The 136,146-nt window shown below is 41.8% G+C and overlaps 2 protein-coding genes across 4 annotated transcripts; one reads left to right on the top strand and one right to left on the bottom strand.

Annotated features, from left to right (window-relative positions):
• The first annotated feature begins 14,507 nt into the window (after positions 1-14,507).
• Positions 14,508-71,783, top strand: LOC144688773 (signal-transducing adaptor protein 1-like). Of its 3 annotated transcripts, none has more exons than XM_078555685.1 (13): positions 14,508-14,682; positions 30,359-30,430; positions 35,879-35,998; positions 37,498-37,554; positions 38,394-38,563; positions 39,309-39,440; positions 41,923-41,992; positions 43,063-43,165; positions 45,259-45,354; positions 46,595-46,666; positions 66,175-66,207; positions 67,952-68,044; positions 69,328-71,783. In XM_078555685.1, the coding sequence occupies exons 1-13, from the start codon at positions 14,593-14,595 to the stop codon at positions 69,387-69,389; spliced, it is 1,170 nt and encodes a 389-aa protein (XP_078411811.1). In that variant the 5' UTR covers positions 14,508-14,592; the 3' UTR covers positions 69,390-71,783. The 3 variants fall into 3 exon arrangements, with proteins under 3 accessions (XP_078411811.1, XP_078411812.1, XP_078411813.1); XM_078555686.1 differs by having other exon boundaries at positions 14,509-14,682; positions 69,331-71,783; XM_078555687.1 differs by lacking the exon at positions 14,508-14,682 and adding an exon at positions 23,509-23,617.
• Positions 71,784-87,111: 15,328 nt separating this feature from the next.
• Positions 87,112-129,092, bottom strand: fsd1 (fibronectin type III and SPRY domain containing 1). Its single transcript, XM_078555684.1, has 13 exons — positions 128,912-129,092; positions 124,365-124,460; positions 118,435-118,566; positions 116,051-116,152; positions 114,540-114,562; positions 110,970-111,091; positions 108,795-109,004; positions 105,814-105,912; positions 100,958-101,117; positions 99,957-100,039; positions 98,409-98,660; positions 92,092-92,180; positions 87,112-89,438 (listed from the first exon to the last, which is right to left on the bottom strand). The coding sequence occupies exons 1-13, from the start codon at positions 128,927-128,929 to the stop codon at positions 89,328-89,330; spliced, it is 1,497 nt and encodes a 498-aa protein (XP_078411810.1). The 5' UTR covers positions 128,930-129,092; the 3' UTR covers positions 87,112-89,327.
• Positions 129,093-136,146: the final 7,054 nt, after the last annotated feature.

Genomic DNA, 136,146 nt, shown 5'->3' with positions numbered 1-136,146 from the left:
ATCTGATTGTGGCCTCAAGTTCACTTTCCTGCCTAACCCGATACCCTTTGACTCACTTGTTAGTCAAGAATCTATCTACCTCTGCCTTAAAAATATTCAATGATCCTGCCTTCACTGGTTTCTGGGGAGGAGAGTTCCACAGACTCACGACCCTCTGAGACAAAAAAATTCTCCTGTGTCTTAAATGTGAGAACCTGTTATGTTTTACTATGGTGTCGCTTTGTTCGTGAACTGGTTGCACACTTATCTGTCGGTAGGCGAGTCGATCACAATATACTGCAGATGCAGACACTAATATGAAATGAAGCACATGCTATTTATTTACACAAACAACAGAGCACCAACATGATGTGCACTTCTTCAGCCAGACACTACTCTAGACTAACATTAACATCGCAGCCCACGCTACACAGCTATTGGGTCTTACAGTCACGTGGTCAATCTGCTCACATTCTCTTAAAGGAGTATTACACCTCAGATTACTACATCCCTCCCCCTTTACTTGAAAGTACATTTTACAATATATTAACTATTTACAAATTCAGTCGCTCGGGAGGCTTTTCAAACGTGTCGACCGTCGTAGTTCTACAACTTCGGACGGTTTATCTGAGGCCTCCCTCTCAGGAGTTATCTGTCCACTAGGCTCCCCAGTAGGAACCTGTAAGTTTGCCTCTTCGGGTCTCTCAGGCGGGTTCTGCAGGTACTTCCAAAGCAAGAGGAGTTCCTCCCACCTGTGGTGTAGACTTCAACGGGAATGTTTAGTGCACCTTTTCTTGTGGATCTGTTTCCCATTTCCTGAGGTGATCTATATGTCTCCTGATTATCCGACCTTCAACTGATATATGATAAGACAGGGGTCCTGTCACTGCATTGCACTGACTCCACCTGATAGCCATTGGGCCCATCTCCAAGGTCCTTTGCAAAAACAGCTTCTCCTACAGTGATGTTTCTTTCACGACTATGGTAATTGTGTTGATTTTTCTGGGCCTCCTGACTTTTCTCTACCCTCTCCCCCCTGCCTAAATTTGGCCTTATGAGGCTTAACCGTGTCCTGAGACATCTCTTCATTAATAACTCTGCAGGGGCAATGCCGGTGGTCGTATGTGGTGTAGTCCTATAGCTGAGCAGGAAGTGTGATAACTTCGCTGCTATGGAGTCCCCCTGTAGTTTTTTCATTCCAGCTTTGAAGGTCTGAATAGCCCTCTCGGCCAACCCATTGGATGCAGGGTGGTATGGTGAGCTCTTAACATGTGTTATACCGTTTAGAGTTGTAAACCTTTGGAATTCCCCGCTAGTGAATGCTGTTCCATTGTCAGACACTATTATCTCTGGTAATCCGTGTATCGCAAAACTCTGTCACAATCTGTCTATGATGGTGGCAGATGTGGGTGATCTCACCTCGTATACGTTCATCCATCTGGAGTGGGAGTTGATAAGTAAGAGGAACATCGTGCCCATAAAATGGCCCCACGTAGTCAAAGTGGAGGCAGACCCATGGTCTTCCTGGCCATTCCCAGGGATGCAGTGGAGCAGAAGGAAGCAATTCCTGCACCTGTTGGCATTGCATGCAGCTCTTGACCATGTTTTCGATTTCAGTGTCCATCCCTGGCCACCATAAGTAGTTACGAGCCAACATTTTCATTCTGGAAATGTTGGGGTGAGCGCTATGCAATTCTATCAATAATGGTTGTCTACCTCTGGGAGGCAAAATGACTCTCACTCCCCACAGTATGATGCCATCCTGGAAGGTGAGCTCATATCTCCTGTTAAAATAGGGCCTCATTTTGTCCGACTTTGGCTTGTTAGACCATCCCTGCAAGACTTGTTCCCTGACGTGAGACAAGACTGGATCGTGATTAGTCCATTCTCTGATCTGTTTGGCATTCACTGGTGATGAATCTAGAAAGTTTAATAACAAGACAAGTTCTTGAGGGATGGGGACATTCACATTGCTGTCCTATAGGGCTAACCAGCTCAGCGCGTCGGCATTGGCAATCTGGCTTCCCAGCTGGTGGATAAAAATATATTCGTAAGCAGTTAGAGTCAGCACCCACCTTTGGATACGTGCCGAATCGATTGGGGGTATTGCCTTATCTTCCCCAAACAAGCCTAGTAGTGGCTTGTGGTTGGATACTATGGTGAGATGGCGATCATGGATGTATTGGTGGAATTTCTTAATGGCAAGTACAGTGGATAAGCCTTCTTTCTCTATTTGTGAGTATCTTCTTTCTGCCTCACTGAGTGCCCTTGAAAAGTAGCCAATGGCTTGCTTGGAGCCATCTGCCATCCGGTGGGAGAGTACTGCCCTTACTCCGTAAGGTGATGCATCGCAGGTTAAAATTAATTGTTTCTTTGGGTCAAAATGTACCAACAGGGCTGATGAATGTAATAACTGCTTTACTGCCATAAAAGCCTGTTGTTGTCGGGCTTGCCAAGTCCACCTGTGGTTTTTCTTGAGTAACCCGTATAATGGAGCGAGTACTGTCAACAAATTTGGGAGAAAATGCCCGTAGTAGTTAACCATTCCCAAGAAGGACTTGAGTTCTGTGGTATTTTTCAGGGCTGGCACCTCATGAATAGCTCTCACCTTGTCTTCCAATGGGCGAAGGCCCTGCGAGTTGACCCTATGACCCAGGTAAATCACTTATTTTGCTTGGAAGGTACATTTTTCGCTTTTCAAGTATACTCCGGCTTGTGAGAAACACTTCAATACCTCTTCCAAGTTAGCCAGGTGTTCTTCATTGGTCAGTCCTGTTACTAGGCCATCATCGAGATAAACCACCGCATGGGGTAGACCTTGGAGCAAATTTTCCAAAGTCCTTTGGAAAATGGCACAAGCCAATGAGAATCCGAAGGGTAACCTGGTATAGTGGTATAACCGCCTGTGTGTGTTGTTAGTCACAAAATCCCGAGAGACCTTTTCTAGCTTGACCTACTGGTAATCTTGCCTCATGTTGAGTTTCGTATGTATGGTTCCCCCTGCCGGCTTGGAGTACAATTCATCAATTTTTGGTATAAGGTGCCTATCAAGTCTGGCTACTTTGTTAATGGTCAACTTGTAGTCCCCACATATTCACACACTCTGGTCAGGCTTTAGTACTGGAACTATGGGTGCTGCCCATTCAGAAAATTGTACAGGTTGTAAGACTCCCAACCTTTCCAGCCTGTCCAATTCAATATCCACTTTTTCTCATAATGCATAAGGGACTGGCCTCACCTTCAAATATCTGGGAGTTGCTCCAGGATCCACATGGATTTTAGCTTGCAGTCCCTGAATCTTCCTGAGCTCTTCCCTGAACGCAGGGGCATATTTCTGTAATAATTCTTGCAGATCTTTCATTCTGAGTTGAAAAATCTCAACCCACTCCAATTTTATTCCCTTAAACCAGTTGGAACCAAGCACAGTTGGACCCTCTTCTGCTACCACTATCAGGGGTAGGTTAGCAAACTGGCTTCCATATTGTACTGGAACCTTTATATACCTTTCACTCGTATGTTTTCGCCAGTATATGTCTTTAGTCTGGCATCTGAGTTTTCCAGCTTTAGTGGCCTCGTCCATTAAGATACTTAAACGCTTGTTACCCTATGACCGTCATGGATGCACCTGTATCCACATCCATATCCATTTGAAGGAGTTTTCTGTTGTGATGGAATATTCTCCGCTTGCCTGGAATCTGGGGTGTTGGGTGCTGATAGACTACAAATTAGGCCATATGTTTTACTGCCACATGTTGATAAGAGGATTGCCCGCCTCTTCTCCTCCCCCGATATGTCATTGGCCAAAATATAATGTAACCAGTCATCGGTGGTGTGATCAAACGGTTCGATGCAGCCAAATTGTGACATATTGGAGGGTGATGACTTAACGACTACGGTGAGGTTTTACAATTGTAATGTACTTACAATCAGCTTGCAGGCATGGCTAATTCACTACAGTTGAGCTTTCATGGCTTTCCCTGGTGTCATCAACTGGTCATCTTTTGCCTCATTGCCAGTTGTTATGTTTTACTTTGGGCTCGCTTTGTTTGCAAACTGGTTGCACCTTATCTGTAGGCAGGCGAGTCGATTACAATATACACAGGCACAGAGACCAATATGAAATGAAGCACATACTATTTATTTACACAACAACAGACCACTAACATGATGTGTGCTTCTTCAGCCAGACTCTACTCTACACTAACATTAACATGGTAGCCCACGCTACACAGCTATTGGGTCTTACAGATATGTAGTCAATCTGCCCACAGTCTTTTAAAGGTGTATTACACCTCAGATTACCACAGGCCCCTTATTTTTAAACTGTGTCACCTGGTTCTAATCTGTCCCACAAGGGGAAACATCCTTTCAGCATCCCCCTATCAAATCCCCTCAGGGGACTTGATATGCTTCAATAAGATCACCTCTTATTCTTCTAAACTCCAATGGATACAGGCCCAACCTATCAAACCTTTCCTCATAAAATAACCCCGTCATCCCAGTAATCAGTCGAGTCAATCTTCTCTGAACTGCTTCTAATGCAGTTATGTCCTTTCTTAAATAAGGAAACCAAAACTGTACACACAGTACTCTAGATGTGGTCTACCAATGTGCTATACAACTGTAGCAAAACATCCCTACTTTTATATTCCATTCCCCTTGCAATAAATTACAACATTCCATTTGCCTTCCTAATCTGTACCTACATTCTAATTTTTTGTGATTTATGTACCAGTACACCCAGATCCCTCTCTACCTCAGAGTTGTGCACTCTCCCTCCATTTAAAAAACACACTACTTTTCTACTCTTCCTACCAAAGTGGATAAGTTTATATTTTCCCACTTTATACTTCATCTGCCAAATTTTTGCCCATTAATTTAACCTATCTATACCCCTTTGCAGACTTCTTATGTCCTCTTCACAACTTAATTTCCTACTTATCTTTGTGAGATAGGTGAAACCTTAATAACTTGTGGTGTAGTGAAATGGAACACCTCCTGACCCCACCTGGCAGGTGGGAGAATTTGATTAAATTAAATAGGTTTTTTATATTCGTTCATGGGATGTGAGTGTCACTGGCAAGACCAACATCTGCTGCCCACCTCTAATTGTCCTTGAGCAGGTGGTGGTGAGCCATGTCCTTGAACTACTGTAATCCATGTGGTGTAGGTACACCAACGATGCTGTTAGGGAGTTCCAGATTTTTGATCCAACAACAGTGAAGGAACGACGATATATTTCCAAGTCAGCAAGGTCTGTGGCTTGGAGGGGAACTTGCAGGCGGTGGCATTCCATCTAGCTGCTCCCCTGGCCCTCCTCAGTGATAAAGGTCACAGGTTTGGAAGGTGCTGTTGAAAGAGGCTTGGCGAGTTGTTGCGGTACATCTTGTAGATGGTACACAGGCTAATTTCTCCTGGATGATGCTGAACTTCTTAAGAGTTGTTGGAGCTACGCTCATCCAGGTAAGTGAAGAGTATTCCACTAGGTTCATGACTTGAGTCTTGTAGATGGTGGACAGACTTTGGTGAGTCAGGAGGTGAGTTATTTGCCGCATAATTTTCAGCCTCTGACCTGTTCTTGAGTCACAGTATTTATAAGGCTGCTTCATATAAGATATGGTTTATAAATTGGGTGTTAATTGTATTTTAATATAAGTTTTAATTGGGAATGCACATGTTCTCATATAGATGGGAACAGGCCGATAGATTACTTTTGAAGGTGCATGTTATATAAAGTGTATCTCTGCAAATAAACACAAATAAGTGAATAAAGACTTTACTTCAGTGTTCTACCTATTTTAATTCAATCAGTCACAGGTTTTTATCAATGAAAGAGGAATAACTGCCCCATTTTGAAGGGACACTTTTATGAAGAACAACAAAACTTTAAAGGAAGCTTAACAAATCAATTTAAATGACATTTCCAGTGATAATGATGCACTCCAGTCCCTCTATTGTCCATTGGTCCCAAAATATCTGAAGTAAACTGATGGACGCCATGTGCTCCCTCTCTAGGCACTCCCAGGTACGGACGTAACCGAGGAAGAGAGGCAAGCTGAATAGCCCCCTTGACCGCTCAATGCCTGGTCCTGTTGATGGCCACCTTAGTCAGGCTCAGGTGCAGTCCCTTGAGGAGGTTCTCCAATTTTCCCATTCCCCTCCGCACCGGATGGTTAAAGACCAGGAATGTGGGACTGTGGTGCAGCCAGAAATTGAGGAGCAGCCCCTTTAAATAATGGAGAGGGAGCTGCAACCTCTTGAATCTACACATACATGGAACACGGACTTCTCCGGGCCACAGAAATTACAGGCAACCTGGGATCAGCTTAGATATTGATTGCATGGGACAGCCTTGTACAACACTCCCCATGCCAAGTCCATACTTCAGTTTTCCATTCTTCACTGCCGGGCAATCTGAGATTTGACGGGTTTGATATCTCTCACACCCTTGGATTGTTTAGTGGACAATCTTTCCTTCTTTGTAGCCTTTAAACAATTCTCTCTCTCTCGCATTCATAGGTAACAAAATGAAAATGGACTAAAATAAAAAGGTTAAAAATTTGAGAAAACATACCCTAGAGTGACTACTCCGTGCGTCAGCAGTGATATGCCCAAAAATAGAATTCCACCCTTTGTGTGAGCAGGAAACTTTTGGTTATAAATATTAAGACACAAGAAAACAAGCATGTGAGTGTGCAGAAAGGTGGATTAGGCTGTCAGGCATTCCTGTAATGTCTTGAGTCATTGTGCCTGTAGGTATTCTGGCTCTCGTAAATGTTTTTTCTCAGAATTCTGCACTTGAATTTAACTCTTTGTGGTGTAGCACTGAGCCATCACATTCATCAGGCTCCCAGGGTCAATTTCTGGTCCATGCCGGTCTCAGCTGGAGTGGCAGGAGGGCCATTGTATTGATTCCTTCCTGTGCAAGTGTGTGGGTGTGGGTATTGAGGGCTTTAGGGAATTGAGCCCAGGTTCCTGCTCCTGATTGCTATCTAGTGATTCCTAGGGAAAATGTTTGGGTGTTTGGTGAGGTGCTTGCTCTCCTATTCTTCCTCCTCCCTCCATCTAAAAGCACTTCTGAAGTAATGGGTGGGGGAGTTTGGTGGGGGTGGGGTGGGGTGGGGGGGGGGGTGCGGCGATGGGAGAAGGGCAGCTGAGAGATTATAGAGCATGCACTTTGAAGACAAGAGGGAAGAAAATTGAAATGTTTATTTTACATAATATTTTGGACCGTGTGGAAATTATTTTTGATTATTCATTTACGGGATGTAGGCGTTGCTGGCTAGGCCAGCATTTATTGTCCATCCCTAATCCAACAACCACAACCATCTTTCTTTGTGCTAGGTATGACTCTGACCAGCGGAGAGTTTTCCACCTTATTCCCATTGGCTCCAGTTTTTCTAGGGGTCCTTGATGCCATACTTGATTAAATGCTGCCTTGATGTCAAGGGCAGTCACACTCACCTCACCTCTGGAGTTCAACTCTTTTGTCAATGTTTGAACCAATGCTGTAATGGGTTCAGAAGCTGAGTGACCTGGCGGAACCCAAACTGAGCATTAGTGAGCAGGTTATTGCTAAGCAAGTGCCGCTTGATAGCACTGTTGATGACCCCTTCCATCACTTCACTGATTATTGAGAGTATACTGATGGGGGCAGTAATTGGCTGGGTTGGATTTGTCCTGTTTTTTTGTGTACAGGACATACCTGGGCAATTTTCCACATTGCCAGATCGATGCCAGTGTTGTAGCTGTAGTGGAACAGCTTGGCTAGGGGCACGGCAAGTTCTGGAGCACAAGTCTTCAGTACTATTGCCAGAATATTGTCAGGGCCCATAGCATTTGCAGTATCCAGTACCTTCAGCCATTTTATGATATCACGTGGAGTGAATCGAATTGGCTGAAGCCTGGTATCTGGGGACCGCCGGAGGAGGCTGAGATGGATCATCTGCTCGGCAATTCTGGCTGAAGAATGTTGTGAATGCTTCAGCCTTATCTTTTGCACTAATGTGCTGGGCTCCCCCATCATTGAGGATGGGGATATTTGTGGAGCCTACCCTTCCGGTGAGTTGTTTAATTGTCCACCACCATTCATGACTGGATATGGCAGCACTGCTGAGCTTAGATCTGATCCGTTGTTTGTGGAATCACTTAATTCTGGCTATCACTTGCTGCTTATGATATTTGGCACACAAGTAGTCCTGTATTATAGCTTCATATTTTCTGGTATGCCTGGTGCTGCTCCTGGCATGCCCTCCTGCACTCTTCATTGAATCTGCCGAATACCAAGTAACCCCCAAAAGCTGTGTCAGAACCTGGAGGTGTACCAGCAGATTCTTTTGGAACTGGTTGTAAGATAATGCACGCTAAACCAAGGAAAAGTCTATAATTATGGGCAAGAAAAAAAAATTGTCAGTAATCAACATTATGTTTATCTCCCGGGGACCACCCTTGAGTACTGTGCTTAGCTCTGGTTACTGAGGATTAGAGACTAGGCAGGGAGGAGCCATGAGACTAAACCAGCCATCAGAGGTTAAACCTGAGCTCTGAGGAAAGAGAGCGAACTGGACTGAATCCAACTCAAACTAATGGAATGAGAATCTCGTCTGTCAGTTTAGTCCATTCAGATGAGATGTTAAAGTGAGGCACAGTCTGTTCTCTCAGGTGACTGTAAAGGATTCTGTTGCACTATTTGAAGGAGAGCAGGTTGGTTCTTGCAGAGTTCTTACTAATGTTTACCTTTTGAGCAATACCACCAAACCAGATCACCTTATCAGTTGTCTTGTTGCTGGTAGTGAGACCTTGCTGTTTGGTGCTGTGTACATGGACTTTCAAAAGATATTTGATAAAATACTATAAAATAGATTTACTAGCAAAATTAAAGGCCTTGGGATTAAAGGGGCAGTGGGAACATGAGTATCATATAGGCTAAGGGAAAGATAACATACAATAGTGGCAAATAGTCATTTGGAGGGGTGTTTCCTAGGGGTAGATATTAGAACATCTGCTCTTCTTGATATAGTGATGAACTAAACAGGGTAAAATACAGGGTAAAATTTCAAAGTTTGTAAATGACATGAAACTTAAAAATGTATTAACAATGTGGTAACAGACTTTAGATAGGAGGACATAGACTGGTGAAATGGACAGTTGAAATATAACACAGAGAAGCGTGAAGTGATACATTTTGATTGGAAGAATGAGAAGAGGCAATACAAATTAAATAGTACAATTTTAACGTGGGGTGCAGGATCACAGAGACCGGGGTGGGTGTATCAACATAAATCTTTGAAGGTGGCAGGGTAACTTGGGAAGGGTGCTAAAAGACCATATTGGATCCTTGGTTTTCTTAGTAGAGACATAATTATGCAAGCAAGGAGGATGTGGTAAATGTTTATAATAAACTGGATGCTTAGACGTCATTTGCAGTATTACATTCAATCCTGGATACCAGACTGTTGGAGGGATGTCCTCCACCTGAGAAGCTTTGAGCCCTGTTTGCCGACTGTGACCATCCAGGGGCGTCCTGCTGCAGACAGAGATTTCTTAAAAGAATTCAACCCAGCACTAACATCTCCAGAGAAACAACAAACTCAGACACCTACATCTTTAAATCGGAAACATCTAGACCACCGAAGGAACGTCGCAGGGTCACCGAAATCAGCCTAAGCCAGCTAGTCACCAAAATACAGACTGTATTTTCTTTTTATTTTTCATGGACTCTAATTTGGCCAACCTATCTCTGTAATCTGTATTTGTAAACTTTGGGCGTGTTTGTGCGTGTGAAAGTATTTTATTCTTTTACTTAGATCAGTTTAAGTGTGATAAATCAACCCTCTTTCTTTGTTAAACTCATGAAAACCTGTCCGATTAGTTCTTTTATGATCACAGCCCATAAACAGTTTAGCACTCATTAAATTGGCAAGTCTATCCTTTTCCAAACAGAAAAAACTGTTGCGGTCAAACAAGGGGAGGGAAAAGAGGGGAGCCATTTGACCCTTTCTCACCTGGTCGTAACATTGAAGAGAAAAAAAATCCATGGGATAAAGAGTAAAAGCAGGGGATTGGGCCTAATTGCAAGGTTTTACCAAAGAATTGGAAAAGGTACAATGGTTCAAATGGCCACATTTTCAGTTCTTCTATGATGCCATTATGAAGCAGGCATGAACCCACAGCAAAAAACTGCCTCTAATACAATTACACTTGTTATTGACAGGAGGTGTTTAATTTAAACAGCACTAGCTTCTCCTCTCGCCATCTGTTCGTAAACAGAAAGGTATTTTAATTTGTTTCCCTCTTTATAAGTGGTGGCATATTTCCCATCCTCTCGATTTTTTTGTGTGATCCAATTTCTGTTAATAACCCCACAGCAAGCTCAAGGTAGGATGAACTCAAAGGGTTAGTTTATTTTCAAAACGTGGAAGGAGGGTTTGCGATGTCACTTCTGCACTCAGACAGTAAAGAGATGGATAGAGGAAAGAAGAATTTACAGTACAGAGATCGCAGAGAAAATAAATATTGGTTCACGTGGGTCCAGAGTCCAGAATCAAAGTCCAATGAGGTGTTCCTTCACGGTGATCAGCGGGGTGAAAGCTGATGCTGTATAATTCACTTTTCCAGTGGTGTTGACTTTATATGATGAGATAGGCATGCAGGGATGAATCAGTCCGGCAGGTGATGGTACAGAACTTCCAACAGAAGCAGGTGGGGCCAGGTGTTCAACCAGGGCAGAGCTCCTTTCTGTGTGGCTGCTAGTCAGATGTTAAAGAGCAAACTGAGCTCTTCAGCTCAGGAAGGCAACATTACTTGTTCAACAAGCCAGAGGCCTATATCACATGATATCCCCACCTCTCCACCTGTGTATCCTTTGTCTGGAATTCGGCTGGGTCTCAATATTCCAGCCATTATGAGTTGAAAGAAAGGTTGGAATGGCCTTTGTCTTAGTAGACCTTCAGTCTCCTGCTGGTAAGCATGGGTTATCAAATGCAAATAGCCTTTGTATAGATCTCTTTTAAGTTGGACTGTGCAATCCCCAGGTAAGCGTTAGTGGCTCTTCAGAGATAACAAGGTGTGAGTTTTCCCAAAATTGCAAAGGGGTTTCTTTTATTCTAGGGTCACAGACAGAAAAAGGTTCAACCATTTTAGGGTTCTTGTTCAGCCAAGGTCCCGTTTTAGTTTTAGAAATAGCAATGAGTATATATACATATAAAAAAGTACAGTGTGAGTTCTTAGTCCCTCGCACACTGATATGGCAAGCTCATCATTTACTGGTATAGTAAAGGTGCTCTTTTGGCAGTAGGATTGAGGCACATTAGTGAGAGTTTAATCTAAATGTAACCCTGCTATACTTAACATGGGAGTGGTGGATACTCACTGCACCTTGAAACGAAAAGTATTCTATTCTCTAGGACCAACATCTTTACCTCGATGAGTGGAAGAATAAATGCAAACCCATTTGCATCTTAACCCAGGACAAACATATAACAACTTGCATTTATATAGCATGATTAATGTGAAAAATGTTCCAGAGCACTTCATACAGTTGTAGAGAAGAGAATGTTTATGGATCAGAACAAAAGAGCTTAAGGGTGATTAAAGAATTGATTATATAGGGTTATACATGAAAGTTATGAATATCAAGTTCGGACAAGACAGTACCATTGTTATCCACTTCTCCTTCTGGGCGGGGGGCACCACCCAACTTCCGACGCACCATTCTCTGAGTTTTTAAAATTCATTCGTGGGATATGAATGGCCTCAGCAAGGCTGATAATTACTGTCCATCCCTCATTTACACGAGAAGGTGGTGGTAAGCCACCTTCATGTAGACACAGAAGTCTGGGTGTTGAAAGAGCTCCAACAATTCTATTAGGCTGGGAGATCCAGAATTTTAACCCAATGACAAGGATGGAAGAGCAATATTTCTTCAAGTCAGGTTGGTATGTGACTTAAAGAAACATGAAGAATTTTATGTATCTGCTAACTTTGTCCTTTTCAGTGGTACAGGTTGTGGCTTTTGAGAGGTGCTTTTAAAGTTGCAACACACTGCAACTGACACACTGGCAGTCAAAGCAGTATGCGTTTAACGGGGGATGGGTTGCTGATCAAATGGATTGATTGGTCCTGTATGATATTAAGCTGCTTAACTGTTGCCTGAAATGCACCCATTCCAGGCATGTGGAGAGTATTCCATCATACTCCTGACTTGTCCCTTGTGTAGAAGGCTCAGGGAATTTCTGATTCTATTTCCATTGGTCAATGAGTTAACATCTAGTGAGTAGCAACAAAGAACAAGGCAAGAGATTGGGAGGTATTTTTTGCAGCAGCTTGTTAGGGCATGAAATATCTGCCAAGAATAGTGGTGAAAGCTTGATCCAAAATTAATTCAATTGGGAAATGGGTGAATATTCAAAAGAGAAAAAATTAAAACCGGTTTGTGTAAAGTGCTGAGCAATGCCGCAGAGTGGATAGCTCTTTCGAAGAGCTAATGTAAATACGCTTGCTTTTTATAATGCTGTAAAAATTTTACCATTCTATTTCTCCCCATTGCTGTCTTTCAATATGTGAAATATGTCGCATTGTTCATGGTGAGTCAGAGCATGTATGGGATTCTATAAGAATAATGGTGTTATGAACAAACGGTAGATGTGGCATTTGAAGAAAAAAAGAAAGATTTGCATTCATACAGCATCATCGACGACCTCAGGACATCCCAAAGCCCTTTGCAGCCAATGAATTAATTTTTGAAGAGCAATTACTGTTGTAATGTAGGAAACACTCAGCCAATTTACACACAGCAAACTACCACAAACTGCAATGTGATAATGACTATATGATCTATACTAGTGTTGATGATTGAGGGATTTATGGTCACCAGGGAGGTGGTGGCATAGTGGCATTGTCACTGGACTAGTTTTCCAGAGACCCAGAGTAATGCTGGGTTTGAATCCCACCATGGCAGATGGTGAAATTTGAATTCAATTAAAAAAAAAAATCTGGAACTAAAAGTCTGATGATGACCACAAAACAATGATTGTTGTTAAAAACCCCTCAGGTTCACTAATGCCCTTTAGGGAAGGGCCTTACCTGATCTGGCCCACAGCAATGTGGTTGACTCTTAAAAATGTCCTCTGAATGATGGGCAATAAATGCTAGCCACATCCCATGAATGAATGAAAAAAAAAGATGCAGAGGATAACTACCTTGTTCTTCTTTCTTGTAGTGCCATGTCCACCTAAGAGCAGATGGGTCTTGTTTTAACATCTCAGCCAAAAGATGCTAATATGGAAGAAAACTGGAAGCGACAGCCTAGTGCTGAAGTGCATGGAGTGAGACTTGAACCCCATGACTCAGCGATAGGAGTACTGAACCATAGCTGAGTCATTTTCAGAAGTTTTAATATATCATATCACTCATGGTGAGTCAGAGAATTGATGGTTTTATAACAATTGTGGCATTACCAAAAAACTACTATGGAAAGTGTTGCAGGAAATAGGTGTGACATTTGAAGAAAGAGCTACATCTTTCACAACCTCAGGGTCCCACAGTATCTTAGGGACAATGACATACTTTTGAGGCTAACACAATTAGTCCTATTCTCCTGCTCTTTCCCCATAGCCCTACAATTTTTTCCTTCTAAGAATATATCTGATTCACTTTTGAAGGTTTTTATTGAATCTGCTTTCACCAACCTTTACAAGCAGTACATTCCAGATCATGATTAACTACCGGTTAAAGAAAATTCTCGTCATCACCCCCCTGATTCTTTTGCCAATTGTGCAGTTCAAAAGTTGCAAAAGGATTTTAAAATAGTAACATCACCTTGCACAATCAGCATTTTGCACTTTCTCAGTGATCAAATTAGTGATTTCTTGATTCCGACGGGGGTCTTCTCTGATGCGCTATTTTGAAGAAGAACAGGGAAGTTATCCCTGATGTTCTGGCCACTATTTATCCCCCAATCAACATCACAAAAACAGATTCCATGGCCATCATCACACTGCTGTTTGTGGGAGCTTTCTGTGTGCAAATTGATTGCAGGCTTTCTACATTCCAACAGTGACTAACACTTCAAAATTACTTGATTAGCTGTAAAGTGTTTTCAGACTGGTGGTTATGAAAATCGCTATATAAATGCAAATCTTTCTTTTGTTTAATCAGAATATTCTCTCTATACCAGTCGGCAGTGGGCCATGGGAGGGTCTCAGCAAGGTGGAGCTACAATTTAGATTTGCTGCTTCGGACGGTTGGCTCCTACAAAAGGGACCAACTCACCTTCTTGAACGGGTTTCTTTGGCTTTGATGCCATTTATATTTTACTTCAGACTCCATAGGCCGTCATGTTAGATGGACACCGCATAAATGTGTTCTGAAATAAATTTAACACATCATATTTCTTCATCAGCGCTACAAAATCTTGTGATGGGCACTAATGGGAACCAATCATTTGGGTCTCTGCAGCCTGATCCAATCAGTTTCAGCAAGGGGCGGAGTGTACCTGACCAGCATTGCTCAGGTGTAGTCATTGACATTCCAAACTTGCACACTTCCTGGAATAGGATTTAAACTACTCAACTTGCCGTCTGTGAGTCAGTTCGCTTGTACAAAACCGATACTATGTCATCTTCGAAGCCAACACGGCACAGATGTTCTGCCATCCCTGGCTACCAAGAGGGTTATTTAGAAAAACTAGAATCTAAAAGCCAGGTAATTATATTTCATTATTGTGACACGTTATGTTTTTATTTGGGAAGGGAAAAAAAATCAATTTTCGACACTACAAGAGCTGGAAAGTGTACTGCTGTTTTCGGTGAAAGCACATTTTGCTAACAAGTATAGACTGAAGTTTTGGACAGTAAATTCTTTCACACTAGCACTGCAGGCATCCAGGGAGCTGAATTGTTTTGGTGGAGGCAGCTGTGGTCTGGTTAAACGGATTGCCGCCTGGCAAAAAATAAATCATTGTAAAGGAAATCAAACATTAGTAAGGCCATTGTTTGTGTGCTAGAAGTATAGCTGAAGGGATCGAAGCTCGTGATGCGGTGTTGACTTTGCCTGGACTAGGCGGTTAACGGATCCATCATAGTTCATGTAGCCGGCGGAATCCCAACAGCCTGTCTCCTCCGCCCGTCCCAAATCCTTCAGCTGTTTCTTTTTGATTCCAGGATTGTTGATTCCACTACTCTGTTCTGCACCTTGATCGCTTTTTGTGTCAAAAAAAATACTGACATCTGTCCCAAAGTGAACATTTGCTAATTTGAACCTCAAGACTAATCTTAAAACTCTTAATCTTGTAGATATCTACAAGATTGCCTCTCATGCCTTCTTTCTAAGCTGAAAAGTCTAAATTCAAATGAAAAGCTGGTTCCTCATAATTAACACCCTTGGAGATCAGCCTTGTGGTTCTTCCCAGTGCCTCTTAGTTCCAATTCTTGACCATCACTTTTGTTTCTTGGTAATCAGAATAGACAGAGGATTCAAGATGTAGTCTGATAAGACTATAAAGTTTAATCATTCTGTCTTATGACTGATATTCTGTTGCCTTAGTGACCCAAATTAACTGTGGTTATTGTTGCTCTGTATTTGTTGGATGTGTTCAACAATCTACTAAGACTTCTGCATTGTCATCAGCCATATCAACATCATTCCTGTTTTGTGAGGACAAGAATGGAGAAAACAGGTTGGTGTTGCAGTCCTGTAAGCCAGGGATACCTGGGAGGTAAAAGAAGTTGATTCTGTGGATAGTAGAAATCTACAGAATGATGACTCTGGTTAGACATTTCTAAGCAGTTGAGGTGTTATGTCAGAATGGTAGGGGGTGGGGGGGGGGGGGGAATGTGGGAAAGTACAGAATGTGTATGTGTGCTCCAAGGCTCAGTGCTACTGGGGCTATTGTTCCTATTTTACATAAATGACCCAAATATACAGAAACTTGATGGAAGGTGATCGAGTTTGCTGATGATGCCAAACTAGATGGGCCAATTGCCTCATAAGATTATGCAAAAAGTTGCAGAGTGGACAGAATAATGGCAGATGAAGTTGAATCTACATAAATATAAAACGTGACAGGAAAGAAAAGCAGACAACATCTCTTTTGTTCCATCTTTTCTTTTCTGCACACTCTATACTCCTAAATGTTGGATTCATTTCCACCCTTTACATTCGGGCATGTTTCTGATATGACAATCATAGTTCACTTGCCACAACAGCCTCCAGTTACAGCATCTTATTGCTAATTCTACTAGTGGTCATGTACATATATCTTATAAATGCACCTACTTTTAAATTTCCCCTATTCTCCGGTTCCGGTTCTTGTACATCTCTCTGGTTATCTTTGGCAGCCTGACTGCTCTTCTAACGTCTGTCTCACCAGCAATCCCGCTTCCTCCTTACCCTCCATCCCCATCTAGTTTAAGTTCCTTTCTATTTCTGGCTCAAAGTCCCTTGCAAGGCTACTTGTACCTATTTATTTAAAATGTCACCATCTTTCCTGTGTGAGGAAGGACTCCCCATTATTTATTAAGACGACATTGCCGTTCAAACACCACACTCAGCTGCCAGCTCACTGGTTGGTGAAAGAAGCAAAGCTGACAGGAAATTCTGAAGCTGCCAAAGAGCTTGCATGAGCAACAGTTACCAGGCCAACATTGCAGAGGGTAATTAGGTTTCAGAGGACACTAAAGTTGCAGAAGAAAAAGAAGTTAGACCATTTTCGCTGACCAAGTTATTGATGAATTGGGACTGCTTAATGGCACTGACTCCTTCCATCCCTTTGCTGATGAATTGGAGGAAACTGAGAGGACAGTAAATAGCTGGGTTAAATTTATGGGGATAAGACATACCTGGGCAATCTTCCACAATATTGGATAGATGTCTGACCTATCTGTACTGGAATAGCTTGTTTGAGTGTGGCTGGTTCTGGTGCGCAACTCATCATAGGAGACGGGCAACACTGCAGGAATACTTTAGAAGCATCCACAGCCTAACCATCTTCAGCTGCTTCATCAATGGCCTTCGTTCCATCATAAAGACATAGTGGAGCTGTTTGCTGATAATTCCATATTGTTTAGCTCCATTCGCTACTTCTCCAATAATAAAACATCCTGTGCCAGCCTACAACAGGACCTGGATAACATCCAGACAAGAGCTGACAACTGGCAGATAACATTTGCATGATGTAAGTTCCAGCCAATTAACATCTCCAACAAGAGTAGGTCTGTCCTTCTCTCCATGAAATTTACTGGCACCTCCAGCACTGAGTCCACACTATCAAAACCTTGGTGATTATCAGTGACTAGAAGGAAGGGAAAGAAATGTCAGGATTTTGACCCAATGATGGAGAAATTAAAATCTATTTCCATGTCAGAATGATGTGCAACTTGAAGGGAAGTAGAAAGAAATGGTGTTCCCACGAATATGCTGCTTTGGTCCTTGATCCCACTAGTACAGATCATGTGGTTGGGAGATACTGTTGACATAAACATGGTTTTGATATAGTGATTCCTATAGAAAGTATGTTCTGTAGCAATGGCATGCTAATGGTGAAGGGGATGGATGTTGAACATAGAAGTAGGGGTACTGATAAAGCAAACTGTTCTGTCCTACATGATTTTGAACATCTTGAGTATTGTTGCAGGTGAGTGGTGAGTAATCCATTACCTCCTCATAGATGGTGATCTGGCTTTGAGGAGTTAGTGACCTGTGTCCTATGCCTGTAGCCTCATGTTGACCTAGCTGATCTATTAACATTTTTGCTTAATAGTAATAGGATGTTAATGGTGATGCTAATGAAGTCCAGGGTGTGATGATTGTGGTCTCTTGTTGACGATACTCATTGTCTGGCACAAAAACAAAAATAGCTGGAAAAACTCAACAGGTCTGACAGCACCTGCAGAGAGGAATACAGCCAATGTTTTGAGTCCGTTTGACTCTTCATCAGAACTAAGGAAATATAGAAATGAGGTGAAATATAAGCTGGTTGAGGGGGGTGGGACAGGTAGAGCTGGATAGAGGGCCAGTGATAGGTGGAGGCAAAGAAGAGATTGCCAAAGATGTCATAGACAAAAGGACAAAGGGGTGTTGACGGTGGTGCTGTTATCTAAGGAATGTGCTAATGGTGACATTAAGGGTAGAAAGCCGGACAAGCAAGTGACAGATAGCCCTAGTGGGGGTGGGGTGGGGGGAAGGGATCGAAATGGGCTAAAAAGTAGAGATAAAATGATAGATCGAAATAAATTTAAAAATAGGTGGGAAAAGAAAAATATATTTTAAAAAATTATAAATTATTGGAAAAACCAGGATTGGAAAGGGGGTGGGGATGGAGGAGAGAGTTCATGACCTGAAGTTGTTGAACTCAATGTTAAGTCCGGAAGGCTGTAAAGTGCCTACTCGGAAGATGAGGTGCTGTTCCTCCAGTTTGCGTTGAGCTTCACTGGAACGTTGCAGCAGGCCAAGGACAGACATGTGGGCATGAAAGCAGGGTGGAGTGTTGAAATGGCAAGCGACAGGGAGGTCTGGGTCATGCTTGCGGACAGACCGAAGGTGTTCCGCAAAGCAGTCATCCAGTCTGCGTTTGGTCTCTCCAATGTAGAGGAGACCATATTGGGAGCAGTGAATGCAGTAGACTAAATTGAGGGAAGTGCAAGTGAAGTGCTGCTTCACTTGAAAGGAGTGTTTGGGCCCTTGGATGCTGAGGAGGGGGGAAGTAAAGGGGCAGGTGTTGCACTTTCTGCGGTTGCATGGGAAGGTGCCGTGGGAGGGGGTTGAGGTGCAGGGGGTGATGGAGGAGTGGACCAGGGTGTCCCGGAGGGAACGATCCCTGTGGAAGGCCGCCGGGGCGGGGGGGGGTGAAGGGAAGATGTGTTTGGTGGTGGCATCATGCTGGAGTTGGCGGAAATGGCGGAGGATGATCCTTTGAATGCAGAGGCTGGTGGGGTGCTAAGTGAGGACAAGGGGGACCCTAACATGGTTCTGGGAGGGAGAGGAAGGTGTGAGGGTGGATGCGCGCGAGATGGGCCAGACATGGTTGAGGGCCCTGTCAACCACAGTGGGTGGAAAACCTCAGTCAGGGAAGAAGGAAAACATGTCAGAGGAACTGTTTTGGAAAGTGGCATCATCAGAACAGATGCGACAGAGGCGAAGGAACTGAGAGAATGGGATAGAGTTCTTACAGGAAGTGGGGTGTGAGGAGCTGTAGTCAAGCTAGCTGTGGGAGTTGGTAGGCTTGTAATGAAACTCAATTTATTCCACTGCATTCGCTGCTCCCAATGCGGTCTCCTCTACATTGGAGAGACCAAATGCAGACTGGGTGACCTTTTTGCGGAACACCTTCAGTCTGTCCGCAAGCATGACCCAGACCTCCCTGTCGCTTGCCATTTCAACACTCCACCCTGCTCTCATGCCCACATGTCCGTCCTTGGCCTGCTGCAATGTTCCGGTAAAGCTCAACGCAAACTAGAGGAACAGCACCTCATCTTCCGACTAGGCACTTCACAACCTTTCGGACTTAACACTGAGTTCAATAACTTCAGATCGTGAACTCTCTCCTCCATCCCCACCCCCTTTCCGATCCCGCTTTTCCCAATAATTTATAATTAAAAAAACTATATTTTTCTTTTCCCACCTATTTTTAAATTTATTTAGATCTATCGTTTTATCTCCACCTTTTAGCCCATTTCGATCCCGTCCCTCCACCCCATCCCTACTAAGGCCATCTTGCTCGTCCTGCTTTCTACCCTTAATGTCACCATTAGCACATTCCTTAGATAACATCACCACCGTCAACTTCCCTTTGTCCTTTTGTCTATGACATCTTTGGCAATCTCTTCTTTGCCTCCACCTATCACTGGCCCTCTATCCAGCTCTACCTGCCCCACCCCCCTCAACCAGCTTATAGTTCACCTCATTTCTATATTTCCTTAGTTCTGATGAAGAGTCATACGGACTCGAAACGTTAACTGTATTCCTCTCCGCAGATGCTGTCAGACCTGCTGAGTTTTTTCCAGCTATTTTTGTTTTTGTTTCAGATTCCCAGCATCCGCAGTATTTTGCTTATATCTCATTGTCTGGCACTTGTGTTGCAGTTGTTGCCTGCCACTTGTCAGCACTTCAGTACCATGCCAAAGGGTATGCTGCAGCTGTATACATCATAGGAACATAGGAAATAGGGGTAGGCCATATTCGGCCTTTGAGCTTGCTCTGCTATTCAACTAGATCATGGCTGATCTTCTACTCCAACGCCATTGTCCTGCACTATCCCCATGTCCCTTGATATCTTTAATAATAGCTAGAAATCTATCCATCTCCATCTTGAGTATACTGAATGACTGAGCCACCACAGCCCTCTGGGATGGAGAATTCCATAGGTTCACCACCCTCTGAATGAAGAAATTCTTCCTCACTTCAGTCCTAAATGGCCTACATCTTATTGTGAGACTGTGCCCCCTTGTGCTAGACCCCTCCAGCCAGGGGAAACATCCTTTCTTCATTTACCCTATAAGTATTTTGAAAGTCTCAATGAGGTCATCTCTCATTCTCCTAGACCTTAGAAAAAACAGGCCCAGGCTCCTCATAGGACAATCCCACCATCCTAGAAATAAGTCTGGTGAACCTTTGTTGCACTCCCTCCATCCTTCCTTATGTATACATCGTCATGCATACAAATGCAAACTCATACACTTGCTTGTTGGATAGTGATCAGGAGTGGCAATCCTGGCTCACCTGCTTAACCTAAAGACCCAGAAACGAGCTACCACTACATTGGGTGGTAGTAGCTAACTCAGCACAGACTGTGGATCAAACATATGGTTTTCCAGTTCTGGCTCTGCACTACACTGACCTAGGAATGTATTGCTCTTGCTGCCTATGCATTAACAATGGATCTGCTTTGATCTACCAATTCACCTTTGGCTTGTTCATTGTGAATTCCTGGAAGTTGACATAAGCTTTATGTGTCATTGAAGATGTAATGTAAATTAAACAAACTGCTTGTGCACTGGGAAATGAGGAAATGTTTGTGAAGGCTATAATTACATTGCCTACTCCAAGCTGTAAACCTGTTCGTGTAACAGAAACAAAAAAAAACTGAATATGGCTTATTTTAGTGTTTTTTGAAAAAAAAACCTTTTAATCTTATCCCTCGTGCTCAGGTATGGTTTGTGTGATGAGCGCATACTAAGAATTCAGGGGATTAGATCAAAATGCCTGAACTTGGGGCTATCTCCTGATTAAGCCTAAAATTTTATCCTGTCACCTTTGGAAGGAATTCAGTCCTAGCCCTAGTCCTAGTTCAACATTTTGATTCCTGATTTAATTTGTCTATTGGTGGGACATAAGGGAGAATTTTAAACAAAAAAAATCTTTATCATCCAAAAGGGAGCATTGTTCTGGTCACTATGTAATGAAACTGGAAATGTATTCAAAATTTTGTTAGACTTTTATTGACCAGTGAACATTTTCACACATCCTTATATGACACCTCCCTTTTCCCCAGATGATTCAATTTATTCGAACCCCCAAAATGCTCTAATTGTCCTTTTCTCATGACAAAAGCACAAATGCTTTATTTAAAGGCTCAAACATATTATTTGCTTATTTTGATTGAAAACTAGCCTTCAACATCTTGGTTTCGGACACTAAGTAGCCGGTTGAATTTAGTCTTAGGCCCAGTAGCTAGCAGGTTGAACATTGCTGTCAGTCATGTTGACCATTTTGTGCATCTATTACATTGAACTCAAGGGAAAAAGATTTAAGATTTGAATCAGAAATTCACCAAAATATTACTAAGGATTAACAATCAGTATATCCTAGCTCATAATGCTATAGTTCTCCATCAGATCTTCCAATTGCCTGATTGTGCTGGGGGTGGGTTCAATCGAACCATTGAAAAGGGAATTAGAAGGTTACCTGAAAAGAGAATGCAGGGTCATGGGGGCAAGGTGGGAGAATGGCACTAAGGGAATTGCTCATTCGGAGAAATGGTGCAGACATGATGGGCCAAATGGCCTCCTTCTGAGCTTCTGTAAGTGTTTCTAGGGCTTTTTGACTCTCTCTAATATCTTAACTGGAAGTTCATTTTGTGCATTTTTCACTCTTTGCAAAGAACTCCCAAACATAAGTTCTCATTTCCTATTGATCCTTTGCCTTGCTATCATAGAAGAAAAGAAGAATTTGTATTTCTATAGCACCTTTCACAAGCTCAGGAGATCCCAGAGCGCTTTACTGCTAGTGAAGTGCTTTTGAAGTCACTGTTGTAATGCAAGAAACATAGTAATCAATCTCTGCACAGCAAGACCACAGAAACTAATAAAATAAATGACCAGATGAACTGTTTTAGTTGTTTGTTGAAGGAGAGCTATTGGCCACAACACCAGTGAGAACTTCCCTATTGTACTGTGGGTAGTGCCATGAGATAATTTTTACATCCACGTAAGGGGGCCTTGCTTTAATATCTCATCTGAAAGACAGTACAGCACTCCCTCAGTGCTCAGCAATGGAGTGTGTCAGTCTACATTAGATGCACAAGACTCTGGTGTGGGACTTGAACTCAACCTTCTGACTGAGAAGTAGGAATGCTACCAATGATGCATGTCTGATAATATGTTTTTATGTTATCATGTTGTTTCATACTCTTAATTAACTAATAATTCTGAGGTTCCTCAGTCACTTCCTTTCAAAGGTGGAGATATTAGAATGTCCCCTTCCTTCCTTGTAACTTAATCATCTAACCCGTTTGCATCACTTTAAACGCTTGGGTTCCTTGTTTGTGATTTAGAAGATAACGCTCATTATTGTGATTTAGAAGATAACGCTCATTAAAAAGTATATATATTGCCATGACTTATGACATACTTCTGGCCACATGCCTAGTTATGTGTTTATAGTTCTTTTCCTAATTAGTCATTGGAACAACTGTCTGTAAATGTACAATTGGTGTCAGTATGAATAATACATACACACAGACAAGAATTATGCTTGCATGTGTATGTATGATGCACCAGCACATATCAACATCTTGGATTATTATAGTGCCTTTAATGTAGATGTGAGTGAACCTTCTCCGCCCCCCCTCTTTTTATTTTCCCTCCTTCTCCCTTTGGATGATGTTCTTTAGGCACAAGCCTTTCACCTTTGGAACCTGGGTACAAAACAGTCTGTACTGATGCAACAATAGTCTCCCTTTTGTGTTTGCTGTCAAAATCCTGTGTGACAGGAATTTAACATAGTCTGCATTCAATTCTGGGACCACACAGGCCTTCAGCTTAAAACTGACTCCTCCTCCCACAATGCAGCAATAAAGATTCACACTGAATTCATAATCTTATTCACAAAAGGTGTGGTATGAGGAAAAATATTACGCTCCAGTTCTGAAGTTGAGCCTGACATATGTTGATGAATCAATACACAGAGGGGGTTTCAATCTGCATCCAATCTTGCTGTACCTGACCCAGGAGTGTTTTGATGCTGATACCACGTGACAAAATTGGGGGGGGAAAAAATGTAAAATCCCTCAAAGCCTTTAAGAACAGGAATAAAAACTTGCGACAAATAGTTCTTTGCTTATGACCATTCGATGAAGCAAAAAGCACAACACTGCAGATACTGGAAATCTGAAATAAAAGCAGAAGGTGTTGGAAATACTCAGGTAAAATCTGTGGGGGTGGTGGGGGGAGGGGAAAGAAGCAGAAAAGTTACTGTTCGAAGTCGTATGACCTTTGCCTAAACGGATTAGGGTCAAAAAACCTTTTATCTTTCTCTACAGATGTTGCCTGATACGATGGGCGTTTCCAGCATTTTCTGCCATTGAATCATCATATGAAATATGATTTCAATTTTCCCCTTCAGGGTTTTTTGCTTGTCATGGTATGATTATTTACCAACATAGCTTGCTTGTAGGTTGTTGTGACAGTTGGTATGCCAGTATCTACACAAACTAGTTTTTACTGGAAAGCTTGTAGGTTGTTGCGATAGTTGGCAGGCCAGTATCTACACAAACTAATTTTTACCTTAATTAAAAACTGGAAATGGTCTGCAGTAAAACATTTTTTTTTGGATCAATGACGTTTTGTTGGAACTGTTTTGTTTCACTAGAATCAATTTGTCAAAAGTCACCAACTGGATGGACTTGGAGAAGTATCTTCTATGAACCAGCTAAAATGACAATCCGGAAGTTTCAGGGAAAAAGCTATTGTAGTGATTGTTCCATTTGGAAAGGGCACTTGTCACAGAAAATCCAGTTTTATGTATAAGTAGGGGTGATTTATTTATTTTTACAAAACGAGGAGAAACTGGGGAATGGAATACTTTCCATTATTGAACTTGGTGTCAGTACCAAGCATTTGCAAGCTCTATCTAGCTTTGGCTCAATAAAGAGTAAGCTCCTTCTACAGTGTTTTATAAAGCATAGAAAATAGAAGCAGAACTAGGCCATTCGGCCCTTTGAGCCTGCTCCGCCATTCAATATGATCATGGCTGATCCTCTATCTCTGCCATACTCCCGCTCTCTCTCCATACCCCTTAATGCCTTTAGAGTCTAGAAATCTATCTATTTCCTTCCTAAATATATTCAGCGACTTGGCCTCCACAGCCTTCTGTTGTAGAGAATTCCACAGGTTCACCACTTCTTGAGTAAAGAAGTTTCTCCTCTTCTCAGTCCTAAATAGCCTACTCAGTATCCAGGACTGTGACCCTTGTTCTAGACTCCAGCATCCAGTCTGTTCATCCCTGTCAGAATTTCATATGTTTCAATAAGATCCCCTCTCATTCTTCTAAACTCCAGTGAATGCAGGACTATTCAACCCAATTTCTCTTCCTACGACAATCCTGACATCCTAGGAATCACTCTGGTGAACCTTCGCTGCACCCCCTCTATGGCAAATATATCCTTTTCTTAGGCAAGGAGACTAAAACTGCACACAATACTCCAGGTGTGGTCTCACCAACACCCTGTACAGCTGCAGTAAGGCATCTTTGCTCCTGTACTCAAACCCTCTTGCAATGAAGGCCAACATACCATTTGCCGCCTTAACTGCTTGCTGCACCTGCATGTCCACTTTCAGTGATTTGTGTACAAGGACACCCAGGTCCCTTTGTACATTGCTCCCCACAAGCCTCTTCCCATCCTACTTCATCTAAACCTACCTGCATATCCTTCTGTTCCTTCCTCCCTCATGGGCAGAATTTTCTGCCTGTTGAGCAGGCGGGCCCGACCCAATCTCCAGCGGGCGGGGAGCCGATCCCCGCCGGAGAAGCGGGCCCCACCGCCGTTTTATGTGGGCGGGCCAATTAAGGCCCACCCAGCATGACATCCAGCGGGAAGCGCTATGCGCTTCCTGTGCGGGCGGGGGGGGAGACTTCCCCAAAAGCGAGAGTGCGCTCTTTCATGCATGCGCATGAAAGAGCGCACATCTCCCTGAGGCTAAGTGCAGCCTCAGGGCGATCGCTTACACTTTGAAAAATAGAAAAAAAAGAATCCCCTTACATGTTCCCCTCATGTGACAATGTCACATGAGATGGGATATGTTCATAATTTACATAATAACTTTATTAAACTTATTAAAACCCTACATGAAACCTCATCCCGCCGGTGGATGAGGTTTCATGTTTTATCTATTTGCTGCCGGGGCTCCTGGCCTGCCTGCCAACCTTAAGGTTGGACGGGCAGGTCTTTTAATTGTATAATTGATCCTGTCAATGGCCTCAAATTGGCCATTGACAGGTCAGTAGGCCCGCCTTCCTGAAAATTTAAATGGGCCGGGATGACGTCGGGGGTTCCGCCTGACATCAACCCGTGTCATTTTACGCGTCGGCGAGCGGGCCCCGCCCCCTGCTTGCCGACGGCAAAATTCTGCCCCGTATATTTATTCAACTTCCTCTTAAGGGCATCTATACTGTTCACGTCAACTACTCCTCTTAGCTACCTAACCATTCTCTGTATATTTCCTTATTAGATTTATTAGTTATATTTATGGTCTCTGGTTTTGAATACATCCATAAATGGAAATATCTTTACTTCTACCGTATCAAATCCCTTCATAATTATAAAGACCTCTTAGGCCACCCCTCAGCCTTTCATTTCTAGAAAAGTAGAGCCCCAGGCTGTTCAGTCTTTCCTAATAGTTATAACCTCTCAGTTCTGATATAATTCTTGTAAATCTTTCCTGCACATTCTCCAGTATCTCTACATTCTTGTAGTTAATAGTTTCCCTGGATTTATCAAGTACAGTAAACAAAACAAGCTTTAGTTTCAATCATTAAAGTACACAAGAAAGAGATAAGATTCACACTAACCATGATTTTTAACTTGATGTGAATTAGATGGATGGACAGGTTGAGTGCAAAGTCTCTAATGGAACTAGTGAGCCTTGGATGATATTTATCTCCGAGCCTCATCTGCCTGACCTACATCAGTCAGCTGCCCAAATTCATGAGAAGACAGCTGATAAGTTACCATGGCATTTTTAACTACCAGATTCTTCTGCAAGGAGGGGTTAAGTCATCTTTTTTGGCTTTATTAGGCAGAGTTGGAACCAGCCAGAATCTGCCTATCCAGATGACGTTCTTTTGCAGCTAGTGCTGCTGTAGTGAAAGAAAGTTGTAATTTTTTTTTTAAATTCCCATTTTGTAGCTAGTGTTTCACTATTACCTTGCTTCAGTGTTGGCTACTGTACTGCTACATATAACATTGCATGGGTCACCTAACATATCCTTTACACAAGCATCATGGATGTTGACTGCCATTATTGCATGGGTCACCTAAAATATCCTTCGCACAAGCATCATGGATGTTGACTGTCATTATATTAAAAAAAAATCAATGTCACGAACGTTTTTTAATCACCACTAATAAACAACAGACTGTTTGGCCAATTTATTTAGTGGGATTTTGAATTATTTTGTGTTAATTCATTTCCATTGCCATAATAATAGTACAGTCTGAAGTCAGGCAATTGTAGAAGTGGCAAACTGTGTATACAATTTCATTCTCTTTCACATATCCTAAAGAGACTGTGCTTAGCACCTTCCTCGGAAGGATGAAAGGCTTTGTGAATCTGAAGTGGGCGTCAATCCCAAAACCTCCTGCCATGACTGTTTCACAACCGACCAAGTTAATTTTCTATAAAGCTGTGAGTCAGTAAGAAATTTTATTGCTGCAAAATTTAATGGAGAGAAAAATTAAGTCCCAGAAGAAAAATCCTCGGGTCCTTTCTATTCACCCTCATTTGGACCTGTTTTAATCTTTACCCACAGGCCATGGTCGGGTGGGCATTATTAGCTACTCACTATTTCTGTGGACCTTTTTTTTACATTACTCACTATTAGTGGCAATCATTGATGCTCTAGTTCCCGCATTCTGGAATATTGTCCCTTAACTGCTCTGTCTTGCTACTTTCAAAAGCCACTTTTGGCAACTTCCTTCATACTCAGAATCAGGAGCAGGAATAGGCCAATTGGCCCTTAAAGCTTGCTCTGCCATTTGATAACATCATGGTTGACCTGATTGTGGTCTCAACTTCCCTTCCTGGACCCCCATAACCCTTGACTCTCTTGCCTATCAAAAATCTATCAAACTCGGCCTTGAATAAATTCAATGACCCAGCCTCCACTGCTTTCTGGGAAAGACAATTCCACAGAGTAATGACCTCTGAGGGGAAAAAAAATTCTCATCTCCACCTTAAATTGGAGGCCTCTTATTTTTAAACTGTCCCCTAGTTCTAGTCTCCCCCACAAGAGGAAACATCCTCAGGATCTTATGTTTCAATATGATTACCTCCTGTTCTTAACTCCAGTGGATATAGGCAGAACATGTTCAACCTTTCTTAAGATAAGCCCTTCATCCCAGGAATGAGTCAACCTTGTCTGAACTGCAATTATATCCCTTTCAAATAAGGAGACCAAAACTGTACACAGATTCCAAATGCAGTCTCATCAATGCCCTGTACAACTTTAACAAAATATTTGTATTTTTATATTCCATTCCCCTTGCAATAAATGACAACATTCCATTTGCTGTCTTAATCACTTGCATACTAACTTTTTGTGATTTCATGTACCAGGTCACTGAGACCTCTCTGCACCACAGAATTCTGTCCACAAATGTCCATTTTGGCAGGAAAAATAGAAAAGCAACATATTTTCTAAATGGAGAGAGATTGCAGAACTGAGGGACAGAGGGAGGATCTGGAGGAACCAGATCTCTATCAGCTGCATCAACCACTGACCCTGAAATTCTAGCTACCAAGGAAGCAAGGGGAGAATGACAGTGGGACCAAAATTTGATTTGTGATGTTTGTTTGTGGTGAAAGATTCATTTAAAACCCCATTAGCAAAGGGACCTAGGTATGCAAGGCAAGGGAAGTGGTTTGATGGGGCAGGGATGGTAATTTAAGGCTTAAAAATAGATTTTTGACAATCTGTTTAGGAGCTGGTGGCTGTGTCCTCTACCAGTAATCCTCCTCTGGGCCCACATGCCTTTCCTATTAATTGTCATTGGGGAATTTTGTCATTGCTCTCATTTTGAGATGGTGGGACTGTAGTGGTCTCCTGCTATTTGGTGCACGTCTTGCTTTTAGCAGAAGCAGGGCTGGAGAATCTGATGGCAGCAGATATACTTTTCATTGACCTTCTGAGCTGCCAGCAGAACAAGTAGAACTACTTCGCTATGCAAGTGCAACCGTTGAAGAACCCAGTTTGACACTGGCTGCAAATCAAAATACACCTTCTCATTCTTTTGTAGACTCTGTACATTTAAGTCTGCACGTCCCCCACCACTCCCTTTCCACTGTGTTGAAACTAACTCTGCATCATGGGTAAGGAATGTAGTTTATCTTAATAGACTTTACAGGTGGTTGATTCTGTTTAACAACACAACCTAAGGTAATGCAAATTTTGCAGTTAACGAACCAGGTGTTTGAACTATTTCTAACTAAATGCAAATTTAGTTAATCCATTTGAGAGAAAATAATGATTGACGGATTTGGCTTGGGTTCTAGAAAAAAATTGATATGTTGTTTTGAAGAAAATTCTTAATAGAAATCTTTTCCTGGTTGACTGCAGCAGATTAGAGCTAGTAAAAACACTCAGGCAAGAATGACTTACATTCACTCAACTCCTGTCATTAATGATTTCTAACTAAATGCAAATTTAGTTAATCCATTTGAGAGAAAATAATGATTGACGGGTTTGACTTGGGCTCTAGAAATAAATTGATCTGTTTTGAAGAAAATTCTTATAGAAATCTTTTCCTGCAACAGATTAGAACTGCTGAAAACACCCTGGCAAGAATGACTTTTACATTCACTCAACTCCCATCATTAATGATTGATCACATCTTTAATTCTAGCCCATACAGGAAACCATAAACTTTTCCCCATCTCAATAACCTGACCATTGCTCTGAATAAATTTCCCCTCGCCTTCCTCATTCCTCTTCCTTTTTGAGTTGCCAATAGCCCATGTCGCCAGAATGGAGGGCATGAAAATGCTGTGGAAGCAGCCCAAAATTGATCTCATCTGGCTAACTGAACTTTTCTTACAGGCCTTTGAGCAGCTAACTTAAATTTACTGATATCTCTGAGCTCATTTATCCACAGTGTTGCTGAAATAGATAACTAGTTGGGATGAGATCAGATGAGAAGTGTGCGTTTTTTGTCCTGGTGATTCTGTGATTTTGAGCTACGTAATGGTGTGTTTACTTTGCTACAGTTGCAGTGAGTGATGCCACTGTAAGGTGTGGTATTGAACCATACAGACTAATTTAAGGCTCAAAGATTGCTCCCTAGGCTGCATTAGCTGATCTCAGTTGGGCAGTTGGGGTAGCAGTTCGGATGCTACAATTGGCCTCGGCACCTGTGGGATAAAGGGACAAATGATCAGACTTTCCATTCTTGGTTACTGCTCTGTTGGAATGGAGTTGTTTGGTTCTCTGGGGGCGGGCAGGATTGGACTTGGCTGTGACAACTCTCCCTCTCCTGTGGCTGAATAGCCCGATGAGATACACTGCCTGGGCTCACACTGAAAAACAGTCACTTTGGTTGAAGTACTGGAGCACATCAGGCAGTGGTGAACCACGATCCAGGAAGAGTAGGCACTTTCGGTAGGAGGGGGCTGAAAATTGGATTGTAAGTGACCCATTCAGACAGGCCTGATTGATAGAGAACCAGTTGCCCAGTGAGGGTGGAGGGGTGGATAAGCTGGTAGGTATGGTTCCCAGCAACGCACACAAACAAACAGAGTTCCTGTCAGCCTCCATGATGATGCCAGTGACCTAAACTATTTGATCTAACAGGGTGATCAAGCTGTGGGGGGTGTCGGGTAGAGGCATAAAAGAGAGAACATGAATTCAAGAAATACATTTCTTTGTTTAATGTGATTTTTTTTTTTGACAGAAGTACAAGAGGTTCTGGACCGTGCTAAGAGGGAACAACCTGTTTTTTCAAATGACTAGCCGGGATCCAATGGTAGGTTCTTGTGTTTTTTGGAAACAGGTGCCTGTATCTTTCAAACTACAGCAATGCCACTAAACAGACTCACTTAATATTTATATGGTTGTTGGTAGGGAGGGGGTGGAGGTGGAAAGTGGTGGGGAGATTCTTTTGTGCTTGCCAAGTTGAGGAATATGCAGATTATCTGCCAGTAACTATCATGTAAGCCATTTTTTCAATAATTTTGTCATTCTGCTTGGGTCTTGGAAAGAAAAGCTTATAAGTATGCAATGAAACTCTTTCAACACTTCTGAGCTCATCCAGCCAGAAAAAAACCTATTTTGCCACCCACTAAATCATCCAACTGTTCCAGGAGTTGTTTTTATACTTCCGTAGTTAGGTTGCTGTTACATGAGTAACCTCAAAGAAAACTTGTCAGATTCACTAAGGTCAATAATCAAGAAGAGAAATTTAATCTGACTGGGATATTTCTTTTAATCATTTTGCCCAGTGTAAATTGGCAGAGTCCCAGGGCTTCTAAGGAGCCTATGTACCTGCAAGTTGATTTATAAATACTTATTATCTTGGGGCGGGAGAAGGCTTTTGCCTGCTAGGCCTGTATTTTGCAAATTAAGCTCTGATTCTTTGAAATGAGCCATTGTTTTGATTGGACAAGATTGTTGAAAACATTGTCACAGTCTATTTGGCAGCTGCAATTTTTAATTTGATAGGGTATACCACTTGTATTACAGCAATACCTCAGGCAAGGGTGGGGAGTGGGTGGTAGTGCTGCAATAAATTAATGTACATGTACTGAGACATGGGTACAACTGATCTTATTCCGACCTCCAAGGGTAAAACAATACTGGCACCAATTCTATGCAGCCTGCGGTGGTGGTACTTGCTGTTGGGTAGTTCAGTTTGTTTTGGTTGCAAGTTGGTGAACACGAATGTGATGACCCCATATGTGAAACATTTTGGCATCTTGAGCTGTGGAATCTCTCCTGTTTATACTGACGGCCTGAATTTTAATTAAAAAAAAAAAACAACAGGTGGGTTTGGGTCAGGTTGGGTTTGTTTAAAGTCCAGAACATTTGTTTGCTGATGTAAACTTACTCATTCCCTGAAGTCAGATGTTGGATGAACTGGCAGCCTGCTCCTAGGAGATGGGCTGGATCTTTAAATATGGTATTGAGCCTCATTGCTGGGCAGGTTTTAAACTATAACTGTTATTGGCAGCTTCCTCTAGGCAAAGAGGTGGATTCAGGAGATGTGCCTTCACCTCAACCTCATGGGCCCAAGTGCCTGCCTGAGAAACAACATGTTCTGAAGATCCATGAACTGAACCTTATGAAATGGAAGCTCTGGCTTTTACTTGCATCTATGCACTCCTGAAATTCCTATGCTTGATGCAGCTCAACTACCAGACTCTGTTCTCTGTCTCCACCTTTTCCCTGTTGCCCAGTTACCCTCAGTAGACCTGGCAACTGGTCCAACTGTCTACCCTCTAACAGACATTGTGGCCATAGCTTCTGTGGTTAGTTTCAAAGTTTGGTGAGAGGATGGGAAACTTGAGCTGGCCTCGGATGAATATCACCACTAGAGATTCACAGGAGCTGGAACTTTCTCCTCTGGCCAGAGAAAGTCCATATGGATTAGTGATTGGAAAACTGCATCATGGGGCAGAAATTCCACCACCCCCCCGCCTCAGGGGGGCAGGTGGGGGCGGGCATGCATGCGAAAGAGCGCAGAAATCTCCAAGGCTCTCAGGGAGATTAGTTGAAGGTTTAAAAATTTAAATGGAGCAAAGAAAATATTTTCAAGACATGTCCCCCTCATGTGACTCACATGAGCTGGGACATGAAAATGAATTTTTTCAAAAATTTTAAATTAATAAACCCTTCATGAAACCTCATTCCACCCACGAATGAGGTTTCATGATAAATGCGAAGGCTGCCTGGGCTCTTCGCCTGCCCGCCAACCTTAAGGTTGGATGGGCAGCATTCTTAACAACTTTAATTACTTTCTTAATGGCCTTAGTAGGCCTTTGACAGTTTGCCGGGCGTGCAGCTGAATCGGCTGTGCGCCTGCTGAACTGACTCTCTCTAAATGATGCACGGTGACATCAGGACGCACGCCTGAGGTCACCACACGTCATTTTACGCTTCGGCGAGCGGGCCCTGCACCTGCTCACTGACCCAAAAATTCTTCCTATTGTTTTGTCCGAAAGACTTCACCTGTCTCCGCTCAACAGGATATGATGATCAATGGGCTGCATTTTACAGGCTCCACAGGATATGTTTTCAACGGGGGTGGGGGGGACACTAAAATATGATAGGTGGATAGCTCCCCACCTTGCCACTCACCTCCGGTCCCCATAATATGGACAATTAATGGCTACTTAAGTACCTCAATATACCCCCACTGTCATAATAACCACAGCAGTGGAAGGCAGGCGAGAGTGGTAAGGCTGCTTTTTCACTCAAAGTTGGTGGAAGGGTGGGGGGGCACATCCTTTGGGGGTTGCCCTGTGCACACCCAGGCACCCCCCAAGATCATACCCTGTTTAGTGCCTCCCCACCTGGCCTCTAAAACCCACCCCCTTACCCCTCCAGGTGCCTGCTCTCTCTTACCCATAGAGGCCCACCTTGCCTGTCCCTGGGATCCATTGGCCAGGATTTTTGCAACAACAGAGAGCCTCTCTGTCATTGTATTTTGGCCTCTTCCACCATTTTTGCAGAGGTCCCGCCCTCAAACATAGCACCTACTATTTTCTTGGGGGTGGGTCACATTATATGCATTTGTATGTTGCAGAGGCAGCTGCCCATATAAATAAGCAGCTGGATCCAGCCATAATTAATTTTTGATGACCCAAATGTGTGAAACACAATGTGTGTTGGTTAGACCAGGTAGGAGCAGGTCTGAACTTGTGGAGCCCCTTGGAGAGATGGGGTACCTTTCTGGAGAGGTAGGGTACCCCTTTCGATGTGACCCTGGGACAGCTTTGCTGGAGGTTGGATGACCCTTGGGAGAAGTAAGGTTTATCTTGGGGTTATTAAAGGTAGGCATGAATGTGTGTAAAAAGTGCATAAACTCATTGACTGCCAAGCTCATTGGAACTGTCTAGCATCAAAATGAAATGTCAAAGGCAACTGTCAATGCATTTGAAATTCTTGCTCTTTAAATCTTTTGGGGAGGAAAAAAAGTTCAGGAGTGTTTTAAAAAAAAAAATTCTATACTTGTGTTACAAACAGGAGGAGCTTTAATTTAAACAGCCCTGATTTCTCCACTCGCTACCTGTCTGTGAACAGAAAGGTTTTGATTTTTAATTTTCCCCCTTTTTTATAAGCGCCTTTTTCCCAACCCTTCAGTTTAGAGTTCTCCAAACCTCTATTAATAAACCCACAGCTAACTTGAGAAGGTAAAATAAGAGGGGCAGTTTATCTTTCTCACACACACAATACAGGAAAGGGTTTCGCAACGTCTGCCCCTTTTTACATTTTATACAATAAAAGAGGGATAAGGGAAAGAAAGGGGTTCAGGACAAAGACCATGATTAAAAATAAGAATTATAGTTTTGTGTAAAATCAAAGTCCAATGAAGAGTTCTTTTGCTAAGGCCATCTGGTGTTAGATTCATTTTTCTGGTGGTGTTGATGTCCCAAGGTGAAGTAGGCACTCGGATTGAATCAGTTCTGTAGGCGATAGCACAAAATTTTCTCAGCAGAGTCAGGTTAGATTGGGGCCAGTTGGCCAATCTGGCCAGAGCTTGTTTCTGTGTGGTCTGCCAGTAAGATGATAAAAAGAAGACTGAAGATGGAATCCGAGAGCTGTTTGAATTGCTTTAATTGTACAGCTTAAGTCTCATTCATGTGATGGGGTGGTTTCGGGTTGAGCTATTCAGCTGACAAGGCACCTTTGATAAAATCCATTGTTTTGAGCTGGTATGGTAAAACCATCAGTGCAACGTTGGAGATGAGTCACAAATAACTCTGCCTTTGTCCATAGCTGGCTGGTGCAGATGTCTCATCTACTATCCTTTGTGTTGACTTGGTCAGAATATTTATGCGATGCAAGGAGTGTTACATTCCAGAGGTTTGATGTGTTAGCCTTTGTCCATTTTTAAACTGCTCAGAAACTTCCATAACTACCACCATGTGGTCAGTGGCAGCCATTTTATCAGTCCAGCCATTTGTCCATGTAAAAAAAAAATTAATGAGAATATGGAAGAGAAACAAATTTCTTTTAAATTTTTTTCTTCTTCTTCATCCTGCTTTGGCGAAACACTTCGACATAAGCCTGAGGCCTACCATTATGGGATTATTTTTGCATGGCTGACTTCATAACCTTCCATTATCACAGTCGGGTACTTGCCATTTCACAGCTTGATTGACAGCTGCAAGTGGTTATAGACCTTTTGAAGAGGGACAAGAATCCCAGTCCTTGTTATTTTTAAGGGATTATGCACGTGAATGAAATGTTTGTTCTTCTAAGTGGTTATTTAGTTGAAGGAATGTAAACGTAATAAATAGGTTTTTAATGAATGACAGTCTTTTGAAATAGTCTATAATAGACACTTAAAACTTTGTATTATTTCATCTCAGCATGCCCCTGAGGTCTGCCCATGGTGGATACTGGGTGATTGGAATTGTAGGTGTAAGGGAAAAGGGTGGGGGAGCATTATAGGTTGACAATAATTGGCATAAAGGGTCATGGGGTGGGAAGATGGGTATGAGGGGACATGGGGTTGGGGAGGCATAGGTTGTCATGGATGGGGCATAGGGAATGTGTGGGGGTGTGAGGGCTGGAGGACTGTTTTATGTTTAATTTTTTCAAAACTTCAACACCTTGCCAGAGCATTGAGGCAGACTTGGACTCAGCATTACTCGGCACCTGGCAGCCTCTGCACTCATTCCCATCGACCAACCTGACACCCAGAGAACCCCACCACCCTGGAATGAAAATCTCAACCTCTGGGGCACTTTCTCCCAGATTGGATTTGTGGAGCTGGGAAATGTCCCGACTCTGCTGGGAGTGCAAATCCAGGTGATGCTGTCTTCTTTGTGGGACTGCTTTCAGTTCCAACACTGCCCACTACGGAGTTCTGGTGCTGCTGGGACTGCAAGAGCCACTGGTCCATCAGATTGGCTGGTGGCTCTCAAGGACGGAATTCCTTCCACTGAGGGGTGGAAGTCCCACTTTCTGCTTGTTAAGGCAACCCAGCATGTAACATTACAATGGGGCAGCCTTTATTAAAGTCGGTCAGTTTGTATCCTCATCCCAATGTCACCCACTTGTGTTGATTCTTGGAGACAACTGCCTTTAGTGGAGCCTGAGAAAATTGCATCTTGACTCCTCTGGATGCTATAGCACCACCTCACTAATATTGTATCTTTGCCGCCCATAGTAAATGCAGCATACAATTATAGCACTTCATAATCTTTGAGAAACACATTTATTTTTAAAGATTTCTATTATTTTACAGTATATTGAGAAAATCAATCTCGATGACTTGGTGTCTGTGGAAAGTGAGGACAGCTTTAACAAGGACCTGCAAGTGCCCAACTTAATACTAAAGCTGAAACATGGCGATGTTAAATTAAAGGTAACACTTTATTCTTGATGATAAAGTCCACAGTCCTGGCCCTGGGAAGTTTACATCCCGAGCAAATATTTCTTTTAATTAATATTCTTGTAGCTTGCTTCACCCAAGTCAGAAGACAGCACATCACCCGTGGCACATCTGTCAACATTGGAGAAATTCTAGGTCTGAATCATTCACTTAGGGCATCCACTCAGTCCAGAAACATAAATATGGCTTAAAGCAGCAAGCTGCCTGTCACATAGGCAACAGGGAACAGCCAAACAACATTAATGTTTTATTTTCTCTCCTCTCCTCTCTTCGTTGCCTTTTTCTTTCTGTCCTTTTGGATGAGATGCTGTGTCAGCAATCAACTGATCCGGGCAAAAAGCAGTCAAATGCTCATTTTGTCTTATTGCTGTGTGCAAAATGGTTGACAGACTCATTATTGTAAAATGAATCATTTCAGTTGTTCATTTTGACATTTTCTGAGAGATGTAACAAGGCACTATATAATTGCAAGTCTTTCTGTCTCCATTTTCCTATATTCCTTGTTCTGGCCTCTCAACCTTCCTGTCTGACATAGGGTAGAATTTTCCATTCCGGAAACTAAGACCGGTGGCGGATGTGAAACTTGGAGTGGCTTCCACTGGAGAGAGTGGTGGCTGAGCACACCTTTGTGCTGATCAGCTGATTGACTGTTTGTTTGTTTGATTAATGAATGCAGCCGTGAAGAGCTCGTCGAATTTCATCTCCATGTGGCACCCAAACATTGAGGCCTATTTGAATGGCACCTGGATGGTCTTTCACTCTGCCCCTTGACTCGCCCGCCATTGGACCCCCACCCTCCCCACCAGTCCTGACTTGGTCCCTCCCCTCCCCTGTGCCCAGCCTTTGTGTAGCATGTGTGACAGGCAGCTAATATCTCTGACGGCGTGAAAGGAAGGTGAAAGCAGTGTCTACTGAGCTGAAAGTCCAGGAAGAAGTCTACCTCCCCAGGTGCAAGGCACTTGTGTACAGTCACAAAACAATGTTCCAAATTCCCACTGGCAGGGTGCAAAATTTGTCATGCTTCTCGTGTGTTAGGCTTTTAGTGAGCATTCATGCAATGAAGATGGGGTTCCCGACATAGATCAGCAGGACATGCGACCCACCTTTAACCTGCCATGGAGGTCGGGAGAATAAGATTCCAAACTAATTTCCTGATGTCAGGAAACTGATTTTTGGCCTTCTGTCAAATCTTGTTCCCCTGCTTGACACGATTCCCACAGCTGGCGAGAGCAGAAAAATCCTCCCATAGGCTTATCTTTTTTTCCCCTCTAGTAAGAATGAGATAACAACACCGTAAGAAAGGAAACAATCTCTGAATTTTAGATATAATGAAATCCTATTAAAGCTACAAACCTTCTAGTTGTTATAGAGTCTTGACTGCTGTGAATACTGGGATGGCTCTCCAGGACCTCTTCTAGATGTAGAAATACAAAAACAAAGCTCTATATGATTGTATTTTTTTTCCTCCACAGGCAGATAGCCTGGAGAGTCAAGAGCAGTGGAAAAGCTTTATTCTCACTGTTACAAAGGTAAGCCAGCTCTTATTATCACTTTACTGTCTGCTTTAGCTGTGGCCTGGATGAGTAGTGGAAGAAACACTGTTCGAATCACAGAATTATTATGGCGCAGAAGGAAGCCATTTGGCCCTTTTCTGCACTGGCTTTCTGAATGAGCAATTCACCTAGTGCCATTCGCCTGCCTTCTGCCTGTAACCCTGCAAGTTCTTCATTTTAATATAAATGTAATTCCCTTCTGAATGCTTAAATGTGGTAACTTGAAACCCAACCAAAGGCTAAATAGTGAGGATTATGTAGGTTATTATTTGGACTCTGAAGGATCCTTTGATGGTCTGTTGCCCACAGTCACTTTTTGACATGGTCTGTTTTGCGATACATTGGCAAGGAATACAAGATGGGCATATGGGATTGCGAGCAAAGAAAATGGAATGAATTGTTTGGCCAGAACAAGAGGGATCGCTCCCACTCTGTCCCTCTTCTGCATGTATGTTGTGCCTATTGTACATGTGTCATCTATTAAAATGTCACTTTAAAAAGAAGAGCAATGTACTGACCTCTAATTAATCTCGGCAATTTACAAGCAGTTCCAATTATCTGGATTCCTAAAGGGAGTGTTTGATTGATGGCCTTAAAGGGACAGGTCAATTAGGAACTAAATAGCATAAATATTTTTCTAGTTTCCAGAATAGCGAGTAATGCCACAGGAAAGTGGCATTCCATGCTCTGCTAATACATTTCTAAATAGGTGCAAGGCTTTAAGTAAGGAAAATGTAATATTTTTCATATTAATGGAATGGAGCTGAGAAGGTTGTTTTGCTCAGAATGCTGTGTTACAATATTTCTTTTTGTAGTTGGAGATTCCCAACCTGGCTCTCCTCCCTGGACAGATTCACAGGCTTAAGGAAGTACTGGAGGAAGAGATAAAAGAACGCAGAAAGTTAACACCACCACCTCTCCCGGCACGATCAAGGACTCCAGAGCCTGTCGAGGACAATTATGACGATGTAGAGAACTTGCCCAGGTATCGTGCTGGGAAGTAGGAGGAAGGGGCAAGGGGCTGGCGGTGGGATGAGGGTTGGGTCTGTGAAGAGGAGCATGGGCAACGGAGAAAAGAGGGATATAATCTTCTGGGGTTACGCTTGTCCATCCCCTCATTTTTTATTTTCAGCTAAAGGTGTTGGCTCCTTGCTGCCCTATGGTTCCCGAGGTGTTGGTCACTCTCCGACGCATCACTAAATTGGCCATTCTTCAAGGACAAACTCTTTTGCTGTAAGGGGAGCATCAAATTCCAGCCTAATCATATCCTCATCTGATATCTATAGTTTTAGCAGGAGAATGATGAGAATCTGAAGCACTGAATTCTATCTTTTCTAGTCCAACTCTGGAGCCCAGCTGCCACCTAGTTTGATCATCTAATCAGCATAAACCAGAGATTGAATCTGGGACATTCTATATTTGCACTGTTTAGAAATGGAGGTGTTACTTCAGAATCATTGGGGGAACCCAGATAACACCAGTTATCTGAATCTTGAGCTTGAAATTACACTGTGCATTATGATCCTATGAATATTTGTATGAAATGATATTTTGCTGAAAGGATTTACCTATTTATTTTGAAAGGATCAATATCTCCGTTAAAAGACCAACAAGGGAATTTGATGTGAAAGGGTTAAACATTCTTATTATAACTCTGACTTTGTGCATGTACAAATTTCAGTTTGTTTAAATACTGCTCTGTTTTAACTTTTTACCTTGCATTGTTCCAGTTGCTACTACAAGATCTCACGAGTTGAGGCTGAGGTCATGTTGGAAAGGAGCATGGAGTATGGAAACATGTTAATGAGACCTGGCAGTGATGACAAGAATTTCGCAATTACAACCAGGCAAATGTTCAAAGGGTATGAATGAAATAACTTGAATTCATCAAAATTAGTGCCCCATGGCCTTCTCAGGTCATCCCAAAGCACTTTGTAATTAATAGATGTTGACAAATAACAGATTACTTACAATGTACAGTCTATGCTACATTGGTGAATGCAGCAGTCATTTTGAGAACAGCAGCAATGCCTTACAAGCTGCAACAGGATTAATTAATAAAAGCAGAAAATGCTGGAAATACTCAGAAGGTCCGGCAGCATCTGTGAAGACAGAAACCGAGTTAATGTTTCATGTTGATGACCCCACGTCAGAAAAAGCTGAAGATGTAACAGGGTTTAGGCACACATTGAGGCAGGTAAAGGGTGGGGGGAAGGGGGTGTGGGATAGAGGACAAAAGGGAAAGTTTATGACAGGTTGGAAAGCGAGTGAGATTAAATGACAAAGGGATGAATGTGCAAGGCAAAAGGAGTTGGAAATGGGACAAATAAAGAAACAAAAGATGGGGAGGTGTAAAGGGAGTGGCAGAATCATCACAAAGAGCTGGCGGTTTTTTGAGACAGAGGTTAGGAAATCGGCTTCATAAGACTGTAAAGTGCCTAATCAAATCCCCCAGTTTATGCTCAGCCTAATTGGAACAGTGTAGGAGGCTGAGGACAGAGATCGGAGTGGGAGAATTAAAATGATAGACGAGTGGAAGCTCAGGATTGTGCTTGCAGACTGAATGGAAATGTTCTGGAGAATGGTCAGAACGTTCTGACCATTCCGCAGAACATGCTCAATCTGCACCCCTTCTCCCAGACGTAGGAGGACCCTATCATGGCTCTGGGATGAAGGGAAAGGGATGAAAGCAGAAGTGCAGGAGATGGAATGAACATGGTCAAAAGCCCTCTGTCACTGTGTGCTGGGAAATCCTCAGTTGAGGAAAATAGAAGACATATTGGAAAGACTGGCATGGAAGGCAGCATCAGCCGAACAGATGCATTGGAGATGGAGAAAATGAGAATGGAATAGAGTCCTTCCAGGAAGCAGGGCATGAGCAAGAGTAGTCAAGGTAACTCTCGGAGTCAGAAGGATTCTAATGGCTTTTTGGTCCAATGGAGACTAAAATCAAGGAATTGAAGAGCTGGAGATGGACTGTATAGGTGAGAGAAGGGTGAAAATTGGAAGCAAAGTTAAAGAAATTTTCCCATTTTGGGCAGGATCTGGAATCTGCATTGATAGAATCATCACAATGTACTGGAAAAAGAAGAGGCCTGAATAGGACTTGAGCAAAGAATGTTCCACACATCACACAAAAAGGCAAGCATAGTTAGGGCCATATGGGATCCCATAGCAACAACTTTCATTTAGAGGAATTGACTGGACTGGAATGAGAACTTGTTCAATGTGAACAGTTCAACCAGGCAGAGGAGGGTGGTGGTGGATGGGGATTGGTTGGCCTTCTGTTCATGGAAGAAGCAGAGCACCCTGAGGCCACCTTGTTGGAGGGTAGGGAGTTAGTGAACGACCATAGTGAAAAGGCAATGGTTAGTGCCATGAAACTGGAAAAAAGGGTGCCTGTAGAGGTTGGTTCATCAAACAGCAGTGCCACACGTGTCAGCAAGTTCAATGACACGTTAGGGTTGGACCTGAGTGCTGCAACTTCAGTGGGAGATGGGTTTGAGTAAATGAGAGAAGCAGAGAATTTGTGATGACCACTGCCACTCCAGCAGTCTCTCAGAAGAGTGAGACCAGGAAGGAGGGATCCAGATGGGATGAGAATTCTGAAATCTGTTTTGACTTCAAATTTCCAGCATCAGCAGAAATGTTACTTTTAAACTAATGGGCAGTTAATATTTTTTTGGATCTTGATGTCTGCTTTGTTACAGCATTACCAGCTGGGTCAACTAAGTTTCTAACCTTCTTGAAAATTCTCATTATCCAACCAGTTCTCCAGTTTCACCAACATTTAGCTCTAGAATTAAATCCTTCTAGGAATCAGCAACCCAAGTTTCTAGACATTTGAAGAGGATTGTTCTGGAGGAGAGCTGGGTGGGCAACATTGTCAAATATAACAACTTTAATTCAATGTGCTTGTGTTCACTAAACCACCTTTCTGAGTCAGGGTTATGTTACAAATGTTAGGTATACAATGCATCTTTTTCAGATAAGAGTTAAACTCTCAACAAATTACAATAGCAGAATTTTAAACCTCAAAGGGTTAGGCAGACAACATAGATGCACAAAGCAGTAGAATGATGTTTTTTGGAGAGACCTTGGTGAAGAGCCAAAGCCCATAGTGTAGGACACCCATCAAAGATGAAAATAATTGATTAGCTAATGCCACACTTGGTCTTTATAAGCCTGTGGCTAGTAGAGGGGAGGGAAGACTCAAGGAATTGCACAGTTTTCAGGTCCTGAGTAAATGGAAGTTGGAGTAGGAAGTGGTGTAATGAGAGCACAAGATAATGATCTGAGAATGTTAGAAATGTGGTTCTCATGAATTTTGTGTTACATTTTCAGCAATGCACTTGTAAAGCACTACCGAGTACGCTGTGCAGACAATGGGTACATCATTGAAGTTGACAGTGGAGTAAGTAATCAGCCGTATAATTACCCTCTTTTATATAAAAATAAATAAATAAATTGGGTCCGCATGGCTCAGTTGGTAGATGTACCTTCCATTGTTGTTCTGGACCATATAGAGCAGGAAGGGTTTGATTCCTGGTGAATTATCAGATCTGAGCTAGGGTGGCAGTAATGATGCTGCAATTGATCTTGAAGCCTCTGAGTTAGAGTTAAAATCAGCCAATGTTCTCATACCAAACTGCTATCCCATGAGCAGTGTTGGAAAGTGTGATTGTGTAGATGTCAGATGAAGTTAGTGAGCTTGGTGATATTGCAGCCCATAGCTGCTAACGCTTGTGTGGAGGATCACACTTCAGTGCAAACAATTCACTGAAGTGCTGGAGGAGGATAATATGTGGAACTATAGCCCCAGGAGGAATCAGCATCTACAGGACAGAAATGTGTGCTCAGGTGACTTTCTTTAAGAACTTTTTTTTTGGTTGTACGTGACATTAACACGATTACTATTCTTTTGGCCACTTCTAACCCAATATTGATTCTTTGCTCCTGCATAAGGAAGCTTGAAGTTTGAAACTCTGAACTATTAAGTGCACTTTTTTGCACATGGGCTCCATTCACAACCTGTTCTGCAAACCTTGTATAACCAAGCAAAAATACATCTTCACATCCCTAGCATTCAACTCTTAATCACATATAACACCTCTGTCTTTAGCCCCAACAACACATGTACTTTGCATTGATACTATGTGTAATGTTGGTGAGAAATGATTTCAGCATTGCCCTAATTTTAAAGATCTATAATGGTAGACTGGTGTTAAGACCCAATCTAATTCTAGAGCAAAATAAAATGAAACTTGCTCCTCCATGCAGATGTTGTGGTTTTTTTCCTTTAGTGTCAGCATTAGCCCTCCCTGATATAGTTTACAATGTAACTGCAATGTCATTGTAAGGCAAAACCCCTTCACACCAACCATACAGGTGCAGTGTGGGATAAAAGCACCCTTAAATACCAATCCTCTGTTTTGCCTTAAACAAGTAAGATGAAACTCTTATAAAGTCTCTGATATTTTCCAGGTCTTGTGCAACAGTATGCAGGAGATAATTGACTATTTTGTTCAATACACCAATGGAGCTTTGAAGCCTTTGGAAAGATCTATGGACTATGAAATCAACCTGAGTATGTTTACCTTTCATTTTTCATAATTTATTGGTTATTTACATTTAGCAATTTTATTGAATGCATGGGGTTTCAACAATGTCTTGCCAGGGAAGTGAAGTCTAGGAGAATTATTTTGTGCAATGTATTCCTCCTTTATACACTGTCAAGAAGATATAATTTTAAAAAATTCCAATAACATTAAAATAAGAGTTCTAGGGTCTGTGTCTGTGTGTGTCTTAATTGGATTAAAGCCAGCTAGTCTGGATGCTTTGATGTATAGTAGTTTTGAGATCTTAATTAGATAAATGTAAGGAGAGTAGAAGGTAAAGTGTAAATTTGCATTTATTAAAAACCATTCAAGACTGCGGGTGAAATCTTGCACCTAGCTAGAAGACACCAAGCATTGTCTTTTTTCAGCTTGCTAATAAAATTGGTGGGATGGAAGGGTGCTATTGTTAGAAGAGGTAAAGTTAAGAGCATAGCGATACAACGAAAAATTTACATTCAAAGAGACAGATATGTATAAAGGAGATTGTGTAAGGCAGAGGCATTTTAAGATCCAACAAGTGTGAGAACCCTCCAGCCTGTAAGCCTCAAGTCTGTCTGCAAGGACCCAGAGCTGAAAGAAACTAGTTTTGAATGAGAATGTCCAGGGCATGCTTTGTCAGAGGTCTGTTTAAATCTGAGTTTTATTGTTGCCTTATTGGGGTGTAACTGAGTCAGATTAATTAGGGGATTTTTGTAGTTTATAGTAGTAATTTTGAGTATGTATGTTTTTATAATGTTTCTTGTATTAATAAATGTTTAATTTAGTTTTATAAAAAACACTTTGAGACTCTGTCTTATTACTACTGAATTCAAAGCCTGCATCTCGAAACATACAAATTGCAAAAATGGGTTATGACAGTTGTTTTAAGTTTCCCTCTGGGATTTGAACAACTCAGCCTTTACCATCGGCTGTGGCATAATAACAAAGAAAACATGGAGACTCTGTCAAATTTTAAGTTTTGCCATGGATAATCTCTTGGTTACACTGATCCTGGCCATTCCCATAAATGGTCTGAGCATCTTATGGTTAGGGGCATACCTGTAGTACCCAATATTTAACTCAATGATAATATAAACCAGACATGTAACCATAATGTTTCCATATGGTTATTTGTGTTGTTTCCAGGTTCATCTCTTCAATCTCTTTTGAAGCTAGACCAAGCAAACACTTGGTGACATGAGGGCAAATGTTCCTTGTGAAGCTGCTGTCAACATACAGAGCAATAGTTGAGTTGATTCATTTCACTCAAGTTAGTACAACCTGTCATGGCATTATAATACATGGCCCACAGCACTTGACCTAGGCTGACAATCTAATGTAGTACTGAGGGAATGTCAGTGTTACCACTTTTCTGAGTAGTCGATGACTATTACAAATTACAGAGGTGGGAATATTAGACTGTTAAGCCAACATCTTGTTTACCTGTTCAGGTGAATGTATTTAAAAAAAAAAAGTCAGTCTTCCTGGTGTGGCTCCCTCAGCCAACACATTAAAGAATAGATAAACTGGTCACTCATCTCAGTTACTGTTTGAGTGACTCGATGTGTGTAAACTTACTGCCATATTTGTCTATATAACAGTGACTGTACTTCAAAAAATTCTTTAATTGATGTGAAACACATTTGGATGTGTTTGGGATGCTATATAAATTCAGATTCTTTTTACATTTGCTTGTCAGCAGTTTAACTCTATGTAGAAGTAATGCTGTGGATTTGCTTGTTATATATGCCATTCTACTAGCTTTTATATTCCCTTTCTAATCTATTTCAAAGTGAAAAGATTGAAGGGTTAATTTTTACCTAAACCAACCTGGTGGGAAATTGACATGATCTGATTGGCTGCTGCCTGATTTTACTTTCGATTGACTTTATGTAAAATGGACAGCTGGTCCAATCCCGTTGGGTTTCTACCAGGAGAGTTGGGTTAAGATTAACCACCTCTCCCAAGTTTATTCTAAAATTTTGACTTGGAGGAGATACATGCTTGAAACCACCACTGCAGTGATCTTGCATAAAACACCAATCTGAGTCATGTTTTACTATCCATGAATCTTGTTATTTAGGTTTTGTGCAGGAAGATGTTGAGAGTGGAGAATTGATCCACCAGAAGCAACAACAGGCACCCACAAAAACACCAACCAGGAAACCGCTCCCACCAGGTAATCTGATAACTGAGCAGTGACTTTGTCTGGGCTGTTCTCGCCTTTGAGAAGTGAACAGCCTACGAGAAAATTCCAATTATTGGGCATCTGACGTTAAGGGGAAAAAAAGAGTCAAGATATTGACTGTTTTTTCAGACTGGGGAAGGTTGGGTGGGGGGGATTGCCTCAATGAAGATTACAAAGAGGATCAGCAAAATTGACACTGTGGGGAAGGATCAAATGAGGAAATATAAATTTAAAATTAATTTATGATTGGAAAGGAAAGTCAGGGGAACTATTCTACCAAAAGGTAATACATCTTTGGAATAGGTTAATGGGTAAATAATGTGAAGCTGGCAGTATTGTGAGTTCGAAGGGAGTTAGGATTAAGTAGATTGAGGATTTCCCCATCAGCTCTATTATCTGGAGAAATCATTGGTTTCAGGGTGTGTGTCATAATATCGTCAGTAAATTCTAGAAAGCTGAAACAGAAACAGTGCTGGAAATGCACAGTCCATCTATCAGTAATTGAAAGATGAAAGGCAGGTGCATGTTTCTGGGTGGAAACCTTTCCTCAGGAAAAAGTGTGACTTTATTAGAGGACTAACTGAAATGAGTAGAGAAGGTGGCTGGACTGACCAACACAATGATGGGAGGCAAGGAGAGAACAGCAGCAGATAAAGAATAAGAGGACCGAAATGCTAACTCCTATTACTAAGAAGCCACTAAAATGTTTTAACAGCCTGTGAACAGATTATAAAATTGGGAAGTGCTGGATGATATAAGATCTTCTAAATCAGACTTTTAAAAATGTATTCAAATAACAAGGGAAGTAAAATGCTCCAATTTAGAAGAGCCTGATTGGAATGTGAATCAGTGAAAGTGGCAGAAAATTGGAGATGTATAATATTTGAATTTGTTAAAGACAGTGTATGTAGGAGAAAGGTGAGATGCTGGTTGTGTTGAGCTTAAGAACAACATATAGAGTCAAAAGTTGGAAAGGCTAGAGTGAGCATGGGAAGGTCAGTTGAATCAGTGGGTCAGAATGTTCAGGCTTTTGCTTGTGGATAGTGACTGCTTCAGTGAACACTAAATTTGATTTTAATGTTTCTGGTATAAAACGGTTTTCACTGAGCAACAGAAGTAAAATCCATCATCATAAAACATCAACCAATTTTCCTTTTAATCTGTCTGAAGGACTCATTCCCCTTGTTTCTTTATTTTTCCTGACTCCTGCATTTTAAATCTTTCTTCACAGTTAAGGAAGAGAAACTAAGTCCAAAGATTCCTATAATATTAGAACCAGAAGGAGAGTACATCAATGCTGATGGTAATTTCTTTTCCTGTCTAATTTCCAAACTGCACTGTTGAAATATTAAATGTGATTTATCACCCCTATTCTGCTGTGATATGTTCAAATACATTATTTGTATTTTTATTTTCCAATTTTCACTCACTGTTTTTCTGACTCCTGCTGGGTAGGATTCCACACGTTTTCATCCATTACCTTATTCTAACGACCAGTTCATTTGAGAGTGTAAGCCAGTAAGCGTAGCAACTCTGACAATTGTGCCCTCACTCAATATCCACACAGACACCGTCTAGTAGAGTTAACTACAGTCATCAGAAATAGAGCTTTCATTAGCCCAAGGATGCTGATGCATAGATCTCAGTTGGGCTTGGCTAACGGTGCAAAGCTAGGAATAAACTTGGAAGTGCCAGATCGATATGTATTAGCTCTACATTGAATAGTGACTTTAAAAATTGAGCGGTTTAGGACATTGTATGTGGTCAGTATTCCAATAATAAAACTATTCTAATTCCTATCCTAGAAGAAACTTTTCATCTCTGTAACATTTGTGGTTGTTTCAACATCATGATGTGTGAGCTGACAACTTGAGAAACTGAATCTTGGTGACTGGAAGTTATCTGGATCTGCTTGGAGCCAAAAGGCTAATTAAGATGTTAACCATAAGCTGTCAAGAAGTATAAACTCTGATAATACTTGAGGCACTGACAAATCCCTTTAACAACCGGGATTATGGGCAGAATTTAGCTCTTGTCAGGCGGGAGCGGTTGGAAAGCTGACCGCTGCCCATGACCAGGGCCGGAAGGCGATTTTCATGCCAGTTGAGGCCCACCCAGCATGAAACGTGAATGGCAGCGTTGAGTGCTGCCTGTGTGTGTGTGTGTGTGTGTGTGTGGGGGGGTGGAGGAGGGGTGGGGTGGAGGGAAGGGAGAGGAGACACGGAGAGGAGGGCGGGCGAGCGCAAACTGCGCGTGCGTGCTTGCAAATCTCTGAAGCACAGAGTTGCCTCAGGAAGATGAAGAATTTTCAGAAAAATAAATAAAGGCACAAAATGTTAGAAAACATGTCCCCTCGTGACTCTGAGCAGGGACACGTTATTAATTAAATTTAAATTTTATTTTTATGTGCTTTTGGAAACCGCATCCTGCCCTTGGATGAGGTTTCCTTTTAAAAAAGAAAAGTGCAAAGGCCATTTGGCCTTTACACCTGCCCACCAACCCTAAGGTTGGACGGGAGTTATTAACAGGCCTTTTAATCGTTGGTGGATGCGTTGCTGATTCCCGCGTGTGCCCACTGACCGAAATATTGCGCGACTGCACGTTGGGTGCTCGCCAGATGTCAATGCGCGTCATTTTGTGCTTGAGTGAGTCGGTTGCCCACCTGCCGAGGTGAAAATTCTGCTCTATATCTATTTAGCAAGATCACATTTCCCTAGAGGTGCTTAGACTTCAGAGTTCACAGCCTGGCAAGACTCTGTTTTAAAATTCTCATCCATGTTTTTAAATCCCTCCACGGCCATGGCCTTGTCTTTCCCTATCTTAGTAACGTCCTACAGCTCTATAATCTTCTGTGACCTCTCTGTTCCTTCAATTCCGGGCTCTTGTGCATCCCAATTTTTATTGCCCCACCATTGGCCGTACCTTTTCTTTTTGGCTGCTTTTTCTACGCATTTCTCTTTCGTAAATCACTCTTCAAAAACTTGGTCAAAGACATAAGGTTTAGTCACCTAATCCTAGTATCTCCTTATGTAATTTGGAGTCAGGAGCATTATTAGCAAAAATCTATGGAATACCTTGGGTTGTTCTTGTGATGTCAGGTGCTATATAAATGAAGGTTGTTCTTGTTGGTTAAGACTACTACAGTAAGTAATAGTCATTAACACATGGCTGCACCTAATCAGATAAATTATGACATAATCCTTTCAGGCAGTGTTCAAGAATTTGCAGTAACTCAGCAGTTGATATTTGTTGCTAAAGAAGCTAAATATCTCACCTACAATCTACAACCACACCCTTTTTGACACAACTCGCCTGTGTCACTATTTTATCAGTACGTTTTTTTTCTTTCCTAGGATGTGGGTGTCATGGCAAAACCATCATTTGTTGCCCATCCCTAACTACCCTTGAAGGTGGTGGCAAGCTGCCCCCTTGAACCTCTGCAGTCCCATCTGGTAACTATTGTTAACCATTGCACTGGAGTGGTTAATCCGCTTTCAAACTCATGTGGCAGAGGCTAAAACAACAAGTTGGATTTTGTGCAGGCAGCAGAGATCCCAGAGCCAATTGTGGGAGGTGACCCTGCTTCATTTGGTGACGGGACACAGGGAGGCATATTCCTGGTGTTGCCCCCCCACCCCTCCACTGCCATCATCTGTCCCGCAGGTAGGGACAAGTACTGAGGCTCTTTCTGCAGAGAGAGGGCACCCCTCTGGCTGGGTACCCTGAAAGAGGTGTAAATAGGGTTAGGAGAAGCTGGGGCCAGAGAGGCAGGCCCCGACAGTTGGGGCAGGGATTGTGAGCTGCAGGTGATGCCACTGTCAGTGTGCAGCCACTGCTGCCAGGGGTCCTCTCCATGGGCCATGGAGGACCCCCTCCCCAGAGCCCACTGGGAAGCTGGCAGGTTTCATTGGGCGCTCTCAATATATGGCATTGAGCTCCACCCCACCACCCCGACATAGACAAAATTTAAGTCGCTCTATTGGGCTCCCAGTATGGGGTGGAGGGGGACACATCTGCCAACTTTCCTGCCAATAGCAATATAGCATGGTGACAGAAAGATGTGGCACACCCCCTGGCATTTTCCCTTCTCCCAGCCCATTGCCATAGGGCTAGTAAAATTCTGTCTAATATTTCTGACTATTTTTGTCTGATAAATTCCAGAGTGTAGTGGTAACATCAGTGGATTAGTAATCCAGAGGCCCAAGCTACTGCTTTCCACCATAGCAGCTTGGACTTTAAACTCAGTGAGTACCTGGGATTAAAAGTTAGCCTCAATAATGGTAAACATGAAACTATCATTGTTATAAAAATTCATCTGGTTCTCTAATGTTCTTTAAGAAAGGAAATTTGCCATCCTTACCTGGCCTGGCCCACACGTGACTCCAGACCCACGGCAATTCTTAACTGCCCTCTTAAAATACCTAGCAAGCCCATCAGTTATATCAAACTGTATAGAAAAGTCGATAAGGAATGAAACTGGATGGACCACCTGGTCGCAACCAAGGCACCAGAAACGACAACGGCACACGCAGCCCTGTCGACGCTGAAAAATCTTCCTTGCTAACATCTGGGGGCTTGCGCCAAAATTGTAGAACTGTCTCTCGGACTAGTCAAGCAACCATCTGACATAGTCATACTCACAGAATCATAACTTACAGACAATATCCCAGACACCACCCTCACCATCCCAATTTTATATCCATCTCCCACCCCTGGGGGGTGCGGGGCTGGCTATAGAATTCAGTCCCCGATCTGGGAGAGTTGATGGAATAGTTGGCACTTCTTTAAACATAAGAATTCAAAACTTCCTTTCATATCCAATTGACTCTGGTTCAGTTGCAGTTACACTGAACATCTAGCATTACCAAAGCACCATGTTGTAGTGACGCCAAGATGTGTAGCATAACTGCACCAGCACCGATATGATGTGTCGAATGGCCTCCATCTGTACTGTAACCATTCTTTAATACTGGGTATGTCCTGTCTCACTGGCAGGACAGAGCCAGCAGAGGCGGCAGCACAATAGCATACAGTCAGAAGGGAGTTGCGCGGGGAGGACTCAACGCTGCTTCCTGACCCCATGAACTCTCATGGCATCAGGTCAAATATGGGTGAGGAAACCTCCTGCTGATTACCATCTACCACCTTGGCTGATGAATCAGTATTCTTCCATGTTGAACACCATGTGCAGGGTGGCAAGGACACACAATGTACTCTGGGCGGGGGTCTTCAATATCCATCACCACGAGTGGCTTGGTAGCACTATTACTGACCGAGCTGGATGGTCCTAAAGGTCATGGCTCCAAGACTGGGTCTGTGGTAGATGGTGAGGGAACCAACAAGAGGCAAAAACTTACTTGACCTTGTTCTCACCAATCTACCTGTTGCTGATGCATCTGTCCATGACAGTATTTGTAGGAGTGACCACCACACAGTCCTTGTGGAGACGAAGTCCTGTCTTCACCTTGAGGCTAACCTACCACCATGCTAAATGGGAGATTTTGAACAGATCTAGCATCTCAAAACTGAGCACCCATGAAGCGCTATGGGTCATCAGCAGCAGCAGAATTGTACTCAACCACAATCTGTAACTTCATGACCCGGCCTATCCCCCACTCTACTAACAAGTCGGGGGAATGGACCCTGTTTGGGAGGACATGCCAGTGGCAGTACCAGGCATATTTAAAATGAGGTGGCAACCTGGTGAAGTTGCAACATAGGACTACTTACATGCCAAACAATGGAAACAGCAGCCAGAGTAAGGGTATGTTTTTACAATAACTCTGGATCTGTACTGACGATAAATGAAAAGTAAATTTAATGTAGATCAGTAAACTTATTTTGGAATAAAAACAGAAAATGCTGAATTCTTAGCAGGTCTGGCAGCATCTGTGGAGAGAAGCAGAGTTAACATTTCAAGTGGAATATGACTCATCTTCAGAACTGAAAGAAGGTAGAAATGTGTTGGGTTTTATGCTGTTGAAAGGGGTCAGGGGGAAGAAGAACAAAAGGGAAGGTTTGGGATAGAGTATAGGAGAGGTTAAATGACAAGGTGTCATGGAACAAGGAGTTGTAACAGTTGTGGTAAATAAACAAGATATATGGCCAGAGTAAGTGAATGACAAAGTTATTTTGATATCAGCAAGATAAAAGCAAAAAACTGCGCATGCTGGAAATCCAAAACAAAAATAATACCTGGAAAAACTCAGCAGGTCTGACAGCATCTGCGGAGAGGAACACAGTTAACGTTTCGAGTCTGTATGACTCTGTTGACCTGCTGAGTTTTTCCAGGTATTTTTGTTTTTATTTTGATATCAATTTGATTACACTTCCAGTCCAGAGTTAGCTCTGGAATTGGTTACTTATTTGATAGCCCTTTGACTGCAGTGTAGAAAAATTGGTGTAGATGCTCCTGAGAAAAAGGTGGTAAGGGTTTTAAACTCTGATTTCTTGTTATTGAGCAGTTCCCTATATCTCCTGGTCAGGAATGCTCTGTCCTAATGCAGAGTTTCAGTTCTAATGTACGAGAATTCAGAATCCAACAGATTGAATGAGTGCTTCAAGAAGAATTTTTAATCTGGGAATCATCATTAACATCACTATGATGCAAATAAAATCCAATAGATTGACTAGATTCTATAGAGTGGAAACTCATCATGCTATTCTATGGGGTTCCATCATTTTTTATATTTTATTAAATGATAAAATACAGGATATTTAGATTTGAGCTTCCAAATGCTGTCACTGAGCTGAGATGTACTTAAATGATGCACAATCTTGATTCCAGATACATGAGAGTCACAACAGACCTTACATGAGGATGCACAAATCAGACATAAGGAATATGAAGGAATAAGGTTGAGACACCTTGGCTCCTTGTGATGCCCCTTGCTGCCAGTAAACTCTCCAGCAATCACTGGGCTCCATTTGTGTCTTTTGCTCAATGGTCTATGGAACTCTTAGACAAAAACAGAATTACCTGGAAAAACTCAGCAGGTCTGGCAGCATCGGTGGAGAAGAAAAGAGTCGACGTTTCGGGTCCACACGACCCTTCAACAGAACTCTTAGGTTCTCTTTCCTTAACACTGAATTACACTTCCGTAATTCTGGAAAAAACATCAACAAATTTCAATACTTCCTGGGAAATATGCCCCATTGTAAATAAATTTTATATCACCAGAGCTCCCCTCCCCTTCACTGCAAAACCTATATTTTTGTATACTTCATTTTCTACCCTGTAATCCGATTGACTGAATATTCCATGAAGATCTGACAAGCTCATGTTCCACTGTGCTACCATTATAGCTACTACCAGGCATATGTCATGCGTAAAGCCACTAGGTTTATTTTTTTCCCCAAAAAAAACCTAAATTGTGGATTGTAGTCCATAAACACTAATTTAAAACCCAGGGCTTGGGAGAAAGACAAATTAATTTACTAAGCTGCCTTGGTCATGGGCTTATTAAAGTACATGATTTGGTGTTGTTAGATTTTTCTTTTTTTTGTGAAGCTGTTTATTAGATTTTCTGAGGTTTGTAAATTGCTTCTCTGAAGTTTTCTCTTCTGTTTCTCCTAAATGCCAAACACATTGTGGCAATTGCTTGCTTGTATTTCCACCTTTATTGCGCCATTTTCTACACAGACTCGAATCAAGAATCAGGTTAGTGGTAGCATTCTTGCCTCTAGGCCAGAAGTTTATAACTTTAAACTCTCAGCCCAGGGCCTTTGGCACATACTCTAGGCTAGCATGCCAGCAAAGTACTGAGGGAGAGCTGTTGATGGTGGCATCGTTCAGATGAGATATTAAAGCAAGATCCAGTCTATGGCCGGGATTTTCCAGCCCCGTCGTGGGTGGCACCCGCTGCGGGTAATGCGGCGCCCCAGCCAGAAGTCCATTGACTTGCGGCAGGACTGGAAGATCGCGGCAGCGGGCGGGTGTGGAAAATCCCATCGAATGTCTGATGGATATAAAAGGTGTCATGACAATTGAAGGGCATGGGACTCTCCCCAGTGGCCTGCCGAATGATTATCCTTCAACCATAATTAGTAAAAACGGATAATCTGGTCATTCATCTCATTTTGTTTTGTGGGATCTCGCTGTGAACAAACTGGCTGCCATATTTCCATACATTACAACAGTGATTGAACTTCCAAGAGTATTTCATTGGCAGTGAGTTGTTTTGGGATGTTGTGAACAGCACGGTGTTCTTCTGAATTCATTCTTTCCCAGGCCCAGAGTTCATGAGAGTTGGTGAATATGTTGTAGCCTCCTACATCTCTCCTGCAACTCCTTGTTTGAATCTTTCCAAACAAGTATTTGCCTTTACTACATCAAATGATGGTTTTAACCATCAACAGAAATGACATTCTTTGCCTGTGATACATTATCACTCCTCAGCCACTCTGCAGCCTTTGATATGGTCAACCACACCATCCTCCTTCTTTGCCCAGTCCTTAACTGGTTTTATACTTACCCATCTGATCATTGCTGAGGGATTTCTATCAATAACTTCTTCTAATTCCTACATCATCAACTGAGAAATCATCATCAAAAGATCCATGTTTGAGCCTAACCTCTGACGTCATCTGAAAAAGATGTCAGCTTTCACATGCAGATTCATGACCCAGCTCTACCTCTCTGCCACTTCTTTCAACTTCTCTGCTGCTTCTGTGTAGTAAAGCTGCTTGGTAACATTAAATTTTAGATAAGCCACAATTTTTTCTAACTAAAATTAGGAAGACTAAAGATAACTTATTTGACCTCTGCTCCATACTCTCGTATAAGATAAAAGCAAAATACTGCAGAAGCTGGAGATCTGAAACAAAAACAGAAAATGCTGGCAAAACTCAGCAGGTCTAAGAGCATCTGTGGAGAGGGGAAAAAAAACAAAAAAAGTTAATGTTTCAAGTCTGTATGTCTTTTCTACAGAGCTAAAGAGAAGTAAAATGTGATGAAATTTATGCTGTTTAAGGGTGGGTGGAGCAGGTGAAGCTGGATAAAAGACCAGCGATAGGTGGAGGCAAAGGAGAGATTGCCAGAGATGTCATGAACAAAAGGTCTAAGGGGTGTTAATGATAGTGGTACTGGCTAAAGGAGGTGCTGATGGTGGCATTAAGGTTAGAAAGCAGAATGTGATAATAGTAGGACAAGGGTAAGCACTCTAGAAAGCACAACATGAACAAATGACAGATGGCCCTTATGGGGGGAGGGGAAGGTGGTGGGGGAAAAAAGATTGAAAATAGGATAAAAAGTGGGGATAAGCAATGAATAAAAATGAAAATAAATAGATAAAAAATAAGAATTAAAAAATGAAGATTAATATTGAAAAAAGGGGTGTGAGGATGGAGGACAGAGTTCATTGTCTGAAGTTGTTGAACTCAACGTTAAGTCCGGAAGGCTGTAAAGCGCCTATTGGAATATGAGGTGCTGTTCCTCCAGTTTACGTTGGGCTTCACTGGAACATTGCAGCAGGCCAAGGACGGACATGTGGCCATGGCTTGTAATGAATATTGGTGGACGTTCTTCCCTCCCTTCCTTGACCTCTCTGTCTCAAGTTTCGGTGATAGACTGTCCACCAATATTCACTACAAGCCCAACGACTACCACAGCTAGCTCGACTACAGCTCCTCACACCCCGCTTCCTGTAAGGACTTCATCCCATTCTCGGTTCTGTCGTATCTGTTCCGATGATGCCACTTTCCAAAACGGTGCTCCTGACATGTCTTCCTTCTTCCTTAACTGAGGTTTCCCACCCACTGTGGTTGACAGGGCCCTCAGCCGTGTCCAACGCATCTCCCACGCCTCTGCCCTCACACCTTCCTCTCCCTCCCTGAACCATGATAGGGTTCCTCATGTCCTCACTTTTCACCCCACCAGTCTCCGCATTCAAAGGATCATCCTTCGCCATTTCTGCCAACTCCAGCATGATGCCACCACCAAACACATCTTCCCTTCATTCCTCCTGTCTGAATTCCGTCAGGACCATTCCCTCCAGTACACCCTGGTCCACTCCTCCATCGCCCCAACTCCTCATCCCCCTCCCATGGCACCTTCCCATGCAATCGCAGAAGGTGCAACATCTGCCCCTTTACCTCCTCCCTCCTCACCGTCCAAGGGCCCAAACATTCTTTTCAGGTGAAGCAGCACTTCACTTGCACCTCCTTCAATTTGCTCTACTGCATTCACTGCTCCCAATGCAGCCTCCTCTACATTGGAGAGACCAAATGCAGACTTGGTGACCGCTTTGTGGAACATCTTTGGTCTGTCCACAAACATGACCCAGACCTTCCTGTCGCTTGCCATTTCAACACCCCATCCTGTTCTCATGCCCACATGTTTGGCCTGCTGCAATGTTCCAGTGAAGTCCAACATAAACTGGAGGAACAGCACCTCATCTTCTAATTAGGCACTTTACAGCCTTCCGGACTTAACATTGAGTTCAACAACTTCAGACCATGAACTCACTCCTCCATCCTCACCCATCTTTTATCCTCTTTTTTTTCAATATTCATCTTCATTTAAAAAATTTTTAATTTTTAATTTTTTAATTCTTATTTTTTATTTTCATTTTTATTCATTGTTTTATCCCCACTTTTTAATCCTATTTTCAATCTTTTTTCTGACCACCATCCCCTCTCCCTCAAGGGCCATCACTTGTTCATGTTGTTCTTTCCAGAGTGCTTACTCTTGTCCTGCTGTTATCACATTAGCTTTCTGACCTTAATACCAACATCGGCACCTTTAGCCAAAACCACCATCATTAATACCCCTTAGTCCTTTTGTCCATGACATCTGTCAATTTCTCCTTTGCCGCCACCTATCACTGACCTTCTATCCAGCTTCATCTGCTCCACCCACCCATAAACAGTATAAATTTCATCTTATTTTACTTTTTAGCTCAGAAGAGTCATACGGACTTAAAGTTAGCATCTGTAGAGACAGAATAAAACAGTTGTTAGACCTGCTGAGTTTTTCCAGCATTTTGTTTTTATTCCATACACTCATCTCTGTTTCCCTGCTCCAGCTACTGAACCCAGAGTATACAACTTGACTCCCAAATTATATAGTTATAAAGATTTGCCTATTTCCAGCTCCAAAACACTTCTCAGCTCTGGCCCTACCTCTGTCTATCTGTAACCGAAATGTTACCCATGCCTTTGATCATCTGCAGATTCATCTATTTGACAGCTCTCTTGACTGGCCTACTATCTTTCACCCTCAGCAAACTTCAGCTCATCGCAAATCCTGCACTAATTTTTTTCATCCTTATTGACTCCACATTGGTTCCCAGTTCACCAAAGCCTTAAATTTAAATTCTCCTGTTTCAATCCCATCATTCCCAATCTCGGTAGCCTGCTCCAACTCTACAACGCCACCCAGAATCTCCTTTCCTCTGCCATGGGCCTCTTGTGTGGCTGCCCAACTCCTCTTTATCACACCATTCACTGCTGTGCACTCAGCAACCTAGGCTGTATACTCCAGGATTTCCCCACTAAACACCTCTGCCTCCCTATCTCCCGTTGGTCAATACTGAATTTCTAAACCGTTGACCATGAAACAGCTACTCAAAAACAGAATAGTTTATCTTCACTCATTTTTGCAGCTCAGTTACTCAGTCACTACAATAATCCAATATATGGATTTTAATTGATTACACATTGAAATACCGATTGTTGCAACTCTTTGGCAATTCCCCCATTGAAGAGGTCCATCATAGAATGTCCAATGAAAATAAAGACATGATTCTTCCTGTGACTATTTGTGTCCAGTTTTAGAATAGGTAATCCAGAAATATCTGAATAATAAACTGGGCAACAAAGTGGCGTTTCCCTTTTTTAACTTAAAAAAAAATGACAAGGAATAGGAAGCCAGTCACACATCTGCCCCCTTTTCTAACCTAAGGCTTGAGAACAATTGTCAAGTGCCTATTTGGCTTTTGATCAGCTAATTCAGCATTGATCAAAGATTGATCTTGGGAACTTTAGTATCACATATGGCAATGCACGTAGCCACTATCTTGACACTCTGTTGTTTCTCCATTTGCTTTGTACTAATGGGATTTGTTGGAAGCCACGTGAGAATTCTCTGATTTACTCTTATTCAGACTGATATTTGATTGACAAATCATTTTTCCAATGGGCTTCTTCTCACTACTTTCCCAGAGATCTGCTTTTATTTAAAAAAAAATAAAATACATTTTAAATTACAATCACTGCTATTGTTCTTTAGTGGCTCAGTTCACCATTCAGTGTGATACTGAGCTTCACAACCAGCAAGATACCACATTTGGTCCCCAGTCTATACTCCTCCATCGTTCAAACCATCCTGGTTCCATTCTTATCCATCCATTGTAGCCAGAAAATCACTTGTAATTGCTCTCTTCTCTCTTCTGCACAGTAACCTGATATTCAACCCGCCCCCCACTGAAGGACTTATCCTTGATCCCTCCATATTTCTCATTTACATGCCGCACCTCGGTGACGTCATCTGAAAACACTTCCGATTCCACATGTAGGCTGATGACCCCTAGCTCAACCTCGCAACCACTTCTTTCCATTGTTATTGGCATTACAATCCAATTTGTGCTGTGTTTGATGTACTGAAGTATGGCGCAGTGTTGTTCGGTGAAGTTCTTGGTGCTCTTTCTCCCTGCAGTTATTCTTTACCATACGGAGATCATCAAGCAAAATTATTCGGTGTTCCAACCCATTTCATTGCACAATATAGCAAGCAGTAACTACAAAGTTCTTGTGAGATTAAGCAATGCTGGAATTTCCCAACGTTGACAACATCTTCATTACTTTCTTATCACCCTCATATTAGCCCAAGTGTGACCCTTGTGTATGTAGGCACTGGCAACTTCTACCACATCAGATGTGGTTTTCTGGTAATTTTTAAATCCAACAAAAACAGAACAGCAAAACAGCATATTTCTTTCCACCAATCACTCCAATTATAAATTGTCCTTTACAAATGCGTTTTTAAATTGGGCAAATGCATGAAACCAGTTACATAACAGAGTAGCATTGATTAGGTATTGAGTCTAAATACACTTTTCATGGTAATGTTTAAAAGGAGAATTGGAACCGTGAGCATATTCCTGTATTTAATTTTTTAAATATAGTAGTTCACAGGATGTGGGCATCATTGACTAGGCCAGCATTAACTGTCTGTCCTTAATTGGCCTTGAGAAGGTGGTAGTGAGTTGCCACAAACCGCAGCAGTGCATGTGCTGTAGGTACTCCCACAGTGCTATTAGGAAGGGAGTTCCAGGATTTTGATCCAGCGACAATGGGGGAATGGCGATATAATTCCAAGTCAGGATGGTGTGTAGCTTGGAGGGGAACTTGCAGGTGGTGGTGTTCCCGTGTATCTGCTGTCCTTGTCCTTCTAGGTGGTAGAGGTTGCAAGTTTGGAAGGTGCTGTCTCAGGATCCTTGGTGAGTTGCTGCAATGCATCTTGTAGATAGTATACGCTGCTGCCACTGTGTGGTGATGGAGGGAGTGAACATTTAAGGTGGAGGATAGGGTGCTAATTAAGTGGGCTGCATTTTCCTGGATGGTATTGAGCTTCTTGAGTGTTGTTGGAGCTGCCCTCATTCAGGCAAGTGGAGAGTGTTCCATCACCCTCCTGACTTGTGCCTTGGAACTGGTTGATGAGCATTGGGAAGTTAGGAGGTGAGTTACTTGCTGCAGAATTCCTAGCCTCTGACCTGCTCTTGTAGCACAGTATTTATATGGCTGGTCCAGTTCAATTTCTGGTCAATGGTAACCCTCAGGATGTTAATAGGGGTAATAGGGGTTTCAGCAATGGTAATGCCATTGAATATCAAGGGGAGATGGTTAGATTCTCTGTTGTTGGAGATGGTCATTGCCCTGCACTTGTGTGGCACAAACATTACTTGCCGCTTATCAGATTAAGCCTGATTGTTGCCCAAGTTGAGCTGCATATGGATACAGACGGCTTCAGTATCTGAGGAGTCGCAAATGGTGCATTCATTAGCGAACATCCTCACTTCTGACTTGATGGAGGAAAAGTCATTTGAAGCAGCTGAAGATGGTTGGGCCTGAGATACTACCCTGAGGAACTCCTGCAGTGATGTCCTGGGATGGAGCAAAATCAGAATAACACCCTCAATTCTCAACAGGGCATCCAAGCCTCCGTCTCAAGGTAGCACTTTCGTTGAGGCATAATATAAACTAAACTGTCATTAGCAGTGCAGCCACCATTCTTTTGCCTAAATCTGTTTTGGTAACTTCATGCTTGAGATCCACTGTACAGTTTATGTCAGTGCAGAAACAGTAAATGAGTGGGGCTGTTAATTAATGGCCTTGGAGTAAAGGATCCTCTAGGTGTGAATGATCATAACATGATGAATTTCACATTCAGCTTGAGTGTGAATAAATTGGGTCAGAAACTAATGTCTTAAACTTAAAGTGTGAAATAGGTTAAAAGGCAAGAAGGTAGAGAAACAGTAGCAGGCATTTAATGAGATTTTGTAACACTCTACAGAGAGAGAGACACTATCCAAAGGATGCACCATCCGTGACTAAGTAATTTAAGGATGGTATCAGATTGGTTGGGGGGAGGGGGTTGGAAGATGTACAATGCTGCAAAGAATCGTGGTAGCCCAGAAGGTTGGGAAATTTTAGAAACCAGCAAAGGATGGCTTGGTGGTGGTGGGGGGCTGGGGGGCAGGGGGTTGGGGTTGGGGGGGGGGGGGGCGGGGGTGGATGCGGGGGAAGAGGGAGTAATTGGAGTATAGCAAGAAATGTAAAAATAGAGTAAAAGCTTTTACAAGTATATCAAGAGGAAAAATCTAAATGTGAATGTTGGTTTCTTATAGTGAGACTGGGGAATTAATAATGGGCAACAAGAAAATAGCAGAGATTTTGAACAAGTACTTTATACCTGTCTTCACTGTAGATGACAAAGCATCCCAAGAATAGTAGAAAATCAAGAGGCATAATGGAGGGAGGAACTTAAAACAATCACGATCACCAGAGGCAAAGGTACCAGGAAATCTAATGGGACTGAAGGCTGATGAGTCTCCTGGACCTGATGGCCTGCATCCTACTGTCTTAAAGAAAGTGACTGCAGAGATAGTGAATGTATTAGTTGTAATCTTGCAAAATTCCCTAGATTCTGGGAAGGGCCAGTGGATTGGAAAACTGCAAATGTAACACCACTATTCAAGAAAGGAGGGTGACAAAGCAGGAAACAAGAGGCCAGCTAGTCTAATATGTCATTTGGAAAATGCTAGAATCCATTATTAAGGAGGTAGTAGCAGGACACTTAGAAAATCATATACAATCAGGCAGAGTCAACATGGTTTTGTGAAAGGGAAATCATGTTTGACATATTTGTTAAAGCTCTATCAACTCTGCTTGTTATATCCTCCATAAAAGGGATGTTGTGTATTTGGATTTGCAAAGACATTTTATAAGGTGCCACATAAAAGGTTACTGCTGGGGGTATTATACTAGAATGGTTAGAGGACTGGCTAACTATTAGGAAACAATTGGGATAATTTTTCAGGTTGGAAAACTGTAACTAGTGGAGTGCCACAGTGATTAGTGCTGGGGCCTCAATTATTTGATATATATTAACGACTTGGATGAAGGGACAGACTGTATTGTAGACAAGTTTGCTCATGATACCAAGATAAGTAGGAAAGCAAGTTGTGAGGAGGATACAAAGCCTGCAAGGGATATGGATAGGTTAAGTGAGTGGACAACAAATTGGCAGGTGACGTGCAATGTGGCAAAATGTGAGGTGGTCCACTTTTGCAGGAAGAATAGAAAATCAGAATTATTTAAGTGGAGAGAGACTGCAGAATGCTGCTTTACAGAGGGATCTGGGTGTCCTTGTACATGAATCACCAGTTAGCATGCAAGTACTATTAATTAAGAAAGCAAATGGAGTGTTGGCCTTTTATTTCAAGGGGAATGGAATATAAATTAGAGGTCTTGCTACAGGTCTTGTACCTGGAATTGAGACTGCACCTGGAGTACTTGCGCACAGTTTTGGCCTCCTTAAGGAATATACTTGCCTTCTCTTGTTCTTGAAAAGGTTCATGAGGCTTATTCTTGGGTTAGAGGGGTCGTCTTATGACAAGAGATTGTGCAGTTTGGGCCTATACTCATTGGAATTTAGTAGTAAAAGAGGTGATCTTATTGAAACATATAAGATCCTGAGGAGGATATTTCCTTTTGTGGAATCTCGAACTAGAGGCACAGTTTAAAAATAAGGAGTCTCTCATTTAAGATGAGGAGCAATTGTGTCTCAGACGATCGTTAGTCTTTTCTCTTCCACATAGAGCAGTGGAGGCTGGGTCATTATAATACATTCAAGGCAGAGATGGACTTTTTTGATTAAAGGCGTTAAGGGGGATAGGCATGCATGTGGTGTTAAGGCCGCAATCAGATCAGCCATGATCTTTATCAAATGGCTGAACAGGCTCTATGGGCAGAATGATTTCTGGCTCATTTCTTAAGTTACTTGTCCCAGATCAAAGTATAATGAATGCCCAGAGCCCCATCTAGTGGACACTACCTTCATTCTTCTCTTTGGTGTAAAGAAACATTCGGATAACGGCTGACTAGTGAACACACAAGTGGACAACCCCAATCAGTGGTTCTATCCTATCCATGGGGCGGACTGTTATAATTAATTGAGGACTTTGTTGCTTGGGGTAAAATTCTTACTGTCAAGTAATTCTACTCAACATATTGTCATCACTGCAAACCTTTCTTTTTCTAATTTTCATCCTCTGGAGATTTTTCTTGCAAGCGATATCCTAACACTTCCCTTTATATGAGAATATCTATTGCAGCTGTTCAGCAATAATTTTCAAATCCATGACTGGTCTTTAATGAAATCAGAAACATAGCTATTGACAGCTCCAATTTCAAAGAAATGTTTAATTCAGCAGCTGCCTTCAGGATTACTTTGGAAATGCAAATCCAGTGAGTTACTGTGCTGTGTAGACCAAGGATAGAGTTCCATTGCTTGTCTGTTTCACCTAACCTTTGGATATGGGTTGCTTCCTCCCAAGGATTGTACAGGGGTCTCTGGGATTTTTTTATTCTTTCATGGGATGTGGACATTGCTGGCAAGGCCAGCATTTGTTGCCTATCCCTAATTGCAGCATTGTACATTTTTTTTTCTTCCAATTTGATAACATCCTTAAATTACTTAGTTAGTCACAGATGGTGCATCCTTTGGATAGTGTCTTTCTCTGAGTGTTACAAAATCTCATTAAACACCTGCTACTGCTTCTCTACCATCTCGCCTCCCACTTGCTTGAATTGCCTTTAAGTTTATGACATTAGTTCCTGACCCAATTTATTCACACCCAAACTGAATGTGAAATTCATCATAAACAAAAACAAAAATACCTGGAAAAACTCAGCAGGTCTGGCAGCATCTGTGGATAGGAGTACAGTTAACGTTTCGAGTCTGAATGACCCTTCAACACAACTAAGTAAAAATAGAAGAGAGGTGAAATATAAGCTGGTTAAAGGGTGGGGGGGGGGGGCGCGACAAGAAGAGCTGGATAGAGGGCCAGTGATAGGTGGAGATAACCAAAAGATGTCACAGACAAAAGAACAAAGAGGTGTTGAAGGTGGTGATATTATCTAAAAGAATGTGCTAATTAAGGGTTGAAATTCATCATGTTATGATCACTCTCACCTAGAGGATCCTTTACTATAAGGCCATTAATTAACAGCCCCACTCATTTACTGTACAGTGGATCTCGAGCATGAAGTTAACAAAACAGATTTAGGCAAAAGGATGGTGGCTGCACCGCAAATGACTAAATGTCTCAACGAAAGTGCTACCTTGAGACGGAGGCTTGGAGGTTTGAGGGTGTTATTCTGATTTGAGGTTTGAGGGTGTTATTCTGATTTGAGGTTTGAGGGTGTAATTCTGATTTGAGGTTTGAGGGTGTTATTCTGATTTTGCTCCGGCCCAGGACATCACTGCAGGAGTTCCTCAGGGTAGTATCCCAGATCCAACCACCTTTAGCTGCTTCATCAATGACTTTCCCTCCATCAGGTCAGAAATGGGGATGTTCGCTAATGATTGCACCACTTGCGACTCCTCAGATACTGAAGCCGTCCATATGCAGCTCAACCTGGGTAGCAATCAGGCTTGGGCTGATAAGTGGAAAGTAATGTTTGTGCCACACATGTGCTGGGCAATGACCATCTCCAACAACAGAGAATCTAACCATCTCCCCTTGATATCCAATGGCATTACCATTGCTGAATCCCCCCACTATCAACATCCTGGGGGTTACCATTGACCAGAAATTGAACTGGACCAGCCATATAAATACTGTGCTACAAAAGCAGGTCAGAGGCTAGGAATTCTGCAGCAAGTAACTCACCTCCTAACTTCCCAAAGCTTGTCCACCAGCTCCAAGGCACAAGTCAGGAGGGTGATGGAATACTCTCCACTTGCCTGGATGAGTGCAGCTCCAACAACACAAGAGGCTCACACCATCCAGGAAAATGCAGCCTGCTTGATTGGCATCCTATCCACCACCTTAATCTTCACTCCCCCACCATCAACACATCAACAGAGTGGCAGCAGTGTATACCATCTACAAGTGGCTTATTAGGCTGCTTCGGAGGGCAGTTATGAGAGTCAAACACATTGTGTCTGGAGTCACAGGTAGGCCAGAACTGTAAGGACAGCAGATTTCCCTCCACAAAGGACATTGGTGAACCAGATGTGTTTTTACAACAACCGATGCTAGCTTCATTGCACCATTACTGAGACTAGCTTTCCATTCCATATTTTTTATGTATATCTATTAATTGAATTTAAATAACACCAACTGCCATAGTGGCATTTGAACCTGTGTCCTCAGACCATTAGTCTGGGCCTCTGGGTTACTAGTCCAGTGATATTACCACAATGCCACCGTCTCCCCTTAGAATTGAAAATTCATTTCAAAGACACTGCCGGAAGAAATCCGGGAGAAAAAAACACCGGCATTTACAAAAAAAACTTCAACACTTTTAGTTATAAAATTATTATTAAAAATTAGGGGGGTGGTTTGGCTGTTTGATAGTCTTAATAACCCATTGGATGATTCTTGACTATTTGCTTTCCAGTTCATATGGGAAGGCTGAGAATGGCCATGTTGGGAGACCAATGGTGGGAACCTTGGAGAGCAGATTGGGAGTAGAGGCCATGTCATGAAACCTCCAGAAAGGCATCCAGCCAGAGCTGACAACTCTGGCTGTGGTAGCATTTGGGGTTTGCAACAATTGGCATTAGTGCCTCTGCATTGGGGAGTGGATGGGAAATCGACCTTCTCATCCCTACGCAGCGAACCCTGCTAGAAAGTGCTTGTTTGTGAATGTTGGGTAAAGGCAGGATCAGACACTGTCGTGATGCCTCCGCAATTGAATAGTCCATTTAGGGGCTCACACCTGGTGATTAATTATCGAGCAATAGTTGACACCTTGAGTGGAGAGGCTACAAATAATTAAACAGGTAAACTGCAGATTTATACTCATTAACCTTCCACCTTTGGGCTTCTTATACCATGCTTTATTGTACTAAGGGCATAAAGGGGCCTCACTTCCAGGCTCTGCTAATGCCACTGTAGAATTGGACACCAGGAAGTGGCCCAGAGTGACTCTTGCTCTGACTTTATTCTTGTCCTCTTCTGCACGTTTCCCCAAGATAAGCTGAAATTAGCCACTTGCTGACAGGCAGCTCATTAGGGCTTTGACTATTTGGTAAGAAAACCGTGAGTTTACTGATGAACTCAGGGTGGTCTTGAGCCAGGTCCTAAAAGGCATGGTACCATAGCACAAAACTAACTCAAACGTGCCTGCAAGTTGAATGGTGCAATCACCCTGCTATACAGCTAAGAATATAACATGTCCATATTGGGCAGCATTCCCATTATTGGTAAAATGGGCAGGCACATGGCAAATAAAATTTAATGCAAAGAAATGTGAAATGATGCACTTTGAGAGGAAAAATCAGAAGAGGCAATGTAAAAGTGGTACAACTTAATGTGGGTTCAGGGACAGAGAGATCTTGGGATCCAGGAACACAAACCTTTGAATCTGGCACGATGGGTTGATAATGCTGTTGGAAAAGCAATGGCTTCATAAATGGAAGCATAAATTACAAAAGCAACAAAATTATGTTGACCTTTTGTAAATCACTAATTAGGCCACAGCTGGAGTATTGTGTTCAATTCTGGGCACCTCACTTTAGGAAGGATTTCAAGGCCTTGAACAGGGTGAAGAGGAGATTTGACAGAATGGTGCCAGGGATGAGGGACTTCAGTTATATGGAGAAACAAGAGAAGCTGGGATTTTTCTTCTCTGAACAGAGAAGGTTATGGGATTTTTCAATAAAGGTGCTCAAAATTATGAGAGGACTTGATCAGATGGGAAGAAACTGTTTATACTGCAGGAGAGTCAGTAACCAGATTAAAGGTGATGGGTTAAAAACTCCAGGGGGCGGAAATGAGCAGACAATTTTTACATAGCCACTTGTTATGATCTGGACTGCACTGACCGACAGAATAATGGAAGCAGTGGTAACTTTCAAAAGGAAATTAACAATATACTTGAAAAGGGGAAATTGGCTGGATGGTTGGGGGCTGGGGGACAGGGAATTGGAATTAGTTGGACCATTCTTTCAAAGAGCTGGCACAGACATGAGCCAAATGACCACCTCCTGTGTTGTATGATTCTATGGTTATAGGCTTATGTTCTATGCCCTTTTTTTATTCTTGATTTGAGAATATAACATTTTTTTTCTTTCCTCAGAAATTGAGAAGCTGAGTCAAGTCAAAATACAAAGTAAGTCTGTTATTTAAAAAGAAAAAGTTAAAAGTAAAATGGGAAAACGTTCATCTCCATCTAGTGCAGAGGTGCACGAGATACAATGAGGGGCTCAGCTATGACGCTTGGTGGGCTTGCTTGCACATCTGTCTCTGAACTTCTTTTCATGCCTGCCCAACCAACAGTGTGATGTTGGATTCAGTGCTGTTTGCCACCCCTTCTTATCTTGATATTTCATAAAAGAACTAGGTTGCTTTTAGGAGACAGGATTATCCCAGCTTCTGTACGGTGAATGAAAGAATCCGATTTAACGGAACTTTTGGTATTATAATTGCTTTCGTGTCTTATGCCAAAGTGCCTGGCTTGTACTCAGCTGCTACGGTGGTATGATTTGAAAGTCAGTAGTTTATGGTGTGGGGAAATGTTGGTGCAGACCAATATCGTATTCCTCCATATTGCAGCAGTCTTGACAATAATTCTTTAACTAGGCATTGATTGAGCTGTGGCCCCTCAATAAGATATTTAGCATATAGAATAGGACACTAGCTCTCAAACGTTTACATCCACTGACCACTTGGGTGGGGCAAAAGACCCCGTGGGCCACATAATGGCTCTACCCTGTCTGCTTTTGCTTGCAACCACAAAAAAAATCAAACTTAATGGGAACTTATGGAAACTATAAATATTTTGGTGCTTTTTTGCTATCAAATGTAATTAGTATATGCATTAATTTTTATTTACAAGTGCACGGCACAAGTTTCCATAAGAGCGGGAACAGTTTTGTAAGCAACATTTATGTCCCAGTCGATTTTTCTTTTGATTAACACAGATGTGAGGTAAGTATTAGTTTCTCAGAAGATTGTGGTGATTATTTTATAACTTGGAATGTTTCAAATAAACATGTTTTCTTGTAATATCAATGCTTATAAAAATATCTATACCTTCATTTCTAGCATGAATGACTAATTTACTTATGATATTTAATTTAAAGCATTGATATTACAAGAGAACATGTTTATTTAAAACATTCCAAGTTATAAAATAATCACCACAATCTTCTGAGAAACTAACACTTACTTCACATCTGTGTTAATCAAAAGAAAAATCGACTGGAACATAAATGTTGATTACAAAACTGTTGCCCGCTCTTGTGGAAACTTGTCGTGCACTTGTGTTGGTGTATCAAACTGGCTCCCAAGTGGCGGGTATGAGAGCTCTGGCCTATTCTCTGATATGGCCTCGGCCGTAGTGTTGTGTGTCAATGACTTGCATTTTGGATCAGTCCAGAGGCGACTAGGAAGACCACTCGCTGACCGCACTGAGAACCACTGAACTCTGAGAAATTGACTGGGGACCAAACAGAACTTGATTTTAGTTTAGTGGCTGCCAGAACTGAGATTCCTAAACAATCCTGTGGTGAACTGGAGGTTGGCATTCTGCTCCATCCCAATGCATCCCATTCCTGTGAGGATGAGTTGTGACTCTGTTCAGCACTCCTCCCTCTGGCTAAAATTGGATATGTTGTCTTCTGAAACACACCAATTAGATTAAAGGGACGAAATGCACACCATTAAAATGCTGAGAGCCATAGAAAATCTGGAGGTAATCCATGTTGTCTAATATCCAAATCATTAAATAAACAGAGGTCGTAAAACATATGCAGGATTACATTAATAGATATTTCTCTATCAGATACAGGATTGAGAATAGAAGACTCCTAACACTGCAGTCTTCTTGAACATCTAACTTTTGTCTTTTGTAGCTCAACCCAAGAAGATGCTAATGCTACCGCCTCCAAAAACTCAGACGCAGGCAGATTCTTCCCAATTCAAAGTTCTCCCTGGATTAACATCAGGTGAGCAGAGAAGGTGGTTAAAACAATGAAATATTGTTTTAAAACAATGAAATATTGTTTTAAAACAATGAAATATTTTTTTGAATAGACTTATTGAATTGATTGTGTACCTATCAAAGTCTAAGAATAGAGGCAAGGTTTACTTACCCAGGAATATATATTGTGGAATTTGGGAATGTAATCAGCAAATGACATAGGATTTTCCATCTAGTAAAATGAATGAATACAGCTTTCTAACATTTTTGTTTAGCTAGTGTTGATGAGCACAGACTAAATTTGTTGATATTGCAGTGTGCACTTCTAACATGCTTAACATCATGGTGTAGTATATCCTTTCAACTATTTGGATGCTCCTGCTCAGCACTGACCATTCAAATGGTAAGCACATTGCCCAGTGTGACTTTGAGCCACACAGATCTCACAGTCACAAGTTTGATTCCATGTCTATGCTTAGTTAGCTAATCTCAGTAAACATGCAGTAGGGAAACAATAATTGGTCTCATACTCCTGGGCTAGGGGAGTAAAAACAGTCACCATCCCCACTCCTGTTAGCCACACTAAAGTGTACATTGGACTTAAAAAACATATTCGTTCATGGAATGTGGGCTGCTGGCCACATTTGTTGCCCATCCCTAATTGCCCTTGAGAAGGTGGGGATGAGCTGCCTTCTTGAACTGCTGCAGTCCATGTGGTGTGGGAAAACCCACAGTTAGGAAGGCAGTTCCAGGATTTTTCATCCAGCGACAGTGAAGGAACGGCGATATATTTCCAGGTCAGGATGGTGTGTGACTTGGAGGGAAACTTGGAAATGGTGGTGTTCCCATCATCTTCTGCCCTTGTCCTTTTGAGGTGGTAGAGGTCATAGATTTGGAAGGCACTGTTGAAGGAGGCTTGGTGAGTGCTGCATCGCATCTTGTAGATGATACATATTGCTGTCACTTGTGCGATGGTGGTGGAGGGAGTGAATGTTGAAGGTAGTTGATGGGGTGTTAATCAAGCTGCTGCTTTGTCTTGGATGGTGTCAAGCTTCTTTGAATGATGTTGGAGCTGCGCTGATCCAGGGATTTGGATAGCAATAAGAGTAGGCTTTCCTGTGATGTCCCCTTAATCACAGTTTAAGATTAAACATGTAGAATGGCCCACTTTGTGTGAGATATTGGAGGATGGCCAGCACCTGTCTCAGCACAAGCCAATATCTTCAGGAAAGGAGGAGAAAATTGGAGCGAAATATTTAATTAACTATGTTTACATGTTCAGAGCTAACACATTTTACCCTTCTTCAGCAGCTGTCAATAGTGAACTCCGGACAAAATTGATGGAGAGAAAGGTGGCAATGAATGAGTGATATTCTTCCCAATAGCATTCACACCTATCAGTGGCCTAGAGAAGCATTAAGTGAAGAAATGGGATTTGAGTGGAACATATTGTGGACCAAACATTTAACACCTGGATGTTAAAATCATTGAGGAGGTTGACTTCCTTTTTGGGTAATATTGAACCAAACTTCTTCATAACAACTGTACATTTAACGTTGATTCTTTGATATGATTGCCATTGATGCACTTCCTGTTTAATGGTAGTCATGAGTTAACTGAAAGATATTCAATCTTGCAACCCAACTTGTACTGTGTAAAGTAGTTGTTTTGACTAAAAAGTGATGATGTGCCACTTTTTTTTTCTACACTAAATTGAAAAAGACGCAAACATTAATTTTGTTGATGGGATCATAGATATTTGTGCTAATTCCTTGCAGTGACGTACCTGAATTTCATTTGGGCTTGTACCTTGGTGAACATAGGTCACTGGTCATGATAGTGTACAAATTAGAGAATTTGAGACTTCCACAGACTGAGATGAGTGAGTTAAAGTTGAGGTGAGCTTGGTGGCTTTTAGTGTGAACTCCAATGTTCAATGGGCACATGTGGTCTAACTTTTAAAATAGAGAAATGATGTTAAATATATCTGAAACTAACATGCAAAACAATAATGAAAGATTTGCATACTGTTTCATTTAATCAATTAACTAGGGAATATTATACGTCTGTGGAGCTTATTCGTGGGATGGAAGAGTGCCTATGTATTAATTCATTTCATGATTCATTGTATCATTTACTTATTATCCATTAGGTGGTGGAGCCTAGCTTCTGATATTTTAATTAGAGGAGCAAAAGCGGTGATGTAAAGGAGATTTTCAGTTTAATTGAAGAAAAGAAGATCGTAAGGTGTAGAAAAGTGGGAGTGGGTGCATGAACAATTGCTTGAATACTGACAAGAATGAGCAAAGTACAAGTTTGCAAGCTTTCTAACCTGGATTGTAAGAATTGCGAAAGCATGAACATAAAATGCCTAAGCCTCAAGTTCGACTTATGATTTTGCCTCCCCTTAATTACCCAACACCACATGAGTGTAGATGTGTGGAACAGATCCCAAAAGAATGAAAGGATGATATAAATACAGATAGAGATTAATTGATCTCTGCTGGGAACATCATTAATCCAGGATTGGTGGAGATTAGGAATGTGAGAAGAAGGAAAGCTGGTTTATAACGTGGAATGTAAAGTTAGGTTGGTATGGAGTTTGAATTGGTGGGGAAATGTGGGAAGTGGGCGAGGGAGTTGGGTAAATTTTGCCAAACCCTCCCTCAGGAGATTAAACAGATTTGTTAGAGTTCATGCTAGAGCAGATCATACATGATCTAAAAGAAACAACCTGACCTGAATAGACTAAATGGCTTTTTGTTTGTTCTCTTGTATCTGACGTCTACCCACACTCCTAAATGGGGAGGAGAAAACACAGCTATCAGGGCAACTTGAGTTTAACAATGAGCAAAGAGTACCCAAATGGGAATAGCCTGGTGGGGGACCAAGAATTGCATTAAAATTGGAATGACAAGTAGTGAAAGGGTGAGTAACACCACAAGAGTGCAGCTTCCTATTTTTTTTAAATAACACTATTGCCTTCCTCATTTTCCAAGTTATATAGGACTACATGTGGACAGTAACATATGCTTTATAACAAAGCTGAGCTGAGTAACCAGCAGTGCTGTGAAATAATCTCTAGATTTATTTAAGCATAGTGCACTTAATGTTAAGTACTATGTTCTAGATTTAATTGAATAATTTAACGTGAATTTTGAATGTATTCCAATTATGTTGAAATGATATTTAGTAGATTACATTATAAAACAGAATTATGTTGCTTTTTCCTCCAAGTTTCCCCTTCCCCCACACTCTATTCTGAAGGCAGTGACTCTTGTTGGCCATGGTCCCATGGGTGCTGATGACCCTTAAGTAGCTCACCCCAGGTGGCTCCTCTTCTTGTGTGATCTTTAATAGTATTGCTGGGTTACTTAGGGTGGAGCACAAAATATAACCAATGTCTGGTTCTGTCTTTACCCAAGCAAAGCTTAATCCTGTCTTCACTCAGGTTTGCAGTACAATCACTGTATCCTGATGGTTTCCTGTAAATACAGGGACATTGAGACCAGCTAAGTAGAACCTCCATTGCTGCCTTGGCTGAATTGAGTTAATGCTGCCCAAATCAGAACTTCTGGTCTATATGACTTGCATACACTTTCTCAAGTTGCCATTTAAAGGGGGAACAGAGGGGCATCTGTAGAAAACAACATAAAAGCAAATTTTTGTATATGTTTACGGATTGCACTGTTTTCTTATTTCTATATTTAAGTGTAACTATTTTGACAATCATAATGAAAATAAAGTATTGACAATTGACAAAAGTTTTGTGAAATTAAAGCTTGTGGTGTTTATAATGTCTATTTTGGGTTCCAGTTGTGTCAAGTGAAATTTTCCTTGTTCAAAATGTGATTTTGATCTGATCTTTATCTGCTCACTATAAATGTGCTCAGTCATGTAGAATTATCTCACCTATAATGTGCTGATAACGAGATTGCTATATGTGTAATCTTCTGCCTAAAACTTTGTAAAATAAAACTGGAAATATGGTGACTCTTGCAAGGACTTGTGCCTCCAGTAGAGTCTCACTCAATGGGAGTACAAATCGGAGGAACAGGCATGGCCTGGGGCAGGGTGGGTGTCAGTGAATCTGATGCTCAACACTCCAGTCATTAAAATAATTCTGGCTGACCCCCACCCTGTCTCCTCTCCACAGATGACATACAGTGGGAGCTACATGGAAAGTTGTTGAGGGTATCACTTTTGGAAAGATTTGGTAACTGATCAAGAGGAAGACAAAAAAAAGAAATCCATAAGCTGTGACAAAATGTGCAAATGGAATATCAGGGAATGGTTCAACCTAGCTGTGGAAAGTTGGAAAAGTAGAGAAAACAATTTTACAGCCAGCAAGAGGCCATTTGCCCCATTGCATCTGTACTAACCCTCAAAGGGCGTACATTTTAATCCCATTCCCCTGCCTTTTTCCCTTACTCTTTCAGGTGTTTTTTTTTGGAGTAGTTATCCACTTTCCTTTTAACAGCTATTGCAGATTTTTCTTCCATTTAAACTTCTGGTACTGCATTCCATGTCCTCTGCACTTTAAGAAATTCTCCTAATTTCACCCCTTTACCTTTTTCGTAATGATCTAAATTTATGGCTTCTATTTAGTTGCTGATTCACTGACCATGAGAAGTAGTTGATGTTATTTACTATATCAAATGTTTCATAATTTTGCCTGCCTCCATCAAATTCCCTCACATGAAAAGTGAATTCAAGTGAAAATAAAGGTAAATAGGTGTTTAAGATGGTGATGAGGAGAATTTTTTTCTTGAAAGATTGGTTAAGCGTATGGAATTCTGGAAAGCAGTGGAGGCTGGGCCATTGAATTTACTCAAGGCAGAGTTGGACAAATTCTTGATAGACAAAGGAGTTGAGGGTTATGGGGAGCAGACAGCAAAGTGGAGTTGAGACCACAACCAGATCAGCCATGATCTTATTGAATGGCCGAGCAGGCTTGAAGGGCAGAATGGCCTACTCCTGCTCCTAAATCCTATGTTCCTAATATCAGGAGTGGTTGTGGTGTGTCTCAATTCAAAACAACATTTAGTTTCTTCTCATGACTGAAAGCTGGTACATCCTAATGGATCTATCCTCTCCACTGGACTTAATATAATTCCCCAAGTAAAGAATCTATAACTGAGCACTATTCTAACTGTGGAATAACTAATGATCTGTATATGTTTAGCATTGACTTTTTCTTTTTGCACTCTCCCTAATGATAAAAGCTAGGATCTCACCTACTTTATTTATAGTTTAATCTGTTATTCACTATTTAGCATTTCTCAAAGATTTGAAAATCTGTACACTTGACGTCCAAAATTTTCTTTATCGATACTTGCCACTTCTTCAAAAGATTGTTAGACCTGACTTGCTGTTTACAAATCCCCATCGTCTCTGTCACTGCTGTGGTAAAGCTGGACAGATATCATGTTTTAGTTTTGAGCTGTTTATAAAGGCTAAAACTTGATGCGTCAGTAAGTAACCACTTATCCTTAAATGGCCGCATCCTTTTAAGTTGAAGCTGCATGCCAGGCAGGTTTCCCACACTTTTTGTTAGGCGCAATGCTCAAATGGTGGTAGGAATTGGTGGTGATTATTCAAATGAATTGAGGCACACCACAACCCCTCCCCAAAGCATAACAGCTGTGGTCAGTCAACTCAAGTGTATTTTGGGCTACCAAAGAGCCACTTCTGGCTCCCCTTTCCTGTGGTGGCAACATCAGCTCATTGAAGCCCAGAACATAGATTAAGATTAGTGAACATTTAGAAAGGAGGTCTTGTGCTGTAGTGGGTAGCATCACTATCCCTGGGTCAGAAGCTCAAGTTTCAGGACTTGATGGCCATGGAAGGTGTGTTCATAACGTGGCCAAACAAGTTGACTATCAACCGGTAAGTCCTTTCTGTATGCCTGATGGCAAACGGAAAGAGTGGGAGAGTTACCTGGTCAGCCATACTGCAGAAGGCAACAGTAAACCACTGCAGTACTTTGCCAAGCATAATCATGGACCAATCCAATGGAAGCCCATGGTCGCCAATGCCCTCTTAGGGTATGGTAGCTGGAGGAGGAACATTTAGAAAGGCAATGCATGAGAGTCACAAGTTATGCCATGTTTAACTAACTCCAGTGAAATTTTTGAGGATATGGGGGTTATTCATTAATCTAGTGCTCCTGATTGGAATGCATGTATCTTGGATAAATCACAGCTCAGTATTTTCTGCCTATTTATTTAAATGGATGAACAATCGTGGGCTGTTGCTTCCTATTTTCCCAAAATACGCTTTGAATTTTCAAATGCATTTATTGCAGTGGTACCTAAGATAGTTGTTGCAAAAATTTAGGCACGTGATATTAATGTGACTAGGCATACAGAAAAAGATGAGCCAGGCACAGAACATAAAAATAAAGGTGTTGTTTACAATGGGGGATGTGGTGGCGGTATGCCCAAAGGATCTGTGCTGTGATCTCTACTTTCAGTTTATATAAACAATTTGTAGAGATTCACAAAAGTAATATCAAAATTTGATAATTATAATAAATTAGGAGACATGACAATATGTGGGGATATGAGTAGGAAATTACAGGAGGACATTGACAGGCTAGTGCAATGAGTATTTCAAAACAGAAATGGGTTTTTGGCTGTCTATGTCCTCCTAAATTGGTCTAATAGGTGACTAAATTGCAAACAGCCATTACAAAGTTTAAAAATAAGGGAGAAAAAAATCAAATAGATTTTTCAGTAATGACGCAGGCACTGAACCAGAACAAAGCCTAGCCTGGTCAATCCTACAAAGTACTGTTCACTAACGTTTGAGGACTGGTGCCCAGCTGTCTGACAGACCAGTCAAGCAACCTGATACAGTTGTAGTAATTATGCCTGTTCAAATGGATCTCCAAGTGTGTGGCCTACTCATCACGTAACAATCAAGAATGGGGGAGAATTTTTTCAGGCACATAGCTCTCATTGAAGGTGGTCTCTCTGCTAGTGGGGAGAATCTTCTGGTTAGCTTCTCATGGAGGCTGATTTCTTTGTATTTTAACAGTCAGGAGAGGGGAGTCTTCCATTCAAATGGGCCTGTAACCTCCTACCATTTGACTGTCACCTCTTCACTTTCAGTCCCTGATATCCTTTGTCATATTGGCTTCTTCAACATCAGGAGTGGGGGCTTGCAGGCAGCACGAGATGCTCCTTTTCATGTGGGACGATGAAAACAAATATTAATAGCTACAACGTGAGGTCTCATTCAAACCAGTCAACACAGGAGAGCTGCTTTTATAACTTATTCAAGGGATGTGAGCCTCCCTGGCAAGACTTATTGCCTGTCCCTAAATGTCCTTGAAGATGCTGGTGAGCCATCTACTTGAAGTGCTGCAGTCCTTATAGTGTAGGTACACCCACAGTGCTGTCATGGAGGGAGTTCCAAGATTTTGACTCCGTGACAATGAAGGATTAGCGATACAGTTCCAAGTCAGGATGGTGTGTGAATCTTTGGAATTTTCTACTCCAGAAGGATGTGGATACTCAGCCATTGAGTATTTTCAAGGCTGAGATCGATAGATTCTTGGAATCTAAATGAGTCAGGGAATATGGAGCTCAGGTGGGAAAGTGGAGCTGTGGCTGAAGATTAGCCATGATCTTGTTGAATGGCCAATCCAGCTCCTATTTTTTATGCTTTTATATGGCCATTAAAAAAAAAAGCCAGGGATTTCATTTCTAAAGGACAGAATTGAAAAGCAGACATGTTAAACTTGTATAGAATCCTGGTTTGATCACAGAGTGTGAAGGCTCTGATCTTTATATTATAAATTGGATATAGAGGCACCAGAGAAGGCATAAAAATGGGTTACTAAAATAATACGAGAACTGAGAGGCCAAACCTCTCAGGAAAGATTTAACAGGCTGCCATTTTGTTCTCAAGAAACAAAAAGGCTGAGGGGTGTCCTACAAGAGGCCTTTAAAATAATGGAAGGGTTTGACAGAGTAGCTAAAGAGAAGATGGTTCCACTTCTGTGTGAGACTAGAACTACAAGTACAGTGTCACAAACCCAGCTGTCCAAAAACCCACTTGTCCAAGAAATGAAAATTTTTATATTTTAATTTATATTTCAATTTTGATTGAACAAAATGAAAACAAATAACTTGCCTGGACAACTCAGCTAAGTGCTGCATTGGCGCGATGTGGGGCCTGAGGGGCCCTGACTAGTTATCGGCTTTTCCTCTTTGCACGCCAAGCTCCAAGCAACCCTTGACCCACCTGACCGAGCTTGGACCGAAGTGGGACTGAACCACCCAACCCGAAATCCGGCAAGATCCAAAATCCCGCACAGCCTTGATTCTGAGGTTGCTGGTTTTGAGATGCACAGGCAAAAATATAAGGTAGCAACTGATAAATCCAAATAAGAAGTTTAGGAGAAACTTCTTTATACCATGAGTGGTTGCAACCATAAGGAGTAGTTGAGGCAAAAGTATAGATGCATTTAAGAGGAAGCTAAATAAACATATGCGGGAGAAAAGAATAGAAGAATACGTTGATGATTTTAGATAAAGAGGGTTGGGAGGAGGCTTGTGTGGAGCCTAAGCAGAAGCAGAAACGTATTGGTTCAAATGGCCTGTTTCTGTGCAGAAAATACTTGTAATGACATGAGTCCCACAACAAACCAAGACAGCCCAGTAATCACCATCCATGACAACAGTGGAGGAATGTTTCACAGAATTGCTCTCTCTATGTTACAATCTTCTATTTGACATAAATGTACCAATCAGACTACAAGGATTAGTGAAACAATAATGTGGGTTCATTATTTGTAGCTAAGACAATATACAAATAGTGTTAACTAGGAGGCTAAATATAAATGTCTGACTCTTACTATCTGCTGCTGTCGACTGAATACAAGTCATGGGACTAATACATCACATACTGTCGAGGTGATAGTGACTGACAGTAGTTTAAGATACATTTCCTTAAAGATACATGTACCCCATATCACAACATCCCCATTTTTTCTAAACTAAAGGTTTACCTTAAGAATTAGACTATTTACATGAAAGCAAAAGAAAATAACATTGTGTCTGAATATATCCTTATACAAAGCAATAAATCTACAAGTCTCTGAATCGCAGCAGACTTAATTACGGTGATCTTTGTTGGAGGCTGCCGTACATTTTCAGAATGCTAGTTAAGGTTACTTTTTTTGTGTTATGTCTTAGACCATGTTCTGTTTGCAATAGGATATCTAGGTGTTTCTGGTTGTGGTATTGTTCTGATTTGACATCTGTTTCATCGCACTGTCATGCTATTTGGTGTCCAATCTTGATACAATCTTGGTCTGGGCATATGCTGATGATTTCTGCTGGTTTCCATGAACCATCAGTTGGGTGTTGTACTCGATCTTTTTGTCTGGTTTTCAGGTTAGGTAATTCATTACCCGCGTGCTGGTCATGGACATGTTTCATTTTCTCCTGTTTTTTAATTAATGCATCTTGTATTTGTGATGACTGAGGAGATGTGTCCGCATTTGTCTGCCAAATAGTAATTGCACATTGGTTCCATAGTATGATGAAGTATACATGTTCAGAATGGGTATACATATTTGATTCAAATTGTGCCGCTCAATCTGTTGGCTGATGATCTGCACCGCGGAGCTGGTGGTTTTCTCCCAGTGTAAGCATGGGGTTTCCAATGACACTCCTTGTGGCCTGTGTTCTTTGCCATTGCCTTGACAATGCCATGAATAGTGACCAAGAACAGGTCTTTGCACACTGATAGGCCTGCAATCACTGGGCCTGTGGTGTCCACAACATAAAATATCTGGGGTGACCAAGGTGAGATGTCCTAGTGACGCTCGAGTGTAATGGATCCCAGGAATGGAATCTCTGAGCCATTGTATGTGGTGAGTTTGGCAGTGGTTGGCTGAACCATCACTTGCCACTGCTGTGGGTACATAGGGAAGTGCAAGGATGTTTGCACCGGCACCAGTATTCACTTTTGCATATTGGTTATGCTGACCCTTCATCTGTGGTCATATAATCTGGATGCTGACAAAGGTACCACTGTGCCAATACATTCTGATGTTCACCGTGCTGAATGTTTACTCACTTTGAGGGTTGAAGTTCTGGTCACCCTCAGTATCTGACCGTATAGCTCGGCTAGACATTTCATGGATCTTGCCTTGACACTATTTGGTACACGTTCTTGGTTGGTTGGAATACTGTACCTGTGTGGCTTTTGGATGTGGCTTCTCATGATGTTGAATTGCTTGTTTTAGCCTTTGCTTTTTGTATTGTCCTCTGGTGCCATTTGTTTTGTACAGCATTAAAAGCTGGGAGATTTCTGAGTGCATGTATGAGGCTGCACTATCTGTCTACCTAGTAGTGTGGCTTCATACTTGTGTGCGCTTTGCAGTAGTGCTTTCATGCTGTAACGTTTGGGTTGGTCCAAGAGGTCTTTTTGGAAAGTTTTTTTGGGGCAGATGCTATGACGAGCTCCATTGTTCTGCTGGCAAGCTTTATTGCTATAAAATTGCAATCATGCCCCTCGTCTCTACATCTACTTATGAATTGATCAATGGTCTCTGTTGGTTGTTGTCTAAAGGACATGAATTCCAGGTGGTGCATTCAGATGTTAAGCTTCACTTATAATTGATAGTCGAGCGTTGACCATAGTTTATCTGAATTTTTAAGCTGGTCATCGACAGATCTGCCATGTTCAGCCTGTGGAGGCCTTCAGTGCCTATAAGAATTTTAATTTTAATGGGTTTATCTGGTTCAGAAATATTGAGATCCAGAAAACACAGCTTGAAGCTTGACAGAACAAAGTAAACTCAGATAGGAGGTTTGCTGCCTTCCAATTGGGAATTGGAAACTTTCTGGTCAACTTGAAACTTTGTGGTCAACTTGAAGTTTAGTTTTTTGCAGGATTTGAACGCTATCTGAAACTTTTGACAGCTATTCAGGCTCCTTTGACTCCATGGGCTGCAGTACCTTTAGTGGCCGCTGCCTTAGCTTGTCATGGGTTATTTTTTGACTGCAATGGTGGTGCTATTGAAATGTTTCAGCTTTTCCTGGGTTTATTCTAAGTTCTGCCCACAAAACAGTGATTTTCGGCATGAATTTGTACTGCAGGCCTTAGAAGTCAAATTAAACAGTGAGAAAAGACTTCTAACAAGCTTTTTCTGCCTGTTAGGAGCTGTTACTGGATGGATTCTTCACCCTAAAACAATCTTCAGTGTTTAACTTCCTCCTGACCTCCTGTAAGGACAGCAAGCAGCAACAATGGCTTCTCTCCTCTCTGTGGAATTCTGTTTAAACCTAGGCTTTTCAGAGTCAGTTATTTAATTTCTGTCCCTGCTTAAATTTCACAGCAGGTAGACTTATACTGATTTAGCTCTCCGAAATTTGAACAATTTTACGGGGGCCTGGTGCCTGCTGGCTGGGAGGTGCAACAATGTCTCAGAATGAAGTTACAGAGTGTAGGATTCCTACAGAGTTGCAGAATCTCTTATACATGTTGAGTCTTGATAGCTATTTCACTTTCACACCAGTTCTTTTCTTCTGCTAAGTGTGAAGGGTTGAGACTTGTATCCTTTTCAGTCTAATCTTCAAAAACCATGCTGCCACCATGTTACATTCTTCTATTTGATGGAGACATACCAATCACATGACAAGGATTGGTGAAACAATATTGTGGTTCTTTATTTGTAGATAAGACAATATAATGTTAACAAGGAGGCTAAGGATATAAGTCTGACCCCTACCTGCTGTAGGCTGACTGTAAGTCATGGGACTAATATATCAAATCGTGTCCAGGTAGTAGTGATTGACGGCAGTCTAAGAAATATCCCCTTACAGGTACATCTACTCATATTGATATGTACTCAGAGCCTGTGGGGGCGAGAATTGGAGAGTACAGTGGAATTCCAGGGAAATTGTAAGGCAATTGGTCATGATCAAATATCACTTAGCGACTTCACCACATCAGCATCCTCAGTGCAGCCTGGGAACAGGAGTGCTGATACCATTTTGTCTGCCCGCTTAACCTCCCAACCCACAATTGTGGGGTGCAGAACTGCCTCTCCCTCTTGCTAGCACCTCTTCTCTGCCACATTCCTCTTCCTCCACTCACTCACCACCTCAATGCCCTCTGTTACCCTAGCCTCCTCAGATTGCTGTGGGCCTGCGGAAAGGAAGAACAAAATGTTACATGATGCAGCAAATACAGCTCCTCCAAATCATCATAACCACTCCTGCCATTTTTTTCCAAAAGCAGATGTTGGTAATGTTTGCGCTGTGGTCATTTACACCTCCCCAAGAATCACCCTTCTGTTATTTAACCAATCCTGCCCTCCACCCTATCAAAGACCTTCCCTTTTGTTATTTTATCACTTCTCTGCACCTTTCCCTGCCTCTGTACTTGGTTAAAATCTGCTATATATCTAACATTTTCCAGCACTCAAAGAACCAGTGTTGAGCGTCATGTGCAGGAGGAAATTATACATCTTTTGGACCCAGCGTCAACCATTAAACCTTCACTTCATGAGATCCAGTACTGATGTTGAATGCTTCAAGATCCAAATGTTAACAAAGATTTTCTTTTTATAGAGTCATAGAATTGTTACAGCACAGAAGGGCATTCGACCCATCATATCTGTGTTAGCTCTCCTAAGGAGCAATTCACATACTGCTACCCCCCTGCCCTCCCCTCACATTCTTCACTTTCAGGTATTTAAAAAATTCAGAAAATGTAGAAACATTTACGGAACAGAAGGAGGCTACTCTGCCCATCACGTCTGCGCTAGCCGGAAAATGAGCCACCCAGCCTAATCCCATTTTTCAGTACTTGCTCCGTGGCCCTGGAAGTTACACAAATTCTGGTGCAAATCCCAACACCTTTTAAATGAGTTGAGGGTTTCTGCCTCCACTACCCTTTCAGGCAGTGAGTTCCAGACCCCCACAACCCTCTGGGTGAAAAAAGCCATTCTCACTTTAATCTGTTTTTTTCCCTTTAGACACACTTTAAAACCAATCACAAAATCTGACTTGTCAAGGAATCATAAAATGAACTAAAACCTCAGCCTACCAACATAGAGCACTGCTAACAGACCACAGCTTGTCCAAGTTTTCTTCCCATGTCAAGCCACTCAGGATTTACACACTTAGATGTGCAAACAATGAAGGGGCACTTGGGCGAGTTATCCAAGAGCCATTAGCACCTGTGAAATTATCCCAACAAAAGTCAGAAGCATATCTTTATAGTGCTAGTTACATACTGCAAAGGCTTGGAAGACTTAAATCTTCAGGAAGGCAAGAAACAAAAAGAAAATTGTGAATGAAGAAAAGAGTAATGGTCAAAGCAGAATTCTCTGGGATATTTTACTTGTGCTATATAGGAGAAAGCAATTCCAATGAAGGTCACACTTTGTAAAATGCAGTGGAATGAGATAGTATTTGTCCTGCTGGTGGGAAAATTGCTTTTTTCTGAAGCACAGCAGCAGGTGGTTCAACACTTGGCAAAGAAATATGTTTGTGAATTGACTATTAAATTGTATAGTTGTTAATGATATAGTACTCCCTTTTAAAAGCCTAAATTATACAGGAGTACAGCCAGCCAGGCTCCATCTAAAGAGATTTAATATAGACTGACAATATAATTTGTAGCTGGAAGGGCTTGGCAAAGAGTCAGACCACTCGGTTTCATTCGAGTCTTTGAACACCCTCTTTATCTTGCCTTATGAGCTCTATTTGTGTTTTGACATCAAGTAATTGGAAAATGACTAATAACATTTACATAAAAGAGCAGAAGGCCCCATTAAGGACTCCGTTCATTATAAGCCAAGAACAAATTTTGCTTTCTCAGACTGCTTGCTGCAAGTAGGCTAAAGACAGATGTGGGCCTCTGATGACAACGACGGTATGGTTTTTGAGCTCTCCTGTGATTGGTGGACTTCATGCTGGTTTAAAACTAACACCAATCCAGTGAAGGCTCAATGTTTCAGCTATGGCTACAACCAACACCTGAGCTCCAAGCCAAGGAGTGTATAGGGAGACAGCGAAGAAGTTGAAGAATACATAGCGGTGGACTGGACCTTGTTTTTTAAGCAAATCCTTTTTGAATGTTAGATTTCAAGCTGTAGACATGTTCTGCTTTCAGATTTCCCCAGTGGTGGAGACTTTGGGTGACATTTAAAGCTATATTTCCATCGAGTTTTCTCTCGTAGTCTAATTTTTCCTTCCTCATCAATCTTTTAGACATTCTTTGCTGTTTTTTATATTCTGTCCAATCTTCTGACCTGCCAACCATCTTTTTGCAATTCTATGCATTTTCTTTTGTCAGTCAGAAGAAGTGCCAAGGGAATGGTCCATTTTGGCCTCCTTGGTCCTCAGTATCACAAGATGCCAGGCTTCAGCCAATTCAATTCACTCTGTGTTATATCCAGAAATGGTGGAGGCACTGGATACAGCAAAGGCTATCGGCCCCTACATAATCCTGGCTGGAGTACCGAAGTTTTGTGCTTCAGAACAAGCTCTGCTCCTAGCCAAGCTGTTCCAATGCACGGACAACACTAGCATCTACCCAACAATGTGGAAAATTACCAGGGTATATCCTATCCGTAAAAAGTAGGACAAATCCAATCCAGCATTTCATCATCCCATCAGTCCAGTCTCAATCATCAGCAAAGTGATGAAAGGTGTTGTTGACAATGCTATCAAGTAGCATTTATTCACCAATAACCTGCTCATTGACATTCAATTTGGGTTCCACCAGGGCTAATCGGCTCCAGACTTCATTACGGCCTTGGTATGAACAAGGACAAAAGAGCCAAATTTTACAGGAGTGGTGAGGGCCACTGCCCTTGACATTAAGGCAGTATTTGACCGAGGACTCCTAGTAAAACTGAATTTAATGAGAATCAAGTGGAAAACTCTCCACTGGCTGGATCCTATCACAAAGGAGTGTGGTTGGGATTGTTGGAGGCCAATGAATTCAGGCCTAGGACATCACTGCAGGAGTTCCTCCAGGTTGTGTTTTAGGCCCAACCACCTTCAGCTGCTTCATCAATGACTTACCTTCCATCATAAGGTCAGAAGTGGGGATGTTTGCTGATGATGTGTTTCATAGTGTTCAGTTCTATTTGCAACTCCCCAGATACTGAAGTAGTCTGTGTCAATCTGCAACAGGACAGGAATAACATTTACATTTGTGCTGATAAGTAGCAAGTAGCATTCATGCCACACACAGGCCAGGAAAACACCATCCCCAACAAGACAGAGTCTAACTACCCTCCTTTGACCATTCAATGCATTGCCATTGCCAAATCTCCCATCCTGTGGGGGGTAGTGGAGGGGGGGAGGGGGGGTGTTTGCCGTTGACCAAAAACTTAAACTGGAGCAGCCACGTAAATAGCCTGGTCAGTGGTTGGGTATTCTGTGCTAAGTTACTCACTTCCTAATTTCCCAAAGCCTGTCCACCATCTAACAAAGCACAAGTTAGGAGTGTAATGGACTACTGTCCACTCGTGTGCAGTACCAACAACTCTCAAGAAGCTCAACATCATTCAGAACAAAGCAACCTGTTGGTTGGCATCTCAACCATCATTTTAAACATCTCTACACCACCGATGCACCATCGTAGCAGTGTATCCCATTTATAAGATGCACTACAGCAATTTGCCAATGTTTCTTTGTCAGTATCTCCCAAACCTGCGACCTCTACTGCTGAGAAAGGCAAGGGCTGCAGGCGCATCAGAACACCACCACCATCAAGCTCCTCTCCAAGTCACGTGCCATCTTGACTTGAACCATAACCCTATTCCTTCACTGTCGCTGGGTTAAAACCCTGGAACTCCCTCCCTAACAAACCAATGGGTGTACATTCAACATACAGTATGCAGCAGTTCAAGGCAGCAGCTTGCCACCACCTGCTCAAGGCTCAAGGGTCAACAAATGTTGACTTTGCCTGCGATGTTGGTATCCCAAGCATGAATTTTAAAAAACCCAAACAGGTGGATGCCATTCACCAAGATGAGGGAGGCAAAATTCCTAGCAACCTGGTCAGCTGGGATGTCCACCACCCTCACTTAAATAGGTTGGCAACAGGCTTGCAGATGAATAATGGCCATGTTATTATCCCTTATAACGTAATGGTTACAAAAATGAGACTAACAATCGAGTAATCATGAGTGGGATTTACACTTTCCAGGAGAAAGTTTAAACCGACCGGAGTTCTGAGAGCTCAAGTGCCCTTTCGGAGATCTTCCAAAATGTTTTACCAAGCGCCACGTAACTTTCACCAATTAAAGCACGGGTGGGTCGCTGACACCCAAGGACTTGAAGCGTAGGGTCAGTGGCCTTGGAAGGGCACATATTTTTGCTCGTGACTCTGGCCCGCAGATGGCAGGGAGAAGTGTGTGATAGGGGAGCAATGCGAATCTTGGCAAAGAGGCTGCAAGATGTGGATGGCACCTTCACACATTTGCGTCATAGAGGAATGTGAACGTGGAACACATCTCGTTATGCTTTTCCAGTCTTAAATTGGTTGAATGACCTCCTTCATAAAGTGAATAGGTAGCAGCAATGATTATATTTTCCTACGGAAAGCCCATGATTGACCACCTGTTGCATGTCAACAACCAGTTGGACATCCATTACAGTTTGCACTCGCCTGACTGCGCAATGAATTCTCCTCCAAATAAAAACAGCACCTCCATCCACTTCCCACCTCACTTTAGGAACTCCTTAAATGCTCACCTTATAAACCTGAAGTTGCCCACTGAGCCTATCTTTGCCTCTACACTCTACCTCCGGAGTTCTCAGGCCCAACTCCACTTAGCTGCAAACTAACACCCATCCCCCTGCCTCTCAGAGCGAAAACTGGAATATCCTAGACACTTTCTCCCAAGCTGGGTTTGCGAAGTTGGGAATTTTCCTCGACTCTGTAGTGAAAAAAAATTGTTCCTCAGTCTCCAGTGCTACCGATCTACACACATGGAGAGTTTCAGTCCAAACCAAGTACTGAGAAGTGTTTGCTGTAGCCCCCTAGGAATAATGGCAACTTAAATCAGCAGATTTGATCTAGCCATTGTGATCAGATTGGTTTACCCCTCCCTAAAATTGGAATGGTTAGAAAGCAGAGGACACAGCTCTACCGCAGGTCATTTATTTTACAACACAAGTAAAATGGCACCAATGGCGACTGCTCACCGCCTAATGCATCTCCAATTTAAGCATCAACTGTTTGGATTCATTGCTCCGTCACTAAATCTCAATTCAAATAGCTTTTGTAAAAATATTAAGAATTGTGCTGTAGTAGGGCAAGTTCATAAGGTAACAGAAATGAAATTGCAAAGTGTTGCCAATAATGTCTCCCTTTGCCATACACCTCCACTTTCAGTTTAAACAATAGCCTCCCTCACCAGGCCTCAACCAGCTTTCTGACAGAGCTATGTAGAAACAAAGCTTATTGGATTTCATGGGAACAAATGATATTAGACCAAAGAAGTACATAGCTATTATCTTAAACTCACGTCATTTCTTTGCAAGAATCATCCAGAATCTAATCTCAGCGAGGACTTGACTGTCAGAGTTTAAGAGGGACTTCAAAGGAGTTATGGCCTTTTTTTTTTCTGATCTGCATGCTGCTCCTCAGCAGCAACAGCCAAAAACAGAGTTATGCTTTCACATGTAAGCTGACAATACCCAGCTCTACCTCCCCACCACCTCTTCCGACTCCTCCACTGTGGCCAAATTATCAGGCTGCTTATCTGACATCCAGTCTGCTAATCTATTGCTGGATCAGCAGACATTTTTGCTCTTATTAAATATTGGTAAGATGAAAGCCTTTATTTTCACTCTCCACCTCAAACTCCACTCTGTTGTTACCAACTCTATCTTTCTCTCTGGCAACTGACTGATAATGCACCAGATTGTTTGAAACTTTGTAGCCATATTTGGGCCAGGGATGGGTTTCTAACCATATATCTGTGCCATCGCTGCAACATTGCTATTTCCACCTAGATAACATTGCCCCACTCTGCTCCGACCTTGGGTCATCTGCTGCTGAAGCCCACATCTGTGTCTTTTTTTAACCTCTAGACTTCACTATCCAACACAGTCCTGTCCAGCTTCCCATATTCTGCCCTTTATAGACTTGAGGTAATTTAAAACTTTGCAGCTCATGTTGCAACTCGCACAAAGTCTCATTTGCCCATCACCCCTGTGCTTGCTGACTTACATTAGCTCTTGGTTATGCAACAGATTTTAAAATTCCCATCTAGCTTTTCAAATCCCTCCATGGCCTAGTGCCTCTCCATCTTTGTAATCTCCCCTCACACATCGCTTTGATAGTTGCACTCCTCTAATCCGGCCTCTTGAGTATCTATTGACAGTTGTTCCTTCAGCTGCCTAAGGGACCTTACACGCTGGAATTCCCTCTCTACCTCACTTTCCTTCTTTTAAGCAGCTTCTCAAAACCCACCCCTTTGACCAAGTGTTTGGTCATCTGTCCTAATAACACTTTATGTAGCTCAGTGTAACAAATTGTGTTTTATATAACATTCCTATGAAGGCCTTGGGATGTTTTATTACATTAAAGGTGCTATATAAGTACAAGTTATTGTTGTATTAGTTGGACCAATGGGGGCATGAATGAACATCTTTAATGCCTTGCCTTGCTACAGGTCACGGTCTTTTGAGAAGTAACTGCATGAGTGAGAAGCCATAGAGTTAGATTGGGTACTATAGCAGTTGCTCCATCAAAAGGACTAGAATTCCAGAACACACCCTACCCAACCCTCAGAAATAAGCTTACTTTTAAAAGGTGCTGACTCAAGCGGGAGAGTACTTCCATGTGTGTGTGACGAGCTGTCCAGGACTTCAATCACATTGCCATTATTGATCGTGAGCCTAGGTTACAAGGGCTGACACTTTTTTGCATGTCGAGGCATCATTGCAAAGGCAGTATCCCAAGCCAGTGGAGGGCCTGGCTGACATCCGGTAACTAGGAGTTGGAACCAGAATCATGCACACGAGAAGCTATGAACTGTTGTTTTTTTTTTAAAAAAAATGTGCTAGGCCTGGCACAAATACAAAACACAGTAATGCTGGTGCAATTAATTTTTAATACAATACTAAACATTAATGTGAGATGTCAATTTTTATATACATTCGATTGATCAGATGTCAAAGCCAATGTATTACTAAGGAAATTTCGAAAAGAATTTTACAAGTAAAAATAAATACTGAATTTAGGACCAGTCACAAAAACTCCACAGCCCAGATTCCATTTTTGTCTAAAAGATTTAAACATGTAAACTTAACCCAGTAGAATACTTTCACTGTTATCACAATCCTCAAATAGTATAAAAGAGAGGTCTCTGTTCAACATTCAGCATTTCTCAGTTGCCCCCTCCGTTAAGACATTTACTATCACTGTTTAAGAGGCCAGGAAATGGCTCTTCCTAGCACTTGTTTCATGTTCAAATCAAACTCTTCTCTGCAAAGAGTGTTAACCCAGCTAAAACATTGATACGAGCACAAACATCAACATGATCATATCACTGACTGTAATTTCAGCCCTTGTATAAATGCAGTTTCATTCATATCACAGAGTGCACTACAAAATATCTACTCCAACAAAGTAGTAAAATGCACAGAACACAGATCAGAGGTAACTGAGACATGCCAATATGTGTATTGAACTCAACAGCATAAACTCTCCTTTAACTTGGCCTCTACGCTGCCATCTATGGAGGTTTGGTATTAAGATGCAAAGGTAGCATGTGCCAAAATTTCAAATCGCTATAACATTCAGCAATAGTGACTTTTTTTTTTAAAAGCCCTATTGTATTAAAGCCTGCATTAGGTTTCCCCTTCACCATAATAGATCTCCACATTCATAGAAATGGTTGTGTTAATTAATTGCCTGAACGGCACTGACCCAAAATGGTTTTATATCCATTCCATGTTTACTAGTATGTCAGAGAAGGCATGATACATTAGCCCCAAGAAAGCTTGCAATCAATGCTGTGCATCAGTGTACAAAGCACAACCCAGCAAGATCCCCATGCTCCACCCACATATTATATTTTACCCTTGGACCAGCTATTTTGCAGAATGCATTACATTTTGTCCCAGTTGTGAAAAGCAGCCAGCAGCAGTAGAGCTTGAAGAGCCTGTGTGGATGATGTAGTCAGTCAGTCTGAAACTTTTGAGAACGTCGACTGCACTCATCCAAATTACAGAAGAACAAGGACAAAGAGATAAGCCGCAGAGTAATTCTTCCCAGGGCCTCATTGTTCTCAGCCAGTTAAAACTGAACCTCAGCTACACCCCTGTTGTCTTTGATGGACAAATCTGGTACATTATTGAAACAGGCAATTGATTGAGAAGCATCCATCTTACGAGATGGAAACAAGCTCAAGGAGGGGGCTTGATCACGTACTGCACTCCAATAGTAATAATGGCCACAAGGAAGCTCAAGTCTAAAACATCTTCCTTTCCCAACTTGGACAACATTATAGAAGCAGCAACACAAGGGGATAACATTTTTAAATTTCATTAGCAACTGAAGCAGAAGAAAGAAATCGGTTTCTCACCCTAGGCATTGTACACAGTTTGTTACACATCACAGACTGTAGGCAAGCTAACATTCAATTTAATAAAGTGTGTGGATAGAGAAATAGGATTGATCCTTCAAGTCTCTAACAGGATTTCCATGACCTTGGCTCAATTATATAACTTGAGTACCAGGTAGCCATACTCATTTTCATAACTTTAAATGTCCCATGCCCCCAACTAGAACAGAAAGAAACTTTTACAGTATTGGATAAAACAATATTATTTTAGACCCTGACACTAAAGAATTCCTCCCCTCCTTTCTGTGTTTTGAGAAAAATGGAACATTCAAAAACAATTTTACACTATGGGATGCTTCCTATGATCAAAAGATATTAAGATGTTGAAGTACCCTTAAAAGGGAGAATAGGAAGGTCATGAGATTCTAATAGAAATGTCTGTTCAATAATTGACTGTAATGAATACTTTCAGTTAAGCATTTTTAAAAGCAAAACATTTCAAAATCAAGATTTTGCATTAATATTATCGTACCAGCTCTCATCAGAAATAGAAGCTGGATCATAAGCTTCCATTTCTAAAAGAGTGCAAGGCTCAAGCATTTCAAATTTAAAAGGCCAACTTTCCACATTCTGGTGTGCAGAATCCTGTTTCGGGTCTTCAGTTCCCTCAAGACAAGCTTCGTGGTATAGTCTTTGCTTTGCATGAGCTTGGATCAGTTGCATGGAAGCATGGTAATGATTTCTAGGTTAGGCTGGCATTGGAGCTACTGGTCCCACTGTTGCGTTTCTGCAGCGATTTGACAGCACTCGGTACCTGAAGTCCTGTTTGCACTATAAAGCTACCGCACCAGACCTGAGGAAAAGGGAAAAACATGGGGCACAATCAACATTAAACATTGTCGCAGGGTGCTTTGTGTGGGGTGGGGGGGCCGGTGGAGCTGTGACCACCAAGCAGGGCAAATGGCGGAGATGATCAAAGTATGTTTTGAGAAGGTTTTTGAAAAGGAGAGCAACAGAAAGATAAATGAGTTTAGAGAATTTCAGACTCAAGGTGGAAGGAGCAACCACGCCATTGCTTACACAAAATTAATTTTTATGAAATTATTTGAGCTGATCCCAGACTTGTTGAACAGAAAGGAAAATTTAGAATGAGCCCTACTTCTCCAAAATGTTCCTTCAATATTCAGGTGAAAAAATAGATTGAAGGAAGGTCAACTTCCCTGTCCCAATGGAGACTCCCAACGATGGAACTCCTGTCCAACCAATTGCAGTGGCAACAATGGTGGGTGGGGAAGCTGTCCCAGTGATTTTAGTTGGGCTGCAGCTTCAGACCAGTTAGACCAGCGTCTCCGGTGGTTTACGCAGGAGAAATTGTCTAGTGGATCCTCGCATTGGCCCTCTCCACTCATGCTCTCCCTCATACTTTTCCCTTATTTGTTTTCTCTCATTTAAACTTCATGGTAAGTTGAGCTGCTGCTTTCTTTGTCAAGGTAGTTTAAAATTAAAAGAAAAACTATTTACAGTTAAGAATATTACCAAGGCCATTACTGACCAGACATTAGGGGAGGTGGTGGAGACAAGGTTGTAAATGTATTGGAACATTCCTTGCATTATTCAGCTTTTCTTTTAAGTTTTGCTGTTGCCAAAAACTCTCTCTTCCTTTGCAATGCCCTTTCCATATTTTTCAAGATTCTAGTTTTGACTTTTATACTTTTTTTTGGGAGGAATTCAAATTCTTTTAAGTTCCGAAAAAAGTCATTTTATTGAGAAAATCTTGACATATTTTTACCAACTTCACAGGCCAAGTGATCCAGGCCCTTTGCAAAATTGATGATACACCAATTCCAAATTAAATCTGCAATGGATAACTTGACTAGAAAACACCATTCCATTAAAATGTAAAATGTTTTAAGCTGAAATATTAATATATAGAGGAAACAGAACATTCAAAGCAACAGCTTAAGCAATTCTACTTTTAAATGTGGTTGATGTTCATTACAATAGAATGCATTAAAACGAATGCATCTGAAGAGAAAGATTCATCTACAAAGTGGATGTTTGTAGCCTGCAGGTGCGGTGGTTACAAGACCAAATAGGACAGAGTGCTGAGAACTGTATTTACTAAAAATGGCATTGGGTTAATGTGCTTTGGGAAAAATAACCCTTCACATTCTTAAATTTTGCAGTATCTGGATCTGTTTTTGGCAACTGTCAAATAGAAAGGAATGGTCAAAACTAGAGAAGTGCCTTAATTATTAACAGTGAGTTTATATTAAACTGATGGGTCTGGGTGTAGGTGAAACTGGTGGGAGAGGTCGGTTCTGTTCCCAGTGAAATGCAGCAGCTGGGTCCACTTCCCTCCTGTGAATTTTTCTGCTGCAGACTTGTCCTGAATGTTGTAATATGCCTTTAAGGGAAAGCAGCATGCTATCACAAGGAGAGAAGTTTGTAATGTGATCTAGACCCAGTTTCACTCTGGTCTGGCCTATAAGCAGAGCACACAGCTCTGCTGCTTTTCTATCCATGTTCCCATCTGCCTAGTTTAAATAAGTGAACCCACAACATATTCATGCAATCCCTTATGAGTGATTGGTACCTTTATATCATTATAAAAACACAACACTGAATGCCTCAGCTAATGGCAGACTCAATAATGAGCTCCAACCAATGTTTTGTTTAAAATTTTGTTGTGTGTGGCCAATTTTTACAGCATGCGGTCCCTTTAAATTTTTTGCATGGCCACAAGCATTTAAATCGATCAAGGCCTGCGGAGTAATTTCCAGGCTACTCTGTGGCTGTGCATGAGGCAGTGTAGCGGGAATATCGGTTTAACAAATCAAATTGGTTAAGTTTTGGATCCAAATGTGAGCAGAGTTCCTCGTGCTGTCAAAGAAGGGCTATCAAGGTTTTGATACCATTTGCTACACTTATCTGTGAGAAAGTGGAATTTCACTACTCACTGTAATGAACTTAAAGCGTTGTCAGTGTGTTCGTGTAGAAAACATCTTGCTACTCAAACTTTCCCGTATTACTCCAAACATTATGAAAACAATCACATTTATCACATTAAGGATGATTAGTATTATTAATGCATTAAGTCAAATATGTGTATTATAATTTTACCATTTGTACAATGCTTGTGCATTAAAGGGATTGTTTTTTAAACCTGTACGCAGGAAGTGGGTACACAATAAGCAAAGTTTGTGAACCTTTGAGCTTGGTAATATGAAGCCACCTGACCAGGTGAAAGTACAAGCAGCATTGAGTCAATGATATGTTAATATACTTAGGGCGGGATTTTTCAGCCCCGCCTGCTGTTGGGATCATCCATTCCTGCCGAAAGTCAATGGATTTTTGGCTGGGCTGTTGAATCCCCCGCGGTGGGTCCCGCCAGGACGGGGCCGGAAAATCCCAACCTTGGTCACCTTTCCATCTTGATTCAATTCAGCAAATATTCAGGGGGAGCCTGCAGATTGAAGAACTAACACTGAAACAATACCACTCACCATGAAGGCAGGGAGGACAGGCTGTGTGAACTTTGTCCTAAATGAATGAATCAGCTGCTTAGTTTTGGCATTGTAGAATGACAGATGACCTAAAACAACACAATAAAAAGTTTGAAAAATTGCCTCAATTCAAACTACCAACTTCCCCATTCAAACCACTGCTGATCTCACTCCTCTGAAACCCTTTGATATGATCATTAAGAGATGTTGAGGAATGGGTACAACAATCATCAGTTTTGCACCTCATTTACCACTCCATGATGACCTGTTCAACCTATTTACTGCCCGGACTTCCAGCTTCCATTGCCCCATATGGAGCAACCTTCCTGAGCAAGATCTACCAGCAGATATCCTTTGGATCAGGGAATGAGAAACGCGGGAAGCCCTTGTTACAAACCCCACCTGTCGAATGGCAGGCTTTGAACTACCACAGTGAGAGTGGTCCTTGCTAAACAGGTTCAGGACAGGCCAAGGCCCCTGTGCAGCCAACCTCACCTGCTGGGGCCTCAGTATAAACCTGTTATGCACTTGTGAAGAGACACAAACAAACAAAGCTGCACATTATTGAAGAGTGTCTCCTCCACAGACTAATCACCTGGAACTCAGCAAAGGAGTTGGCTGTTGCTTGGCTTCAAGGATTTGCATTCGCCAAATAAATAAAATCATCCCTTGCATTTTCTATTCCACTGCTCAAAGCATCAGTCTCATTACCCTACCCCCATTCCCACTTGACATCTCAACATAGTGAAACAGCCACAAAACTGCAATCATCATGTTGCTAATCACATTGGTGCGTGCTCTGCTCTGACCAAAAAGCCCAGAATGCTCTGAAATGCATCACTACACTGTCCATACCAGCCAGTATTTAGGTACACTTAAAAAGGGACATACCAATTTTCTTCATTCCCCATACCCTGCCCCCGGACTCAGTTGCATTACTGTTATATTATCAAGTGCTATCTAACTGAAAGTAGCTAACACACAACGTAGTTCAGCCACGTTGGAGAGTCAAAGCCTTGTCACCAGTTTCAGTTACCGGTAAATACTTCATTACTGGGCTTTCAGTTAGTGTTTTTTTTAAAATCATACTATTCCCGGAGCTCTTAACACATCAACATCTGATCTACACATCTCGTCCAAGGGTCAATAAAATGTCTATGAGCCAAGGACACATTCAAATTGGAGCACTAGAGAGGGAAATTCATCCCCAATTACTGGAAAGAAGAAATAAAAGCTACTGTCCTAGTTTAAATTACACAATGTCATTCACATTGCAAAGGTATTGAAGAGTTTTCATTTATATAGTGACTAAGCATGTCCACAGTACATCTCAAAGCGCTTCACATCTAAATAATTTACATACACTTATTATGTAGGAAATTTCCACATAGCAAGGTCCTATAGATCATAAACAAGCTGAGAGACAGGTTTTTGATATTATGGTTGGCCATAAAATGCTGGCTGTGCCACAGAGAATTCCAATTCTTTAAATAGTGCCACAGGATATTTTACATTCACCTTAATAAGCAGACCAAGGACAACATCTAGACTCAAATCCAACAAGGTTGTTGGGATCACACTCCTCTGACTCATGTCCGGGCAGTATAAAGGCAGTTCCTTTTGAGAACGGGCCTACAACATTACACGGCCTAAATCAGCACCAAGTGGCAATCTCACTCGGATGCCACATGATGGATGTGGGAAATGGAGAAAGATATCACAACATTGCAGTAGAGTGGTGCCCTCCGAGGTCAGCTTGAGGCATTTGCTGGGCTAGAGGAAGCATTACCTGACTGTGCTAATATCGGAGCTGATCAATGCTGACACAGATTCCTGAAATGGAAGCAGTTGCATTCCTCAGCATTGAGCTTTCAGCTTGATAAACACACAGAAAACTGACCACAAACTTGGGCCTCATTGGCTGGAAAATAAAGAGGTCAATCTTATACCCAACAAAAGCCTAGACTTGTTGGCCAAATGAAGCCAACCTTTGATTCAAAATCAATGCCCAAATTAGAAAAGGTTCATGTTAACAAACAATCCCTGAATTTGACTAACAGTAGGAGTAATGAATTAATATTCCAATCCGAGATGATTGCCTTATGTCCTGTTTGGGCCTAGCTATAATTTTGCAGCAGTGGCTCACTTTCATTAATTCTGAGGCATGCAGCAGGTTCCAGAGGCATCACTACAACTGGCTGGAAATTGAAGCATGAAAGACTGACAGCTCCAGATATAATGGATTTGATCGCTAAGGGGCTGGCGGGAGAGGCAGAATGCTGGTAATTAGGCAAGAAGAGGCCTGATTTAATCCTTCCTGAGTGTTTCGTCCAAGCCACCAGGGACAAGTAATTTGCTCCACAGCATTTAAAACAATTAATAAATGAAACAGTGTAAATAGCAACCTTGGTTTGTTTTAGATCTGGGAAAATGATACAAGTCTTTCAACTGGGTCCTAATTAATGGGACCAAATTCTGCAAATTTTTAACATGAGGAAAGATATTCCATTCAGTAGGATTGGGCTACAATACTGAGGAAATGACGTGTATGATAATGAATGCCTGGAGTATTTACTAGACTGGAATCTAATCCAGAGACAGATTAGCCTTGAAATACTTTAAGTACACCTTATTTATGGGTTGAGTCTTTTAACCCTTATAACCCAATTTAATGCCTTTCAGTTTATTTAGCTCTCTATGCCATCTCCAAATTATCACCTGAAGCTTGAATGGCTGAAGCTGACGTATAAACATAATTGACTCAAGTCACAATGTTGCGAGACTCATTTGGCAGAAATAGCAGTCTTCGCAATGACCTTTAAGCACAGTTCAATTCTAAAGATTTGGATCAGCTAAGCTCAGTTTGAGGCACTCTCATCTGTGTCAGGTGACTGTGACTTAAAATTTCATCCCAGGGATTTAGCACTTCGGTACTATTGGGGATATTGCATTACCATTCTTTGGGTGAGACATTAAACTAAGGGCTTGCCTAAGGGTGGCTATGAAAGATCCAATGGTACTATCTGATCACCCCCAAAAACAAAACATTAGGAACGGGACTTTTTTGGCCCCACCAGTGGCAGGTGGGACAGGAAAATTGAGAGTGGCCAATTGACTTTTGGCCGCTCTCCAAATTTTCCCATCCCACCCATGACGATGCTTGCCCCAGGTGGGGCCAGAAAATCCCAACCTAGATCAATTGGTTATTCATCTCACCTGTTTGAGGAACCTTAGTAGGGATAAATCAGCTATCACTTTTATCCACATAATGGGAACTGTACAATTACAAACAGTGCAAGGAGTAGTTGAGATGAATAGCATAGATCCATCGAAGGAGAAGTTAGCTAAACATGAGGGAGAAAAGGTATGGAAGAACCTGATTAAGGTTAGAGGATGAGTGGTGAAGAGAGACTTGTGGGGAGCATAAACACTGGCACAGGCCAGATGGGTTGAATGGCCTGTTTTTGTATGCTGCACATTCTATATAATAAATAATTTGGGGTGTTCGGCGATACAATGAAAGGTGCTTTATAAATGCAACTGCCTTCTTTATGGCTTCTAACCATAACCATTGGAGGTGCAAAAGAAGTTGATTCATATTTAAAATGTTAAAATTAAAGTAGAAAATAGTTAACATTTAGATGAGAAAAAATGCAGACTGAAATATGGAATTTAGGAAAATGATAAGTTAACAGCAGAGAACAGAAGTAACAACTGGAATTTAGTCAAGAGAATTTTAAAGTACTAGGACACTAATAAATAAAACATTAATGTTTGAGCTCATGCACTGGTGCTGAAAAACAGTCAAGGAAATAAAAAGTTAAACCATGGAGTACATATGTAGGATTAGAATCCCCCTCAGCTAGGAAATTTATGGAATATAATTTCAAACCCACAGACATGTTTTGACCTCATGATTTGTAATTTATAGTTCCAAAGCCAAGCTGCAGTCAGCAGTACAGGGCTGAACAGCAAAGGGTTAATTCGGACATTTAGTAAAAACAAAGAGTGACTCAACAAAAGGGTTTGGACATTGACTGACCAATGGTACCAGGGAAATGCCATTACCTGCCGTGGACTAATGCAATCAAGAAGTCTGATTACCCAATACAATGGCACAAAGGACATATCATCAATACAATACACTCGACTTGGTTTAAACTTACAAAAACACAGAAAACACCAAGGGCAGAATTTTACGGGTCAGCGAGCAGGGGGCGGGGCCCGCTCGTGACACGTAAAATGACACGGGATGATGTCGGGCGGAACCCCCGACGTCACACCCACCCCCATTTAAATTTAAAGGTCTGCAGCACAGATAATGGCACTGGAGATAGGATCATTCAAACCCTCATTAACTTTGGAGCCAGGTGCTATTACTGTGCCACCTCAAACAGCAGGAGAACTACTTATACAATGAGAACTGATAATATTTGTCTGGAGATATCTTCCATGGAAAATCCCGTGTTGTTTCAATCAGCAGGAGTAATGACATCCATCTGGATTTTTGTGTGGAATCAATTAAATAGACATTGGAACAACAAGAAATATGTTTTGACATGTCGGAGTTAAATTACTACAAAAGAAGAGCAGATCTGAGTATCTGGGCTGCAGTTGGAAGGAGGGTCAGGGCTGGTCACCTTGACTCAGGCCTATATTTTACACCGGACAGACCAGCCGTGTTGGGGACTGTATCGGCTTGAAGGTTTTAGGCTGCAGTCGGCAGGAGGGTCGAGTTTGGTCACCTTGATTCAGGCCTACAATCAATACCGGGCAGACCAGCTGTGTTGGGGTTTGTAAGTTTCAGCCAAGTCGTAGCGATATTGGTCTGAGGGCTTTTTTGTGAAGGTCTGGGGAGAAAAACTTGGGGCAGAATTTTCTGCCTGTCGGGCGGGCGGGCCTGACCCAATCGCGGGCGGGCGCGGAGCCGATCGCCACCTGCAATCGGGGCCACACCGACATTTTACGTGGGCGGGGCGGGCCCTGTGCGGGCGGGGGGTAATCCCTGAAATCGAGAGTGCACTCTTTCACGCATGCGCACGAAAGAGCGCACATCTCCCTGAGGCTAAGTGCAGCCTCAGGGAGATCGCCTGGGCTTTTAACAATATTAAAAATAGAAAAAAAAAATTCCCTTACATGTCCCCTCATGTGACAATGTCACATGAGTTGGGACATGTTCATAATGTACAGAACAACTTTATTACAATTTTTAAAACCCTACATGAAACCTCATCCCGCTGGCAGATGAGGTTTCATGTTTTATCTAGTTGCCGTCGGGGCTCCTGGCCGACCCGCCAACCTTAAGGTTGGATGGGCAGGTCCTTTAATAGGTTAATTGATCCTGTCAATGGCCTCAAGTGGCCATTGACAGGTCGGCGGGTACGCAGCTGATTCTGCTGCACCCCCGCCTTCCTGAAAATTTAAATGGGGGCGCAGTGACGTCGGGGGTTCCAACCCGTGTCATTTTACGCGCGGCGAGCATCCCTGCCCCCTGCCCCTGCTCGCTGACTCGTAACATTCTGCCCGTGGCATTTTCTGTCAGTAACTTGTTTCAGCCATATCTTGCTGATATTGTTAAGAGGGTTTTTCTCAAGGTTTCAGGACAAGACGTGGTGTTTTGCCTGTGTTTTTGTAAGTTTGAACCAAGTCATGGGAACTTAGTGTGGAGTTAGCATTTTTGTAAGTTTAAGCCCGAGTTGTGGGGACTGTGTGTCAGGTACTGGGAACAGGTTGCTTTGATTTTTGGGATTTTGTACTCTGGGGTTGTGGGTGATTCAATAAAGCAATTGTGAATTATCGGAAGAAACTTGTCTCGCTGGTCATTCTGTTCAAGCTATACACACGTGAATCTGGTGTCATGAACTTGGGTGTGGGGAGGGTCTCTGAGGGAAAAGGGGAACTCCTACACATAACCCCAGCAGTCAAGGGTTTAAAAAAAGTTATTGGCTCATTTCTCAAAAATAAAATTTCCCCAGGTATTTTCCCCAAACGTACTTACTGCAACTAGGTAGGGGGACAGTTTCTAGATTTCTGCTAATGATGGCCAAAGCTATTTGGTGGGAAATGCACAGAATTGACCTGTAGCTACTGCCTGCCATTCATACAAAGCACATGGCTGAGACTGACATTAGTGTGACAGAAGTAATCAAATTATTGACAGCATCAATGTGCTAAGTTACCAATATTACTACTAACAAAGTTTTAATGAATATTGAACAAATTCATCATTCAACGTTGAAATCATGGGCACACAGTTGACTATGCTTTGCTTTAAAGTAGTTTTGGGGCAAGATAGAAGAGATAAGGAATCCCAATACCTTCGTTGTAGTTACAGTAAACTCCAATTCTCTCAGGTACTGACATGTCCAGGACTTTGGCCTTGTTGTTGTGCTTGGCGGTGAAGCTGACTTGCAGCCAGTTATTGAGGTGAAGACACCAGGAGGCATTGGTCTTTCCCAGTTGGTCAAATTTGCCCATAGTCCTGTAGGCCACACCTACAATGAAAGCCTTGCTGTCCCTTTCAAACGTAACCTCCCAATAATGTTGTCCACTATCAATCAAAGTATCCCCTGTGGAAAGCAAAAGAGGTAACCCATATGAAATACAGCTCCGTTTCCCATATCAACCGAAGGAACCTCAATGCTGTTTTCTGTCACAGCACATGCTCACTACAAGTGAAAATTGCATTATTTAGCTCTGGAATGGACAGTCAGCAATTTAAAAAGTAAATCAGCATCACAACCTAGGAATTAATTTTATTTGCTTTTTGCTGAATGAAGTAGTTGAGGATTTATTCCAGAGCAAGGTTCTGCTGCAGGCCATTTAAAGCAAAATAAAAAGAATGAATTAAATCCAGAGGTTATTGACACCCTTTCAATTCTCTATGCAGAGTGTTTCTACAGGATACAGACTTGCCAGCATTTTCCAGTTATTGAAGAGTGCCTTCTGGTAAATGCACAATTGTAGTTTATCCAGTTTCTCTTTGGGATCTAATCACTGCCTCACTAACTTGCTGCATCCATTTGGTAATGTGGGAGGCTAATGATGGTCAAAACTCTGTGGGGTGTTGGCGCTTTCAAAGATGACTTTCAACACGAGCACCAATCTTCCTTCAGCGCTCAATGACGGCTCTTTGGTGAGAATTATTCTAGACGCAGCAAATTTCTAAAATATGAATTTGTTTGAATACCAAACACTGTTTTGAGTGTGTCTGGGATTGACATATCCCACTGAATTGTTAGTACAAATTTAGATGCTTTGGACCAGAGACAACAAATATAATAAGGAAAGTCCAATCTTCACAACTTGTGGCTTCTGTGTTGTTCCACTAATAGGTTTCATAAAAAATCCACATGGCAGACATTCCAGTGGAAGCAGATTTAAGGAAAAAGTGGATGAACATGTGAAACAAAGAAAGGTACATCACTATAGGGAGAGAGCAGAGTAGTGGAATTAATTTTGTGTTGATCTAGTAGGAAAGTCATCACAGACACAAAGGGCTAAGAAGTGTCCTTCATGTATACCTCTATGGCTCTATATATAAACAAAGTTCTCCAAATGCAAATTGAAAACTCTGAATTATGTCCACTTCGAATTGCAAATAAGATTTATTTGTTTTTCCATATCAAAAACTTCGCTCTAATAAAATTTGAAGATGTGGAGTAGTCCAGAGACTAATTTCTATCTCTACACTGTGCTTAGTCTTGATTAGATCTACTGGGATATCCTCCAGTGTTATGGATTTTGTAAAGATCCTTTTACGACCACAGACTGTTGAGCACAAACCAGCAAAAGATGGGCTTCCACTTGAACTTTGCTTGCAAATGTAAGGCTAGACAGCAAAGTGCTGCGTTTAATGTACCTACCTAGCACAGTGTATGATTCTGCAGTAAATCGGTCCCTGCTGCTCCGTCCAGATGGCATTCTCTTTGGTGACTGAATGATGCTCCTTAATAATAAAAAACAGAACTATTATAACGTGAGACAAACAGACTGCCTGCTTGATTTGTGGGTGATGTTAGAGCTGTTTTAAATATTATAAGCAAAGCTAATGAAAAGTGCATTACAACAGAGGAGTGGGCAGAAACTGAAAATTGTATGGACAATACCAACAGGAATGCAGCAAGCGGCAAAGCAAGTAGAATTCAGTTTGCCAACACTTAATCACTCAATGATTAAGCTTGGGTATTAATAACGCTGTGTAAATATATGTATTTTAACTAGGAAGTTGTGTGCTGTTCCTAGGGTATCACAGAGTGGGAACTGGCATGTCAACTAGGTAGGAATTAAGGAAAAACAAAAAAGAAAGATTCCTATATTTCTGAATTCTCTTTCACTTCACCCACAACATTTAGTTGTAGGAGCAATCCAACTAATCTTATTTAATATAAATCTGTCAGGGAGAAAGGAATAGAAGGATATGATGATAGGTTTCAACGAAAAAGAACGCAAGGAGGCTTGTATGGAGCATAACCACTGGCATAGACCAGTAGGGTGGAGTAACCTGCGGCAAACAAAATTAAAAGGGCGAGAGCAGGGGTGCTCATAATTTTTGTTTTAGTAGTGCTACTGCATTGTGTAGCATAGTGGTGTCCTTTGAGCCATATATAAAGAATTACAATACGCCAAATTGAAGGAATATACAAAAAATAACTCGCTTTCCTTCCCATGACTCTGTTACAATCCATTTGAATTTGTGGCCTTACAGCAGGATGTGTCATTAGAGCTTCATATGTTGGACAGCTGGAGCTCTTGGCTGCATATAGCCCATCAGGGGTCTGTAGTTTGGACACCTTCCTGTGAAGGGGCCTGTGATACACTCATACTCATCTTGACACTCATCTTGACCTCAACTGAAGATTTGTACCTTGCGGGGGAATTGGCCGGTGAAGCTGTCCTACTTCGGTTTTCCTTTCCTCGGACTTTGATCTCTTGCACCTTTCCTCCAGATGCATCCCATTCCACACTGTGGTCCTCCACTTTCAAATTCTGATGGGCTGTTGCAGCATCCAAACTGAAATTAAATCCTGTGGGGAAGAAGATGAGCAACTGGCTTCAATCCTCATTAACAACAGGAGCTGAACTCAAAGAATTCACTACTAGAAGAGAACTGCACCTGCAAAGTTAATAGAAAGTAATGAAAAGGCTACATCTTAATTAGTTTTCTAGCGTTACTTTTTGGAATTGAATATTCCTCTACTATATCTTCGTCGTCTACAATTCCTTTCTTCATCCAAGTGGTTCCACTGACGCTTTAATTGTACACACTCATAATACATAGATTCTAATTATAATCAAATTGAAGTTTCACTAATTCTAAAATGGCTCTCCTTTGACCTCAATGAAAGCTGCCCACAAAGATCTAGCGAGTTCTGTGGTGTGCAGTTTACCTTTCCCGGCATTAATTTGATTCTGGTGCCAACTATAGGAGATTTTGGACATCCAGCAAAAGTGATGTCATCAAGTATGCTAAACAGCCAATCCTATTAAAGAATTCTCACAGAAAACAAACCAGGAAGTAAAAGGCATTGATTATCCTTCATTCTTTAATCATTTTACAGGGGGAAAAGTAAGTGATTTGAACAGACACACAGGATTAAGGTAGAAACTGAAATATCAAAATTAATCCTTAAGTTCACTATATTAAAAATTATTATGAATTTTATAACAATGGAGAAATTTGACATTCCATAACCATCAAATTAGTTTTTCTAGGGCCTGACATTGTCCAACAGTAACTATTATTTATTATACTGTAAAAAAAAGCCAGTTAGACTTCATTCAACAAGACATAATGGAGTTCTTAATTAAAGTTACCACCCATGCATGTGAATATGCGGGGTGTGGTAAATAAGGTTGGTGAGCTGCAGGCATAGATAACCTTGTGGAAATATGATGTTGTAGCAATAATGGGGACCTGGTTCAAAGAAGGACAGGACTGGGCGCTAAATATTCCAGGGTACAAGATGTTCAGGAAAGATAGGGAAGGAAAGAAAGGAGGGGAGGTAGCAGTATTGATTAAAGGAGAACAGTACACCAATGCAAGAGGAGGGATGCCCCGGTTGGCCGTGGTGGGTGGGGGGGGGGTGGGTTAAAGAACAATTCTAACCAAATAGATTCTAAGGAACAATAGAGGACCTGTTACTTTGCTCAGTGTATTCAATAATTCAATGTCTAGTAGGAAAAATATAGAGATATAAATTTGCAAGGAAATTCCAGAGAGGAGCAAAAATTACAGAGCAATTATAATGAGGGAACTTTAATTGTCCTAATATAGACTGGGATGGTAATAGTGTGAAGGACAGGAAAAGGCAAGAGTTTCTAGAGTACGTTCAGGAAAATGTTCTAGGTCAGTGTGTTTCCAGACCAACGAGGAAGAGGCATTGTTGGATTTGGTTCTAGGGAATGAGTTGGGTCATGTAGATCAAGTGTCAGTAGGGGGACAGTGATCTTTGTATCATAAGGCTTAGGCTGGCTATGGAAAAGGACAACGAGTAATCTCAAGGGAGAATAATTAATTTGGGGAGGGCCAAATTCAATGGGGTGACAATAGATCTGATAAATTGGAATGAAAGATTAACAGACAAAACTGCGATGCAACAGTGGGCTACCTTTAAAGGGGAGATAGTTTGGGTACAGTCAAGATATTCTCATGAGAGGTAAAGGTAGGGCAAAGAAATCCAGAGCTCCCTGGCTCTCAAAAGTGATGAAGGGCAAGATGAAGTGGAAAAAGTGTGAATATGTCAGATATCTGGCGGTCAATACAATTGAGAACCAGGTTCAGAAGCAAAATGAAAAAAGAAATAAAAGAACAAAGAGAGAGGATGAGAAGAGACTGGAAGCAAACATAAAAGGGATCCAAAAATCTTCTATGGGTATATATATGGTAAAAGGAGGAGTGGGGCCGATTGTAGACCTAAAAGAGAATTTACACATGGTGACAGGGGTGATGGCTGAGATACTAAATGTGTACTTTGCATCTCTTTACCAAGGAAGAAGATATTGCCCAAGTAATCGTGAAAGAGGTAGCTGAGACATTTGATAGGCTAAAAATTGATAAAGAGGCGGTATTAGACAGGCTGACTGATAAGCCAGCATTGCCAGATGAGATGCATCGGAGGCTACTAAGGGAAGTAACGGTCGAAATTGTGGAAACATTGGTCATAATTTATCAGTCCTCCTTAGATACAGGGTAGTGCCAGAGGAATGGAGAACTGTAAATGCAATACACTTGTTCATAAAAGGGCGCAAGGATAAGCCCAGCAACTACAAGTTGGTCCATTTAAGCTTGGTGGCAGGGAAGCTTTTAGAACTGATAACGTGGGACAATGCTGATTAACTAAGGAAAGCCAGCAAGGGTTTGTTAAGGGCAAATCGTGTTTAACTAATTTAATTGAGTTTTTGGAAGAGGTAACAGAAAGAGTGGATAGGGGTAAAGCAGCTGATGCAGTCTACATGGACTCCCAAAAAGTAACTTGATAAAGTGCCACATAACAGGCTTGTGAGAAAAATTAGAGCTCATGAAATAAAAGGAACAACGGCAGCATAGAATTGAAATTGGCTGAGTGACAGAAAATAGAGTAGTGGTGAATGGTTGCTTTTCAGATTGGTGTGTCAGTTTTCACAAGGGCTGGTGTCAGGTCTCTGAATATAAGAGCATAAGAAACAGGAGCAGAAGCGGATCAAATGGCCCATTGAGTCTGCACCGCCGTTCAACATGATCATGACTGATCTTTGGCCTCAGTTCCACTTTCCTGCCTGCTTCCCATAACCTTGTTCTTGGTGTTCTTGGAACATGGGAGGCCGAGGGGAGATTTGATTGTGATGTACAAAATTGTGAGGGGCCTGGATAGAGTGGATGGGAAGGGCCTATTTACCTTAGCAGAGAGGTCAGTGACTAGAGGGCATTGATTTAAAGTGATTGGTAGAAAGATTAGAGGGGGGGATGAGGAAGCATTTTTTTCACCCAGAGGGTTGTAGGGATCTGGAACTCACTGCCTCAAAGTGGAAGCAGAAACTCTCAGCTCATTTCAAGACATGTGGATATGCCCCTGAAGTGCTGTAACCTGCAGGGCTATAGACCAAATGCTATGAAGTGGGATTAGGCTGGGTGGCTCATTTTTCAGTCAGCACAGACACGATGGGTCAAGTGGCCTCTTTCTGTGCCGTAAACATTCCATGATTCTAACCCTAGATTCCGGAGAGGTCAAAAACCTGACCTATCTCAGCTTTAAATATATCCAATGATAGAGCATCCACAACCCTCTTGGGTGAAGAATTCCAAAGATTCACAACCCTTTTAAGTGAAGAATTTCTCCTCATCTCAGCCCTAAATGACTGGCCCCTTACCCTGAGATTGTGCCCCCATGTTCTAGATTCCCCAGCCAGGGGAACAATCCCAAAAAGTTGAAAGTTTGACACTGATTGTTAACTTTCAACAAGAAATCTGTGCAGTTTTAAACACACGCAGAACAGGAAACTCTTAAACTGAAGTGCAGAATGTTTCTGATCTGTTGGCTCTGGCTCGTTTGAAGGAAAGATTTTGCCCATTGTTTTGTCGTCTCAATTTTCCTTGGCTCTTTACATCTCACCAATACTAACAATCCACCTTGGGAAATGCAGATCAAAGTCCAGCACTGTATCGACTGCAGAACATGGACGGAACTGAAGATGAGGCACCCCCACTGGTTTCCTAGAGGGAAATTTTCATACCCAGTGTTACTGAGGTTGCAATTTCTTCAAACTGCTCTCTCTCTCTCCCCTCTGAATTCTCAGGAGTGTTTGCTGCTCACCAACACCCTGCATCCTTCAGCCAAAGAGGCGAGGCTCAAGAAGTCTGAAAATGGTACTCAACATCAAATGGCAAGGGAGTGCACAAATTTCCTCTCCACTTTTGGAAACATAAGATGACAGCAACAGTTCAAGAACTGCCCCTACACTGCACCCCGCACCCCCCAACTTTCTTGATCTAGATTAATGACCTAGGCTTGGATATGCTGGGCACAATTTGCAGATGACTTGGAAATGTTACGACGATAAGGAGGATAGTGTTAAACTTTAAAAGGGCAGACAACCTGGTGGAATGGGTAGAACAAGTGGCAGATGAAATTTAATGAAGAGACGTGTGAAGTGGTTCATTTTGGCAGGAAGAATGTGGAGAGACAATATAAAATACCACTTAAGAGAGGGCTGAATCTTTGGAATTCTCTACCCCAGAGGGTTGTGGAAGCTCAATCATTGAGCATGTTCAAGACAGAAATCAATTGGTATTAGGATACTAATGACATCAAGGGATATGGGGAGAGTGGGGGAAAATGGCGTAGAGGTAGATGATCAACCATGATATGCTTGAATGGCAGAGCGGGCTCGATGGGCCGAATGGCCTCCTCCTGTTCCTAAATAAAGCTTACAATTCTAAAGGTGATGCAGGAGCAGAGCGGTCTGGAGGTAAGTGTGACCAAATTATTGAAGGTGGCAGAGAATGTTGAGGAAGTAGCTAAAAAAACAAAGCACACGGTACCCTGAGCTTTATAAATGAGGCATGCGAGTATAAAAGCAAAGGAGTTTAAGGCACCTTAATTATCTGGGCTAAAATTGGAAGCAGGGTCCCTAGCTATATTGTTCGAGAGCAGTAAGTTGAGGTGACCATGGGGATAGCAACTCTTTAACAAACACGTGAACACCAATTTATTACTGCAAATGAGGCAGGGTAGCTTTACAAACCATTGGTCTCCAATGTGACAGGTTCCGAGAACTCCCCAGCCACAGCTCTGTTGCAAGCTTTCACCCGGAAGTTGATGAATTTTGTGTCAAATTTCAACCCTGGCAAAGCAGATCGAAAAACCCTAGGTCACAAATCATTTTCATTAAGAAGGAAGTCAAGCATCTCTGATAGCTAAGCAAATAAATATCCTTCCTAGTGTAGGACTCAGCCCGACACATGGTGATCCCAAAAGATGCAAATGTTTGGCCTTTGATTTGTACTTTTTAAAAAAAAAATTCCTTAATGGGAAGTGGGTGTCACTGGCAAGGCCAGCATTTGTTGCCGCCCCCAATTGCCCTTGAGAACAGTTTAGAGTCAACCACATTGCTGTGGGTCTGAACCCTATGTTGGCCAGACCAGGTAAGGATCGCAGATTTCCTTCCCTAAAGGACATTAGCAAACCAGATGCGTTTTTTTTTAAAACAACAAAATCGATGGTAGTTTTCATGGGCCAGAATTTTTCCGTTGACGAGTTGGGGGCAGGGCCAGCTCGCCGATGCGAAAAAGATGCGGAATGATGTCGGGAGGAATGTCATCCCGCCCCATTTAAATATTCAGGAAGGCGGGCGGACAGCGAAATCAGCTGTCCGCCCGACAACTTGTCAATGGCCAATTGAGGCCATTGACAGGATAATTAAGCCAATTAAAGGCCCTGCCCGTCCAACCTTAAGGTTGGCGGGCAGGCCAGGAGCCCCGGCGGGCTTCTGAAAAAACATGAAGCCTCATTCACTGGCGGGATGAGGTTTCATGTCTGTTTTAAAAAACTTTAATAAACTTTATGTGATATTTATTAACATGTCCCATCTCCTGTGACATTGTCACATGAGAGGGGCATGTTAATAATTTTTTTATTTTTCTATTTTTTGAGTTTATAACACTTTCAGCACTCTCCCTGAGACAGCATTTAGTCTCAGGGAAATGTGCGCTCTTTCTCACGCATGCGCGAAAGAGCACACTTTGACAGTTGGGGAATCCCTCACCCCCTCCCCACACCGGAAGTACACAGCGCCTTAATTGGCCTGTCCACTCAAAATGGCAGCGGGGCCCGTTTCGGCGGCGGCGATCAGCTGCCCGCCCGCTGCCGAGCCGGTGGGGCCCGCCCATCAGAGGCAAATTTCTGTCCCTGGTTACCATTACTGAGACTAGCTTTATATTCCAGATTTCATTTTTAAAAAAAATTGAATTTAAATACCACCAGCTGCCATGGTGAGATTTGAACCAATGTCTCCAGAGCAATAGCTAGGCCTCTGAATTATTAGTCCAGTGACATTATCACTAGTCCACCATCTCCCCTAAATTAGCTCATTTCAGCTGGGTTAGAAATGAAAGTGGTACAATTGCTTTCAGTGAGAGATAGGGAAACCAGACAGTGTCAGAATTCTTTTCACTGATAAGTGGCAACAGTTTAGGGCCAGCCAAGGCTCCTTCCCCTATTGCTCAATCGCCAGATGGCTGATGTTTATTATCTTGGTTTACATTTGAAGGTGTTTTACCCTCTGATGTTGGGACCTGTGAACAATATCCTGGCAATGACATCACAACAGAAAGCAGAAAAGTGGAAGCAGCTCAGAAGTTGCACAAGTCATTATCTAAACATACAGGGGGCTTAAAAAGTTTAAATTTGCACAAGGACTTTAACACCTTTAGATGCAGACATGAAAGAAGCAAAATGTAAATGGAATATAAAGATTTTTAATGCTAATCTTTATTGATACTGTGTTAATGTTTTTCTGACTGAAAATGACAACAGGAGGAGAAAAAGTGAACTGGTCTTCAATTCGCCAAAGCTCCTTGACAGCACATTCCAAACCCACCGATCTCTATCACCTAGAAGGACAAAGGCAGCAGATGCATGGGAGCATCACCACTTGCAAGTTCCCTTCCAAGTCACTCACTATCCTGACCTGGAATTATATTGTTGTTCCTTCACTGTCATTGGGTCAAATTCCTGGAATTCCCTCTCTGTGAGTGTATCTACAGCATATAGACTGCAGCTATTCACCATTAACTTCCCAAGTGCAATTAGGAATGGGCATTAAATGCTGGCCTAGCCTGCAACGCACACATCCCAAAAATGAATAAAAAGAATAAAATAACAGCTGGGAGAAGAAAATTTACTGCTCCTTATAGGAAAATTGCAGCACATAGGAACTCAATTAACAATTGGATAAAAAAGTTTTTGCATGTACACATCCGAAGTTATTAAAGTTTAAAGTTTCACAGGTACTTTACCAATGGCCTGTAGGATAACATTATGTACATTCGTCACCCTCTACTGTAAAATATATTTGTAACATGCATATTTCACGTAAAAATGAAGCTTGCATTTATATAGGACACAATCACGTCAAAATGTTTCACACAATTATTTCTGAAGTGCAGTCCCACTGTCCCTACGTATACAAATGGAGCAGCCATTCAGTAAATATCACATCTCACAAACAACAATGTGACAAGTGACTGGTAATCTGGTCCTGGTGGTATTGTTTGAGGGAGGAATGTTATCCAAGACACTGGGAGAACTTGCTGCTCTACAAATGATGTCCCGCAATCTTCCATGTCCGTCTGACCCTGCAGGCAGGGCTTCAGTTTAACAATTAATCTGAAGCATAGTAGCTTCAAAAAAAATACACCACTCCCTGCTCTACACTGTTTTGCCACATTATGTGCTCAAATCCTTGATTGGGCCTTAAACTCAAAACCTTCTGACTCAAAAAGCACCGACAATTGTGCTATCAATGAAAGAAAAACAAAATTGGTTTGGGGGAGGGGAAGGGCATAATTTCTAATCCTAGAGTGACAGCACCATCACCTTTGAATCAATGGATCATAGGCTCAAGCTCCACTTCAAGGATTTGAGCACACTATCTGGCCAGACACTTCAGTGGAGTTCTGAGGGAAGGCTGCACAGCCAGAGGTGCCATCTTTCAGATGACGTTACCTGACAAAGTGAATTCCTGCTCCTTGATGCCTTCTGTCACCATCCAAGGGTGCTCTTCCTTTAGCCGTGGGGGCCCTTCATAATTGGTTTTGCGATATTCTAAAACATAGTGATCGATCTTTCCATCATCTTCAGGCATTCTCCAGACCACGGTCACACAGTTGTCTGCTACCAGGCACTCGGACACATCGATTTCCGGAATACTTGGTACTGATGACAAAAGATGGCAAAAACAAAGACAAAATAACCTTCATCTTGCATTGAGACATATTGGAAGTGACCCAGTTCTGATAATCAGCGAAAATTGTACATTGTGGAATATATTTTCCTCACGATTCACCTTAGGCACTGACCTTTCAGTGTAAATCTACAAGCTGAGACACTTAGCATCAGCACCAAGCTGTCTTCAGACAGCACACTGTAATAGGGTACACTGGGCAGTGATTAGGAGTGGGAGCTTCTCCAGCCCAGCCAGGCCAAGGGCAATTGTAGCACTCCTATGGTCAATCCATTAGAATTCTGCTAAGTCAACAGAGACCAAAAATTGAACCTGGAATCAGGTTGGCCTCCATGGCTCTGTCCCACACATGGCAGAATGTTTACCAACTAAGTTCTTCAATATCTTCTGATAAAAATGAATTTCCAAGTACATAATGTACCCAAGAGATTTTTGTTTTGGTGGTCTGTTGCCCAACATCTTAGTTGGAATAAAATGGTCATCATTCATGTATAGCTTTCTCACCACAGATGCAGAATGCAGATTAAAAAATGCAAGTCTTCCCCATTTACAGTGCAGCAGGTAATTTTCCCAGCTGGCATTGGTGGCTGGAAGAGTTTGTAGACCCAGCTAAGTGACATGTTGTCTCAATGTTGTTCCATTGATCGAAGCTGATTAACTCAATGGGCTGGGTTTCTGGGGAGACCATGCACCTTTAAAAATGGCACCTGGGACCCGACTCCTGACCCCATTCTCAGGGTTTCCAATTTTTAAACAGAGCCTTTTAAGGGCGCAGGCTGGTTTGGGTTGGGAGCCCGCGCCCTGTATTTCTGACCTGGCCGGCTCCACTACGGGGAAAGGCATGTCTTGGTCCTCTGCAATTTTCACACAGTCGGGCCAGCTATCCAATGAGGTGTGTTTCACAGAACCTCAGAGGTGCCATGAATCAGTCTGCTTGTGTGAGCCTTTTGAAAGGCAAGTTCAAAAGACTCTCCTCGTGCTCCCATGCCTAGGTTTGCCCCACCCACTCACCCCTATGGCTCTGCAAGCCCCCCATGCCAAGCTGTGACCCCCAAACAATCCCTTTGGCCCCCATTCCAAGCCATGCCCATTCACCCACCAATGTTTAGAACGGATTAACCCTACAGTTATAATAGGATGTGTTAAAAAAAAGCTTTAAAGAAGTGATTGGTAACTTTCCACTTTCTTAAAAAAAAATCCTTTTTACTACAGGGCAATAAAAGTATCATCCAGGTCCTTTAAAGTTTCAATAGCTGAAACTACAAACACTTGAAATCTCTTATCCTGTGTAAATAAAAATTCTGCAACTGACAGCATAGATCAGAGAGCCAGAGCTGTTAATCAAGCAATGTTTTCGCCAGGAGTCGGGTGTTTCAACAGGCTAATGGATGTCTGGACATTCAGCCAGGAGTGCATAATGAGGCTTGAGAGTCCAGACATCTATTAGAGTACTTCACACCTTCGAATACTTTCGCTTCTTCGTGGGCACTTTGCATCTTTGTGGGCACTTCCTCCCGAGCTGGGAATTTTCTCCACTCCTGCTACCCACCTTGAGGATGGAAATCCAGTCCGATGTTGCTATGTGTAAGCCAAGCGGGTAGACTGGTAATCTGCTCCTATATTTCTGCCAATATTGTTCAATGGTGTGTAAGAGCAGAACAATTTGGTTTTACCCATCTTTCTTTGACCAAAAGTGCAAGTCTACAAATCATGAGTTGCAGAATTAAGCACAGATGAAGTAAACCATTCACCCCCATCTAGTTTACCCATTTATAGAAATCTACAATCACCACCCCACTGTCCCCACTCCTCTTGACAGTATCTAACTACCTCTTGAAGGAGTTCAGAGTTTGTGCCTAGTAGACAATGCAGATAAGCCTGTGAACGTGTCAGGGCAAAGGGGAAAAAAACATGATACTTTTATTTTACTTTCTTACCTGGCAAGAACTTCAATGTACGAAGGATCCTTTGTTCTTGGGAGAAGTCGACCATTAGGTGGTTCATGTTGTCACTGGCCTTGGCCTTCAAGGACAGCCTGAACGCTGGTGCCATGGTAACACTGCACAACAAACCCAAGAACTAGCATTACAAACAACTCATTCAACTTTCCTTCCAAAGCCATTCAAATATAGGTGAAACAACCATTGACAAAATGGATTTTAGCAACAAGGCAAAGTTAATGGAAGCCTACAATTGGTATTGGGCAACCTTGCATCATACCAAAGGTCACTCCCTAGACCTTTACAGCTAAAAACACTGCGTTGCTTCAACCTCAGCTCAAAATATAGAATGAGGGAAGACCATCTGACCCATCAAGCTCACGTCTTTCACAGTCCATGTTTCATCTAACCGCTAACTTATCATCAACTATACTTCATTTGTTTAATTTGCTTCCACATTATATAATCTACTATATTAGGAATTCAACTCCACCCATTCATGTTCTTAAGGTAAACTTTCCCCAATTAGGATGATTTCCTAAAATCAATCTCCAGGACACTGCTGTGTGTAATCCTGGAAAAAAATCATTGGGACACTAGAAGATTATTTTTTTGCTGTTTTCTTTGAACATTTCTCTTTGCCAGATATAAAAACATTGAAAATGGGGAAAAAAAAGGCTGTTTGGCTAACAGTCAGCATCAACCAATTGGCAAATAAGTCCTTTGGCTTTTGGCGTAGGAAGGCAGTACGTCACAAGGATGGATGTGTTGGCTGAATAATAGCTGGACCGTGGGGGTAAATCATGTGATGAAATCTCCAGGAATACATTTAATCAGTTAGCAACCCTAACACAAAACGTTGTACACTGTGTTGGCCACACCAAGTGAATTGATTGTTTTTACATAAATACATTACAGTGGGGCTTAAAGTTGAAGGAAGTAGAAGGGCTGGTAGCAGCCAAGTTATTTTGGCCAGTGTGAACATCTTCTTCCCCGTTTCCCATTGTTGAAATGATTAATTAGCAGAAGAGAGAAAGACTTGGGTTACCAAAGGAGTTGTACCGAAATCTGCTCCATAAACAGTGTATAAGTGTACCGCCACTCCAACCAGTTACAACACTTTCATTAAATATGACCTGTGCAATTTCATGGGAGCTTTGGTATGCCAAAAGTAAGAGCCGCTTAAATTACGTAGAGATGAAATCAACACGCCGCACAAACCATCACATACAATGACCTAGTAGTTATAATTGTTGAACTCCAGTGGAAAGGTCAAAGTGCTTTGGTCATTCGAGAACCACAGCTGTGTGCCAATTGTAAAAGTCAGCCCAAATCTAGATTCTTTTTGCTGGCATTGAGTAACATCAAAGAAATTGTTTATTTCTTGAATTCAGATTTTATAGGAAGAAACTTATGGAGTGTTATACAGCAGTTACAGAATTATACCAGGGCTAAAAAGGTTAAATTACAAGGAAAGATTGCATAGAGTAGGCTTGTATTCCCTTAATATAGAAGATTAAGAGTGATCTAATTAAGGTTTATGATGATTAAAGGATCAGATAGGGCAAAGGGAAACTATTTCCTCTGGTGTAGGAGTCCAGAATTAACTTAAAATTAGAGCTAGGTTATTCAGGGGTGATGTCAGAAAATGATTCTTTACACAAAGAGTAGTGAAAAGCAGCAGGTTTTGCTGCCAAAAATCTATTCAAGCTAGATCAATTGAAAATTTCAAAACCAAGATTGATAGATTTTTGTTCGGCATGGGTATTAAGGGTTATAGAACCAAGGATAGTAGATGAAGCTAAGGTACTTAACAGCCATGATCCCAACTGAATGGTAGAACAAGCCTGATGGATTGAGTGGCCTACTCCTGTTCCCATGTTCCTAAGGATTGCATAAATAATTAGCAAAGAGTCAACAAGAACAATGTAATCACCAAAATAACAATTAGTGTATTTGGCTGCATAGGATTTACTCACTTTGAATTATCCTGCATAAATCAGTGACCTGGGAATAGCTTCATAGCCACCTCAGCTAAATAACTGCTGCGTTCTTCTGCACCAGTGTCAGGTTAAATCACAATTTCCACTAAAGCAAATGCAACTGCCGTAGGGTGCACCCAGCTCATTCTATTCAGTGATGTTGTTGAAATGGGAAGATAATCTTAAATGGTGGGTTACCATCAGGTAGGAAAGTGTTTAACAAATAGGTGAACCTCTCCAAAACCCTGGTTGATCCTAAACTGCAGTACTGTGTCCAATTCTGGGATCCACACTTTAGGAAGGATGCGAAGGCTTTAGGAGAGGGTGCAGAAAATATTTAAGAGAATGGTTCTAGGGATGAAAGATTTCAGGTACCTGGATAGACTGGAGAAGCTGGGGCTACTATCCTTAAGAGAAATAAAATCGAGAGGAGATTTGATAGAGGTGTTCAAAATCATGAATGGTCTAGACAGAATAGGTAGGGAAAAACTTGTTGGCAAAAAGATTGAGAACCAGAGGATATGGATTTAAGGTTATTGGCAAAAGAGCAAGAGGAGACACAAGGAAAAACTTTTTTTTTTTAAATAAAACACAGCAAATTGTTAGGACCTAGAGTATGGTGGTTGCAGATTCCATTGTGGCTTTCAAAAGGAAAAGAGAAAATATTTATAGGACTACAGGGGTAAGGGTGAGTGGCACTTGCTGAGCTGCTCCTATAGAGAGCTGGCATGGACATGATGGGCCAAATATCCTCCTGTGCTGTAACCATTCTATGAACAAGTTCGACTATATTTCTTCTATACATAGGTGTTGGTAGAGCAGGGCATTTCTGAATATGAAGACTCTGTTCTCTGGTACCCCCAGACGGTCCAAGTGCTTCAAAGCACTAGTGAGAGAGGCTTTGATTGTCCTGGGATGTGGGCATGCCAACATCCAAGAGTTTGCAGACATAGTGCAGGCTCTGACTACCAGTTCAAACCTAATTACTTTCTTAAGTATGTAGTCACTGATCCACATTAAAATCTTCATTATAGATGTGCCTAACTCATCAAAGTATTATTCAACAACTCTTTCCTTGGGCCTCAAATTCTTGTAATTAGAGACAGACAATTTACCTGCAGTTGCTCACAGTAAGTCAGATGATTTTTAAAAAAATAAGGTCAGGGCTATTCTCCAGTGTAATGCCTAATGTATTATTCCCTGCTAAAGTAGAACTGCTTCTTTCTAAGGGGGCAAAGGCCAACAGTTAAAGGAACATAAGATTCATGTCATAGTTCAATTGTTTGATTAGAAAACTTTTGACGAAAGGAAAATGCTTGAAAGTTTATGATTAAAGGTCAGCAACACCCAGCATTAAGTCACTGCTTTACATCTGTAAAAAGTAACCTGTGGAGATTACATACATCTTCTATAGGTAAATATAAAATGGAGGCCCGGCACTAAAAAGGGTTAACTTCTAGAACAGGCAACAAATGAGGCAAGTGATTTAGTTATCGCCGAGAGACAGGTCAAAGATTCATGCGGTCCTTAATTCAGGTTAGCTGGATATAAACATGCATTGAAATCAAAAAGTATTTTACAATACCTATCTTTAATCTGCTTGGCAGCCTTTGAAGCAGAGAGGAGAGAAGAGACAGAAAGTCAAACATGCAAATAAGTACAATGATACAAACTCTTGTTAAGCAAAAGTTTTCATATTTCTGTCAGGTAAACCAGCCACGAGCCACATTCATGCAGCCAGCTAGGTATTTTGGAATTATAGCCATTTATCTGTCTTGCTGCGGATATAGAAAGCATTCAAACATAAAAAGACACGAAGTGCAACACTGTAAAAACACAATCATTACAGAACTCCATCTTAGACACACAAGTGCCCCCACAATCCAGACTTTGTTCATAGCTTTGGTTAATCTTTAGATTGCCAATCGGTTCCAGGAAATTTCCAATTCTAGACTGATCAGTTTAGTTTATTTCCGAGCATTGTGACATGGGGACAAATACTATTAGCAGTAACAAGTCTACTCAGATAGCAGGAATAGACTTACTAATACTAAAAACCATTTAACAAATGCTGAAAGTATTAAATGTATCAATTCTGCTTGCCATTACTCATTTTCCCTTCCTTCCCAATTCTCTCGGTCCCACTTCTTAAACAGTTTTCGAATCAATGCTCTGAACAGCATTACCGACCGTTATACAGGGGTATCTGGAGGCCTTTTCCATGTCTCTACAATTGGAGGCATCTTAAAAATGAAACTTAATTGCTCACAGGCTTTTTCAATGTCAAATATAAGTACAAGCACCCAAAAATTATCGCAGGATTTTTAACTCGTATTAGGATCAGGCATTTTAGGGAGAGACAGAGAAAAATCATAAATTTTTTAATTCTAATAAAATGAAACAGGTAGCATCCCAATGACTCAGTTGGTAAATGCACTGTGCAACAAGGAAGAGAATCAATAAGGCAAGGAAGATTTGATGTTTGGGTCAGTAGTATAAAATTTTACAAAAAGACAGCCAGGCTTGCTGGTGCTAATCGTTATCCAGTGATTGCGGTTGGAAAATTACCATATACTTGTTGAAACAGGTTGGGGCTTGGCTGTAATACCCCAATGTCGAATAGGTGTATGACGTCATTTACACTCGTGTGAGAAAATAGTCACTTGGGCAGATACAGGAGAGCATCAAGGACCTGTGCAGCCCACACACTCCAACAGGAAGCAGAAGGCGGCAGGGGAACACCGTACAGAAGGCTGGTAAACAATAGTCCATTCAGTAAGTGCAATACTGGGTGGTTGGATTGGACAGTTGAGAACTTAAAATAAACCATGACTCCAAAAGATTCACTAATCGTTCCATTTTAGCGCACTGTATAAACCTGGCACCCTTTTAATTAGATTCCCTCCATTCTTCCATCCAATTATACTCTATGTTGAGAGGATTTATGTAAATTAGGAAATTAAGATTGTTTAACACCTTTAGTTAGATATGTCATTTTAAACACTTTTCTAACATATGCAACTCATGACATTTCTTCGGAATAAGCAAAAGAAATTTACTAAACAAAGGATAATTTGGGGGAAAAAAAAAAACTACCTGGCTCAAGCCACCTGAGTTTGCCGTGTCCAGTGTCTGGTTTGCAAACTCCAGCAGCTCCTCTGAACTCTCCAAAGCCTTGGTACAAACGGTCAGCTGATTCTGGCAGGAGACAGGAGATGTGAAATTATTAACGCAAGGGATCACCAGTTGAAAACGATTCAGTGGGTCAGACAAACATGTTGGTCAGGATCCAGGTGCAGGGCCAAGGTAGTTAATGCAGGGCACCACCAAGGCTGAACAGAATAGAATTCGTTTTAAGAAAAATGTTGAGGTGGCTACTGAGCGAAAAGATCGGTGGAATGGAAGATCGAGGTTTGAGGGATTTCAAGTTTGGATGAGGAGAGGAGTAAGAGAATAGACAGAGTATGGGGAGTTTAGGAATAACAAGGGAAACAAAATTCATTAAAACACTAGCTTGCAGTAACATTAATAAACAAGATTGAGATTATCTTTGCTCCTACCATTTTTTAAAAATTAAAATCATTCTTAGTAAGGTTTCAGTTCCTATCGGTTTGACTGAACAGGCAGCCTTTTGGAAAGGCTAGCCAGGATTTCATACCTATTTGAACAACCCTGGACACAGTTTTGCTAAGGTCTACACTCCATGCGCCTCTTGCTTCAGAACTGCCTACAGCAATGCTATACTCTGGAATAATGATACATGTGTAAATATGCAGTCCTCCACACGGTAAGCTGAATGGAGGCCAGGCACTTCCATTCAGAGGTCTTGAGATTCTTTAGTTTAGTACAATCTTTCACTTCTAAGAATATTGCTCTAATATCTCCATCGTATTTATGACTTTCCTTTCTCACTGGATAACAAGAGAAAGTGGCATTGAATCCCAACTCTGCAGGAATGAATGTTTCTGGCTGTGAAGCCAAACCCCAGCAAGGGGTTTGAAGCTTCAACACAAACAGCATTTTGACTTCCATTTCCTTCAAACAATAATATATATTATGCATGAATTTGGCTCAGTGCTAGCATTCTTCCCTTTGAGTTAGACATTTGTGGGTTCAAACGCCACTCCAGCTCTTAAGCACATAATCCAAGCTGATACTTCAGTGCAGCACAGAGGGAGTGCTTCATTGTTGGAGGAACCAGCTTGCAAATGAGGTAGTAAATTGAGGAACCATCCATCTGCAAGAGATTCCATGACACTATCTGAAGAGCAGCAACAGTGTCTTCCCAGTGTTCTGGCTAACATTTACCCCAACACCAATGAACTGCTCATCTGGCTTGCATGGTGTTTTTGGGACCATGTGTTAAAACTGGGTGACACATTTTCCTAATATTAAAAGGAATTCATAGGTTGTGAAGTCCTTTGGGATGTTCCAAGAACGTGACAGGTGCTATACAAATACAGCAACCTCTTCAACCTCTGGACCTCTGTTGTCCAGTTGCTACATTCTTCCCCCCCTCTCTTTCTCGATCCCCCTAGCATTTTTCTTTTTCTGCTCAGTAATAAATGCAGTACCCAGATGCAGCAAATGGGCCTGTGCACATCTGCGGCCATTCCCACTCCAGCGATGGGACACTAGATTTTGTACAGGCAAGCTAGGATTAGCTATAGGTCTTTGTGGCTCAGTTGGTTGCATGTTTGCCTCTAAATGACAAGGTTCTGGGTTGAAGTCGCACTGGGTCGTTAGTGTGTGGAATTCTCTTTCCCGGAAAACAGTGGAGGCTGAACCCTTGAACTTATTCGAGGCAGAGTTAGACAGGTGTTTAGCTAGACAGATAGACAAAGGAGTCAAGGGTTATGGGGGATAGACTGCAAAGTGGAGTTGAGACACAACCAGATCAGACACGATCTTACTGAATAGCGGAGCAGTCTCGAAGGGCTGAATGGCCTACTCCTGCTCCTAAGCTCTTCGTTCCTAGGTTCCAGGGCTTGAGCACAAAATCAAATTAAAGACTGACACTCTGGTGCAGCACTGAGGGAGCACTGCACTTTCAGGGGTGCTGCCTTTTGGATGAGATGTTAAACTGAGGCCCCATCTACCCGCTCAGATAAATGCAAAAGATCCTATGTCACTATTTTGAAGATGATGAGGGCGATTATTCCCCCTATCCTGCCCAATATCTATCCCTCAATGAACATTATATAAAAAAAAATCTTGTCATTATCAGTGTTGTTTGTGGGAGTTTTTCGAGTGCAAATTAGCTGCCAAGTTCTACATTACAACAGTGACTACACTTCAAAAAGTACCCCTGCTGGCTGTAGAGTGCTTTGAGATGACCAGCTATAAAAATGAAAGTTTTCCTTTTCATCTTTACTTATCTTGTGATTGACACACCGGGTATTGGCTATGGCTTAAGCTACACTAAGCATTTACTACAGTAGCTATCATCGACAGCAGCATTGCTGGGCTGAAGAACCTACCTGCAGTTCATACGTTTTGCTGGCTCGTTCTTGCTTGATCTTTGTTACCATGTCTTCCTTCATCTCATCCAGAATGGTATACAGTGAACTATATTCTGTCTCCAGGTCCGAGAGAGCTTGCTCAGAATTAACCTTGAAAAGAAAAAAAGTAGGGAGGTGGCAGGAAATCAAACCAGAATGAGGCATGAATCATTTGTCTGGAAGTTCAAAACCTTTGTCAGCAGAATTGGTTATTTGGACTTATTTACAAATGCCAATATTTTAAAAAAGATCACACAAAGCCAGAACATCACGAGCAACAGGGCTGTAGCTTCAGTGCTTTACTTTAGTTCGTGCGCCCAAACGTTCTCTTCAGACGCAACACAATTCGAGAATCTGTTGGGTGTTTCTCTACAGTTCAGGCGAACATAATGCAAAAATGCTAAATATTTACATTCCTGAAACAACCAATGTCTTGATAAGTTGCCGTTACTGCAAATTAAGCTTTCCATGTGCTTTGCCATCATGACTTATTTGCCCATCAGCATCACATACTGACATATGGTTATGTAAAAAAAAAAGGAGCCAGTACCACACCCACCCAAAATGGCTGAGGCAAAGCCAGTGAAAAGCATCTCTCCAATAGGATGAACAGGGAGTTCAAATCGCAGTTGGATGCGAGGTTAGCAAGTCAGGGTTTTGCAAGAATGCACTTGGAAGGGTGGAAGGTCCTTAACTTTTTCCTTATGTTATAATTCATTTAGTACATTTAAAAAAAAAATAAAGAAACTGAAGAAAGCCAGGACCACAGAAATATCACTGGGGTTGAAAAAGAGCAGGAAAAAAAAAGAGGTAGAATGGAGGACTTCAGGTTAGCTGTAAAAAAAAAAAGGATTTTAGAATGCATTAAGAAAAAGGGTAATAATGCAGAATCTAAAAGAATAAAAGATAGTGAATGAGACAGTGAGAGAGATAAGAACTTATAAGGAGGGCAGAATGTGGAAGGGGTGTGTTCCAAATTTGCTCCATTAGAATGGCGAAATGCATATTTAATACGAATATTTTGAAATGTCAGTCTGGATCACTTGGTTGCACTCAGTCAGCAGGTTCAAACACCACTCCAACACCTGAACAAATAAATGTTGGCTAACACCCTACTGAAGTATTAATGGAGTGCTACATTGCCAAAGGTGCTGCCCTGGTGTTTCAAGTGGATGTTAAAGTACCTGTGGAACTATTCAAATAAGTGCATGGGTTCTCTAATATCGACGGGAACATTCCACCTTCAACCAGTTATCAAAAAGTAGACTTATTGTGAATGGAGCTGTATCGACATAGAAGGGCAGCACCAGTGGGATACCAAAAAAATCTATACTGAGCTATTGCTGTTCACAGTGAATATATGATTTGGAAGAAATTTACCACATTTTGCAGATGACACCAAGTTGAGGGTGAGGAGGGGCTTCAAAGCATAACAGGCAAGATAAATATAAATGGGATGAGACACTAAAGCCAAATACAGCACATTCTGGAAATCAGAAATAAAAGCAGAAAATGCTGGAAATACTCAACAGGTTGGCAGCATCTGAAGAGAGAAACAGGGTTAACATTTCAGGTTATAATGAAAAGGTCACTGACCTGAAACATTAACTCTGCTTCCCTCTCCACAGATGTTGCCAGACTGGCTGAGTATTTCCATATAAGAGGGATCAGGATACATTGGCGAGGTTCAACAAGTGACAAATGACATTGGACATGGATAAATTGAGGTAACGAGAATAGAGAGTGAAAACAAACAATGGGAATATAAATTAAATGATTCAAGGCTATATGATGCAACCCAGAAGAGGAATCTGGGAGCACTAGCTCACTAAAGCACACAGTGCAGTGTGCAGCAACATTTAAGTTAAGCCCACCAGATCTACAGGTAGAGGGATGGAGAGGAAGTTTAATAGGTTATAAGTCTCCATAACACACTGGTATGGCCTCTGCTGACGTACTCCATAAAATTCTGGTTACCATACTACAGTAAAGCTATTCAGGCTCTGGAAAAAAAGGGTAGCTGAGTTAGGGGAACAGGGTGTTGGAACTGGGACCTGTTTTACACTGTGAAAGAGTTTGAGAGTTCAAGATTGTTAAGAAAACAGATAAATTGAACTCAATAATATTTTTGGATTATCAAAAAGTTCTAGGATCAGTGGTCATGGTTCAAACTTAGAGGGAACATGCAGAAATAATATAGATTTAACTACTTTTATGCAGAGGGTGACAAATGTGTGGCATGGATAAACCCAGGAAGCTGATAATGGAGAATACTTTGAAATATTTGCCCAATTATGCACTCAAGTCTTCGAAGTGAGGCTTGAACCCATAGCAAGAGTGTTAGCCTGATTGAGGTTAATCCTTCGCTTGCATGGAACATGAGTAACGGTTCAAATTGTGACTGTGGCCATCTTCCCTAAGAGATCCATTCCTGGTGGCATCTCAACCATTCACAATGCATCAGCTGAAGCTGTTGAATGGACTGTTCACCTCAAGATCAAATTATAACTGCTTCCCCAGCCATTTGAATAACAATAAGAAAATTCCTTCAACTGAGGGGGGTTCTGCATGGTGGAGGTGTTGTCTTTTGGACGAGATATTAAACCAAGGCCCAGACAGGACAGAAAGAAAATTGCAGCACCCCCACTGCTGCCCTGGCTAAGATCAGCTAACTTGGCACAAACAGGAGACCATAACTGAGGCATGATTGCTGGGGCCAATCTCTACATAATTAAAGGAGAAACACAATAAGTAAGAAAGCCTTTGATGCTGTTCACTGACAGATGCACCACCATCCCAGCACCTGTCAATTTAATGTTCCTTATCTGTTTATAACATTGAATGTTACTGGCACATTGCTGTTCTCAGAGGAACAGGATCAGGGCCTTTACACCAGTAGGCACATGAAGCCTGAAATTCAGCAGCATTAACACTGCTCATTCCACCTGAGATCACCGTCATTAATCCACTCAATCCTCTTGGTAGATTAAGCAGTGAACAGAACGTGCAGACATACTTAGACTAATGTACATTTCAAACAGATATATAATTATTTTCTAAATATTCTACCCATCTCACCTGAATTTTCATCTTTGCAATGCTTGTGTTCAGTTAATGCATTAAGAAACAGTGGCTGGCTGAACCCTGTTAAGTTTGTCAAACCCTGTCCACTTCAAAAAGGTCCACAACATACAAGACTGCTTCAAACATATAGAAAATATCCTGAAGCTGCTTGCTGCTATATCATCTGTCTTAGTCAGGTACAGTTCCATTCTCCAGACCTTCTCCAGTGCCTTACTCAAGTGACTTTCTGTACATTTAAACCCAAGCAGCAAACCCAAGAGTGATGAGCAAAATAGCAGAGTCCACATCCCACATCCAGTGTCCACGACAATGGGCCAATATATGGTGAGGAGCAGTAGGAACCAAGGGCAGGATTTTCCGGTCCCGTCCACGGCTGGAATTTTCTGGTGCTGCTGAAAGACCATTAGACGTAGGTGCAGAAGTAGGCCATATGGCCCATCGAGTCTGCTCCACCATTCAATGAGATCATGGTTGATCTGATAATCCTCAACTCCACTTCCCTGCCTTTTCCCCATAAGCCTTGATTCCCTTGCCGACTAAAAATTTGTCTATCTCAGCCTTGAATACACTTAGCAACCCAGCCTCTACAGCCCTCTGCGGTAAAGAATTCCACAGATTCACTACTCTCAGAGAAGAAATTCCTCCTCATCTCTGTCTTAAATGGATGATCCCTTACTCTGAGATTATGCCCTCTGGTCCTAGGTTCTCCCGTAAGGGGAAACAACCTCTCAGCATCTATCCTGTCAAGCCCCCTAAGAATCTTACATGTTTCAATAAGGCTGCCTCTCATTCTTCTAAACTCCAATGAGTACAGGCTCAATCTACTCAACCTCTCCTTGTAATAAAATCCCTCCATACCTGGGATCAACCTAGTGAACCTTCTCTGGACTGCCTCCTATGCCAATATATCTTTCCTTAGATAAAGGGGGCCAAAACTGTTCACATTATTCTAGGTGTGGTCTAACTAGTGCTTCGTATAGTTTTAGCCAGACTTCCTTTTATACTCCATTCCCTTTGAAATAAAGGCCAACATTTAATTTGCCTTCCCTATGAACTTGTATGCCAGTTTTGTGTGATTCAGGAACGAGGATCCCCTAAATCCTTTTGTGTTGCCGCTTTCTGCAGTCTTTCTCCATTTAAATAATATTCAGCTCCTCTATTCTTCCCGCTAAAGTGCATAACCTCACATTTTCTCACATTATATTCCATCTGCCAAGTTTTTCACCACTCACTTAACCTGTCCATATCCCTCTGCAGACTTTTGTGTCATCCTCACCACTTGCCTACCCACCTATTTTTGTGTCACCTGCAAACCCGCAAACTTGGCGATAGTACATTCACTTCCCTCATCCAAGTCATTAATGTATATCGTAAATTATTAATTAAGTCAATGGGCTTTTGGCCGGCTCTCCGAATTTTCCGGTCCCACCCGCGACATCCTGGCCCAAGTCCATTCTCCATGACCCCACTGTTACTAGCTCAGGGACACGGAGTCTGACAGTAAAGCACCATCAGCGTTCCATCACAGATCAAACTCAGTATAGACCAAGGATCTAACTAGAAATCTTGCTCATCCATGCAGGTCAGTACCACAACACATACTGTGTTTATTCACGAAGTGAAAGGGCTATTTGTAGTCTATTTCTCTGTTGGCCCTTGTGGAATAGAAAAGTAAAAGCTGTTGTTGCATTATAGCAAGTCCTGTGCCCATGCTCCTGGCTCCTTTCCAGATGGCTGCAATCGAAAAGCAAACTCCGCTGGTTTTAAGGCTTGTAATTTTACCTTTGGGCTGGAGCATATCACACAAGTTAGCCACATATCAGGAACTGATACCAACAGCATGAGTCTGAGTATAGAAACAGACTATTTGGCTCTATGGTCTAAGTCAGACCAGTCTGCTCTATCAAGCTTCCTGGCACCCTGCTTTATCTAACCCTATCAGCAGTATATACTCCTCATGTACTTAACTAGCTTTCCCTTAAAGGATATCTACACTATTCGCCTCAATTACTTTAAGTGCTAATCAGGTCCACATTCTAACCACTCTCTGGGTAAAGAGGATTCCCCTGAATTCCCCGTTTGATTTATTAATGATTATCATATATCCACGACCCCTAGTATTGGGGTTCTTTACAAAGGGAGACATCTCATGCATCTAAAAGAGCAAGACAATGAATGGCTCCGGGATATTTGCAGTGTATGCATTTGAGGCAGATTTATACAGTTTCAAGTTCTTTATAGGCAGGTCTCACTTGACTGATGCCTTTTGCATAATCATTACCCTCGATCATTGCAAACTTTGAGTTTCAATCCGAGTCTGTCTTTATATATGTGTCTCCATTAGCACCTTCAGAAGGACAGGCTAGAGAATACACTGAAGGAAAGCTAACTGCATTTGGCCATTACACTGCCCAGGAATTAGATACACTTAGAATACTCTCTCTTTCACATAAACACACCATTTACTTTAAGTCCTCAGTCCTTCTTTGAACATGGAATACCACCACCTACTAGTTCCCCTGCAAAGCAGATACCATCCTGATTTGGAACTATGTTGCCGTTCCTTCACTGTTGCTGGGTCAAGAATCTGGAACTTTCTTCTGAATAGCACTTTGTGTGTATCTATGCCAGATGGACTGCAGCTGCTCAAGGCAGCAGCTCACCACCACCTTCTCAAACGCAATCAGGGATGGGCAACAGATGCTGGCCTTGCCAGCAATGCCCACATCCCATTAAAGAATAAACAAAAACAAAATGAAGAGCTCAGCAGCTTGGCAGTCTGCTAGGGGCTTGCATGCTGGATACAAAATAAATACCAGTGTTACCTCAACATTCTTCAGGGTTTGCTTCAGCACAAAGACAAAGTTCTGGACCTCTTCATTCTTCACAGCCAGGGTAGTGATAATCCTCTTCAAAGTCTCCTGAGGAAAGTTAAGAGGAGCAGGGAGAGTTGGAGAAGAATATACTCATGGTATTCTTTTCCTCTAGCGAAAATAGTATTGCCACCCGAATCATCCACAAGAATCGGCATAAAAGTTTAACTTTGCATAAAGTGAAGGGAATCAGTGTTTTAAAAATCAATTTTTCACTCTGATTTTTATATCCCAAACTTGGTATTACCCGATCATTACTTCCTGATTTATCTCACCTTCTCAATATTGGTGCTTTGCACTACAGGCCTACCGCCATTACATTATTTTCTTAATAAATATATTATTACATGATATATTAGAAGGTTTTATGCATTTTTTGGCCATTGGTAGCATTATGTCCTGACACAGCTATGGCAAAGCTATATTTGGCAGTACTGATGAATCTGGCAAGATGCTATGAAAAAGATTACACGACTACACTGTTCAAATGTTATTGGATTGCTGGCTTCAGCAACTAAATCCCGACAATTGTCTGGCACACAGGAAAGTTCAATGGCACGTTATCCATCACTTATGTCATTGCATTGCCAACAATACTGACTGGGTTATCAATTCTGTCACAGCAATTGCTTAGGCCTCCAAAGCCCAAGTTTCCACTGTTGGAGTTGTCACAGCGCTGCTGCATTATGGTCAAGTTTATGGTTGGGTATGCTCATTCAATTGGTGCTGCGGCAGTCACAGAGGAAAAATTAGCAAAACACAGAAACGTGGTTTATGATTCACTTCTGTGTGACACTCTACACTGTAAGCTACTCATATCTGTTGTTTATGCATGGGAATTTACCAGTCTTAAACAGCTGTCCCCAGAATATCCCAAGAGAATGATTTATAGGCATCAACTTTGGATTAGCAGTTGCACTCTCTTCCGAGTCAAGCCATGGGATGAAGCTGCACTCTAGAGATTTAAGCACATAACCTTGTCTGACATTCCACTGCAGTACTATGGGAGTGCTGCGACATACTACCTGAGATGCCATCCTTCAGGTGGACTTTAAATAGATCCCACTGCACTGTTCAAAGAAGAGCAGAGCTCTCCCAACGCTCATCACCAAACCAACACCACTAAAACAGTTTAGCTGGTCATCTTATTGTTTTCTGTGGGATCCTGCTGTGTGCAAACTTGCCGCCACATTTCCCTACATTAATGACAACAATTCAAAAAGTACTTTGTTGGCTACAAAGTTGTGAAGGCTTCTATGTAGATACATGTTTGTTCCTTCTTTACTGGTTTCTCTTGGCTCTGCACGTTTTCCAATCTATTCTACTCCCAATGCTTATGCAAGCACCTGCACAGGATGATGGCTTAAATTAGCAGCTTTAATCTCAGTGGAACTGTGCATTCAGACTCTACTCAATTTCTGTGCTGGTGAGAAAGCATGTTTAACTACAGAACAGCTGGAGCACTGAATCGGCTGCTGTTCCACACATCATGTGCTCCATTGGCCAACACAGGTGTTTAAACAGGTTGCTGTGGGCTGCATTGGAAATGGGACACAAAGGTTAAAGACATCCTGGGTATTAGATGCTATTTGATTGTTTAAAGCAACAATAGCCTTAGATTTACTATTAAATTTGATGTGTTTGGGATTATATAAATTGTTGTTCACTATATTGGAAGCCAGTTTTTATGGAGATGACTATAATTTGTCACGTTAATTTGCTCCCATCTCCAGTGCACCCACTGGTGTAATGTAGTTCAGTCTGTCCCCCTCAGCTTTCAGGGATAAAAATCTAGAATCACAGCATTTTTCAGTGTTTAGGTCAGAAAGTTTACTGAGATTCTAGCAAAGCCTCTAATGATCTCAGAACAGAAGTGATTATTTGCAAATTGAGAACTAAATGCATTTATAATAATGTGGTCATAACAAGACATCATATAAATAGACTCAATAGCTTGATCCTTCTCTCTCTTTTCTACTCCAATCCGAGATCACAGGCGTTCACAGAAGCAATCTCACGTGTGTAATGGAATCTTTTGAGTGTTTCTGTACACCAAGCTGTGCATCCATCACAATATAGGGCAAGCCTGCATTTAACTGAACATTTACTTAAGTAGCCTTGCTCATTTTCCTCAATAACACTTTTTCTCCAAGTGTTACTTTCAAGAAAGTTACAGCGCCCTGCGCCAAGGAGTGGTACAATATAGCCTGTGCCTCCAGTTCTCCATCCATTCAACTCTTGCTTTAGGCCACTGTACAATGAAGACAGCCTTTCTCTTCCCATTCCACAGGCTCCTCCATGCACCCTCCTCTCTTCCTTCACTTCCCAGGGGCTATTCTTTCCTTTCTCTTCCAAGCACTCTCCAATCCCTTCCTCAGGCCCGTAAAACTTTAGGACTTCTCATTTTAATAAGGTCTCCTCACTGGGCTGTAGGTAGCAACCCCTGCACTATATTTAGTACCATTCTCCCATTTTCCATCACTTGGTAGCGGTACGTTGATATCGGATGTCGGGAAAATAACACTGAAGTAAAGATCCATACTGTTTAAGCTTACTCATGTCTTTGCACCACATATCTAATAATGCTGCCAAAGCTCACAGTGTCTAGGGATACACGGAATGGTCACTTGAGCTAGAAGGTGACTTTGGAATCCTACACCTTTTAAGCGGTTGAAGGAGAAGGCAGTAAAATAATCATCTGCACGATATAGCTCATTGACTCCCCTGGGAGTTATGTAGGACCCATGCAGGGCTTGAGGTTGCTGTGCTAGTTGAAATGTAACTTTGGGTTTACTCACACAATTCAGAAAGCCCATTCAGTGATGGGAAGAAGACTGAGAATTTAGTCCAACTTAAATTAAAACAAAGCATAAAGTATCATTAAATGCCTTTGAGTAAAAACATCTCCTTGCTGAGATAATTGCCTTCCTTATTCAATTGTTGCCACTGAGCAAATGCTGCCAAGATGATTTTACTTGTAGCACAGTGCCAGGGTTAGTGACTACCATGTGTTCATTCACTTCACAAAAACTTCAAATGCTGGAAATCTAAGATAAGAATGTTGGCCCTTCAGTTTGCTTCCATCAGTATCTGAAGAGAGAAGAGACAAGTTAATGGCCGATTCTGGAACAGGGTTACAGCAAAAACAATGACTTTTTCACCTCCTCGGATACTGTTGGACCCTATCTGCATCCCCAGCAGCCTCTAATTTTCTTCCGCATTCCCTTTGCAGAACTGCTGCTTGTTTCTTTCTCTCCGGGCCCCTTTAATGCTGTCCAAGATTCAGGCTCTTGCTGACATGTCTTCCCCTCTCACTGTCTTTGGTGGGGGGGAATGGAGGATGGGGCAGGGGCAGGGGCAGGAGAAAGCAAGGAAACAGCATTAGGAAACCTCCCCTCAAAACTGTCAGCTCTGGTTAATTTGGGGCTCTGTGAATTGGCTGTAAAAGTCTGCAGCTCTGAGCTTTGTGAATACAAATGACAGCAGCACTGCTATAAAATGGGAGTGCCAATGGTACAGTTTCTGCATAGAAACTGGAATTCACTCACAGAGTGTGGGACTTGTACTAATTTATCTTTCTTTATATGGTCTACAATCAGCAGGTTGCCCACACATCAAAGGTAGCTTAATTTAATTCCAAATTCTGGGACCCACAGAAAAAAGAACAAAATTCAAAGCTTTCCATCACAGAAATTTTCTATTTTAAAATGTCTTGCCAAATTGGCAGAGACAGTGATAAACCCACCCACTGTTTCCACAGCCCTTAACCATTTTGATATACTGATTATAGGTTACAAATCAGATTTATAAACTTGACAGACTGGATGAAGTGACTGGTACAGTCTGCAAGTGCACAATTCTGGTTTATATAGAAGCTTAAAGATAACAGCAGTGCTGACACTCCCTCCAAACTGGTCCATCTTTAATCCAGCTCAGACACAGGCCTATAACTACCAGCGAGATCCAATTTACTACTTAACTAGGTTAAATAAAAATAACTAATTTCTTAACGGTATATATTAAACACCCTATATAATTCATGCAATATAAAATATAATATATCATCATATATTGGAATACAAATGAACAATAGTGACCACACCTGCAGTATTATTCCAACTAATCCATGCCAAGAACAGTCTGTACTGGCTCAGTGAAATAGCAAAACGCAATCATTTAAAATTACCCCTCCCATTTTCGGTACCAAACTCTGGGCTGCATTTATTTTAAAAAAAATCTCAAGTCTCATTGACATCTGAATTTAATGATCAAATCAGTCTGCACACATTAATCGACAGGAAAATGGGCCACAGATCGTCAAAATGGTTTGAAATTCATTTGTGTTGCTCCATAGAAAATGCAAAACCGGGTGCATTTTGCAGGTCAATTTCTCTCTCCTTCCCCCCCACCCCACTCCTCAGTTCCCATGCTGAAAGACCAGGTTGCGCTGCAGGTTGGTCCATTCATTGTAGGTGTAACATTGTTACTCTCTCTGTTACCTTATTGTGATCTGCCATTGCGGAATCGCGACTGGGAAATCCTTTCCGTTCCTTGAAAATAGAGCCGGTTGCATTTACATTGCGCTGGCTTAGTTTCCCACCTCGCCTTTAAAATTCCGAACAAAGCACAGTAAGAGCTACCGAGGGGGAGAAAGGGCCTTTCACTGAACAGCTCCAGCTCTGCGCAATAGCAGCGCACACTACAGCGGATTGTGGGATTTGTAGGATTTGCGGACTTTCGCTGTGCCTGTACCACATCTCCACAGCCGGAAACATCTCTACCCTTCAAAGCTTCAGCAAATTACATTCTTTTGGACCACTAATCCTGGGGTTAAACTTATGTTACACCAAAATAATAGTGTTGAAGACGGCAGTCCTCTTGACTATTTTCCTGTTTATAATGAAAAACTAATTCTTTGAACAGCTCCTTATGTCAATATGCCCTTTACATGAGTTCATTTTGGAGTCCAGAGGTTTGACCTTCTAGGCAATCACAGAAGCCATTTTGCCCCATCACTGCCCCCAAAACAGCAAAAATATGAACACTAATTAATCTGATTTGTTGATGTTGGCTGAGGTTGAAAATTGGTCAGGATAGGACTCCTCACCCTTCTCCGAATGGAGTTTATCTCAGTTAATGTTTCATCCAAAGGGCCAATACCCCTTTGGTTCTGCACTGGTGTCTCAGCCTAGACTGTCCACTCAAGCCCTGGTTTGGGGCTCAAGCCCACAAAGTTGTGGCTTTGAGCTGAGAACTTTCCTAACTGAGACAAGTGAAATGTCTGTGGACTCGGAACACATTGTTGGGGTGACTTCAGTCTGAGGTCACTGTGACAAAAATGGTACTCCGTCCCTCTCCATCAAAAAACTTTAATTCCCTGGCTTCCAAATAATGCTTGAAAAGGCCTTCACTTAGGGAAGGTCTACAAATTAAACCACTGCTAAAAGAAAGAAACATGCTCAAAATATTCAAGTCTATGTTGCCTGCGGTTTTCGAACTTGAGCTGCGCTATTCCAATTTTCTCCTGGCTAACCTTCCATCTCACACCCTTCGCAAACTTGTGTTCGGCCAATCCTCTGCTATCCACATCCTAACCATAGTTAGTATTGTGTACATATATGGGCTATAGCTCAAACTCCTGTTCACCTGTCACCCATGTGATTGGAGTCTCCTTATTGGCTCCCAGTCCAGCAACACAATCCCCATTTTCAAATCCTTCCATGGCCTCACCTTTGTCTTTGTAATCTTCTCCAGACCTACAACCCTTCAAGATTTCTGCACTCCTCCAATTCTCTGGAGCTCCTCCAAATTGAGCACAAAGAGAGAGGACCCGCGTGGGAAAGACAGCTGTGGCGGGAGATAAAAACTGATGGCAGAGAGCCCCTTCAAACAGTTTCTATCTGTTAGGGCCAAAGTGTGAGATCAAAGGAAAACAGGTAGGTGATTGGTAGGTATATTTTCCGTGTCTCTTTTGATTGGCCGAGTGGTTTAAATCAGGAGACATTATTACAACTGTAGAGTACAGTTAAGAAATTCACTTTTAAAATATTTAACATCCAAATTAATTAATTAAATAGTATAGAGATGGCTGGGCAGGCGATGTGTTGCAGCTGTAGTATGTGGGAGCTGGTGGATGCTGATGCAATCCATGGTGACCACATCTGCAGCAAGTGTTGGCTGCTCAAGGAATTTCAACTCAGAGTTGATGAGCTGGAGTCCAAGCTGCAGACACTGCGACACATCAGGGAGGGGTAGAGTTATATGGACACTGTGTTTCAGGAGACAGTCACACCCTTAAGATTAATTACATCAAATTTTGACCTGTGGTCAGGGACAGGAGGGTGTGACTGCAAGTGAGGCAGGTATGGGATCCAAAATTTGGCTTTGGAGAAGCCTCAGCCAGTGCCCTTGTCCAATAGGTATGCGGTTCTTGCTCCTGGTGCGGACGAGAGCACAGATTGCAGGGAGGATGAACAAACTGACTACAGCACCATAGTACAGAGTGTCATTCAAGTGGGGGGAGAAAAGAGAAATGTAGTAGTAATAGGGGATAGCATAGTTAGGGGAATAGGTACTGTTCTCTGCAGCAAAGACAGAGAGTCCCGAAGGCTGTGTTGCCTGCCTGGTGCCAAGGTTAAGGACATTTCTTTTGGGCTGGAGGGGAACTTGGAGTGGGAGGGGAAGGATCCAGTTGTAATGGTTCACATTGGTACCAACGACATAGATAGGACTAGGAAAGATGTTCTGCTGAGGGACATACGGTTTTTCAGATATATAGTGGGAAAATCCAACTCTGTTCAACGTTCTATTGACTGAGAAATAATTGACTGAGCAGCTAAATTAAAAAGCAGAACCACATAGGTAATAATCTCCAGATTATGACCTGAGCCACGTGCAAGTTGGCGTAGGATAAATAAGATTAGAGGGGTAAACGTGTGGCTCAAAGATTGGTGTGGGAGAAATGGGTTCCGATTCATGGGGCACTGGCACCAGTACTGGGGAAGGAGAGAGCTGTTCCATTGGGATGGACTTCATTTGAACCATGCTGGGACCAGTGTCCTGGTGAATTGTATAACTAGGGTTGTAGATAGAACTTTAAACTAATTAGTGGGGGAGAGTAGTGGGGGAGAGTGTTCAATTGAAGGGAAGTTTAAGAAATCAAAAAGAAAGGAGAGAGCAGAGGGGCAGGGTGGTGAAGAGGCAAACAATAATCAAAGTGTAACAGGAAGGGGCAGAAAATATAAACAGAAAAGTGCAGCAGAAATTAGAACCAGAATGTGTAATAATGGCAAAAAGTCAAAGCTTAAGGCTCTTTATCTGAATGCATGCAGCATTTGTAACAAGATAGATGAGTTGACAGCACAAATAGAAATAAATGAATATGACTTGATAGCTATTAAAGACGTGGTTCTAGAGTGACCAAGACTGAGAACTGAATATTCAAAGGTATTTGACATTCCGGAAAAATAGGCAAAAAGGAAAAGGAGGTGGGGTAGCTTTGTTAATAAAGGAAGGTAACAGTGTGGTGGTGAGTAGTGATAGGGGTGCAATAAGTTGTGATGTGGAATCAGTTTGGGTGGAAATAAGGAATGGCAAGGGGAAGAAGTCACAGGTGGGAGTTGTCTTTAGGCCCCTGAAGAGTTGTCTCACTGTAGGACAAAATATAAATTGGGAAATAATGAAGTTGTGTAAGAAGAGTGCTACAATTGCCATAGGTGATTTTAATCTGCATATTGACTGGACAAATCAGATTGGCAGGGGTAACATGGAAGACAAATTTGTAGAGTGCATCAGGGATTGTTTCTTAGAGCAATACGTTGCAGAACCTACCCGGGAACAGGATATTTTAGATCTAATAATGTGTAATGGTGGGATTAATAAGAGATATCGCAGTTAAGGATCCTCGAGGGGTTAGTGATGGTAGAATTTCAAATTCAGTTTGAGGCCAAGCAACTCAGATCTCAAACTTAAATAAGGGCAATTACAGAGGTATGAAGAAAGAGTTGTCTAAAGCAGGCTGGGAAAATAGACTAAGGGGAAGGTCAGTGGATGAGCAGTGGCAGACATTTATGCAGATATTTCATAACGTTCAGCAAAAATTTATTCCGGTCAAAAAGAAGGACTCGATGAGAAGGACGAACCACCCATGGTTATCAAAGGTGGTCAAAGAAAGTATCCAATCAAAAACTAAGGCATACAAAGTGACTGAAACTAGTGGTAGGCGAGAGGATTGGAAATTTTTTAGGAACCACCAGCAGATGACTACAAAGCTAATTAAGAAGGAGAAAATTGATTATGAAAGTAAATTGGCAAAAAATATAAAAACAAACAGCAAGAGTTTCTACGGGTATATAAAAAGAGAGTGACTAAAGTGAGCGTGGGACCCCTGGAGGATGCAACTGGAGAATTGTTAATGGGGAACAGGGAAATGGCAGATACTTAAAACCGATATTTTGCATCAGTCTTCATAGTGGAGGTCACTATAAACATCCCAAACGTATTAGTTAAGCAAGGAGCTAATAGGAGGAAAGATCTTGTAACAGTCTCTATCATGAGGGACAAAGTATTTGACAAACTAATGGGACTAAAGGCAGACAAGTCGCCAGGACCTGATGGCCTGTAAACAAGGGTTTTAAAGGAAGTGGCTGCTGAGATAGTGGAGGCATTGGTCGAAACATTCCAGAACTCACTGGATTCCGGGAGGGTCCCAGCAGATTGGAAAGCCATTAATGTGATCCCCTGTTCAAGAAGGGAGGGAGACAAAAAGCAATAAAGCCAGTTAGCCTAACATTTATCATTGGGAAAATGCTGGAGTCCATTATTAAGGAAGAAACAGCAGGACATTTAGAAAAGCTTAACACAATCAAACAGAGTCAACACAGTTTTTGAAAGGGAAACCACTTTTGACAAATTTGTTAGAGTTCTTTGAGGATATAACAAGCAGTGTTGATAAAGGTGAAGTGGTAGATGTAGCATATTTGGATTTCCAGAAGGTATTCGATAAGGTGCCACTTAAAAGTTTATTGCCCAAGATAGGAGCTCACAGTATTGGGGGTAATGTATTAGCATGAATCGAGGATTGGTTAACACACAGAAGACTGAGAGTCTGGATTAATGGGTCTTTTTCAGGTTGGAAAGACGTAACTAGTGGAGTACCACAAGGATCAGTCCTAGGCCCTCAATTATTTACTATCTATATTAATGACTTGGAGGAGGGGGCAGAGTGTGATGTATCCAAATTTACCGATGATACAAAAGATAGGTGGGAGAGCACGTTGTGATGAAGACATAAGGAATCTGCAAGGGGATATAGATAGGTTGAGTGAGTGGGCAAAAACTTGGCAGATTGAGTTTAATGTAGGAAAGTGTGAGGTCATGCACTTTGGTAGGATGAATCAAAAGGCAGACTATTATTTAAAAGGAGAGAGACTCCAAGCAAGTGCAGCACAGAGGGATCTGGGTGTTCTTGTTCATGAAACACAGAAAATTAGCATGCAGGTGCAGCAGGTAATTAAGAAGGCAAATGGAATTTTGGCCTGTATCGCTAGGGGGTTGGAGTTTAAAAATAGAGAAGTCTTGTTAACACTGTACAGGGTGTTGGTAAGGCCACACCTGGAGTACTGTGTACAGTTTTGGTCACCGTTTGTAAGAAAGGATATACTGGCATTGGAGGCAGTTCAAAAGAGATTCACTAGGCTGATTCCTGGGATGAAGGGGTTGACTTATCAAGAATGGCTAAACAGGTTAGGCCTTTATTCATTAGAGTTTAAAAGAATGAAGGGTGACCTTATTGAAACGTACAAGATTCTGAGGGGGCTTGACAAGGTAGATGTTGAGAAGATGTTTCCACTAGTGGGGAAATCTTGAACTAGGGGCCATAGTTACAGAATAAGGGGACACTCACTTAAAACTGAGATGCAAAGGAAGTTCTTCTCTCAGAGGGTAGTGAATGTCTGGAATTCTCTACCCCAGAGAGTTGTGGAGGCTAGATCACTGAAAGTATTTAAAGAGGAGGTAGATAGATTTTTGAAATATCGGGGAGTTGAGGGTTATGAGGAGCTGGCACGAAAGAGGAGTTGAGGCCTGGGGCAGGCAGCCATGATCTTATTGAATGGCGAGGCAGGCTTGAGGGGCTGAATGGCCTACTCCTGCTCCTTTTTCTTATGTTCTTATGTAGACTCTTGTGCATCCCTGATCTTTTTCACTCTACCATTAGTGGCCATGTCACCAGCTGAATAGGCCCTAAATTCTGGAATTGCCCCCTAAATCTCTCCACTTCTCTATCTCTCTCTCATACTTCTTTGACTAAGCTATGAAAAAGTTGAATAAGAATAAAACTGAACAAACCCCTGGCATTGATCCAGGCATCAGAAACAACAAAGGCACACCCAGCCAAATCAATTCTGCAAAGTCCTCCTTATTAACATCTGGGTACTTGTGTCAAAGTTGGGAGAGGTGTCCCAAAGGCCCGCCAAGGAACAGCCTGACACAGTCATACTCACTGCAGCATACCTTACAAATAGAAGGTTCAAAAGAAAATTGATATAGCAAATAAGACAGCAAAGGGAGAATTTGAAAAGAGACTGGCAGCTAACATAAGAGAGAATCCAAAGCTTTTCTATAGGTATATAAATAATAAATGGATGACAAAAAGAGGAGTGGGGCTGATAGGGGCCAAAAAGGGGATTTACATATGGTGGCAGGGTACATGACTGAGGTATTAAATGAATACTTTGCATATGTCTTTACCAAGGAACAAGATTCTCTGTGGGTGATGGTGAAAGAGGGAGTAGTTCAGACAGTTGAAAGGTTTATAATTTATAAGGGTGGGTATTGGATAGGCTGCCTGTACTTAAAGTTGATAAGGCACCAGGACCGACTGAGATGCATCCAAGGATACTAAGGGAAATGAGAGTGGAAATTGCAGAGGCACTGGCCATAATTCTCCAACCTTCCTTAGACTCAGGGGTGGTGCCAGAGGACTGTTCACAAAGGGGTATAAAGATAAGCCCAGCAACTACCGGCCCATCAGTTTAACCTCAGTGGTGGGGAAGCTTCTAGAAATGATCATTCAGGACAAAATTAATAGTCACTTTGGAAAATGTGGGTTAATTAAGAAAAGCCAGCATGGATTTGTTAAGGGAAAATTTATTTAACTAACTTGTTTGAGTTTTTTGATGAAGTAACAGAGAGAGTTCACGAGGGTACTGTTGATGCAGTGTACATGGACTTCCAACATGTATTTGATAAAGTGCCACACAACAGGCTTGTGAGCAAAGTTAGAGTTCATGGATTAAAAGGGATAGTTGTAACATGGATACAAAATTGGCTAAGCGACAGGAAACAGAGTAGTGGTTAATGGTTTTTTGGGACTGGAGGAAGGTTCATAGTGGAATTCCTTCGGGATCAGTATTAGGACCACTGGTCTTCTTGATATATATTAATGAACTAAACCTAGGTGCAGAGCACACAATTTCAAAATTTGTGGATGATACAAAACTTGGAATGATTTTGAACCATGTGGAAGATAATGTAGAACTTCAAAAGGACATAGACCAGTTGGTGGAATGGGCAGACAAGTGACAGATGAAATTTAATGCAGAGAAGTGTGAAGTGATTCATTTATGGTAGGAAGAATGCAGGAGGGCAACATAAAATAAAGGGTACAGTTCTAAAGTGCACGGTGCAGGAGCAGAGGGATCCGGGTCTATATGTGCATAAATCATTGAAGGTG

The sequence above is a fragment of the Cetorhinus maximus genome, chromosome 13, assembly GCF_964194155.1.
Source record: "Cetorhinus maximus chromosome 13, sCetMax3.hap1.1, whole genome shotgun sequence".
Taxonomy (NCBI): Eukaryota; Metazoa; Chordata; class Chondrichthyes; order Lamniformes; family Cetorhinidae; genus Cetorhinus; species Cetorhinus maximus.
The sequence above is the reverse complement of the archived record's forward strand: the minus strand, read 5'-3'. Positions and strand labels throughout refer to the sequence as shown.

Excerpts from the sequence above, each read along its gene's own strand:
- LOC144688773 (XM_078555685.1), top strand. The coding sequence starts at position 14,593 with ATGTCATCTTCGAAGCCAACACGGCACAGATGTTCTGCCATCCCTGGC. Across the intron at positions 14,683-30,358 it reads AACTAGAATCTAAAAGCCAG|AAGTACAAGAGGTTCTGGAC; the intron begins GTAATTATATTT and ends TTTTTTTGACAG. Across the intron at positions 30,431-35,878 it reads TGACTAGCCGGGATCCAATG|TATATTGAGAAAATCAATCT; the intron begins GTAGGTTCTTGT and ends ATTATTTTACAG.
- fsd1 (XM_078555684.1), bottom strand. Across the intron at positions 111,092-114,539 it reads GCCAAGCAGATTAAAGATAG|TGTTACCATGGCACCAGCGT; the intron begins GTATTGTAAAAT and ends TTTGTTGTGCAG. Across the intron at positions 98,661-99,956 it reads AGAATCATACACTGTGCTAG|GGGATACTTTGATTGATAGT; the intron begins GTAGGTACATTA and ends TGCTTTCCACAG.